Genomic DNA, 131,848 nt, shown 5'->3' on the forward strand with positions numbered 1-131,848 from the left:
CCCCTTACCAGAACTAAAATAACATAACTGTAATGTCCTGTAGTAACTAAAATATTAAAATAATCTGACCGGTTAAAAGCTTTTTGGTAAGATCAGGATGAGTAATGAGGTGTACTAACCACTCCACCATGGAGGCCGGCGCTTTAGAAAATAATTAAAAGTAACAATTGCTTTCCACACTAAGTATTTTGTGTTGCAAATTATAAATTACTGCCCCCCTTTTCTGATTCACCCTAATAGCATAGTGGTTAACGCTGTCATGTATTAAAATGGTTTGCTTGGCAAAAATTGTTATAAGTCCACTTTTATGCTCCAATAGGCTAATCGGGTCTCCCCGATGGCGTAGTGATAACGTCGCCGGTAATCAAGGTGTACCGTGTTCAATACAAAGTGGAGGTTCGGATCCCACTTTAAACTGTAGGTCCAGTCCCGACTATCCTATCTGCACATAAAGTGGACTTAAACAATAACAACTCAAAATAGGCTAATCGGAATATTGTAATCAAGAGGTCTCTGCCTAACACCTTCCCAAAATTTTTACAATACTCCCCTAATATTTTTTACTAACATTTAATTTCTTGTAATTTTAGCGCTAATGGTTTGACCGAACTTGAAACTACAGGACAAATTTGTTGGCTGTTCTTCGCTGCCCGTCATGGGCTGAGGTTGCGCGCTCTCTCTCTGCAAAACCACTCGCGAGTCGACTCTTTCCTTCGTTCAAAGAGTCGCTAAAGTGTGCCACGACTCTTTGAACGAAGGAAAGAGTCTACTCGCGAGCATGCTCCTTCCCCTCTCATCGTACACGGCACGTTTCAGCCAGCTTTACTCAACTAGGGGTAGGGAAAAGGAACAGAGAGGACCCCCCCTCCCTCTCCTCTCCAGTCCCCATTTGCTGCCGCAGAATCGACTTGCTTTCTTTCAAAAATTCCGGCAGCCAGGCGAGTATACACTTGCGCATGCGCCTTCCTCGCAAAATTCGTGGAAAGGAGAGGGAATAATGGAATAATAGTTGCTTGGCGGGCGGAGGAGTCGTGGCACACATACGACTCTTTGAACGTGTCGTTCAATTCTGGTGAACGAGTCGTTCACCGCTCACAAGAGAGAGTCGTTACTTTTGAACGACTCATTCACGAACGACCCATCACTATTTCTAACTGCTGTCACAGTAACAAACAATAACCTTCTACGATCAGTTTTCACCATGTAAGATATATCTATATATATATATATATTTTTTAATATGGGCCGAAACTGCCAATGTTCTGAAGTCTCCAATTATTCATGCATTTCATAAAAAAATACCCGATTTTCTTACGTTATTTCTTAATTAACCACTCATGTGTAAGTAATTAGTAAAATATCTATGTGTTCACCAGAATCTAATCTTTACACTGATGTACGATACACTTCACTATTTAGCTTCTCAACTGCTATCAGTGTATCAAAAGTTATTCCTTTCCTATACATTTTTAATGCAAAAGGATAGGAGCAAGTGGGTTAAAAGTTTTGTCTGGAACATACATCCGGGACATCAGCTGCTAGAGATGTTGCCGCATAACCAGTCCATTATTCATGATTGGCTGCGTACAAAAGATATTTAATAATACCTTTGGGCACACACACACGTGCATGGACTGATCAAGGAGGCAAGTGATTATATAGACAGTTATTACAGTTATTATATATATAATTGATTCAATCCCCCCCCCCCCCCCCAATTCATATTAAGTTGGCACCTCCGACACAGAGGACATAAACATTAAAATCTCCATCCAAGCACAAACACGTGCAGGGACGATGTACTCACCACAATAAATTCAAAACTGCTGGAAGTGTCGCACAAACCCTCCATGCGATAACTTGTTTAAAGTCAGGTAAAGAAAGTTGGTCGCCTCGCTTCAACGATTTTGATTTTCACATTTTTCTCTCGAGCTAAACAAAGCACATTTAAATTGCTAAATAATACATACATCCCTAAGGCTTCCCCGATGGTATAGTGGTAATGTCGCATTGTAGTCAAGGGGTCCTGGGTTCAATACCCGGTTGAGGCACATTCTACGGTTGTTCAGATCCCACATTAAACTGTAGGTCCGGTCCTGATTAACCTATCTGTGCAAAAAATGAACTTAATAACCCAACTCAAACAAACAGTAAAACACCCGCACTTCGCCGTATGAATAGTTACCAAATTCATGTTTGTTTCGATTAATTCGGAGCCCTAACTCAGCAACAAACACTCACTCACTCAAATTATTTCCCTGACTACACAGCATCCAAACAAATTCACTTTGAAAAGCTCTGAAACAACAGAAAGTGATACCAACTTATTTCCTTAATTGTATCGCTCACGGGAGAGAAGAATTTGGAAATAGAAATTACGCTATGAAATCAGAATCATTACAACAGAAAAAGTATGCATATAATATTCAAGTAATAAAGTGCCATAATAATACAAAGTGTTCTTATGTTCTTAATGTGTACAATGCATACTTTTGTGCTGTTTACAAATATCAGAAGTTTTTTTTCAGGTACTTTTTTTCCACCCAAACGTTCTATTCAAAAGCAATCGATTTATTGAATTTGCTTGTAAAATTTGTTAAACATTTCACTTGAATTGCTGTGTAAATAATTTGACAGTTGCCATCACTGTGTTGAGGGGGGTTCAACACTGGTGACGTAATTCACGCAGGCTGCAGCCTGCTGCAGACATTCCTCTTCCCAGAAACACAATACCTTTACCCCAACCCCTAATGTGAAATTTTTGATGCATTTTAAAATTTGCGAAATATAAAATAATTTGTAATTTAAGTGACCTCCATGGAATTTAGAGCAATGATAATAGCTTCTTTCAGTTATTTTATGATTAATAATTATCAGTATCCTTGTGATCTTTATTTGCTCATGAAGGCACACATTGGTTATCTGCTGGCTATGTTTCCTTCTGCTTTCGGTTGCTTTCCGAGAAGCACTGAAGGCTCAGCTTTTCTGTGAGGGTTGAGGCCCGTTTCTCCAACATGCCCAGTTCCCCAAGCAAAACAAAAGAGTCTGCTGCTTGCAACGGGCTGCTGAAGGAGTTTGAGGACGTAAAATTTGTGAAATCGATTGCGATGGAAACGAAATAAGACTAAAACATTAAGTACATTAAATAATATTCTAATAGTGCAAGCAGTGCTTGCATTGCTTGTACTATATCTTTGCCACTGATCATAGTGATCCATTCGAAATTCATGTTAACAATTCTCTTGTAAAACTAATACTAGAAATTCAAATGAAATTCTAAAATAAAACTACAATAGTGATAAAAAATGCATATATTAAAGGATCATCTGTAAGCTCTGCATTAATGTTACACAAAATGTTCTTTTTAAAAAGTTACAAATTATCCACAAGATTTTGAAAGGGTACAAAACTCATGGTTTTTTTTTTGTATTAATATTCACTCAAGAAAACTAAACTCTTTCTTTCTATGTTTTTAGAGTTCCATACTTTCACATATAATATTGTAATGAATATTAAACACAAATATATAATACGTAATTAGGTAGAAAAATTATAACCTCTGTATAATTTATTTTTTAATACATATACATCTACATACAATTAATACTATTAAATATTTCCTGTGAAATAGAGTAACCAGGTTTGTGGACACATTAATATCAAGCAAATTGATTGAATTCTAAAAATTATAGTGAATAAAATAATCACATAGTCGACTAGTCGTATAAGCCTGTTTCTTGTTTCTTAGATAGTTGCACACCAAATTAACAAGCTGCAGACTGGATGAAGCAAACACTTTAAAAATGGGATATATTCTGGTAGATGTCAATAGGGTACAGTTGAGAAAGCACACTGATCTGAGCATTAAATCCTTGGATCATGTTGTAAAACAAAACACAGTACATTTAAAATAAGCATAACAAAATCATGTTTCTAACTAAAAACAACTCTCGGCAGCAGGGCTAGTAAGGAGCTAGTTTTCACATCTCTGTGACATAATCAGGCTAGTTTTGCACCAACACATGGGAGTGTAGAAGGCACAGACCACCATTGAAAAAATGCATGCCTATATTTTTCTCCTTCATGGTAGTTTCCCTTGCTGATTTCATAATTTCCTGCAGCAGGGGACAAAAAGAGGATACGAGTTGCAGGTAAAGTAAAGTTTCAACGTTAAAAATCATTGGAAGTTTCCAAGCTGATCTGACATTAGATGATCTTGGCATTATATGAGGGAGAGGAAGTCAGTAAATAGGTCAGAAACTGGTGTGGGATAACTGAAAATAGTAGTGAGTAGTTCCTAAAGGTGTCAGGTGGCAGCACAATCCAGCTTGATGATATTCAGTTAGCAGTCGCTAGATAGCAGACACGTGCATGGCCAGCTGAGTTTAAAAATGGAGACCGTACTAGAAATGGCACAAGTGGAGGAGATGATTCCAGCTGACAGACACGTGATGATCGACAGCATAGCAACTGCAATAGCATAATGTGGGATTACTTGAATTTCCAAAAAAGTGTGCACATGGTAATGGCAAATGATGATGTAGAATGTGAAGTGCAACTGTGGCTGGGACAGCAGCCATAAGACTTTTATGCTTAAGGTTTTGGGGGACTGATAAAGTGATGAGATAAGTGTATCAATGTTGGAGGAGAGTACGTTGAAAAATAAGAACGGTTTTCAAGTCAGTATCTCACGTAGTATTTTTTAAATAACGTTTGTGACCTACTTACTGACTTACCTAAATACATTCCAATGTCGTTACCATGTTCAATTTATACAGTTTAAAGCAAGTCAGGATTGTTAGATTTGATTCATATAGTATTTCTATACTTTCCTTCCTCCCTTGCATATACAGATATACATTTTCCATGTGAAAAGAACACTTCAGCCAGAAATACCTTAAAACAGGGTTGCTACATGTCTGGAAAACAGGGAAATGTCAGGGAATTTGGCTTGTCAGGGAATTTTGCAGATCTGGAATTTACGTGCATTTTGGAGTCTGCAAGACAAAAAGTTGCAAAATGAACAAGCAGTTCACTTCCACTTCTGAATTCGGTTCTTGTGATTCCACTCCCGAAAAAGATTCAGTTTAGAAACTTGTTTGTTTCATTCTTATGATTCTCAGTCTTATGCAAATTTATGGTTCCTTCGAATTTCTGTAATAAATTTTACTTTCCTAATACTAGATATTAGAAAGAATATCAAAGTAAAACTTGAGGTCCACATATCTGATTGATAACTAAAGTATTTTGACAAGATGATCATAATTGAAGATGAGGTTATCGTCTATTATTTTATAGATCTTAGTCTTGTTGGCATTTCCTATAGAATTCCAACATGCAACAAAAATTTCTCCAGATGCTATGGACTTATAAATGCAAGCAAAAAAAGCAGCATTTTCTAAGACACTATAAATCTGGCAGAAAATGAAAAATTGTGTGGTTTATGAACTTTCTCTGTTGTTTTTGTATTGTGGAGATCTGTTATGGTGAAATACTGTACCTGTTACCTTAGCCTGAAGAGTGATTGTAGCACCCAATACATTTGATGCTGATTGTAATTTTGCATTTTACTCTTCGAATTTTCATGTGTTCTTGAGTGTGTAGAATGAAATTTGCTAAAAAAAGTTATGAAAGTGAAAATTCATAATAATTAACGGATTTTATATATTTAATTGAAAAAGCACAAGGTTCAAAAGCAAAAATCATGATGATAAACATGCTTGGAAACATTTCATATTTGGACTGGAAAATCTGAAAATGTGAGGATTGGATTGGATTGGATTGATTTGGGGTTTTAAGTCCACTTCATGCACATTAAGGCTAATCGGGACTGGACCTACATTTTAAAGTGGGACCTAAACCACTATGTGCCTCCACCGGGAATCGAACCCGAGACCCCTTGATTACAAGGCGATGACACTACCACTGCACTATCGGGAAGGCCTGAAAATGTCAGGGAATTTCATAATCAAAAAATCATAGCAACCCTGTTATAAGCACAATCTCTTCATGACATAAGTGCTTGCATATTAATTCTTTCTGAATCTTTAAAATGCAGAATTTAACATCTAATTTACTTCCACAATCAATTCCAATATTTTAAATTCATTCTTATCCTTGTTTACAATTTACAAAAATCATTACACAGTAGAAACCGTGAACTTGTAGTGTGAGCTGAAACTGAAGCTTTTGAATTGGCTTGATGTCAATACTTTCATCTTGATATATTTTTATTGTATGTGGAACATTATAACCACTGAATTCAGTACGTTTCAACTCCGGTTGGTTGTGATGAATGGTTGACTCGTAGTCTCTCCATCACAGATTTTATGTTCAGTCCTAGCCTTGATGTTTCTTTTTCTGTATCCTTTATCCAATCATTCAATTCTCTTAATGTAAAATATGAAAAAGTACATGGAACTCTGTAACTGATCATTCAACAGCTGTAACATGTTTGGCTCTTTGATCATCCAATGGCAACAAGTGTACATATTTTACACAAATTCTTTCATTACAACGCAAATCACAACTCGGGAAAAAAAATATATATATATTAGACCATTACTTGATTTTTAACAAATAAATTTTTCCTTGCGACTACATAACACCTTTCTCTGCCAGTCAAGTCAGTCTGCACAATAACACTATATTCCATGTTGGTAATTAAAAAATAATAATGTTTCAAATTGTTTTAATCTACTTCTTTTTAATCTAATGAAGAGTCAAAGAAATGTTTGGTAATAAATACATACTAATTTTGGTTTATTTGTTTACAACAGATTTATATTTTGATTGGCAATGACAGGGCCTACCTACCGACTGCTGGCCTCACTCCCACATGCCTCAACAGAGGTGGGCGATCGTCCAACCAGTTGCAGGGTGATGTGTGGTCAGTATGACCAACCCCCCCCCCCCCCCAATTGTTGTGGGTTTTCCATGACTGGGTTATGCTACTTGTTCATAGCTACCCAATTTTCTTCACGGTCGTGGGTGTCCACTGGTCGAGATCTCAGGAGAAAAGTGATTCAAGGAGATAAAAAAGGAGATTCAAACCTGCATGCATCCCATAGCCCGAGCCCATAGCCTGATGAGTTAGACTGCACGGCCATGGTTCGAGATGACGCATCAGATACTGTTGCCTTAAAATATTGTCCAAATGCATCTTGTGAAGTAGAGAAAGTTTTTTCTGAGAATGAAAATATTCTTGCCGAAAACAGGAGTTTCAAGTTTGAAAATATGGGATATAATGTTGTAATAAAGTACAATCATGATTCTGTAAGAAATGTAACTTTCTTTTATTTATAAAACAGTAGTGTAAAGTAAAAGGTTTTGTGGATTAATTCAGAACTGCAAATTTTACATTTATTACATGTTAAATCACATGAGCTGAAAAAAGAACAAATATGTTGGATTTTTGCGGTAACTGAAAGAATACATTTGAAGGAGGTAAGATGTTTTCTAAAGTGCATATTTATTTCCATATTTTGCACCTTTTTAGTGCAGAATCTCATCTTCATTTCCTGCCAGTAAAGCTTCAAGTATTAGATATTGTCTGAAGGTATTTCAAGTGCACCTGGGCCCTAGTTATCGATATCAGCAAAAAATTCATATTGGCACATTCCTCTTAAAATGAAAACTATTGTACATTTTACATGGTCATCAGTGCAAATAAAAAAACAACCACAACACGTTCTAACCATTATACTTTAAAGTAAATTTACTGTAAAAGTTACTTAGACACTTTTTAAAGAAATGGTAACTGTAATAGAGTAACCTTGATAAAGTAACTTTCCAATAAATGATTATTTCAAATAGGGTTAAAGAATACTCTTGGCATGATACTTGGGGACAATAAGAAACAGGTACTTGCCCCCACCATGAAGATGTCTACTTCCCCGAAATGTAAATTTCAGAAATAACTTATTTTAATTATAATCTGCTTTACTCCCCAAGTAGAAACATGGGTGGGTGGGTATCTTGTATGCAATTATCTCCTATAATCCCTTTCCTTTTATATAATTTGTACTGCGTGTTCTGTACTTTTGTCTTCAAGAAATCAAATGGTAACATGTTTTTTTAACACTTTTCCATTTTAGGCCTGTCTTTATTTAAATTTTTATGCATACATTTCCACAAAAACTAAAAAATATAAATTACAAACATTCCTATTAGAAAAATCAGTGGATAAAAGTTATCATTTTTAGCAATCAGACAATTAGTGTGTGGGTATTATACAACAGATCTCTGCAAACTTCTATAACTGCCAACATGAAAAGAATATAACTTTTATTAGGGCTGGGCTGATACTGATGTCCATGTATAAATATCTGAAAGTATTCGTTCAAACTGAATCACACACCAATACTTTTTTCAAAGTCTGGGTATCTCACGGGATTTTCAAGAATTCCTAATTATCTTGTAAAAAATTGCAAAATGCATAATTTTATTTAGTATTTGCAAAACATTGTGTCAAAAGTGAATTTCTTGATTAAATGATAGGTATTTTAATATTCTGATTTTCTTTCACACCCCTTTCAAAAACCAGGTGTTTCAGAAATAACTGAGGGGTTACAAAAATGTATTGCAAGTAAAGTATTGAACTTACGTTAATGAAACCAGTCGAGAACGAATGAGGAACGCAAAGTTTTTTTTATGCCTACAAATGTTCAATGTGTGCACCACGCGTGACACGGCACACATCAAAATGATAGTCGAGTTCTTGCCACACTTGCATCAACATGGGCCTGTCGATAGTGTCTATTGCTGCTCTCTTAGGTCTGCAATATCACACGATATCGGTGGGACAAATACCCACCTGCCTTTGATGAAACTCCACAAAAAGAAGTTGCACGGTGTACGGTCAAGTGATCTTGGAGACCAAAACACTGTAAGTGATGCGAGTGTCACCTACTGGCAGGAATGTGAACTCTCAGCTCAACAAAACATACATGCGCAAACTGTGTTCATCGTTCTGGACTGGTTTCATTAACGTAAGTTCAATAGTTTACTTGGAATAAATTTTTGTAATCCCTCAATTATTTCTGAAACATGTGGTATTTTAAAGCAAAACTCTAGTAGATTTATGTTGTTTAATTGCAATGGTATACTTTGAACACAACTTTTAAATGTTACAATATTCAAGCATCAGTATTGATAAGAGTATCAACAACACAGGTGTAGGTTCCATGTGGTATCAGCTCATCCCTACCTTTTATATTTATATAATCCACTATATCTTTACAACTTTCAATACATACAATAAATGCTTCTTCGTTGTGCTGGAAATATATGGAATCTATTATATATACAGGGTGGTACACAAAATTAGCTGATGGTTTTAAAAAATTATAGCTTTATTATGACTAATAATTTTTAATTTAAGTTTTTCTTTTATTACAAATAAGACTTGGGGAATTTATCATGGTTGCTCAGCGAATCAAAATTTTGACAATGTTCTTAGAAAATAATTAGTTGCTAGTTTTAACCTATTAAGTCTGTGTGTGCTATTGCAGTGTGGAAGGCTTATACAGAAGCTTTGTGTTTGCTTCGACTGTGGGTGGCATATAGGGTTGCCTGGAAGTTGAAAATATAACAATCACATTAGGTGATATTATGTTAGCTGTAGTATAAAACAAAAACAGTAGCAGAAGAGGTAGATGACAAAAAAGAAGAAGAAAGAGAATATAATTTAGACAATGAAAGCTGTCTGCTCATGTGGTGTAGCTCGTGCATAGCAGAAAACAGAAATATGGCTCAAAACCAAAGTTTGTGTGATGCGGACATTGAGTTGCACTTGTTTCAAAGACTTACACACCAAAAATATTTAGCCTGCTGAACTTGAAGCACATACATACCAACATATTATGTATGAGTGTCTTTCTGTAATATTTTATAATTGTATTTGTGTATTATTTACATTTGGCGTGGCATATGAAAGCAATTCTATAAATAAAATACTGAATAAAAGAAGAAGGCAGGCAAATACTGATGTTTTATTTAGTTATTTTTGTTCAACGGAATTCTGCAAAAAACCTACATCTTCCAGTAGCGACTTGTTCAGGAAATTCCACACTTGAGGGGTTAAAGCAATGAGCATATAGATGATGATGATGATATAACATTCGTGAGGCACAGACCAGGAACGCAATTAACAGTCTAGTTTAAAAGCTTGAAGAAATGGGATCTGTAGGAGATTTTTGGCAACTCGTAGTGGTTGATCAGTCCAAAACATTGAACGTGTATGGCAGTGTTGAAAATCAACCCCAAACATCAACAAGAAGGTGCTCGTCACAACTGGAGATCTCTTATCCCACACTGCAATTAATTTTTGAGTAAAGACTTGCATCTCTTTCTGGATACAACGGATTGCGTTTGCAATATTCTTGTGCATTAACTCAATCACGTCGAAAATTATGCCAACTGTCTTTTAAGTTTATTAATGAAATACAAAGCACATTTTCAATTAACTGGTTTTGTAAACAAACAAACCAACCAGTAAACCATTGAGGAACTGGAAGACAACACGAGAAATGAGATGACATCTTGAAACTGAGAGGTGTCATGTAAAAATAAAATACTGTGCATGTGAGAAGAGCATATGTTTGTGACCAAGAAGGAGAAAGTCCTTTAGCCGATATGGTTTTCCATTCTTAATATAAATAAAAAAAAATCCAAGAATAAAGATTTTATTTCCTGCTTAGATGGTTCACTTTTATTTCTTTCAACAATTACATAGAAATCAAATCTATCTGCTTATTTTGCACCACCCTGTATACGTATAAACTCATACGTCCCTCATAATGTATCTAACAATTCTACAAACACTTATCAGTCTTACTTGTTAACATGCTAATACTTTCAGAAATCTCATTGTACAAAACTTCTCTTTCTAATCAATTGCAACATCAACAATAATGCCTTTATCACAATGGAAACTTTTGAGAAAATATCTCGGTGAATGGATTACATAACATTGTGCGTTGAAATAGTCCATAACAAATAAATACAGCAATTCAGCCTTAAAATATAAATATGGTCAACGGGACAGTATGATCTTGAACATATTTGAATGCAAAATCTAATCCCAGAAACAGCTCAAAGAAACTTACTATCACATCAAAAATACTAAATATAAATTACTTCTCTCTAACAGCTTCTTGAAAGACTGAAAATAATTATCACTCGAGTATTTGTGACTGGACATACTATAACTAGGTAGTTAACAAAATATACTCCTTTTAACAACAATACTATACAAGATCTATAAATAAATAAAAATCTACATATATAAATATATACACTATACACAGATGTACATACAGTCATTTATAGAGATATGGACAAGATAATAGTTCTGATACAATGACAATGACCCTTGTGAGACAGTACACACATTCGCCGAGTCAATCACAATTGCATTACATTACCTCGGTGGAATCTTCGTGCATCATTCGAGCATGTCGACGGACACATCTTGGACACGATAGCTTTGTTGACCAGCACGGAGCATGGAAACAGGCCCCGCACACTCCGCAACGGGACACTTTACCGAGCTGCCAGGGAAATATGATATCTTTAGAGCAACACACCTCACAGAAGAACCCTCTTGCCTGGCACAGCTAGATAGGAGAGAAAAAGCAGTTGTATTCAGCAAATTCCAAAAAGTATTATTCATTAAGTTACTGAAAAGTTGAAGAAAATTTTTAGGCTCAATGAGAGATTTCACTCAGGACTTTGGCATTCTGTGTTGATGCTCTACCACTGAGCTATTAAGGAAACTTGGTTGAGCCTGAATTTCTGCTAACTTCGCAGTGGGTTAGTATTATTCTCCTGTTGACAGTAAGCTAATTCAGTTTCAAATATTCTTCAAGATGATAGTGATAAACTTAAATACATCCCTTGTTTTTCAGGGTAATTTTATTTTATTTTTGACAATATTTCTTTAAAACATTTTTCTTCGGTTGAGCCTGAATTTCTGCTAACTTCGCAGTGGGTTAGTATTATTCTCCTGTTGACAGTAAGCTAATTCAGTTTCAAATATTCTTCAAGATGATAGTGATAAACTTAAATACATCCCTTGTTTTTCAGGGTAATTTTATTTTATTTTTGACAATATTTCTTTAAAACATTTTTCTTCGGTTTAATCTTTTATTGCAATGATTACTTAACTGCTTAAGGTTTTAGGATTTCTGTTACTTACTTGAACTTAAATTACTCTGAGAATTAAACTGAAAGTGATACAAGGTCTGTCAATAAAATAATGAGATTGGCAACAATGCACCCAATCTGGCGGTCACCCGTCAAGGGAAGGTGAGATCTACATCTCACTGACCATTGGTAGTTGTAAGTCACTAATATCAATAGGTTATTTTTAGGGCAGTGAAGCAGTTTTGTCATGTGTCACAGAAATGGAAGAGCGTAATTTCTGTTTGTGTGAAGTTCAGGAAAAATGCCATGGAAACATTTGAAACAATAAAACAGGGCTATGGGGAGTATGTTTTGTCAACTTTACAAGTGTTCAAGTGGCACAAGGTATTTTTGGAGGGCGGTTAATCTGTCCAAAATGAGCTTCATGCTGAAACACATTCAACTTCAAAAAACGGCAACAATATGGAAAGAGTGTGAGCTATTGTGTTGACCGACCATCGACTGATGGTAAGAATGATAGGTGATGAGTTGAATTTGAACCACACCACAGTCCATCTGATTTCAACACAGAAATTGGACATTGCCAGTACTTGGATGCTTCACCATGACAATGTCCCTTGTCACACGGCAATCTCTAAGAATGAATTTTTCGCAAAAAAGTGCATTCTGTGATTCCTCAGCTCCCCTATTTTCCTGATATGAGTCCCTGTGACAAACACTCACGAAGATGAAAGAATGAAATCAGCACTTGATTTTTTGGCCTGCTGGAGAAGGATGGGGATGACTTGTTTTCTCACATAGTGACTGGAGACAAAACCTGGATATTGTACGTCACAGGTGAGTCGAAGCAGCAATCTGAAACCGAAGAAATTCAAGCAAACACCATCACATCACAAAATCATGGAAACCGTGTTTTGGGACCAAAAAGGTGTAATCCTCGTGGAATTCCTGGAACCGGGACGAACCATTACAGCAGACGAGTATTGCCAAACACTGTCTAATCTGCGACGTGCCATCCAAAACCGGTGAAGAGGAATGTTACGATCTGGAATTCTGCTTACGAATCATGAAAACGCCCGCCCACACACAGCTGACCATACTGTTGCGACAATTCAAAAATTCCGATGGGAACATTTTAATCACCCACCATACAGTCCCGACCTTGCCCCAAGTGATAACTTTCTGTTCCTTCATCTCAAAAAGTGGCTTGCTTTGCAATGTTTCGATGACAGTGAAGTTCTCAAGACATCAGTTCTCGACTCGCCGAGATCCCAGGTGGCAGATTTCTACGCAGAGGGTCTATGTAAACTTGTTCCATAGTACCAAAAATGCTGGGAGCGTCATGGTGACTATGTAGAAAAATAGCCAGGGTATGCACTTGTATAGTATCAAAATAAAAATTTTCTCGCTTGATTTTATTCTGTAATAACCAATCAGACCCCCCCTTTTTTTTTACATGCCCCTCGTATTTGTTTCCTGGTCAAAAACTCCCATCCAGACAGTGAAGTGTGTGCAGGTGCATTGTCGTGATGCACGAGCCATGACTTGTTGGTGAAAAGTTCCGGTCGTTTTCATCTCACTTTTTCACTCAACCTTTGCAGCATTCCGAAATAGAACACTTGGTTAACTGTTTGTCCTGGTGATACAAATTCATAGTGAACAATCCCTCGGATATCAAAAAAGGTTATCAACAACATTTTAATTTTTGATTTTGATCGACAGAACTTTTTCGGTCCTGGAGAATCAGGTGACTTCCATCGGGTCATTTGTCGCTTTGTTTCATGGTTATATGTGAAGACCAAGGTTTTATCACCTGTGATCATTCGGCCCAAAACATTGTCTTGCCTCTTCAACAGGTCTGTGCACAGTTCAACCCTCCTTTTCTTATGTTCATCGGTGAGCACCTTTGGGTCCATTTTGGCACACACCTTGTGTATGCCAAGGCCTTCAGTTAAAATTTTCCACACAGTTTCCCTATCAACGTTTACTTGGTCTGCTATGGATCTCACAGTCGCCAAGTTGCACGCACAATTTGACGAATTTTGGCAATCTTTTCGTCCATTTGACTCGTTACTCGTCCATTTGATTCGTTACTGGCCACCCTAACCTTTCTTCATCAGTTACTTGTTCCCTCCCCTCAGAAAACCCTTTAATCCATTTGTACAACACTGTTTTCTTCATGACATTCTCTCTATACACCTGCACTAACAATTTCCCTATTTCACTCCCACTCTTGCCCAGTTTCACCAGAAATTTGATATTTGTTTGTTGCTCTAATTCCAGATCAGCTATTTTCACGACAGCATGCACACACAAGCACAAACAACACTGCACGCCACTCAGCTTAAATCTGCCATGCGTCAACGCAAAAAGTGCTGTGAGATGCTGAAGTACCAAGGTTACAAAATCTTAGAGAGCTGTTTGTATAGTGCTGCATTCAGCACTAAACGGTGGCGAGTTTGCCAGCTTCATTGTCAGACCTCGTACATATTACACCCTGAGCTGGAAAATGCAAATTTGTATTTGTGTTTTTGTTATTTAATGCTGCTTTTCTGCTATTATCACGATAATAAGGATGAGTGATACTCATTAAGAACACTCATGCATGGCAAGTTTTACAACTTTGAATATGCTCTGAAAGGCACCTTATACAATGCTTATATGAGGTTTATTTGAGGTAGAATCTAAAGTTTTAATGGAAGTGACATTGTAATTGAAAGAGGCAAAATATGGCAACCTAGCTTCTGTGAGTGGCAGAGGTTTGACAGTTTTTAATAGCAAGTTAGATTTTCCATTTAGTTTAAACATGAATCCTTGTACGAGGGGAAGTCACTAAGTAGGTTACAAACTGATGTGGGATAGCTGAAAATAGTAGTGATGAGTAGTTTCTAAAGGTGTCACTAGGTAACAGTATAATCCAGCTTGATATTTAGTTAGCAGTTGCTATATAGAAGACACACACATGGGTAGCTCAGTTTTAAAATGGCAATCATGCTCAAGGATTGTACGTTACAAGAGCAGCATGCTGATGTGCATTTTTTGTGGGCGAAAGGACTTCCAGCAAAGAATATGCATGAGGAAATGTTTCCTGTTTTTGGTGAGAAGGGTTTGTCGTATAAAGTGGTGCACAACTGGGACAATCATTTCTCTCAAGGACAGTCAAATGTTGTTGACGAGGACCGACCTAATAGTCCTGTTCAGATTGTGACAGGACCAACAGTGTGGCAGGTGGAGGAGATAATTAGGAGTTGATAGAAGAGAATTTATGAATTAGGGTGGCTACTTCTTGAACATCCACCTCACAGCCCCAACTTGGTCCCAAGTGACTTGCATCTGTTTGGACTGCTAAAAAATCACCTTGGCGGCAAACGTTTTGCAGACAATGAAGATGTTAAACGTGAGATGCAACTTTGGCTGAGACAGCAGCCCAAAATCATTTGTAGAGCAGGTTTCGGGGAACTGATAAACAATGGGATAATTGTATCAATGTTTATGGAGATTATGTTGAATAATAAAATTTAACGTATCAATGTTTATGGAGATTATGTTGAATAATAAAATTTAACATAATTTATGTTAAAAATAAAGGTTTTTAAGTCAGTATCTCCCTTGGTAGTTTTTTAAAAAGAGTTTGTGGCCTACTTTTTGACTTACCCTCGTACATGACAGTGTTACCACCTACCAGACAGAAGCAATAAGCTACACATTTTAAGCGATCACATATCACTCAGAAATGAACCTGAAGAAATAAATTCAACCTTTTGTACCAGGGTGATATAAAAAGCTGCACATATTGCTGGTCAATGCATGTCACTTGGTCTGAGCCATTTTCTCAATATCGCTCATTATGACACCTCAGTCTGATGGTCCCAGAAACACACTGAATACAGGGTAATTCAAAAGTCCCATAACACCACCTATAAAATGTAAAGGAGTTAGACTGGGTAAAAATGGTTATGATCAAAGCAGGTTAGGCCTAGGAGGAACCATATTAGTGTGTTCCAAGCAGATGCCCACCATATTGATGGCTGCCATATTGAATTCAACTTAAAATTTTTAAATGCAAAGGGGTGATGTGATTTATTAAATCAGGGCAGAATTTCACGAGAAATGCATTGTTGAAGGTTTTTTTTTTTTTACATATCTTTAACCAGTAAAATTAAAACATTATGACTGCATGATTGTAACAAATGTCTTATTTTCCGGGTGTGAGAAAACAGCACCAGAATGCTACCAATGCATGAGGAAAGCATTGACATCGTACTGCTGTCTGGGGAGAAAAGTTCACATCCATTGCAAATGATTTTAATCAACGACAACCCCAACGAGATCCAGTGTCGCATGTGACAGTTGCACAATTACTCCAAAAGTTCCGGGAGACAGGATCAGTCAACGACAAGCAACGATGGGATCTGGGATCTGTCCAATGTGGATTAACAGATGACCAGTAATGCAGATTTTGCTTATTGACTTCACCATGAACATAAAAATTGGCCTCGTCACTGTGAAGGATTCTTGTTCCAAACGAAGGATCACACTATAATTGATCGAGCCACTACTCACAATATTCAACGCGACGATTCGGATATCCTCACTGAGATGATGTTGAAGCTGATGTTTATAGGGGTGTCATTTGTGCACTAGCAAGATCCGAATGATTGATGGTTGACTAAAACCACATTCTTGTGATAATCGGCATGTGCTACAGTTTGGGGACTTGGCAATGAAGCCAGAACTGCTGTGGCTGTTTCTTCATCAGTGGAAGTTCAGGCACATCCTGATCCTCGCCTGTCGTTGACTGACCCTGTCTTCCAGAACTTTTGGAGTAATTGTGCAACTGTCAAGTGTGACAAGCGTTGGGAATGTCAATGATTAAAATCATTTACAACAGATGTGAACTTCTCTCTCCAGAGAGTATTATGATCTCGATGCATTCCTCATGCATTAGGAGCATTCTGGCACTGTTTTCCCACACCTGGAAAATGAGACATTTGTTACAATCATGCAGTCACGACTTTTTACTGATTGAAGATATGTCGAAAAACTTTCACCATTGCATTTCTCGTAAAATTCTAGACTGATCTGACATATCATGTCACCCCCTTCCTGTTTAAAAATTTTGAGTTGTATTCAATATGGCAGATGTCTGCTTGACGCACACAACTATGGTTTCCCCTAGGCCTAACCTGTTTTTATCATGACCAATTGTATCCAATGATCAATACAGTAAAATAACTATCATTTAATCAAAAAATCTATTTTTCACATGATCCTGGTGCAAAATATGATTTACAAGATAGACTTCGTTGGGCAGCAATTTTGCAGACCCCGTGATATACTCAGGGTCTGAAAAAGTATCAACAGGCATTAGTGATTTAGTTTGAATTGATACCAATACATTTGTATTAGTATTAGTTTTCTGTGATTTCTTTTTAGCACAAAAAAAAATATTATTTACCTGGCAATTGCTGATATGTTGAGTTCCATTGGTAACCAAATCCTTCAAGCGAGAAGGAAGATCTCCATTTTTTACTTGTTCCAAGTCCTGAACTGAATATACCTCAGGATCCAGAAACATGTAATCTGGTTCTTTTTTCAGGATATTGTATAAACTGAAATAGTAAACAAATAGATGTGTAAGACAAAAAAGTACAAAAAATTAAAAAGTAGAAAGAACTGTTGTCTAATTTACATGTAGTTCTTCTTTCTGGATTCGTCATGCACATGTAGGGCTGAGGTTGGGGTAGGGGGTTAACCATGGAAGAATAAAGTTTAAAAGTTAATATATTCTATATCTTCTGCTCAGACAAACTTGTGAACTTGACCGTTATTAGACCAGAGAATTTTAAAAATATTCTCTCTTCTCACAATACTTTAAGGTTTGTTCTTCTATAGCTGAAGGTTTATGAGTGCACACATTATAAAGCAAAAAATTCTTTGTATGAGTAGCTGCTATACACAGTGGAACTTCGATTTCACATTTTTCCACATTATAACAGTTCCCTGAAGAATACATAATTGATGTTCCACTATATAATCTGACCCAAGAGGTTTAGAAACACACACGATTTAGTATGATTTTTACAAAATGGTTTCACGTTAATAAACAGTAAATATTATAGCTAAGATTAGTCTAGAAACACATTCATTAATGTTATTTGTTACAACTTGGATGCAACTTTTATCACTGACAAATTATTCTAGATAACCAAAAGAACTTTCATACTGAAGTGAAAAGCAACACAAATCACAAACTGCAAACACCACAATAGGCATGTTCCCCTCCTATCAATCTACTAGAGTTAATTAATAATAATTAATAATTATAAAATATTAATAATTATTAGCACAGGTATTGGCTGATACCGATATATCAGTATGTGCTCGGCCTTAATTATTTTTCATTACTCTTGGGTTAATTGTGATGAATCCTGGTTCATTGGGATTCCATACCACTGCTTACTCAACTTCCAACTTTTGCCTCAAAATTCAACTATTTAGATCTTTGCCTATCACTGCTAAGAAAACATGTTGTACACATGCATTCAAGCAATTTTATGTTACAAGTTATGCGATTAATATGCTACCAACAGTGTGAGAAAGTTTGCTAGGACAATATATTTAATAAAGCTGGGTGGGTACATAGACATGGAGGAAGAGTTATCAGGCATAAGTGCAACTATGAAATAGTTTTTGAATCAATAAATTATTTTGTTTAAACTGTTTTCGGAAGCTAATTGCCCTAGAGAGATGAGTGATATACCATTGTACGCGGAATGAACCAGAGATTCAGACTATATGAAATTTTTGCAAATTTGGCGTATATGTGGCGAGGGGGGGGGGGGCTAACTCTCAAAATTCCAAAATTTCGGGAAAAAAATTGTGTTCCCCCACCCTCCCCTCAAGCAAAAAGTACATGACAGTGTCGACATGCATATGGAAATGATCGCTAACATGTAAGGAACACAAAAATATTTGCATTATTATCATATGACCAATGTAACTTGAGTTATACTCCTAAAAGGAATTGTCGGCACGCCACTGATTCAAGCTTCAAAATGCAGCGGTACCTTGAAATAACTTTAGCTCAGAGACTATTTGCCCTGGAGATATGAACGATATACCGTTGTACGCAGAATGAATCACAGATTCAGACGATATATAATTTATTCACATTCGGCGCACATATGGAGGGTGAAAGGGGGGAAATCGCCTGATTTTTTTTTTAAAAACAGGGTTTCCCCCCTTGCCCCCCCGAAAAAAAAAGGATATAAAAAGTTCAAAATGCACATATAAATTATCGCTGGCATGTAAGAAACAGAAAAATATTTGCATCATTGCCGTATGACCAATGTAACAACAGAACAACAAAGCCGGTCTTCCTTTGTCGGCAAAAATTTGACATTGAAAAGAGCCGCAAAAGAGAAGTACCTTTTCCCGCCTTTTCCCCTCCATTTTCATGAAGACAAAAAAAATGCAAAAAACAATTTCTGTTAAATACATGTGTTAGGAACAATATAAAAAAAATAAAATCGATATTCTAGCCAAAAATAGAAAAGTTATAAAGTAAAAACTACGACCTTGACACAGCGTCTCGATCGAGACGCTTGGTACCCCGAGGGTTACTTTTGGGTATCTCGTTCGAGACGCTTGGGCACCAAAAGGTTAAGTAATATTGAACTCATGCATGTTTCAACATTGCTGAAGGAGAAAAGTGTGAGAAAAATGTATTTCATGCTCATATAGGATATTGCCTTTCGGTTAACATATCCTTGTGCATGATTGACTGCTGAAGTGGACACAAGAGTATATAGAAGATATTTCTGAAATCGCCCTCTCGAACCCGAAAATTTAAGGAAGTTGCATCTGAGCTTAGTTTTATCAGCAGCTATATATTATGCTAACAACCTTGAAAAAATCAGTGAGGTGATAGATGCTCTTACAGAAAATGAAGCAGCTTCAATTCATGAAGTGAAAAAACTCCTGTGCTATTCAAGTTTATTTTTGCACATTATGGTGCATTGCCAGAGACAATTACAATTATAGCATCCATGAAAATCTACGAGGAATCTATGCAGCAGATGATGAAAGTGCCAGGAGAAAAGGGCTCAGCTGTTGCGGAAAAGTGCAAACGGGTAGGGAGTGCAAATCAGGACTTGAAACAATTGAAAACAATTTGTGATATTCTAAAAGGTGAAAATGCTGTTACCCAAAATGAGTCCAGCTACTTTACCTTGGTTTATGTATGCTCCAATAACTTCTGTCGAAGTTGAAAAATCATTTTCTATTATGAAAAACATTCTCTCTGACAGACGACTATCAATGAATGTTGAGAACTTAAAAAAACACCTTGTAGTTATGTGCAATCAAGACGGAGAAAATTGAAATGCTCTTCCCAATGTAGATTTTAACATTTTGCCAGCAATTATAGATAAAAGTAAGCGCTTTCCAAATGTGCCTTTTTTTTTAATTTTTTGTGCCTATTTTCCACATTATAAATGCCTTTTTGCCTGCCTATTTTAACGAAAATAAATGCCTGAACTTCCGGGCTCTACTAATGACAAACATGTGCGTGTCACAACGTGCTCGATCTACGCCTCAATGCCACACTATTTTTCCTCCAGAGTGTACTGCAACGTCTCTATAGTTACATTATCCAGAAATATACTCTTGTGTTCTTTTCATCCCACTTGAAAATGCTGTGTTATGCAGCAAAACATCAAGGGAAACTAAAACTGCAACTTAGTGAAGCAATGTCACTGGCAAAAAAAATGGGGAAAGAAGGCGATAAGATTCAGAAATATTTTGAGGCAGTCACATTTTATTGTACCCTACATTTTATATGCATATTTGGGGGGTGAATTTTTAAATATTGTCACATTTTTCTTCTCTTTTTGAGAGGCGTTCATTTTAAATCAACCTTCCCCACCCTTACGGACTGCCCTCGCCCTCATCGTCACGACTCGCCTTCTTTCACCCACACTATTCCGGAGTGTAAGGATGCCCTCATGATGTCACCATCCGGGGTATTGGGGTTGGCAACAGCCTAATAACGGATTTCTTCCGTAGCATGTAGTCCGTTCTATAAAAGTATGCTAATGCAAGAAAACTGTGTAATTTACGTTGGGTTAAACATTTTAAAATATGTGGCCGCGGTGGCTCAGTCGGTAACGCGTCTGACTACCATGCTCAAGGTCCCGGGTTCGATCCCCGGCCGGTTCAAATCCGGGAACTTTTCTAACATTGGAAGCGGCCCCGGGCATCCACCCAGCGTCAAATGACATGGGTACGTGGGGGAAACCCTGGGGGTAAAGGCAGTCAGGGGCGTGATGCTGATCACATCACCCCCACTCATGACCGGATCAAGAAAGTGTGGGGCGTTACCCCCACACCCCCTATACGCCTTCATGGCGTGGTGCTAAGCACAGGGGAGCACTTTACCTTTTTTTATTTTCATTAAAGGTTTTTGTTTATAATAATAATACGTGATTATTGTATAAATTACAATCGATCACGTGACAAGAAAATAGCGCCAGTTTCAAACGATTTTGAGATAACCGCAATATGGCGCAAGGTACATTTGTATTTTTTCAATCAAAGAGCTGTCCACTGTGGGGAAGATATTGGCCGATGTTAATAGTGATGATGACGGTCTCCTCAATTTTAGCAGTCGACGTTGCATGTTGAGTTCGTTCTGGGGAAGCAAATTTGACAGACAACTTCATTGACAGGGATGATATTGTTGTCTAGCGGCGAAAATGCCTCCAGTTCAAAAAGGAACTGCTGAATCAAGGTAAGAAAATACATTACTTGCATGAGACGTGGGAATGTGCTTATTATAGTCTTCTTGCTTTCCAGTGCACGAGAAACAGAAAGAAAGATACACAATCTCTTTTTATTCCTTGGCTTATCTTTGTTTACCTTCCACTAAAACTGGCGGTATATTTGTTGTCCAGAGGAGAAAACAATACTCTGCACGTCAACAATGTTGGGCAATAATTTGGTGGATGGTGCAGCGACAAATCCAAAAGGCTTGAACTTACTGAAACGATTCTCTCTCTCTCTTGCAAGTTTTACTTTAGTGCTGTCCGTCATACTGAGAGAGGAGGGGGAAGGGAGATCTGTTAACACAGTGTCAGATAAATGGAACTTTTGGGGTAAAAAAATATGTTCATTCTTGAAGAAGAACACCTATTTAATCACTTATCGAAAATTTCTTATCCCTCAATGTGTATATCTATCAGTTAAAATAGGAATATGTTTTTCCATGTTACGTAAAATTAAAGGTCTGGTGAAGTGCGAGTGAACAGCATATGATGGCACACCATTCACGAACAGCTGATGCGGAGTGATACATTACTCGAAGTGAGGCGGTTTGTTTACAGAAGGTTGTAAGGTTTGTGATTTCCACTGTACAAAGCAGATTTCCCTGACATCTCGAGGACTTTCAGCCAACCTAAAAAGAGTCTGTGCTAATCTATCATGTTTACAATTTCTCCCTCGCTCTCTCTCTCTCTGTCTGTCTTAATATACTAAGAATTTTATCACAAGGTTTTGAATCGTAGTCATTCATACAAAATTATGTTTGAGAAGCAATTTAATTAAAAGAAAGAAAACTTACTCAACTGCAAATCGGCATGCAAGAAGAAAATCCTTCAGGAAATGCAATTGTGATCGTAGTTGGCGTGTTCTCTCCAGAAGTTTTGCCTTTTTATACAGAGCAGGATTCAGGTCACCAATTCGAAATAATGGATCTCCTGACATTTGATCCAACAATCGATAGGAGAAATTTGATACAGGACATCTAAAAAAAATTAAACAAATAAAGTCAGTAGTGGATTATTAGTAAAATTGTTGATAATTTTACTAATATGATATTTCTATACATAGCCTTTAATCTAGTACAAAATTTAATCATTTTGATATTATTTTTATCAATGTAAAGGTAATTCATATACAGGGTGAGCCAATACATTAGAATTAATTGTGAATACTGTTCAGGAGTTCAAATGGTTCACAGTATCTGCAAAAATGGCTACAGAGCACTTCCACAGTCTTAAATATCCCAAGCCATCCTCCATGGCAGAGTGGTTAGCACAGCATGCTACAATGCCAGAGGTCCCAGGATCTAATTCCAGCCTGGGCATGGGAGTTCTTTGTAAGCATCCCTTTATCAATCTCATCATATTGTTGCTTATTATCATCTTTGCGATGAGATATACCGAAAATTATGAAAAATACATAATTTTTATTTTTCCAACACCATTGTGGAGGAAACATGTATCTTGTGATTAAATAATTATGTTGTGAAATTATTAATATTTTAAAACCAAACTGGTATATTTTTATGCCAGAGTTTCAACGGAAACCTTATACGTTGAAATACAGTAAAACCTCAGTAATCTGGACTAATGGGGGGGGGGGGATATAAGTTGACCGGTTTAACGAAAGTCCAGATTAACTGAAATAACCTAAAAGAACAGTAGAAAGTGCATTAAAACTCCGTTTATAGCAACAAAACACATTTATTATGGTGTATTTAAAGGGCCTTGGTCTAAATACACTTTACAGTACAGTAAAATGTAAAGCAATACTGTGCATACAAGGCAGTGTGTACATACGTGATACCCTTATCCTGCTTTTTTTTTTAGGCCTTTTGCCTGTCCGGATTAAGTAAAGTCCAGCTTATCGGTGTCCAGATTAACAAGGTTTTACTGTATATAAATATTCCGAACTACTTTGATCTGTTACAATTTCCTATCCACGCTAGTATTGGTAAAAAACAGTAGGATTAGTCGATTGATTTGGTTTATTTTACTTCGCTTTTCTGTCACTTCTGTCTAATCACGAAGAAGAGTATGAGTGATGATATGATGAAGGGACACTCACAAAGAACACAGGACCCCTGACGAGAATCAGTAGAAGTATGTATGAATATCAGTTCAATGTAGAATCGGCTCAGCCCTGTTCATACACACTGGTTTTCCCAAAGTAAATATCTAAATACACAGTTTTTAAAGACAAGGTTACATATGTTAATTAAGAATATGAATGAGCTATTCAGGTTGTACATGGAAGATTTGAGTTTGTTTTAAGTCCACTTTATCCACAGAAAGGCTAATCAGGACTGGACCTACAGTTTAAAGTGGAATCCGAAACACCATGTGCCTCCACTGGGTATCGAACGTGGGACCCATTGATTACAAGGCAACGACATTACCACCATGCCATCGGGAAGGTCCCATGGAAGATTTGAGATTTTTGTGTCGTAAGTAGAATATACGGCCTGCACTGTGGTCGTGGGGTCTAATGTGTCAGGCTTTGGGCCCAGGCTACAGGCCGTGCCGTGGTTCGAGTCTCCTGGAGGGAAACAACAACTTTCCTCCTGAGACTTTCGAAAGTGTATGGGACTGGTGGCCACCCATCATCATGAGGAAATTGGGGAGCTACAAATGAGTAGCGTAACCCAAATATGTATGATTGTTTTTGGCTTTAAAATATTCAAAATTGCACATGAGATAATCATTTAATCAAAAAATCAATTTATTCTCACATAATTGTTGAAAAAGTAATGTAAAGTCATGGAAAACATATAACAATGACTGGGGGTTCATCATGCTGCCCACACATCACCGTGTAACTGGTTGGATGATCTTCCACCTCTGTTGAGGCTTGTGGGAGTGAGGCCGGCAGTCAGTAGGTAGGCCCTGCCCTTAGGGGCTGTTGCACCATGGGTTACGTTATGTTTTGTAAGTGGAATGTACATGTTGTTATCGGGAAATTTTATAGTGGTATTTATCAGTACTGGCAAAGTTTCATATTGGTCCATCCCTACTGACAACTTTCCAGATCTACCAATATACAAACTTCTGGACAAATTCTAGAGTAAATAACACACAACAAAAACTGATATTTCAAAAAATAAGTTACTGATAATTCAAATATTTATAATTAGGGTTGAACTCATACCAATGCAGATAGTCTTACAGTTCCTATCAATCCTGGTACTGATGCTTAAATACTGCACGAAAATTGTTCAGAATATTTATAAATTTTAATATGTAAGAATTCCACTGGAATTTATAATTATCAGATTTAGTTTAATATATTTTTAAAATCACAAATGAGATAATCAGAATAATAAAATAATTTTCATTAACTCACAAATTACTTTCAACGTAAATAATAACATGTAGAAATTTTACGTACTTGCTAGTGGCCGCGGTTGCTCAGTTGTTAGGGCATCTGACTACCATGCGAGAGACCCGGGTTTGATCCTCGTTAGTGGAAAATTGGGAATTTTTCCACCTGTTCAAGCGGCTCCGGCACCCACCCAGGGTCGTATAAAGTGGGTACCTGGAGGAAACTCCGGGGGGTAAAGGCAGCCAGGGGCATGGTGCTGATCACATCACCCCCACCTTCGGCCGTGATCAAGAATGTGTGGGGCCCTAACCCCAGGGGAGCACTTTACTTTTTTTTTTACTCTTGCTAGTATATTTATATTCTGTAAAAGTTTTGCATGGTATGTATTGTCCTGCATATATTAGTGTTCCTATTAAATAGGAATTTAAGTAAAGAAAACAAAGTGATGCTATGCTGAAAAATACCAGTGACGTGCACTGAGGAGTAGCTAGTCTAGCAGAGATAGATCAATTAATCTCACGTCTCGAATTATATTCAAATCACAATATTTATTGTCTTGTTAAAGCCACCACAGCTCATATGCAACACCTTTTTTTCCACGCTCTTCTCGTCCATCGGTGTTCTCCGCGGGCAAAGCTGGCTGGATACCCTAGCTCGCTCTTCTTCCGCCAGACCAGTTTCCAGGTAGAAACGACCGGCCGAAAAAAAAGGAAGATTTCTACCTCTACCTCCCTTGCCCCCTCTCCCCGCTGCAATGATTGAAAGCCCGTGCTTTCAGGTCCCCCAGTCTATCTCCTATAGGACAGATAGGAGATTGGTTTCTCATAGATTTTTTTGTAAATCCTCTAAAGAACTCAGGGTAAAATTTTCTGCAGTTCTCCGTATTTACACAACATTTTACACGTTGTACAATATGTATGTATAATATGGGACGTAGTTTTATTATTTATGAAATGGGAACGTGTTATGTGCAGACTATAATGTTATGCTTTCTTTCTTTTTTCGAGTATGGAATATATAATGATTAAATTACAAATATGTGCTCGGGCTCTCTCTCTCTCTCGCGTTTTAGTAGTGTTTTATTTAAATATACTACTCTTGTCCTCTAACAGTCATAAATATGTATGTATTTATTTGGGTAAGAGAACGCGCGTTCATATTGTTGTTGGATTGGTTTATTTTACTTCGCTTTTCTGCAACATTTGGTTATTGCGAAAATGAGGATAAGTGATGATATGATGAAATTGATGAAGGGACCTCATATGAACAATCCAGGCCAGGATTCGAACACGTGATGAGTGCGCATTCTTATCCTATGTGTTGTACTCTGCAGTGAATAATGAAATAATTTGGAATGAAAAATGTATCTCAGAACTCAAAAAGCCAAATGAATATTATTGAAGAAACTACAAAAAAGTGTGTTTTGTTATTTGTTTCCTGTTTTGTTTCTGTGCATAAAGTGGACTTAAAACACCAAATCAACCAACCGTGCGGGAGTGGTTATCACAGCGCGCTATGACGCCAGGAGTTCCGGGTTCGAACCCCGTCCTGGGCATGGGTGTTTTTGTGTTTGTACCTTCATTAATTTTATCGTATCATTTTCGCAATTAACCAAATGTGACAAAAAAGCGACGCTAAGTAACAAAAATGAAATCAAATCATTGATTGATTGCTCGATTTGGTTTATTTTACTTCGTTTTTCCGCTACTTTTGGCTAATCGCGAAGATGATATGATAAAATTGATGAAGGGACACATACAAAAAATACCCATGGCCAAGCTGAGATTCTAACCCAGGATCTCTGGCTTAGTAGTCAAATCAAATCGTTTTTTATTTTCGAATGTGGGTGGGGTTTACGTGTAATTTTTTAGTACTCATTCATCATTTTGTAATCTTTTCCTGTTATTGACATTCTTTTTTTAGGGATACTGGGCCCTAAAGGGGGGAGGGGTGTGACCCACACCAACCCCAACCCCTCCCTTGAGCACGCCACTGACTGCTACCCCAAGTGTCGACGTCACTGCACGTCACTGAAAAATACACATTGGAAGAAACAATGTTTTTGTGTACACAGCATGCGACCAAAGTTTCCAGATTCATATTCTGTCCTGGCCATCGGTTTTCTTTCTTAATTCCCCCTTCAACAGTTCCATCACTCAAGCCCATTGTTGCAATTAGATAAAAGTGTCAGAAAATTAATACAAAATACAAAAAAATATGAATGTACAAAGCACAAAATTTTGACAAAAATAGCATTGAAAACAAAAATATTACCAATTTTGGTAAAATATAAAACTCACCTGGTAAAATCCCATTTGGTAAGAATCCTGCCAGGAATCACAGCTAGCTGATTTGAATGGCAGCCCGTGCAGAAATACCTCCCCAGATAATCACAATGACGAAACCTATGGGCATATTCCGGAGCCACCTTCATTCCACAGCCGGCACAAAGATAATTCTGCTTTGCCATCAACACCCTGTGACTTAAAGAAAAACACCTGTTCAGTGACACATGATACTTTTGTTGCAGTAAACAATGTAAAAAGAGCACAGACTGGTATATTATAATCACAAAATAAAATACTCAAATTAGTTTAAGACTTTTAACACTAAGTGGTTGATACAAGATTAATCTTTTCTGTATTGGCATCCACAAGGACTGAGCTCATGCTCATACATACAGTGATAATGATATTCGAAAGTATCGGTTGGAATTTACGGTATCCACTAGGACCAAGCTGATGGCCATACATACATTGATAATGTTATTAAAAGTATCGGTTGGAATTTAATTGGTGTCCACTAGGACCGAGCTGATGGCCATACATATAGTGATAATGATATTCAAAAGTATTGGTTGGAATTTGATCGGTATTCACTAGGATTGAGCTGATGACCATACATACAGTGATAATGATATTCGAAAGTATTGGTTGGAAGTTAATCATCAATAGCTGATAACTTTCTGGAGTCTGCGTATCTCACAGACAATTTTGTAGAGTCTAAATATGTTGAAAATTCTGCAAAATGCACAATTTATATTATTTTTTGAACACTATTGTGCGAAGAAATGGATTTTGTGCTTAAAGGATTATCTCATGTACAATTATGAATATTTTAAAGCCAAAAAAAATATACATATTGAAAACTACTTTGAATTGTAATGATTTTCAATTATCAGCATTAGTGTGAATCTGTAAGAGTAGTAGCAGTCGTATCAGCTCAGTCGTAGTATTGACAGGAGCCATGATGGTCTAGTTGGTAGGCAACTGACTGCCATGTAAGAGACCCAGGGTGGGTTATTTAAGGTTGGAATTTTCAGGTCTTGTCCCTGTGCAAAGTGGCTCAGGGGGCAATAAATGGGGTAGAGCTGGCAAGAGCATGGTGCTGATTATATTACCTCCAAAATTGCCACGATCAAGAATGTGTGGGGTTGTATCACCTTATCTCCTAAATGTGGCTTCATGGTATGGTGCTATGTGCATGGGCCGGACCCTGTGGCCGAGTGGTTAGCACATCGTGCTGCGACGCCAAGGGTCCCGGGTTCGAATCCCGCTCGGGCTTGGTTGTTTGTGAATGTCCATTCATCAATTTCATCATTTCATCACTCATCCCCATCTTCGCAAATTAGTCAAGAGGCACAAAAATGCGAAGTAAAATAAACTAAATCAATCCAATCCAATCTACCTACCTAATACTGGCAATCATAGTCATGTCAATCTATTGTAAAATTATGGTTTCAAAATTTCTGTAAATATTAGGAAGTTTTCAGTGACACGCAACACAACAAAAATGTTACACACCAGAATAGGCACTTTCCTCTCCAGTCTGTTAAAATGGCATGCCGTGTGTCACATTGTTCTGGTGCAGAATGTTGTGTGAATTTATTTCTGAAGATTCATTTCAAAGTAACAAGTGTTGCTTCTCACATACATAACATAAACATAACCCATGGTGCAACAGCCCATTACTGACAGCCTCTCTCCCACATGCATCAACAGAGGTGGGTGATCATCCTACCAGTTATGGGGTGAAATGTGGTCAGCACTACAAACCCCCAGTTGTAATTGTTGGTTTCATGACCGGGTCACGCTACTGATTTGTAGCTCCCCAATTTTCTCATGATGGTGGGTTGCAACTGGTACCATACACTGGCAGACATCTCAGGAGAAAAGTTACGCTTCCTCTCAGAAGACTTGAACCAGCATGCATCCCGTAGGCCAAGCCCAAAGCCTGATGCCTTTGACACAGTGCAGAAGAAATTATTGCTGATACCTATCAAGTATCAATATAAAATTTATCATTATCAATTTTGTACTGATCCGATTTAAAATTTAAAATGTTCCACGGGGAACTTGAATAGATCATTCACCCTTGTAACTAACACAATATGTTTTATATTAGGAAAAAAACATTTGTATTTATATATCTACTTTGCAAAACCCATGCTGTATAAATTGGACAGCTTAGTATTAAAGAACTTTATAACCCTCACTCCCTTCAAATTTGAGATAATATTGGTCTCAGTTGCTCCACAGTCTCCTGTTGCTCACACATTAGTAAACAAAGTCCATTCAGTAGCCGTTAATTGGCAAAACACACAGGAAGATCTAGGTAATACATAAGCTGCAATGCAATTAATGAATTTACACTTGCATTTTCTGTTCCATACCTTTACGGGCAAGGCCACCTGCAGGATTATTTTTAAGGGGGCAGCGGTGCTTAAAGTGGGGGGAAGGTGGGGGTGATGCTTTCCCTCAATTAAGAGAATTCTCATAAAGCATCCCGAGCACTAGGATAATTTGCATAGACGCTTAATCTGCTGTTTTTCACAGCACCCCTCATCCATGTTTTCACACTGAAATTTCAAAATTTGAATTACACTAAGTTTTTCCAGATATGGCATGGGGGGGGGGACACTTGTTTGTAGATTATCAAGTTTTTCTCCTGAACCATCAATGTCCAGAATTTAGTACACAATTCTGCCATTTTATATAATGTATAATCCAGGTAAAGAACATTTTATAAATGTGTCATTTTTTTTCCTAAGTCAAAATCTATTAATTGGGAAAATTAATTGGTCTAAGAACAATTTAAGTAAAAAGTCATACCTCAGAAATGGTGGAAAAATTCTATGAGAGTGGATCATTAAGTATCACACAACAATTTTTTTCCCGCAATGTTATTGTGGCTGAGATGTTGAAATTTTACAGACATATAGTTTGAAGTTCGCGCTAGAGACGTCATTTGTTCAATCAGGTATAACTCTTGCGGCAGAAGCGTGAACTACTTAACAAAGATGGCGGGCATGTTATTGTCATCAACATGTGAAGAGCAAAGAGCTGTAGCTCATTTTTTGTGGGTGAAAGGACTAAACCCTAGTGAAATTCACAGGGAAATGTTGGGCGTGTATGGGGAAGACTGCTTGGACCGTAGCAACATCTCCAGGTGGTGCACATCCTTTCAAGGCCGTGTGAACCTTGTTGACTCGTCACGTTCTGGGCGACCAGTAACAGCTGCAACGGAACGGAATTTTACAGCAATTGAGCTGACAATTTTCAATGACCGGCGGATCCATCTGAGAACCTTGTCAGAGCGGTTCAACATTTCTTACGGTACGGTGTGCGATATCGTGCATTACAAACTGAATTTTCGTAAAGTTAGTGCTCGCTGGGTGCCAAAGAACCTCACAGATGACCAAAAAGGGAAGCGAATGATGACATGCTTGGACCACTTAATTCGTTATGCTGCAGAAGTGCATATACCTTTCTGGAAGAAATCATAACTGGTGATGAGTCCTGGGATTACCACTAGACTCCCAAAACAAAGCGGGCCTCTATGGAGTGGAAACATCCTGAGTCCCCAGCAAAGAAGAAATTGAAAGTGACGCAATCTGCGAAAAAAGTGCTAGTGTCTGTGTTCTGGGATATGCATGGTGTTCTGTTGTTGGAATTTCTTACACACGGAACCACTGTGAATGCTGCAAGCTATCAAAAAATATTGTTAAAGTTGCGTCGTACCCTTCATAAGAAACGCAACGCTGCAAACATCATACTGCTCCATGACAATGCTCGCCCCTATGTTGCCGCTTCTATTTGTGACAAAATGGAGGTGCTACAGCACCCACCATACAGTCTGTACATTGCACCGTCAGACTTCCATCTGTTTGGCCCAATGAAGAAATTCATAGTTGGCCAACGCTTCAATTCCGATGAAGAAGTGCAATCGGTTGTGCACAGATGGCTGTATTCCCAAATGAACAGTGTACATTGAAACTAGTGCCACAATGAAAAAAATGTGTTGAAAGACTTGGCTCCTATGTCAAAATGTAGCTAAAAGATGTGGTTTCATTGTGTATAATTTATGTTGTCTTACCTATTAAACTTATTTTTTAAAAAATTGTTGTGCAATACTTAATGATCCACCCTTGTAAATAGGAAAAAGACTGAAATTATGAGCAGAACTAGTTACAATAACTCTGTACTTTTAGTAACTAAACTTTGAGTACTCAATACTTTGACATGTTTCACATATCTCATCTCATGAACATGACTGTTGCCAATTAAAACACACAATGATCATCATTTGATTAAACGATCATGTATTGACAACAGTCATATATTTTTTAAGTTAGCGGTCAAAATAGATCTTCAAAAATTGTAATGATGTAATATGGTTCATAAATATATCGTGGGGATACTAAATATGAATGTTAAATATTGTTAAAGACAATATTTATGTGGTACTTACTAAGTTCCATCACACAAGATAAATAGGAAAAATTAAATGTGACTTTTTATTTGTTGCTGTTTTTACATGTGATAAAATTTCTCTTGTGATTGTCATTGGTTCCAAACTTCATGTTCAGTGCCACTGATGTTACCACAATTTAGAAAGTGGTACTTGAACTTGGTCACTCGTCATTTTGAATCTGCTACACTCTGACAAGGAAGACATGGGATTTTTAGGGACTTTCTTGTGTGGTAGCAAGGGAGGTACAAAATAACTCCAACAATTTCAGGATTTACATATCCTTCTCAAGGTAAATCTATTGTTATTAGTAGGGTATGGATTTATAGATACAAAAATCATGAAAAAGATAGGTAGGTAAATACACACCAAAAATTATTTTTAAAAGGCAGCTAAAAAGGAACTATAAAGAAAACAAGGCACCAAAATAAGCACTGAACATGAACTTGTTATTGATTTTCTTAGTTGTTCACTTACTGACTTGACTTTTTGGTTTCTGTTGTATTTTTCTTATTTTTATGTTGCATTTCTATTACTTCTGACTGATTATAGCAATGTTGTTGGAATTGTGGTTAGATGATATTGTTGAAGGAACATTCAGAAAATGAGAGATTACCTTCCACAATATACTATTGACAGAGTCAAAGTTCCGAAAGAAAGCAGAACAAAGCAAATAAAGCACAAAATGTCATTTCTAGGAAGATTATTAAATAGGTGCTAAACCTGAAAATAGGCATTCGTAGGCTTTATGAAAATCCATTATCAGAGACTCAAAACAACATGAAACAATGTAGAATTTTCAGCGAAAAATGCAGGCTTGACCAGGACTCGAACCTGGGTCTCTGGCATACAATGCCATCGCTCTACCACTGAGATACCGAGACTGCCTGGCTTCGCCTGATTTTTCACTGCTGCCGTTTTGATTGTGTGGAAGTCTCTCTGCTAGTGCTACCGCAACGAGATATGTTGCCTTTGAAACACTGTAGATGTCGATGTTGCTAGGTTCTTCCCAGCGTAGAGATGTAAATTCATTAAATTAGGCATATCCTGTGTGTGCCTAATTTAATGAACATGAAACAACTCTAAAATATTAAAGGCTATGTTTACAACAGCAATAAAAAGGCAAATAGGCAAACATCTGCAGCTCAGTTAGTTTTATGAATGTAAGTACCAAGATAACCTGCAACGGTTCAAGTTGGAACGGTGAGTAAGTTTTTAAATGGTACATTAAACTTACTTTGGTGACGGATGAGGAGTGAAAATGATTTGCGGTCGAGGTGGAGCCCATTCCAGAGTGCCCCGCAAAGGTGTTGCTTGTCTCATGTCTTCATCTTCAGCCTCGTCAGGACTCACAGGCCAGCTGGTTGGTAGCGGCAGCAGCTAATTAAGAACACAAAACAATATAAGCTCATTATGACATTGCAGAAAATGATTGGGGAACTATTGTATATAGGTATGAAACAGACATTGCTCAACTAAACCTTGGTATTTGCAAATGTTTCTTCCTAAAATGTACAACACTTCCTTTTTCCACAGATACATGCCACATTTTGTACATTTTGTCTTCATATTTATGAATTTTTGTAACAACCTTTTGAAAGTAAAAAAAATATAACATTGCATAAAAGTTACTGAAAACATATTTTCAATAGGTAATGTAGAATTAATTCATGAAAATAACTTAAAAACTTTCTATTAGGATCGAAATCATCACTAACTGCAAAATCTGAAGCAGAATCATCGTAAATAATTTACACAATGTGGATATAAACTATTCAATGGTACTCTCAAGAGTATAAACAAAAGTGCAACGTAATTTGACATCAGTACAATAAAGTTTAGCAATGAAGAAAATGCAACATCTAGCAGTTTCATTTTGAAAGAGGTGGTTACAACACACATGCACCCGAGATGCAGAGCGATTATAGAATTATCATTCATTTACAACATAATTTTATAGTGAATGATTGGCTATGTGTGTCACCCTCCTATTGGAGAGTAATTGTACGACGAGCTATGCCCACCCTCCTCAAGAAAGAGTTAACATGCATCAACTCCAGAGCCACTGTGCCTTGCCACGTGACCATGTGCAGAATGAAACCATTCGCTCAAGGGAAGGTTGGCTCAGTTTCAGTTCACTAAGCCTTTACATATATATATTTCTTTGCCAGCCCCCATGGTGGAGTGGTTAGCACATTGTGCTACGATGCCAGGGGTCCCGGGTTCGAATCCCAGAAGGGCATGGATATTTGTGAGTGTCCATTCATGAATTTCATAATATTATCACTTATCCCCATCTTTGCAAATTAGCCAGAAGTGGCACAAAAGTGAAGTAAAATAAAGCAAATCAATCAATATATATTTCCTCATTCATATCAAAATAAAATGTGTGCATGTGCACAGCATTGAAATTAAAGTTCATTCTCAACTACCTGCAGAAATGAGTACCCATTCAGTTTTATCTGTAAGACTCAAAAACCTTCTACCTCCTACCTCTTACTGATCATACAGGAATTGAAACCAAACAAAATTAACATTACACAACAGAGAAAAAAAAATATGGCTGAGCAGATACCACTTTGACCCAATAGCAATGATGACACTCTTGCCCATTCTGATGGGCCAATACACCAATACTGATGTCAATACTTGGAAATTGAAACATTTTAAAGCATTTCAGAATGTTTATAAATTTTAAAATATAATTGGAACTAACAAAGAGAAATTGGGAAATTGAGTTTGGGATGGGACTTTGTGTAGTGATAGGGTACCACAATAGGTATTGATATGCCAAGGTACTAGCATGCACTAGCCAGCCATTACCGAGAAAAATGGTTTCAAAGTTTCAAAGATTTCCATGTTTCATGTTCCGAAGGGTCTGGGTTTGATTTCCCTTCGATTGCCCTACTTTTTTTTTCATTTACTCGAGCAAATATTTATTGTGAAAATTTGTTTTTATTTGCTGTGCGAATTGTTGAAAATCAAGGATATTCAGACTCTGCAAAAGTGTCAGACACCAACAAACTAGCATTGCTATCGGGTCATCCCGTTAAAAAAGTTATAGAGATAGATCACTGTTTGGCACCAGTTTCAGAACTGCATTATACAAAAAATAAACAAAGCAAGATTAAAACAGCTATGAAATGAATTTGTACTTAACAATAATCTCCAGACCATTTCATATCTGTTTTAAGAGGTTTTCTAGATTTGAAGATCATCAAAACCGGAACAAAGATCAGAACCGGGGTGCACCATAAAACCCTAGCAGAGGACCTGTACATCCACATTAAATCAGAGCATGCCAGAAGGACCAAGAATAATGTGTTCCTTAACTTTTTCATTAGGGTGGTAAGATTATGTAACCAAGGGGATGAAATGAAGAGTGAGGAAGAATGGATTATTAATGTGGGAAAAAAGAATGGATATAAGGAGGGTGATTTGAATAGGTTACGTAGGAAAGCTCATAAAATATGTGAAAGGGATGGAGAAGAAAAGGATAAAGATGGTGTGAAGGGGATGAAAAAGGATGGAAAGGAAAATGAAGGAAAGAAGTATAAGTATATAGGCATTCCATATTTCAAGGGAGTATCTGAGAAAATTGAAAGGGTAGTTAAAGAATACGGAATTAAGTGTGGGATGAGGCCCCCACAAACTATAGAGAAGCACTTTACAGGGTATAAGAATGATGGAAAGAAAGGGGAGAATGAAAAAAGGGTGTACAGTATCAAATGTGTATGTAATAAAGAATACATTGGACAGACTGGGAGAAACATGAGAATTAGATGGGGAGAACATGATAAGGACATCAGGGAAGGGATGCCAAGAACCGGGTTGTCCGAGCATGTAATTGAAGGAGGACACGAAATTACGAAAAGAGAGATAGTTAGGATCGATAACACTGTGCGACAATGAAAATTGCCGCAGAACAAAAACATGTGATTCTTATGGAGTTAAGTGCCCTGATGACAATAGTGAAAACCATTTTTCACTATCACCTAAACTTTTCTCTGGAAACACAATTTTATCAGAGGAAGACTGCATATTATTGTTGTCGTGGCGCTCATCAGCCCAGCCTGTTACTAAGGCTCAACATTGCATAGGAAAAGGGGTGGAGAGGGAAGTGATAGATAGCCACTTGGTTGAGGTATAGTGGAGTTGCAGTTATTTGCATCAGTCAGTTGCTAGTGGGATCAAGCAGTGTCTGTTCCTGCAGTGTGTGTTGTGCAAATCCCCTAACGTGAAGAATACTGTTTGTGCGTGTTCGCGTGTTTCTTGTGTTCAGCGATGTCTAGGACGTGTGTTAATTCACCAAACCTTTTCTGTTACGTGTGTGGTGAGTTTACGACGAAGTCCCAAAGACATCCCATTTTCCTGCTCGTCAATAAGGCGTACGAGTTGTATTTTGAATCAAAGGTAGATGAGGGTAAGTGTTGGGCATCACAGAACTGGTGCTCACGTTGCTCCCGCTATTTAAGAGGTTGGTTGCATGGAACCCACCCATTTATGCCATTTGCCGTACCACAGTTGTGGAACAAACCTAGAGACCACATAACAGATTGCTACTTTTGTTTAACGAAAGTAACAGGAATCTCAAGTAAATCAAAATACACAGTTTCATATCCAAATTTAGAATCTGCAATGCGTTCAGTTCTTCATTCTGATTCTCTCCCAGTTCCAAAACCACCAGTGGAATGGACACTGGAAGATGAAACAGACGACGGTAGTGATCACGAAGATCTTGATTACACGCCATCTACATCACAGTCCCAACCACAGCCATTGTCACAGGTAGAATTGAACGATGTTGTAAGAGATCTAAATCTTTCAAAAAGGCAAGCAGAATTACTTGGGTCTCCTCTTCAAGAAAAAACCTTATACAACCAAACACTAGTATATCATTCCGTACACGACAGCTTGGTCTTTCCACTTTTTTCTCAATGGCAGTGTGTCTGGTATATTGTAATGACATAAATGGGCTGCTTACAGAATTTGGAATGATTCACAATCCGGAAAAATGGCGCCTATTCATAGATTCCTCAAAAACTAGTCTCAAAGATGTTCTCTTGCATAACGGAAACCTTTGATACCAGTTAAAACAAACCTATGAGAACATGAGACTACTTCTGAAGTATATTGGCTATTTGAACCACAAATGGAAAATCTGTGGTGATCACGGGTCTTGTGCTGGGAATGCAGACTAGTTACACAAAATATTGCTGTTTCTTGTGTCACTGGGACAGTAGGGCAAGGAAAGACCATTATGTAGTGAAACAGTGACCATTGAAAGTTTCAATCCGGGTGAAAAAGATGTGTCGCATGAACCACTTGTTGACAAAGACAGTCTGCTGTTACCACCGCTCCATCTGAAATTGGGCTTCATGAAGAATTCTGTGAAAGCAATGGACAAAGTTGGCAGGGGTTTTCAATTTTTACTGTACATATTTCCTGCGACTTGTACTGCAAAAATTAGAGAAGGTATTTTCAATGGGCCTCAGATGAAAGACATACCTTTGAAGAGTTGCTGACAGATACTGAGAAGGCAGCTTGTCTTGTCTTCAAAGACGTATACAACAATTTCTTGGGTAATGTTAGGTCTGACAATTACAGGGATCTGACGGAACACATGCTGGACTGTTACAAGGCTATAGGATGCAACATGTCTTTGAAAATACATTTCCTGCATTCTCATTTAGATTTTTTCCCACCTAATCTCGGAGATGTGAGTGACCAACATGGTGAGCGATTTCACAAAGATATCGCTGACATGGAAAGACGATATATGGGAAGGTGGTCACCAAACCTTTTGGCAGATTACTGCTGGACACTCCTACAAGAAGTTTCACCATCCGCCCACAAACGTAAAGTTTCCAGGACACGTTTCTAACTTGTATGTACATTTCAAGCTTTTTGCAGATTTCTCGTACCACTTTTTTATGTTTCGTAATACACACAATTAATTTTGTTCCATGATCTGTATTTAATCCAGCTACAGGATCCTCCTGTACTGTAATTGAGTAGTTTCCAAGTGTCGCGAAAGTTGCTACTTTGTTTTTCATGAATTACAATATATTGCTAACTACATGAATTATAGGCTAAGTGGTACATGTGGCATATCTTTTCCACAAAAATTGGTACGTGATGGAACATTTCTGATTTCATTTTCGTAATCAGCGTATTTGATTTAGTATAGAACACCTTCTTTCATCTTGCGGTAAGACACAAAGTTCAAATTTGTTACACTGTGTAATAAACCAATGAGCAGGAACGTATATAAAGCGGCATTCATTTGTAAGGATAGGGGCAATAAGTTAAACAGAGATGACGGGAATGTTGATGAATTGTGGATAAGAATGTTTAAGAGATGGGATGTTTGTAAGGAAAAGATTGGTTTCCAAGTCACTCCAAGTCACAAGATGGCGGCAACTAGTAGAAGCTGCGCTGATCGTCGTCCCGTTTTTCGAGAATTTTCAGTGTTCTTTCTGAGTTTATCTTTAATCCTGGTGTACTCGTGCCTCCGCTACAGTGTTTCCTCACCGATGTCAAAGGATTTTCATGATCTATTGCGATGGAGATGTGCTGAGAGAGACTTTTCATTTTCGGCACTCGCGGCAACAGGTATGCGTGTCTCCGCCATGGCTTCACCCAGCAGCAGGGACCAGCGCTCGGCAGGTAAGGGGACCCCAGCCCGGTACTTTCACTTCCTATGCATGGCTTTAATCTGTGGGGACATACAAGTGAATCCAGGACCTGTGAAAACGTTGGCAAATTTCTCTGTGTATTACCAAAATACAAAGAGCATTAAGAACAAGCTTTCTGACTGTGCTGCTTTTGTGTGTGAGCTAATGACATACGATTGCTTGATATTTACGGAAACGTGGTTAACTGAAAATGTTAGTGACAGTGAACTACCATTCGCAAGCCATTTTAACATATATAGAAAAGATCGTGCGACTCGCGGGGATGGCGTAATGATATGTGTTAGCACAAAATGGCCCAGTAAAGTACGCAATGACCTAAAGCGGAACTGTGAATTACTGTGGGTCGAGGTTTCAGTATCCAATGCAAATAATCTTCTCCTTGGTTCGTACTATAGACCGAATAAAAATAGTCCACTGTACCTTCTCGAAGAATGTCGAGATTCGTTACTTGCAGCAATTGCCTTGGGGGACGTTGCACTTTTCGGAGACTTCAACCTGTCTATTGAGTGGCAAGATCCTGGTCATGGAATCGCGAAGTGTGCAAATGACCTATGGTTCATCGAAACTTTCATTTCTGGTTTAAAGCTAAGGCAGCATAATTTATTCAACACCAGGAAGGACAGTAATCTAGATTATGTTGTGTCCACATTGAACAATGTAAACATTACGCCGCGTAAGAATCTCCTCAGTTCTAACCACGATAGTTTGGACGTGTCCATTTCCATCCCCCCACCTTCTAAAAGAGGTCATCGCCCATCGATCCAGAAGAAGCGCCACCTATGGAACCGAGCACCGTGGGAGGAGATAAGACGTACCCTCGAATGCTTCCCCTGGGGGCTTTTGGAAGATGGGACAGTCGACGACGCAGGTGAGCTATTTACAGCTGCCATTCGTGAGCTATTTACAGCTGCCATTCATGCAACGGTGAACGACCTTGTTCCTTCGGAAAGAATAGCATCTCGCCGATTTCCAAGTTGGTTCGACTCCAAAGTGCGTGCTGTACTGGCTAACAAGAATCGAGCCTGGCAACTTTGGAAGGACTTCCCGAGTGAACACACTTACAATACTTTCGCTGTTCTTCGACGGCACTCAAAGTACCTTCTCCGAAACAAATACAAAGAATACATAAACAGTATCAATGCAACAATCCAGGAAAATCCAAAGAACTTCTTCAGTCTAATAAACTCGAGAAGAAACAACAGCAGAATTCCTCTTGAAATTACACACAATAGTGAAAGTGCGAAAGGTGACCGAAGGGCTGAACTCTTAAATGCTTATTTCCATGGCAACTTCTGTCCGCCTGCCCCCCTTGCAACGTTGCCAAACGTAAGATCAGTCTGTTCTTCCTCTCTAACAAAGCTTGCCACTACAACCGATGAAGTGAAAAGTCTATTGTCGTCTCTCCCAGCTCACCGTGCCCTAGCGCCGGACAATATCACCACCATGTTCCTGAAGAAAACTGGGGAATCCCTTTCTTATCCCCTCTGCATTCTTCTGAATAGATGTTTCTCGGAGGGCGTCTTTCCTCACGCTTGGAAGCAAGCTAACATCACTCCCATTCACAAAAATGGCAACAAAAACCGTGCTTCTTCCTATAGGCCAATCTCGTTACTCTCTCCTCTGTCCATCATTTGTGAAAAAATCATCAAAGACAGGCTATATAAATTTGTTTCTCCGTACCTTAGCTCAAATCAACATGGTTTTCTTTCTGGTAGTTCCTGTCTTACGAACCTGTATGTTTTTCTCTCACATGCTATGAAATGTATTTCAAACAATTCACAACTGGACGTTATATATTTTGATCTAGCCAAAGCTTTCGATACTGTCAGTCATCGTCTTTTGATTCATAAATTATGCAATAGATTCAACATTCATGGTAACTTTCTTAACTTGCTCACAGATTACCTTAGCGATCGCCAACAACGTGTAGTCCTTCCAGGAACTCTATCTAACTTTCTTCCCGTCCTTTCTGGAGTACCACAGGGCAGTGTTCTAGGACCCCTATTGTTCATATTATTCGTCGATGACCTTACCGACCATCTCACAGCCGCCTCTAGTAATTACCTTCTCTTCGCAGATGACTGTAAGATCTTCAGAGAAATCTCCACTTCCAATGATGCTCATCTTCTCCAGAATGACATAACAACGTTTTTTTCATGGTGCCTGACATGGAAACTTACTTTAAATCCTGAAAAATGTACTACTCTCACCATCTCTCTCAAAAAGAACCTGTTAAAGTCATCTTACTCCATCTTTGGCAATAACATCAAAGCAGTATCCTCTCATAAAGACCTAGGCATTGTTTTCGATCAAAAGCTCACATTTGAAGAACATATTACAGGCACGACAAAAAAGGCTATGCGTCTCTTAGGTTTACTCTACCGTTTCACCGAAATTAGTGACATCTCAGCCCTCACCTTGTACTATAAATCATTCATCTCCCCAATAATAGAATACTGCTCTCCCGTCTGGTCCATGGCATGTCCCACTCAGCTCTCCAGAATTGATTCTGTTCTTAACTTTTTCCTGGCTATAGTTCGTTACAGGGTTCCCTCATTACGCAACTTTCCAACACCACATCTCCTGGCCTTTCTAAACCTACAGACTCCCTATCAGCGCCGTTTACTGAACGATTTTAGGTATCTTTACAAAATTGTCAATGGCAAAATCCGTTGCAACACACTCCTCCAGGAATTCCACTTTCGAGTGCCTATGCGCTCAACACGCAACACAAATCTATTTTACACAAAAAAGCCAAGACTGGAAATTCAAAAAAGATCGCTCTTCCACAGACTTCCCACTCAATATAACGACCTCCCATCAAGTGCTGATGTATTTTCCACAGAATATGCCTTTCGGTCAACCATCAGAAGATATGTTGCTAAATAATATTTAATTGTGCTATCTTGACTTATTTATATTAATATTTTGTCTTATTTTGCTATTTTTATTTTTGTTCTTTTTTGTTATTTTCATTGTTACTGATTTCAGTGTAAAATGGCTACGTGCTGTATCTGAAATTTTCTCAATAAAATAAATAAATAAATAAATAAATAATCGACGTGGCTCTCGAGGTTAAAGATTTTGAAATAGATATGACATAGTACGATAGACGGGAGGGAGGGAGGGAAAGTGGGAGAGGGCAAGAGCCGTGCAACTTCCGGCATTCCACGAGAAGCAATATCTGTTCAACACATACTTCGTAACAGAGAGCAAGGCAGTGTGAAGGAGTTTTTAACGTGTATCGTGTGTAACGGTTTTTTACGGACTTTTTTAGATTTGGGGTTTTTAAGTTAGGATTAGAATATGTAGGTTTTATGTATATGGGGTCAGTTGATATTGAGTCAACTTTTTAACCTTTTTAACCTGTCTTACCTGCCACCTTAATTGATGCGGCTATGTAAGTGATCACACTGGCCTAGACGAAAACCTGAAGAAGGGAACAGTAGGGTCCCGAAACGCTGTTTTCTCGAAAAAGCAGATACTCATGAAGCATAAGTTCATTTTGCAACTTTTTCTCTTGCAGACTCCAAAACGCCCGTAAATTCCAGACAATCTGCAAAATTTGCTGACATTTCCCTGACAATCCAAATTCCCTTACATTTCGCTGTTTTCCAGGTTTTCCAGATGTGTAGCAACACTGGTGAATAAAGTGAACTTAAAAGTAACTATCATTTATTTTGTGATGTAAGCATATTGAACATACAACACGTGAATTAAAATATATTTAAAAATATAGTATAAGAGTTTTCATTAAAGATACTATCTCCGCAATCACCTGCAATAACTGAGAAAATTCTTTGACAGAATGGATACATGCAGAATTTAAACTCAAGACCTAAATGTGAGCCTGTTACTTTAAGCACTAACTTAAATAATTTGATTCAAACTTAAGGATAAAGCACAAGACACTTAATTATCCCATCACATGTGACTTCAGTGATAAATTGGAATCAATCTTATTACCTGCTGAGGGGCATCTTGCTCTGATACAAGCCATTTTAGGTCAGATGCACGAGGCAGTTGCTTTTCACTGAACTGTCGTAGCAATGACAATGCTACTCCTTCTGCTGACATTGACGACTCAGACATAACAGCATCAGTTCCTGTTCTGCATATATTTGAGGAATGATGAACCAAATCAGCATCCGAGTATAGTGATGCCATTGAAACTGACAACCCTGAAAGGAAAATTGTTACAAACTTGAGTCTCTCTATGTAGGATTAGTGGTTTTATAACCTCACGAAAAGGTTCTAAAAACTTTGACTCTACCATGGATCGAACCCACATTCTTGGCATTCTGTGCCGATGTTCTACCAACCTCACCACATCTTAGATTTCTTCAAAAAATAAAGTTTTAAAACATTGTTGTTTTTAACATGCTAATAAAACAAAGGTGGGCAATTTTTTCTGCTCTTGGGTGTACAATGCAGTAAAAACCGGGACCATAAAGTTTGGGTTCCATTGTGTATTCGATGATTGCTATTTGGGGATGTATCTTGTTGACCATCAGTGAGATGTTCTTTAAATATCTTTTGCCTCTCTAATAGCCCTTCAGACCTCTCCTACGTAGTTTCTCACATCCTGACCACACAATCAAATAGATCCCATACAAATGTAGTGGATCATGGTTCACCTTAATCCTCTTGGGTTGAATAAAGTAGGAATCAATCAGGTTTTAATAGTTGCTTAGTTGCTGTTGGTTCTACAAGAAAGCCATCAGTCTGCATTAATTAAGGGAACTATTTCTAAGCTCGGGTTTACATAGGATATATCATCACTTATTGAAAGAAAAAAATGTAACTGCTGGTTTAGTCTGTAACCTCTTCATTTCATACACAAATATAATATTTCCACCTCACCTGAATTTTTTAGGTCAGAAAGATTACTAGCATCATCCAACTCAATATCATCGACGTCGTCTGTGGAGATACTGTCAGATGATGATGCTGATGATGAAGTCAGAGGGCTCACACTTTGATCAGTAGTTGTTGCTGCAATGTAAAGTGTATAGGCTTAAAGTAGCAACTCAAATTAAGAATGTCATGAAAAGAATGTAGAAAAAGACTGAAAATATATGCAGTAACAAGGTCCAAATTTACAAGGGAGATTGTAATATGAACAAGATTTTTCTAGAACACCCATATTCGCATAACAATAAAAATATTAGGGATAAGATATATTAATGAGTGAACAATTGATATTTGTAGATATAGGCATTTTGGTGGATCAGTTTCTTGTTAAAGTTACCAACACAATTATTTCTATAAATTGGCTGTAACTATGTACAAAATTCTACTATTTTGTTGTTATTTTTGTGAATGTAAAGGTTTAATTCATACACACTGGTTTTGCAAATTAAACATCTAAATGTAGTTTTGTTTTATAAAATCAAAATTACTTGTAGTCACCTGGTTATGTAAATTAATAAACCATTCAGGCTCTTCATGGAATATTTAAAATTTTATTTCAGATTTGCAGAATATTGTTAATCAGTACATTTTTGCATTGATAAAATTTCATACAGGTCCATCCCTAGAAAATTTTTCAACATAGTTCCAACCAAATAAAATATACATTCACTGTTCTGAAAGCTGTACGGGCCAATTTTCAAGAAGGGTTCTTGTGGCTCATGTATCCAACCATGCACAGCTGAAATTCTCATATTACACACAGAAATTTGATACTTGGTGGAGGCATATAGTGGCTTGGTTCCCACTTTGAGTTGATGATGTTGTTGAGTTAAGTCCACTTTATGCAGAGTAAGACTAATTGGGACTGGGCCTACAGTTTAAAGTGGGATCCGAATCACTATGTGTCTCCAATGGGTATCGAACCTGGGACCCCTTGATTACAAGGCTGCGATGCTACCACTGCACCATCCGATCCCACTTTGAATTGTAGGTCCAGTTCTAATAAGCTTATCTGTGCATTAAGTGTACTTCAAACAAAACTGACACAAACTCATTACACAGACAGTCTTGGCTGGTGAGCACAAGGTGTGTTCTCCACATGGTCTTGTCCATCTTAAATGTTTTTGCAAGATTAAATAAACACTCTTGCATGGAGCAAACATTTATCCCAAAATTGGAGTTTAAACCTACATTGTACATCTCTCTTTGACGTTCTGATCATGATTAATAGTTGCAAAGATCTGACTAGTACCAATAACAAGCTGATCATGCCTCAGTGTAATGCAACATGAATATTTCCATTCATTGCTTCCTATGTTCTTGGGAACTAAATTCTGAACACTCTTCATACATAGCTTTATTTTCTTTTTTCCACAAACAATACATTTATGGTATCCAAATTCCTCTCATAGTCATTCATGACACAAGAAAATGTGAAACATACCAAATTTCATTCATAATTCATATATCTTAAGGATGTGAAAATTTTGACTTAAAAAATTTATACTTACTGTCAGTTTTTCCATCACTTAAAAGAGAAACACCCCACATATGCCTCTGTCTTTCCTGTTGACGCTGACGTCGACGAATTCGGATCCGCTGTTTCAAACTGTTTATTTCTTCATCACTTTCATCAACATCATCACCAGTTTCTTCTGCAAGTTTAAACTGCTGATTGCATTTAACCTGTAAAGTGAAAAGTTAAATAATAAGTCAATTTAATCAACAATCTACTGGTATACACATACCAGCATATCAGTAAAATTGCAGATAATTGTACTAATTTTATATTTCTGTACAAATAGCCTATAATTGAGTGCATAATTTTGCCATCTTGTTATTATTTTTATGTATATAAAGTTACAATTAATTTACCCCTCTTTGGTAAATGCATTCACCTGGGTATGTTAATAGAAAGTTAGCTATTTATTATTAGATCAGTAGAATCTGTAAATTGTCAGTACTTTAACAGTTGGGCTGAAAAGTTCGTAGGCTAACATAGTAAAAAATATTTTTTTGACAAAATTCGATTTTATTATTCAATATAGTTGCCTTTGAGGGCGATACAACGATTATAGCGGTCATACAATTTTTCGATGCCATTTTTATAGTACGATTTCTCTTTAGCCTCAAAATAGGCCTCAGTTTCGGCGATTACCTCTTCATCAGTGCTAAATTTCTTTCCAGCGAGCATTCTTTTAAGGTCTGCAAACAGGAAAAAGTCACTGGGGGCCAGATCTGGAGAATATGGTGGATGGGGAAACAATTCGTAGTCTAATTCATATAATTTTGCCATCGTTTTCATTGATTTGTGACACGGTGCATTATCTTGATGAAACAGCACTTTTTTCTTCTTCAAATGGGGCCGTTTTCTCGTGATTTCATCCTTTAAACGCTCCAACAACGCTATGTAATAATCTCAGCTATCTCGATCAACTTCACTTTACGATCATTTAAAATTATTTTGTGGACTTTTTTGATGTTTTCGTCGGTAACAGCCTCTTTGGGGCGTCCACTGCGTGCATCGTCTTCGATGCTCATTTCGCCTCGTTTAAATTTAGCAAACCACTTCTCAACGGTTGATTTTCCTGGTGCAGAGTCCGAATAATGTTTATCAAGCCAAGCCAAGCCTTGGCTTCAACAGTATTTTTTTTCGCCAAAAAGCAATGCTTTATTAACACACGAAATTATTTTTTATCCATTTTTTCACAATAACAAAAGCTGCTTCACTCACAATGCTATATCTCACGAAGTAATTATCCGGCAGCTGTGAAATTTATACACGTATCTTTTGAAGGTTAGTACTAAGTAAAAATCACATGGATTTAATTCTAGTTACGCCATCTATGAGTCAGCCTACGAACTTTTCAGCCCAACTGTTATAGAGTATCTGCTCAAATTTCATATCATGGTCCATTATTACAATATGCAAACTGGATAAAGAGGTAAAAGATAAAAGTCAAAAGTAACACACATGTGAATGGACTCCATAACTGCACTGTATGAACAATTTTCTAGATTTTAGTCCTACAGATTATGTAGGATGGTCATTGAAGTAGCGACACGAAATTCATGAAAAAACTTTTCAATCAATTTACTGTTTTGACCAATTTTGAAATGATGTTTATTTTATTATACAATCAGTGCAAAATGGTTACAAAAAGTGCAAAAGTTTAAAAATGTAATGGAAAAAAAATGTTACACATTATTTGCTTCTAATGCCAGGAGTACTTTGATCTATGAAAGTAAGGGGTCCCTGACATACCCCACTCCTCTGTTAAATCCCCTCCTAATTATAATGTAGAAATGCATACCTGTTCAATCACAGAAATAATAGCTTCCGAGATGCTGAAGTGTGCATTCTCCCTATCCAATTCTGCCGAATGCCTCCCAAACTGGCCCGAGGAAAGAAAACTTATCAAACTCTCTCCTTCTACTGGTTTAGGAAAGAATCCAGTAGCCATTGGCAAAACACTGTTTCCTCCACCATCTTCAATGAAGCTCTTCTTTCTCCCATTCTTTCTATCATTCTTATTAGCAGCATTCGCAAAAAGGGTCTCCCTATTAGTCAGAGACATAGTAGGACTGAAAACAGTTTGCTCACTTTTCTTTAAGAAAGTTTTGATTTTTAAAGAGGATGCATTTTCCTTTTCGCTACTGGAATGCCCAGTGTTACTTGTGGACACAGAGCTGCATGAAGAAACTGGAAGATTCAGCTCTGTTGGGCGTATGCAAGGGATTTTCCTTTTTGCACCACTTGGTCCAGATGACGTGGACGTGCTACTATCCTTGCTGTAAGATTTTTCGTTCCAGGAACCTTTAATTTGTACCACCACTTTGGAACTAGGTTTTGTAATCACTTTAGAAACGTGAGACTCGCTCTTACTGTCTCTTTGCTTGTTTGGTCTGTCAGTCTGTTTGGAACATGCATTTTTCGAAAATCGATCAAATTTCCATGAATGTAGCACAGAGTCATCAGGCGAGAAACGACTCTCGTGCACCTGAGAGTAATCAATTTGTAAAATACTTGGGGAGAGCTTCGAACACAATTGACGTGACGTGTTGCTGTAAGGTTTGAGATAGTCTTTGAATTCCTTACTGTCTTCCTGTAATGACTGTATTGATATTTGGCTTGCAGTGTTATCTAAGCAACGGCGTGAGTATTTGAGATGGCTTCGTCTCAAATTACCATCAGTGGGTACTTCACTTTCTCCAGTGTCCTTTTCGATGAGAGACGGCATGCTTTGCCACTGCCTATGTAGATCTACGCGAGTGCTTGGCAAGATGAGACTGCTTCCCATGCTGCAGAAAGCATCATCTGTGCTGGGAGGACCGATATTTGTGATGCATGTTTTGCTGATGCTTGTTCCGAGCACAGGACTGTCGGAAAGATGAACTTGAGAACCACTGTTTTCAGCTACATCTTCCACATGTAAATATCCACTGCTAAATTTATCTTCTGCGGGTTTGTTCTGTTCTGACATTTTTAGTCCTTTATCGCTGAAAACTGATTTAGGTTTCGAGCTGAACCACTTGTATTGTACTGTTTCTGGAAATGAGGAACATCTTCTGTGAGTTTTCTGGAAAACCTGGGACTTCCATTTTGCAAGATACTGAAAACAGAAGAAACAAATACAGTAATTTCTTGCGGTATTATGCCAAAAAAACATATACAGTATAACATGCAAGATGTATAATTGAAATGCACCACTTGATGTTTACTATTTTAGAGCAAGACCAATCCTATTGCTGAGCACACATTTTGATATTTTTCTTATGATGCTTCACTCATATCTTCACTCTTCATGTGGCAACAAGCATTGCAGAATTATCAAAAGATAAACATGCATTCAAACAGGTGTTCTCAGGTTATCAGCCAGGTAAAATCGGAGTTAGCTTCCAAAATTTCGAGCGCATACATTGCTCTCGTGAATCACATCACCAGGAAAGCTACAATTCATATAAACATGCAATAAGTGACAATGAACATCCTTCTATATGAGGATCATAATTATTGATCACTAAGCAATAAAAAAGGCTACTAATGGAGATCAGTTAACAGTTCTTTTTACAGGCAATCCAAATAGCCTTTGGCCAGTGTTTTGTACCCATTGCCAAATCTCATGCAGGATGGAATCTGTAGCTGGGAAGTTTTGAATGAAACTGGTTAAATCACAGGGCAACATGTCAGGCAAATATGAAGAATGATCAATGTTCAATGATTGCCCAACCTCAATTTTACAATACTATCACAGCCAATGAGTGCTGTTATTAACGTGGTCCAGTTTTACAGAAATTATGCTCTATACTACCGAAACACAGGCCCTAAGTGATTTTTTAAAAATTTGTGCATTTGGTAGAGTAGGTGAACCCATATCAGTCATAGGCCTATGGTGATTGACAATATGTCTACTGTTTCTTTTGCCACTGGACGTACAATACTTACACATTAACATTAATCAATATTTTAAAGAACTTTTAATTGTTACAATTTTTGTGAATCAGTATCTGTGAGAATTAGGAAAGGTATCAGCATTTGCATCAGTATAGTTTGATTGACTGACTTGCTTTATTTTACTTCACTTTTTGTGTCACTTTCAGCTTATTTGCGAAGATGGGGATGAGGGATGATATGATGCAATTGATGAATACACACTCACAAACATCCATGCCTAGGCCAGGATTTGAACCTGGGACCCCTGATGTCGTAGCATGATGTGCTAACCACTCCGCCACGGGGGCCGGCTGTATAATCTTTCCTACACTAGCATGACATGGTTTCCTTCATTGATCTCATCAGGTCTTCTGGTGCCAGTGTGGTTATCAGCAACTTCACAATATATTTAAAATTCCAACACCACACCTTCTCACTGCTGAATTGGTTAAAACATTGCTTTTCTTAATCCCTTATGCCGCTTTTCTTCCAGGGTCAACCCGTCTATTTTCACAAATGAAAGCTGCCACTTGCATGCCATTGCATTTAAAGGAGCATTCAGAACAACTAGGCACCCAATGTCAATACTCTTAGGGAGATTTCAGGCCAAAGTAACAAGCGGCACTTGTCACTTGAAAATGAATCTACAAGAATAAATACAATGTTACAGATTGGGCTGTTTTCTCAGCTTCCATCCAAAAGCTACCTTACCGATTCCAAATGATACCAACGCTTGAACATCATAACAATTTGCAGTTGTTCAAATAATGTATAAATATTACAACGTAAGTATTCAATTGGAATTATACCTTATCGATATATTGGATTTTTTCTTTAAAATATTCATAAGTTCACACACAAGATAATCAGAATTTTAAAACGGCTGCTATTCAATCACAAGTTATTCTACACAACACTGCCCCAAAAAAATAATATACAATTACAATTTTGGATAATTTTACAGATATTTAGACTCCATAAAAGTGTCACATGGTATTTTACTTATCCCATGAGATACATGGATTTCAGAAAAAGTATCAGGCAGGATCAGTGATAGGTATCAATGCAACCCTATCAGAATGAAGATATAGTGAATTTCATGTTTCAGGAAAAAGACACAGTAGCTAATTAACATACTGAATGAAGTACTCACTAATCCACAAAACGTTTTTATGAAATTCTATTAATTTAGTTTCAAGAGAATGGTAGCTGTGGGCACCAAAATTAATAGAACTTTATAAAAATTTGTTTTGTGAATAAGCAAGTACTTTATGTCAGTATAGTAATACAGCATTATCATTCACTGTGTAGTTAATCTACAATGCACTTTATTGAAATTCAATTCATATAACCTGTATTATCAAGGAAGGAAACATAAATAATAATAATAAGAAGAAGAAAAAGAACAACAACAACCTGTGGCGCAACTACCCTTGAGGGCCAAGGCTTCATAGGAGGAATAAAGAAACTAGTTAGTGGATCAGCACAATAAAGTTCTAACAATCTTAGTTTCATCATTCCTTCTACATTCCCTTCTTTGACAATACAGGTGGGAAACTTTTAATGCGTTATTGTGTGCTGTGTTTATTATCAGGTCTTAATCTGTCAATGGATACAGAGGCAAACTTACCAAACAGGGATCTATTTCCGTAAGAATCGAAGGCTGGTTTTGTTCCACAGCTCTCAAACATATAAGCGTAGCTTCACCGTACCTTTCTTGGCATAAATAGGCATAGTTTTCATAACAGGACAGTAAATGTTGGCGATCTGAGAGTAGCCAGGACAACTTCTGTGACAATGTATGGCCCTGGAGACTAAAGAAAAAAAAATCTTTCAATCTTACATATTCATTAAATCTATTGTGAAAAACAAAATAATGTGGTATTAGGTTGACTAAGGTAGACTTCAGGCTGAAGTGATAAGTGACAAGAGACCCTCCAGTCAATAGTTTATAATCCCTAGCATTTCTGCTATTAAATAGATAAGATTCCTCCATAAAAATTTCTGTCTAATCACCTAATGTGCTTCATAATCCTGTTGAAATCGAAATTATTACAAATATAATAACAATTATAGCCGAATCAATAAAACTTTCAACCCAAACCAAACCAAACCATTGATATACATTTTTTCATTGGAATTTTACTGTTTCAATCTACTAGAGCAGTGATTCCGAAGCAGGCTGCCGTGAGATATTTTATGGTTTAACGAAAAACGAAAAAAATATTATTAGGAAATAGGCAAAAAAAATATTAAGTGGAATTAATTACTCTCATGCCCAACAGATGGTGACACTGATCGATGCATTCATTCCTGAGGATGAATTAGTTATTCTTACATAGTTCCTGATATTAAACATTTGCACTTTAAGCATCAATCGCAAGTCTCGCATTAATAAAACAAAACTCTTTTGAGTGATTTCCATTGTAGTAAACTGTATTACCGTATTTACTCATGTATAATGCGCACTTTTTTCCAAAATTTTTGCCCCCAAAAACTGTGGTGCGTATTATGCACAGAATAATTCAGACAGCCAACATGAAACCATACAGGGTCATTCCATGATTTTGGGACACTTGCATTGATTTTTCATGTTTACGGAACCCTATCATGTTATATATCGTTGTAAAGCTTGAATCCTGCAGTTTCTGAATATGGAAACAGTATTCCATACAAGATAACGACACTAATGTGAAATGTGGTTGAAATAAGTTCATCAAAAAATGAAGAAACGTTCTGATTTTTATAGTAATTTGGATGAAAGAAAACAAGGAAAAAGATTTTAAAAAATTAAAATGTGTTACTGGCCAAATAATATGATATATATATATATGGAGCATGTAAATTCCTTAATGGAAGAAATCTTGTGCTGCTAACTGCTATTTGGAAAGTCCTGAATGTGCCTCGTATAAATGTTACATTAGTCACGGAAAGATAAAGTATATATTTTGAAAAAGAAGCAATAAGCAATTGAATAGGTATGACATCATTCACTCTTGATCAGCATAGCAACAGATTTACAACCTACAACTAAGAAAGACATTTCTTGAAACTGGATTGTACTGCGCATTATATACGAGATATAATTTTTTGTCACTTTTACCTATCCAAAACCAGAGTGCGCATTATACACCCACGCGCACTATACACGCGTAAATACGGTATATTCTGGTGTTTGCTCCTTACATTATCTTTAAATAAATGAATAACATTGACAACAAATTTAACTTGCTGCTGATAACATTTTCTACTTCCATTTAAGATTAAAAATTGGAAAAAAAATCTAACAATGGTGCCTCAAGTTATTAATTTCAGTCCCAAGGATACTGCAAAAACGTAAAAAGGTTGTGAATCCCTGTACTAGATGGTTGCTTTAAAATATTCATAACTTCACATGAGATAACAATTTAATCATAAAATCCATTTCTTCCACCACGATTTTACAAAAAATAATGTACATTATGTATAATTTTAAATATATTTAGACCATACGAAAATGTTATGCAGCATTTTTGCAGAATCTGCAAAAAGTACCGGCTGGTACAGTTTATTACAATCCCAAGAAATTCTTTCTGGGATTCATCGGCTCAAGCCTAATAAAGTATCACAATTTCCATTTGAGTCTTTCTTTGTAGTACAAAGTAAAGATGGACTAATGTGAAATTTCGACCGACACCAATAAAGTACCAATATATAATTTACCAAAATTGTAATTCTACCAATCTGATGTAAAATTCCAGATGATTAACATCCTTAAGGTTCGACTGGGCCTTTGGCAGCCATCAGGGCAATTTTTTCAAATTTTCCTCTCCATTCAAAAGCCCGTAGTGATATTCCAAAATCTGAAAAATTATATCAGCTTAGAATTCCTTCTATAGCATTGACGTGAATTTTCATGTATCACTGTTATCTAGATATTATCAGTAGTTTAATAGACTTACATAATCAAGAAACTAATGATGATATCTAAATAACAACGAAGCAAACTACAACTGCCAAAAGTCCAGTCGAGCCTTAATAAATGTATATTACCAGATGAACAAAGATTTTGCAATGCAAAAGAAACTGCATATTTAGACATTTACTTCAGAAAATAAAGGTAGGGAATGGAGGTCGTTCATTTCCCTAAAAATTGTAATAAAATGGCACAATATTGCAATACATTATGTGATGATATACAGTGTGTCTCTAAAGTCAGTCCCACTTTAAAAACTTTATTATTAGAAAACTGTTGTACTGCAGTTTATATTGTTAGTTGCATATGATGCACAGGTGCCTAAGTTTGTTCTTTTTTCATGTTGCGGGGAATAAACAATATAAATAAAGCGAGTTACTAAAGATATATCCGTGAAACTTACTTGTAAATGTTCTATTAATTTCGGCGGCCTCCGCCACCATCCACTTGGGAACTCTATGCTTTACTGTTAGGTTGACTTCCGGTTCCTGTTGTTGTTTCCTCGACTACCGCTAGGGGTGCTGGTGTAGCCATTTCGTCTGCTGCATGTGATGGGTTTGAGCTGTTGTAATAGCATTGTTTGGCACCCGTTATTACAACAGCTCAAACCCATCGTGCATAGCAGATGAAATGGCTACACCAGCACCCCTAGCGGTAGTTGAGGAAACAGGAACCAGAACCAGAAGTCAACCTAACAGTAAAGCATCGAGTTTGTAAGTTTTGCGGATATATCTTTATATCTTTAGTAACTATACATTTTTTTTTTTTTGTTTCATTACAGGTTCCTGTAGTTTCAAAGTTGACCGGATGAATGGTAAGGTAGCTCCCTCCAGGAAGTCTATCAATAAATGGCATCAACAATTTGTCACAACTGGTTGTTTATGTCCACAGAAAAGAACCGGGCACCAGCAGTCTCTGAAGAACGTGTCTTTCAATGGAGTCCTACAAAATCCATGCGCAGAGCTTCTCATGAGCTAGGAATGCCGCACCAGACACAATAGAAGGTTATAAGAAAATGCCTCCACATGAAGCCATACAAATTGATTTTGGTTTGCCTTTCAGTTTCAAGAGTTAGGGGAAAGTGGTGGTGTTTTCGAGCCCATCAGTTTTAGTGATGAATCCACATTCCACATCAGTGGAAAGGTTAATCGACACAACTGTCGAATTTGGGGAACAGAAAATCCACGCAGTCATTGAACAAGAACAAAATTCTCCCAAGCTCAATGTGTTTTGTGCCATGTCACATCGGAGGCTACCAGTTTGTCTTCATGAAGGACACTGTTACAGGCATGTCCTATCTCGACATGCTCCAGCTTTGGTTGATGCCACAACTGAATAAGAATTCAGATAATTATCTGTTCCAACAGGAGTGCCGCTTCATTATCACTGTTCCAAAACGTTGGATAGGACGAACAGGCCCTTCGGATAATGCTCTTCTGAAATGGCCTCCAAGATATCCAGATTTAACTCCACTGTATTCATTCTTGTGGGGTTACATTAAGGAATGTGTTTACGTGCCTCCTCTTGTACGAGGCCTTCATGACCTGCGAATGAGGATTGAAGAAGCTGCAGCTACAGTCACACCAGACGTGTTAACCAGAGTCTGGCAAGAGCTAGATTACCACATTGATGTTTCTCGTGTCACACACGGCGCTCACATTGAGTCCATGTAATGTCTTCATTCTACCACAAAACCTTAAGGACCCATGCATCATGTGACACAAAAAATTCTTGATATGTACAGTAGGTTTTTTATAATAAAATTTTTAAAGTGGGACTTACTTTAGAGACATGCTGTATTTGATCAGTAAATTTTATTGATAAACTGATATGCCTATGTCGGCTGATATTGATAGGGTGCCTATTAATCTATCCCTCCCTAGTACAGAGTAAAGAATTGGAATGAGATAATATGGTGTGTACGACAAGTGTACTACAAACATAGTATGTCATTTTGATAGTTCAAAGTACTGTAATGCCCACACCACAATCACAATACAATAATATGAAGTAATGCTGCTTTAATAATTCAACACTTATGACTAGGAAAAAGAAGGTTCTGAAAATGTTTTCAAAAAGGTGCAAAAAAAAAAAAGTTCTGATAAAATGCCTTTATTCATGTCTAAACCAGTTGCATTAACATTCTTTATTCAATACTGTAGCAAATAACATAATTAGTAATAATTACATAAAGTAACCAGTATTTAGGAAGTGACATTTACTAGGTTTCAAACAACTTGCTATACTGAACAAATTCTCTCGGGCTATCGACCAGGCAAGTTGTGGAAATAATTCCAAGCTTTCGAGAGCTAACATCACTTTCATCTTCAGGGTAGAAGTGCAGTTCTGAGTGTCAACCCGGTGTATATACGTTCGTGGAAGGGGGGAATCCCGTTGAAGATGGCGAACCAATCGAGTGGCGTGTCTGCTACGTGCGTGTTTCTGGTTAACTAACGCTAACCAGGCTGGGTCCAGTTCGAGCCCCGTGTCGCGATTAAGATTGTCTTTTTCCTTATGAATGGCTATTGCTTCCCAGTAGTTTGAAGTTTTGGCTACGATTTCTGTGTTGCTGAAATCTGTTCTATGTCCCTCATTGATTGAATGTTCTGCTAGTCCCGACTTTTCAGGGTGGAAATACTTCATGGAGCTTTGATGTTCTTAACAGTGGGTCTATTGTCCTACCCATTTGCCCACTGTATGCTTTCCCGCATTTGCAGGTAATACGGTAGACTCCTGGTGTTTTGAGTCCTAACTCATCCTTGGGGTTGCATAGTAGGATTCTGATCTTCGGAGGTGGTTTGTGAATGGTCTTTTGTTATGGAGAGTGGAAGTGTCGACGAAGCGTGTGACGTGTTTACTGATGTGATTCATGCAGTGATAAAGGATTATGTGCCACTCAAAAAAACGAAATCAAGCAAATACCCTTCCTGGTTCGACTCTGAGCTCTTGCTTGCCCTTTTAAACCGAAAAAAGGCCTGGGATCTCTGGAAACATTTTCCTAATGAATACACACGGAAAACTTTCACCGACTTACGACGTCACTCTAAACAATTGCAGAAGACCAAATACAGGGAATACATTGGTGCCATCACAAACAATATCAAATCAAATCCAAAACGTTTTTGGTCACTAATCAACTCAAGGAGGCAAAATTCCCGAATACCTCTGAAAGTAACACATGACTCAGTATGCGCAGAGGGCCCTGACAAAGCTAATCTTTTTAACTCTTTTTTCTCCATAAATACAACCTCGAATACACCGGCTTCATCCCTTCCCAACCTCCGTCCAGTTTGCTGTCACTCTCTAACTTCTCTCTCCACGTCTCCAGAAGAAGTGCAACACATCCTATCTTCAATGCCTCAAAATCGCGCCAATGGTCCTGATGAAATCCCTTCTATTTTCCTAAAAAACGCTGCTTCCTCTCTCGCTATTCCCTTCTCTATTTTATTAAACAGATGCTTCAATGAGGGTACATTTCCAGATTCATGGAAAAATGCTAACGTGGTACCATTATATAAATCTGGAGACAAGTGTGCTGTTTCTTCTTATAGACCTATTTCCCTTCTTTCACCACTTTCTATCGCCTGTGAAAAGATAATAAAGGACCGACTCTACAAATTTACCTCTCCATATATAAATACAGCACAGCACGGCTTTTTACCAGGAAGCTCCTGCTTAACCAACTTAAGCATTTTATTATCTGACGCTATCAACTCTATATCTGAAAATTCTCAACTGGATGTAATATATCTGGATTTTTCGAAAGCTTTTGACTCTATAAACCACAATTTCCTGCTTCATAAATTATCCCACCGTTTCAATATTCATGGAAACTTTCTCTCTCTGCTCAAGCACTACCTCCAAAACAGACAACAAAAAGTTGTTCTTTCCGGAATGACTTCTTCTTATCAAGCTGTATCTTCTGGTGTACCTCAAGGCAGTGTTCTTGGACCTCTTCTCTTCATCCTGTACCTTGATGATCTCCCAGAATATCTTTCCGAGTCATGCAAGAACCTTCTCTTGTTCGCTGACGATTGCAAAATATATAGTAAAATCTCCAATTTCAGTGACATGACACTTCTGCAAAAGAATTTAGATTCTCTAATAAAGTGGTGTGAATTATGGAACTTAAAACTCAACCCTCAAAAATGTACCATGATGACCTTCTCCTTAAAGAAAAACACATTTAATACTAAATATTTCATAAGAAATAATTGTGTTCAAAGAGTTGCCGCACAAAAGGACCTGGGCGTCATATTTGACGAGAAACTTTCCTTTTCTGAGCACATCTCTACAGTCACAAGGGGTTCAATGCGTATGCTGGGTCTTCTCTATCGTTTCACGGAAATAAACAACTTGACTGCCCTCAGCACCTTTTACAAATCTTTTGTGTCACCTAAAATTGAATACTGTTCTCCGATCTGGTCTATGGCATGCCCCTCAAATTCAGATAGACTTAATTCCGTCCTAAATTTCTTCCTGGCCATTGTTCGACACCGAATTCCGTCCACAAAACACTTGCAAAAGTCCATCCTCCTGCAAATGTTAAATATCCAAACTCCACAAGAGAGACATAGACAGGCTGACCAAATATTTCTACATAAAATAGTGAATGGCAACCTCAGAAGTGACCGCCTTCTTCAGGAAATTCACTTTCGTGTGCCTGCCCGTTCAACAAGAAGCACTCAACTTTTTGCCTCTCAGAAGCCGAGATTGTGTCTCATCCAGCGCTCTCTGTTCCATAGACTGCCCAGTGAATATAATAATCTAGGAAGCCAAATAGACATTTTTGAAAATCTGGACAGTTTTAGAAGAAAGTTAGCAAAAAATATGTAAGTCTTTTAACCACATGAAATTTTTTTTATGTTATTATTTTTGATGTATTATGTTATTATTTTTTTGTCCTTATGTTCTATAAAAACGTTCCAATGTAAAATGGCTAACGCTGTATTTGGAATCTTCTATTAAATAAATAAATAAATAAATAAATGTTTCTTTAGAATTCGGCTGATAACTCCGGAGAGATTTCCAGTGTAAGGAAGGATGGCTATCTTCTGGTCAGCTTTGTCCGCGTCCCCTGGTGTGTTCGGATTCCCTGGTGTGTTTGAATTTCCTCGGCGAGTCTGGATTCCCCTGTGTGTCTGGATTCCCCGATGTGTCCAGATTCCCTGTGTGCTGGTCTTCCTAGTTAACCAGAAATGTACACGTAGCAGACATGCCACTCGATTGGTCCGCCATCTTCAACGGGATCCCACCCTGCACGAACGTATATACACCGGGTTGACGCTCGGAACTGCACTTCTACCCAGAAGATGAGAGTGATGTTAGCTCTCGAAAGCTTGGAATCATTTCCACAACTCACCTGGTCGATAGCCGGAGAGAATCATTCGTCGCCAGGAAAGCTTCAAGTCTTACTTCAACTTGGTATACTGGATTACGCTCAACATTTGTATGTTTCTGAATGCAAGTCACTGATGCTTTGAGCTCAGGAGATCCTTAATCTGAAGAAACTATGTTGTCTTGGAAACTATTGGGGCTGCAATACCATCTTATAGGTCTCGTTCTGCTCTACAAGATGAGACTATAGGATTTTATGTAGCTGCTCAAGAAGAGTGAAAATCATTTATTTTTCTGCCCCATTTTTAACAAAACATGAAAGAAAAGGAATGAAAATGGTGCTGAAGCATCAAAGAGGGGGTAAAACGGGGATCGATGTGCTAATCTCACGAAAAGATGCAACAAAGTGTGTTCATCTTACTTGATTTCATGCCCTAAAATACATATCTCAAACGATCGGTATGGAAACAGCTACATTTGTTGGAAAGGTGCTGAACCTTAAAATCTATTCCCTACTTATGACATATTCATTTGATATGTTAATACAGTTGAAGCAGTGCCATTAGAATAGCACATCTGAGAAGCATCATGCAACAAGAAGTGGAGGAATATTGTATCTCTTAAGAAGTTATATACATGTGTCAGTAAAATATTGTTTATTTTATATGGCTTGGCTGAATATTCGGATGTAAGTTAACATGGTTCAAACAACATTATTAATAAACCATTAGCATAATGTATTAACCCTAGCTTACCCGAGGGGAAGGGGAGGCCTGTCAGGCCCACCACCTCAATTTTTTCAATTTTTCAACATTGAAAATTTTCATACAGTACTGAAAATAAATTACATTGTTTCCTAGTGTGTTCCCAATATTTTTGTATTACTTTTTCATAAAAACATAAATGTAATGTGAATAGGAGGCAAAATGCACTAGGTGGGCCTATCAGGCAACATCCTTGAATGCATCATTCGACACACTCATGCCAGTGAGAGTGTACAATTGGTTGACAATGATATTAATTTTGGTAATTGTTATAATTAATGAACAACTACACCTCTGTAAACAAAAAAAGCATTAACAAAAATTAATTATGTTTTTTGTGAGTTTTAGAGAATGGTACAATATATGCCATAATTGGTTATTATTCTTATTAATGATGATTTTTTTTATAATTTATAAATAACTGCACATATATAATAAACAAAGCAAGCAGTGATTCAATAACAAAATCGGTTTCCCGAATTTTAATGATAAAAAAAAAGAGTGGACCTGTGCTCAGGTAAGCCTCTTCCCTCAGGTAAGTATATTTCTTGTACAGCATAGGTAACCTAGGGTTAATAAAAAAGGTTAAATCTTACATCAAGTGTTGTTAACATCATGAATATGTACAATGAGTATTGTCTATACACGTACCATTTGAATATTTCAAATTTCAGCACAGCAGGTGGATCATAACATTGCTGACCATGGTGTGCTGTTATCAACCATTATTAATTGTTACCCTTAACTTTTACCCCTTCCTTTCTGTAAGCAAGAACCAAGGAACAAAAGGTATGTGTCTAGACAATAGTCCTTGTGTATTTTCATAATGTATCATAGTGCATTATCTTCATGAAAGTATTATATAATTGAGGAGATCATGGTCACCTTACATCCTGCAATTTATCCAACAAGGGCAACTGGGTATCATTAAGTGTTTTGTCAGAATTTTAGGGTGTCAAAGGGTAAAATTTTGAATATGAGGATAAATCAGTGCTTATATCTAGTGATGAAGGAATTGGGAGCATAAAATTCAAGATCTCAATTTATTAAAATATCGCCTTAAGCTCGCCGGCTGAACACTCCTTTACCCCAAATTCCACCAAATGCAGAGATGACTGATCAGAAATTTCCATTCGGTTCTGCACAGTCAGCTAGGCCCTTGCCAGCAGTGAGTGCACCTCCACTCTAACTTTCCACTGGTACCAAGGGATATTGCAGGTGAACAGCTGGAGGTGCAAAGTGCACCGCATATGGAGGAAAATCTCAACGATAAAATCCCCTGGAGATGGAAAATCGACACACACAACACTTTTGAGAACATCGATGCAGCTGATGAAAACACTCTATGAGGGAGCATTTGGTCTAGTTCCACAGCAGTGGTTCCGGACTGACAAGAGGACAAGAGAGCAAGAAGCCAGCCTGAGTCCGGAGAACACCACACAGCACAAAAAGACACCTACTGTTGCCGTTAACATCAAACCACTGATCTCTGGCCCCCCATTGACATCTCCAGGGTGTCAACTTTACTCCCGAACATCGCCGACAACAGAAACTGAGGGACGATAACACCGAGGAAGGGGTGAGTAGCGTTCAGGCAACAATGCCTCCCAATCTCCTTCATCCATACCACTCAGGTCAGAGGTTGTTTAGCAAGTCCAAAATTTAAAATCTATACCTCATTTCACTGAGCTACCTCCTGGTGTGACTCAATCTGATGCCTAAACCTGATGTCACGCTACACTACATAAAAAGTAATTTCCATAAAGAATACCTTTTATATAACCAAATCATTGCTTTTTCCTTGGTAAAATTTGGAGGTAAGTGTGGAGGAACTTCATCAACTTCATTGAGGAAAGTAGGTGACGTTGCCAAAGAAGGTTGCAGCCAACTAAGTCCTTGAATAAATATCCAACAATCTGGCTCTCCCTGCAAGTAAAAACCAAGAACAAAACCTCAGGAAATTGACATGCAATAATCATAGGTTGGCACAGTTGCAATCACCTGGGATCTTTGTAAGAGTAAGAAAGTATGCAGCCCTTACCTCAATAAATATATCACATATCTTATCCCTTAAATGCCCTACACATTTTGAGATGAGAGGCTGTTGGGCTGTATGACAAACATTGATCTAACCAGGCATGGGCTCACCCTCCCATCTGAATTTTTTTCACAATAATAAAAAAAAAATTGCATGTGCATCATAAAAAGGTAATATTATTTACAAAATAAGTTAAACTTACTTCTTGATCAAACACCCGGCACCTATGTTTAAATATCTTCTCCATAGCATTGTGCAAGCGGTTAAGACCCCCATACACATTCCATACATTAGACACTTGGCTGACTAGAAGACCTTCTACTGTGCTTTTAAGAGACTGAAGATGATGTTGGTACTCTTCTTCATGGGATTCAGAGTGTGCCATTTCTAAGTTATATCATTATAACTCAAAATCATCTATAACAGCACCTGAAAGAAAAAAGCAACATGATATTGGAAAAAATAACATTTTCCTCTGCTATGAAACAACATGAAAAGGCATATATAAAACTTATGTCTTGACTGTACAATAATTTTTACAAGTTGTACACGAGAATCAGGAAAACAATCAGAATATATTTTTTTAAAAAAAAGGGGGCTCAAAAGATGCACAACCTCCACCTACATAAATTCAAGAGTTTTGGGCTTATCACCCAGGTGTTTTTAAATAAAAACCAGGGCATCTTTATCCTCAGAATTGTGGTTCGCCCATTTTTCTTGTGTTCTTTGTTTTATTTCATTTTGATTTACAGTAATTGATTATTTTACAATATATTGTGGTATGGAGCAACCAGAATAATGCAAGTGAGTGTGAAAAGAAGTTTGAAGTTCATATTTTAAAGTCACAGAAATTATGAAGAGTTGTGTTGTGAAAATTAGTGTTGCCAAGTGAACATGCTTGTAACTTGCTACTGCATGAAGCGATATTTCTTCTGCATGGTAAACATTACATGCATATGTTGTAGGGAAAGGAAAGTAACAATTCTAATCTAATTTCAAAACAAAACAACAATGTAAGTATTTAATAGTCAGTTGGAAAATCAATCTACACAAAAGATACAGAAAACTTGTTCCATATGTAAGACAGGTATAAAATGTTGAAAATTCATGCATGAAATCATATCAGAATTTTAGCTTTTTCTTTTTCAAGACAAATATGAAGAAATAAGAGAATATCAAACAAAATGGATCCCAGGTCTCTTGGATGTGCAAATGGAGGATGTCTCTACTGAGTAATGATTTCTATTTTTGTTGCATTGCTACCAGCACTTTTCTAAGCTAATTTGGGTGTGCTGATTTCAAATCTGAAGTTAATTCTCCTCTGTAAGCTCTAGTTTTTATTCACAGAAACACGTAGGTACATCACAATATGCATTTCAGTTGAAAATATAGCAAAATAAAAGCATTTGTTTGAAGTATTAAACATATATTTCATATAGTAATATATGCATATAAACTTAAGGCTTTTTTTATTGAAAACAACATGTATGTCTGCATACAGACAGCAGGTAATGTAAAAAAAATGATATGCATGGAATGCAAAGTTCAAATAGGTTCTATTCAAGCAACAATTTGTACTTGTAGGTTTTATGTTTGCAGAGTTTCTCGAGGCAATCTTATTTGATGCCCCAGCATTAGTCTGCCATCATATTCTTGTCCCATCAACCTTGATAATGCTCTTCCATCGTCTTCAGGTCTCGATGAAAGTGCTCTCCCTGTTCATCTCTTAGAGTCCCAAGGCTTTCGGGAACTAATTAAGGAGACTGTTCAGGAAATGGATCTTTCTACTCATGTTGCACCCAAAATTGTGGAAAGCCAGCAACATTCTACAACCTCATAAGTTGTGCTGTTTTTCATTTGTTTACCAAAGAAAGTGTTTTTAAATGTCACGAAAACAGTCATGCTAACTTCTTATTTTTTTGCTGACAAATCCCTTGTCACATACAAGGATATGAATTTGAGGTACATCGAACACACTTAATTTAATCTTCTTGAAAGACAAAGCGGAAAAACCAGAAGCTATATGTTGCAAATAAAAAAAAAAACACCACTAGTATCCAACGCCTTCAGAAACTACTTCATGGAGTAGGGGATAATGATCTTGTCTTGGTTGACAATTAGTCAACACAAATGAGAAGACTTGGGATATCATGGCAATAAACAAAGTAATTGTCTACAGAATAGAAATCCACAAAAATCTGACCCCTTGGTCAGTAGATTCCCCCCCCCCCCCCTTGCAGCCTGGAGGCTAATAACTCAGCTGCTTTCTTATGTCTACTTGAAGAAGCCATAATCTGATACAAAAAACACAAAAGGATGTGTTTTAACCTGTGTTTAGGGCAGATCTTAAAGTCATTGTCAACCTATCCCCAGTGTAAACACCAATGGATGTGTATTTCTTCAAAAGTAAAAGTTTCAAATTACATGGTAACTATAGCATGTACAAGAAAACCAATTTCAGAATTGAAATCAACGTTGAAAAAATATTCAGAAACAGTTGAAAAATCTAATGCAACAGAAAGCGAGAAAAAAAATTGTTTTCCAGTGTTATCAGTTGTACAGGAGGATGTAGGTGTATAGTATACAAGAAATGATTGTGAAACTAAGTTTGAAATTTGTAAGAATTAGTTTGTATATATTCAAGACAGCCAGTATTAACCTGCAAGGAATTTTATAGTGGACAAACGATGATACACCAGTAGCATGTGCTAAGGAGAGGCAGGGCACGAGCCGCTTGCATCGATTTTTCAGAAGTTCTCATAGAATATATAATGTACTTGTTGCTTCTGCATGTTTTGTGAAAGAATAAAGGGTTTACAAAATCTGAAGCCACAATTCTGCTTCAATTAGAACGTTTTCATGATTTCTTTTCAAGTTCACTGGTACTCCAAGTAATGATGCAATTCTCTATTTGAATTTGCCCCTTGTCTATGCTTGCAGCCTACCTCTCATGAACTTATTGTTTTTCCATACGCCGGCTGGTAATTTACACAGGATTCTGGACAGTCACAATGGGATGAAGAAATCTCTTTTGGGTCTTTCCATGCCAGTTAAGACATCCGGACATGATTAAATTGTCATTGAACAAGAGCATTCACGAGTCAACAGAATCAACAATTGAAAGTTAAAGTTGTTGAACAACGTTCTTATTGAAAACCTTGAAAGGTCGAAAATTTCACCCATACATGTTCAAAGACAAATTTGACATGTTCACATTTAACCAGTGATCAGAATGCTACAATTTAAAAGTAGAACAAGAACGGATATTCAAAATGATAGTTGTACTTACTGGAAAATACGATCGTAGATCGTTATACGAGGGTAACTCGTCTGCTCTAACTTTGCGGATAGCTGGGGGTGCTTCTTTGGTATAGCTAAATGAGCTACAGGTGGAGATATGCTTTATGTAAGTTTCCTGTTGGGAATGCTTTCCTGAAGGCACAGTGGAAACTTTGTCAAAGGGCGCCAGGTTAGATACCTGGAGGAGGCACTAGTGGTTCAGATCCAGTCTGGATTAGCTTGTCTCTATGGACTCAAAACAAAAACTAGGAAAGACACCTAATTGGGAGGATGGATCCTCCTGCTCCTCCATTCCCCACACTGCTCATCATCATCATTCACCATTCTTCCTCATTCTCACAATTAGCCAAAAGTGGCAGAAAGCGACTCTAGATAAGAGAATAACAAAATAAACCATTCATCCTCATTGCCATGATTAGCAAAAGTTACAGAAAAGCGATGTAAAAGTAGAAGAATTACATTTGGAAACTGTATATTAACTAAAGAAAATTATCGTTTCTGCAGAAAAGTCAATATCTAGTACATACTTTTTACATTATCATAAAATATATTGAGGAAAGTGGTGTGTAAACTCGAGTGTTCTAAACGTATTGGAATTTTAAAATTTCTGAACAAATATTATATAAAAAATAATTGTAATTCCAGAAAGTGTGTGTTTTATCATTCTTGTAACAATATTTTCTTGCTGGTGAGATCCTATATGCTAACAATGATTAATGATGAACCATTGATTGCTGGCACTTTTGCTTTGTCATTGTAGTGGAGACCGGATCGCTCGTTTTTGCACTGCAAGTTGTGTTTTACACAGAGATTAATGACATTTACCTGCCTCTTACACCATGGATATCAACAGAATTTGTTCCTGGGCTGGCGCAAATGAGGCCTTTTTTTTTAGGGCTGCCACAAACGAGGCATGTTTCTCCCCAAAATAGCGATGCAGCTAAAAAAAAACGTAGGCCTTAGCCAGAATATATTCATATATGCCAGTTCAGGTTAGTTATCTGGATATTAGATTTATTCTATACTAATTAAATATATTACGCAGATACCTATAATCTGCGATATCAAGATATTTATAATCTAGATTATACGTATTTCCATGTAATACTGTCTTTATGAACCTTCTCCAAAAGTAAACGTTATTGTCATTTTCAAAAGTTTCCTCGTAATGCAGAGAAGAAATGTAGCTGTAGAGAAATTTTCGCTAGAAGTACAGGAATTTTGTAGCTTCGCTACAGCTACAATTTTCAAAATGTAGCATTGCTACAGCTACCACTACAAATTTTGTAGCTAGCTACAGTAGCGCCGCTACAAGTAGCACGCTACATCCGACCACTGCATTTAACAAAATGTGGCAGTGTGTGCAGCATGAAAAGAAATAGACTAGCAATTAGCTGTAGCAAAGATAATAATTTTCTTTCCAAAGGAAGATGCAGGATATATTAGAAACTTGAAAGAAGTGTGTGACAATTTTCTCAGTATTATAGTCTAAATGTAATCTGAGACACCAGGGGGAAAATGTGAATACAATAACAAAATAATTTCATAAAATCTCATTTGTACAGATACATATGCACTTGTTTTTCATTTTGTTTATCTAAGCCGCTGTGGTCTAGTCAGTAGGGTGTCTGACTGCCATGCGGGAGACCCAAGTTCGAATCCCAGGGTGGGAAATCCAAGCTTGGAATTTTTCCGGCCTTGACCCCATATAAAGTGGTTCTGGGGCTCATCCAGCCTCAAATCAATGGGTGCCTGGGGGTAACCTGGGGGGGGGGGGGTGAAGGGGCTGGAGTGTGATGCTGATCACATCACCTCGACAAATGGCCGAGAGTGAGAGGCCCTACCCCCACATCCCTTAAATGTGCCTTCATGGCACGTGGTACTTTACCTTTACTATAATTTAAGACCAACACAAAATATTACATTTTACGGTTGGTTATTGAATATATTTTATTATCACACCACTCACTGCTGTAGAAATATACATCATTTTTTGTTGTATAAAAAAATACAGAAGAGAATGTTCCATCACTCCTTCTATCGTTTCTAGCAAGTCTCAACATGTTTTTACTTTCCGCATTACTTTCTCTTCACCTCAGAATAGAAATAAATACTATTCTGTACCTCCATGCTTCTCTTAGATAGTAAATTTCAATAGCATGTGATCAACAGTTGGGCACGAAAGGCAGCTCCTATTTAGAAATTCTTACAAAGTAACCACAAATGCAAGAATTAACATGGTGTGTACCAGTGGCGTAGCATGGACATTTCGGGTGTGAACGCCAAGTCCGAAGGAAGAGTCGGCCCTTTCTTGCTTAATAATTTACTTATGGTATTAGTCGCCACAGGTATTATTTGCCTGAAGTAAGCTGGGTTTTCAATAAAACATCATCATTGCATGTTTTAGCTAGAAAATTAGATGCCTCACTATGCCACAGATGTTTTGAACTCTGGTGTTCTATACCTTTTTTTATATCTTTCTGCATGACGCAAGTCATTAAAAACCTACCTGAATCACAAGCGCCTCTGCACAACAGCAGACGTCATTGTTGTGGGCGATCCAACTACTGATTGATTTGGTTTATTTTACTTCGCTTTTCTACCACTTTTGGTTAATTGTGAATATGAATATGAGTGATGATATTGATGAAGGGACACTGACAAAGAACACCCGTGCTCACGCCGGGATTCGAACCAGGGACCTCTGTCGTCTTGGCGCACTGTGAAAAGCAGAGTGGATGATCCAAATATCGTACACTCTACTGACGTAACAGTGCCGATTAGTAATTCAGACCACTGTTTATTACATCTTGAGAATGCTGATAAACATTTTAAAATAATTTTCTCCAGAGACCATTCGATGTTAAGAGTTTTCAAATGAATGCTAAACATTTCCATTCACGCAATATTAAGTAGTTAGATAATAACAAAAAAAATACAATAAAAAAATAATAGTTTTGCGGGTTAAGTGGTAGAGCAGCCACAGGCTGAATTTCTATCACGAGGACTTCACCAACTTATTTGACAAAAACTGTGTTGATCTTTTAGTTTCTAATACACATCGCCCTTCATGCGATAAATTATACAATGCAGTGGCCATTAAGAAGCAGTATATTTGAGATTGGTAAAGTTACGTCAGTCAATATTGCATACTGTAGCATCACATAGCACGAGTTGCATGAGCGCGAAGAACCGGGTAGGAATTCTGCCGCTGTCGTCTGCTTCAGAAGGCAGGAAGGGTCACATGAACCAATCACGGTAGACCTCTCATACGCTGGAGTAAGAGAGCTCATTTACGCGCGTGCTGTAGAAATGGAAGCTTTCCCTCCATAAAGGCAGCAAGGAATATAGGAGTCCTGTACGCCGAACCTGCTCGGCGTCCGGCCGGGAAAGGCATTGAAAAGAGATGCTAGAACGAGTGTTGAGAGTGGAGCGTTGCAAGCGGATTGCGAAAAATAGCCATTATAATGCCATGAAGGTCAAACATATATGAAATTAGTCACGTTTTAATTTATAATCACAGCATTTAAGCATTTTTGAAATTTTAAATCTGAGAACGCCGGGCATACTATAATGCTACACCACTGGTGTGTACCCTGACAGCACTTCCTTTAAGCATGGCAATCAAGGACTTGGATTTGATCGTGTATGAATAGCTTTAGAAAAGTTTCCAGGTCATAGCCTTGGATATGGATGAAATTTGGCATGATTTTTCAACCATATCTTGAAGGCCTGTATACCAAATATTAGTCTTGCCCGAGTCATAGCCTGCAGAATAACATGTGACACACACATCTGAACAATGAGCCTCGGAACTAACTTCAGGACTCGATAATTTTGGAACCATTGATCACAGCAGAAGATCTGTACCTACAAGCCCAACAAACCTCTGTGCCCAAGGAACACATGCATTGTATCAAAATACCCACAGCTTGTTTACATTAGCATGTAAAAAAATCCAAAATATGCCTTAAGAAAGCTGACATATCAAAAGAAGCATATTTTGTGTGTCTGAAATGTAATCCACCCAGGAAGACAGTATTAAAAATAGTAGATTTTAAAAACGGTGTAGCACAAAAGGGAACCCGTGACAGCATAAATCCTTGAAAATTTCGACTTTCCCAAACTTAATCTACAGATTTTGAAGTTTTACAAAGACTGAAAATGTATTTCATCAAGCGAAAACCACAAATGAGCAAGATATTTAGACCAGAAGTGTCAACAGCGTATGTCTAATTTCTTGCATCTCAGCCCACTTTTACCACTTTTTTGAATGCAAGTTTCATTTTACAAGCATCAAAAAAACATGGAAATTGAATGATTGTAAAATTAAACCAATATTAATAACCTAACAAAAACGTCAGATTACTACCAACATCCAATCCAACAAAGTAAAATTATCAATTATCTTCAAATACCTTCCTGCCAAATAATTCAATCACATGTGCAAGGAAATCATTGTAACAGAATCACATGCATACCTTGAAAATATGCACTTCCCATTATGTGATTGCAGGGAAGAAATGTATCAATTGGCACACATTTTATGAAGCCTGAAATTTATTACCAAATTTATTACTAAATTTATTTTAGAAATAAAGTCTCCGCGATTACGAAAAGTTTTCATCATTATAGACTGAAAGAATTCTCAAAAGTTTAATTACTAACTGTTTTCAAAATGTTACATAATTTTTATATGATACTTTTCAGTGTTCTATATTATTTACACCATCCACGGTCATCACTATTAGAAATCTAATGGAGGTTAAATAAGAGATTATAAACAGGATGAGGATTGATAGGCACAAGACCAGGGGTTCCAGGTTTGATTCCTGGCCTGGGCAAGGATGTTTGTGAGTGTTCATTCATCAATTTCATCATATCACTCATCTCCATCTTCGCAAATTAGCCAAAAGTGGCACAAAAAGCGAAATAAAATAAATGAAATCAAATCAAACTAAACGTGATGAATATTTTTCATCATTTTCATGGATTAGGAACAGAAAAAGCTGTTATCTTTGAAAGAAGCACTTGTGACTAAAACAGTCACACAAGAACACTATACCTGTGAAACATGAATACCACTCACACTTAAGCACATAGTGGTTCGGATCCCACTTTAAATTGTAGGTCCAGTCCTGATCAGCCTTACTGTGCATAACGTGGACTTAAAACACCAACTCAATCAATCAATCAATGCCATTCAGAAATGTGACAAGACTGTTTTTAAACATAAACGCCTACATTATCTTGCCAAGGAACAAGAAAAGGCATTTTATGGCAAATCGTTAGCCTATTATTGCATAAAATTTAAAACAAATCTCCGGGATCAGCCTACAAATTTCCTAAAACCATGCCAAAATAGAGTGGATGCACGAGGACAACATTTCCAACATCCCCCTTGACAATTAACATGCTTATTTAGAATGTAATTTAACTGTAATTCTGAGAACTTGAAGTCATTTCAAAGCTAGCAGTTTACATAGCGGAGATATCGCATGCGATTTGACAGGAGTTGGCGTCCGTCAGGTGCCCAAAGGGGAAAGGAGGACCCTGTATATTGTAATGTTTGACTGACATGCCCAATATCACAGCATGAAAATTCAAATATGATTCATGGATGAAATAAATCTAAATCTAACATTATGATGTCATAACTGATACTGCATAAAATCACTAATTTCTCAGTTATAAAGTATCTCTCTGAGGTTAACATGTGGGGGTGATGTGTTGAAATTGTTAATTGACGTGTAGAAGTTGTAAGCTTTTCAATTAACGCGATCGTTTTCCGTATACAAGCATGGAAACCATGTTTGTTCAACGTGGCATTCACTGGTTCAGTAATCTGCGTGGTGTGAGGAAGATGGCGACTTTGAAGGTAGGAAATAAAGTTCTTTCTTTCGTAAGCTTATTTTAGTAACTTTTAGTTGGGTACATATTAATAATACAGGGCATTCGTTCATATTTCACATAGTCAATAATTTAGGACACTTGATCACAAATGTGTATTAAAATTTCTTGCTCAAGTGATACGAAACTGACATTTTTTTACGGTGCCCCACAAATGCATAGCCCCAAAACCATTCACGCATAGCCCCACAAACCATTCATGATAAAGTTAGGTTAGGTTAGGCAAACAGTTAAAATTTCATTCTAAAACGTAAAATATTGAAATAATCATTGTTTTCACGGAGAAATCCAGGGTTTCTGATCGCGGACCACTCAATTTCACTTATTTTGCAATTTCTACATGTGACCCCCCAATGTTAACTTCAAATTCGTGATTAGGAGGCCTCATTTAGTGAGTATGCGAAATATTACAAAAATCAGGGATGGGTCCGGTATTGTAAATTCGCTCCTCAAATCTTCACCTAATGTGTGACAAAATAACAACTTGTTATTGAAAGGCAGTAGCGCACAATAAAGTTTTAAAAACTTGTATTGGAATAGGTCACCATTTTTTAACAGGTACAATTGGGGCCTAATCTTGTAGAAAATCAACTTCTGCCAAATGACTTTCCTTTGGGTGATGGTTCAGTACACAGAGTCACCTCACTGCTATATGAAAAGAAATATTGTAAGAATATAGAAGTAAAATTATGATGTAAGAGCACCAACCCACCTACGCACGCAATCATATATGGGGAATGTGAAAAAAAAAATTGTGCTGCACAAAAAAAAAAGTTTTCACAAATCTTAATTAGTATCCTAGAGACTAGACACGTATATGATTTGATTCAAGTAAAGTGACCAAGTAAGATATTTTTTAATGCAAGGGCATATTATTTTCTTGTACTTTTAGTTAAAATCTGAAAGATAATGGACTATTTATAAAGTTGCCCAGGTTTCTTAAGTGTTTCCCCCATTAATCTACAATCTACACTCAAGCTATAAAGGTAACAGTAAATTGCCAAATGAACAGATTTTAAAATAATTGGTTGCATGACCATTTTAGAAAAAAATCATTTTTAGTACATACGTTTGTACATGTTTCTAGATATCAAAACCAATGTTCAAAATAAATAATTGTCTTTAGTTCTCCTGGAGTAGACATTTTTCCAACATGGCACATGGCTTTCTTTGCACATTTAGCACTTTTCAAACCTTAATATCTCAAAAATCATTTGAGCTAGAGACTTGAAACAAAATTCATTTTGTAGCTAATGAAGTATACTGTCTATGATATTCAAGTATGTTTTGCTTATAATTGCATCGTAAGTATGATAATCATGGTGAAAACTGTGGTAAAGGTAGTTAAAAAAATTGGATTTTTAAGCCCGATTTTTTCAATGAAGGGGTTTAGTCTAAGGCTTGATTTTTTTTTCCATGTGTAGACCTGCCTGCAGGGTGTCTGTAATTAAAATATCAGTGCTTAGAAATTCAACCCCTTTACAGCATGGGCTCAAATATGGCCGTTCATTGAATTTTGACAATTTGACAGTTCTCACATGGGTCCTCTTGAAAAATTCTGAAATTTGGCACAAAGGAAGCCCTGCATGAACCTAACTCTCAGTAAAAATCTCAATTTTTAGATTCAACTCGTTTTGGTCAATATGAGGTAACGTATGTTACCTAATTTCTAATATTGCAAAGTAAGGTTAAACTACATTCCATACTTACAATAATGAAGTCTTTTCTTTCTCTTTTTTAAATTTGGGTTAAATAGAGCCTCAGAAAATGAGCCCATGCTGTAAAAAAGGGTTAAATTTCTAAGCATTCTGTTTCTAATTTCTGTTTGAACTATAGTAAATTAGTACCCTAGAAACTTGTACGAACGTATGTAGTAAAAATGATTTTTTTCTAAAATGATCATGCAACCACCATTGGATCGTTTGGCATGGAATGACCCAGTATGGTATAGGGAAAACACATTTCTTCAACTACTTACGGAACTGAGTTTCTGTAGTCTTTGAAAGCTCGTGGAAGTGTTTTCTCCCTTCGTTCAACTTATTTGGCCGGTAAATCATGTATTTTTCGACATTAATGTCTCTCCAATGCACAAACGCTCTTGCCTCCATTACGTTCGACTACATGAATCAAATGTTCCGTGAGTTCTATGACATAACCCTTGGTGAGTGTTTCCAAACTCACCATTGTTTTGCCAGAACATGACAATTTTAACTATGTTTGCCTAGCCTAACCTAACCTTACGTGCATGGTTCGTGGGGCTATCCGTTTATGGTGTGTGGGGCTATGCATGCATGGTTCATGGGGCTATTTATGAATGGTTTGTGGGGCTATCCGTGCATGGTTTGTAGGGTTTTCGAACCAGGAAAAAAATACAAAATGAGTAACACGAAAGTAGGTATTTTTTGTGAAGAAGGTTGGAACACTGTAAATCCACTGATCATCGACAACGCTAGTCAAGATTTCTCCGCCATATTGTGTGTGAGAGGAACGAACAATAATTACTCGATATGTGTAAAATTGAAGCTATTTTCGTGAAAGAAGCGAAATCCCACCTTAAACAATGTTTCACAATGCATAATAGGTAAGTACGAATGTAAAAAATGACGAAATGAACGAGTAAATGTGTTTTCCCTATTCCATACTGTTACCGCTATAAAAAGTATCATTCGCTAGGTATTACTTGTGTTGCATAGGTATGTGGCACATACAAGTTTCATATAATTAAGCCAATTCTGTGTCAGATGGTAAGACACCTCACAGAGATTGAAGACTGGTGAAGGAATAGTAACTTTGACTCAGGAAAAAATGTGGTATTTTCTGTATGTGAATTTTAAGGTACCAATTGTACTTCAAAAGCGGCATGATTTCGTGCTTACCTTCTGATAGCACAGCTGAAAGATAATTATCACTAATGATTAATATAACATACAACTTCCATTATCATCCTGTATGTTCTTCCTTGTAGAGAACTTGTATGTCAAGAGTCGAGCATCACGAACATCGAGTAATTAACGTTTGCTTGTAAATTTGAACTTGACAACTGGAGTTGCATAACAAGTATAGTCCACTATTATGCTTATGATATTCAAGGTCTGATAACGTAATATCATATTCACAGTTTCTAATTCAAGTCATTTAAAACTTTGTTTCAATATAAGCAAAATATATAATAGAAATGTATTTACGGAATTTGATTATCGGCTATATATCTTTATCACTTCAAGCAAATGTTTACAAGATCAGCGTGTGCTTCAGGAAGTGTGGAAGTCAGCTGCTTAATATATATCAAGATAATGTCTGTATTAATTAATGTTACTTAATTTCTTGGTAAGAACATTGATTTGGCAATAGAAATTTGTTTTATAAATCACTGATACATATATTTTAAGTTTTATGTAATATACTATATTTATTTAAATACAATTGACGTATTACTGGAATTCAAAACCACTTATTTCCGTTTCCGGTGAAGGCTGCAAATATGTTGATGTTAAATGATTGAAAATTGTGCTTGCTTTATTTTATTACAGACGAAAGAGAAATGATGCAGAGTGTTATAAATACTGTCAAGGGAACAGCACTAGGTGTGGCTGAAATCTTAACACCAGTTCTAAAGGTAAACAAATATTATGTTGTAATTATAATGTAATTTGTCGACACGTTACATTACATCGCAAGAGGAAAGCTCGGATGACTCACTGATCTTGATTGAACATGAACAGGAAAGTATGTACTGACATTCATTGCGATACATGGCTGTAAATGCTGAAGACACTATGGTCCACCTTATGAAACATGGAAATTGTATGTTTTATGTAACTAAAACTCGTTGGTAAAATTTTCGTTTCCCCAAAACGTCTTTTTTCAATTTTATAGGAGAAATTACTTACCGAAATGCGTTTATTTATACTTTAGGAAGGTCTTGGAATTTTGTTTTTCCCTCGTTGAATTTTTTTTTGGCGGTAAATCATGTAATTTTCGACATTAATTTCATTCCGATGCACGAAAGCTGTTCCCTTGCTGTCCGTCTACTACGTGAACCAAATATTTGCGAGCGTTTCATGACGTAACAACCGGTCAGTGTTTCCAAATACGCGGTTTTGTAACTGTGTAACAGTTATAGAACGTAAATAAACCTGCGTTACTGTTCATAATTTGTCATAACGAACTTGCGACTCCATGACGTGCAAAGAATGCGTGGTGAAATTCGATGGGGTTCAAAATCCAGTACAATTTGTAACTCAACGTGGAATTTTAAGGAGGGATTTGACAATTCCGGGAATTTCTTCATTTTGTTTGAAATTCGGTATACTCACCAATTTTGTCCCCGTAATCACGTATCTGCAGTTAAAATTTGGCGCTCACACGTGGAAATAGCAAAATAATCTCAATTAAGTTCGTATTTCGGTACTAGTTTAGGTAAAAATTTACTATCCTTCGGACACCTCTATTTTTTTGGTTTCGTCAATTTTTGACATTGATACTTACGTATCTGCTTCGCGGAACATTCCTGAAGGTGTATTAACGTTGTTTTGATGAAATTAATTGCAATTTTTCACATTACCAGAACGTCTTTCTGGTAGGTGTTTTCCCTTGACTGAGACACAATATCGCGAGTACACCTTCCTACATAATTGCGCGTCCGGCTTCTCTCTTGCCAAATTTTTGACATTCAAACTTACGTATCTGCTTCGCGGAACATTCCTGAACGTGTATTGACGTTGGTTTGATGAAAGTAAGAGCAATTTTTCACCTTACGACTACTTCTTCCTCCTACCTTTCCGTTTGCCTCACACACAACATGGCGCGCACACCTTCGTAAATAATAACGCGTAGGAATGACGCATCGGCCTTGTTTTTTCTCGATTTTCAATTGTTATGCAGTGTTTCAACCTTCGGAACCCAAGAAAAGCCCGTCGACAAACTTAATCAAATCTATTTCTTTTTAACTTTATTTTTCGCGTTCTGACACCAAATTTTAACTATGTATCCCAACCTAATCAACTAACCTATCCACGCACCAATGGTTCGTGGGGCTATCTTTTTCACTATTGAAACCTTTGCGGGGCCTACTAACCTATCCACGCGCCAATGGTTCGTGGGGCTATCTTTTTCACTATTGAAACCTTTGCGTGGCCTACTAACCTATCCACGCGCCAATGGTTTGTGGGGCTAGCGCCAATGGTTCGTGGGGCTATGTTTTTCACTATTGAAACCTTTGCGTGGCCTACTAACCTATCCACGCGCCAGTGGTTCGTGGGGCTATCTTTTTCACTATTGAAACCTTTGCGTGGCCTACTAACCTATCCACGCGCCAATGGTTTGTGGGGCTAGCGCCAATGGTTCGTGGGGCTATCTTTTTAACTATTGAAACCTTTGCGTGGCCTACTAACCTATCCACGCGCCAATGGTTTGTGGGGCTAGCGCCAATGGTTCGTGGGGCTAGCGCCAATGGTTCGTGGGGCTATCTTTTTAAGTATTGAAACCTTTGCGTGGCCTACTAACCTATCCACGCGCCAATGGTTTGTGGGGCTAGCGCCAATGGTTCGTGGGGCTATCTTTTTCACTATTGAAACCTTTGCGTGGCCTACTAACCTATCCACGCGCCAATGGTTTGTGGGGCTAGCGCCAATGGTTCGTGGGGCTATCTTTTTCACTACTGAAACCTTTGCGTGGCCTACTAACCTATCCACGCGCCAATGGTTTGTGGGGCTAGCGCCAATGGTTCGTGGGGCTATCTTTTTAACTATTGAAACCTTTGCGTGGCCCTACTAACCTATCCACGCGCCAATGGTTCGTGGGGCTAGCGCCAATGGTTTGTCCACACCCGGCACAAACTTTACAACACACCCACCACACGTCATTCTCCAAACCCTCGATCCACAGTTCTAACTCTCGTCGCAAACGCAGGGAGTTCGAAACACTGGATACCAACAAAACACAATCACGACACGTCATGATAGTCACGACGGTGTATGAAGGTGAAGGTGTACGAACTTCATGGTATACGCAGATGTACGCGCCAAACGCTATCTCCGTCGGAGAATTAATTTTCAACGAACAACATGAATTTCAGCTATGAAACATTGCAACATCACACAAAACACCTTCCCGATGTTCGACAATGCTACAGGAACTTATTACGGTAAGTAGTCTCTTCTGTACAAATAAATAAATGTGTCCGAAGGATAGTAAACTAGGGTAAAAATTTACTATCCTTCGGACACCTCTATTTTTTTGGTTTCGTCAATTTTTGACATTGATACTTACGTATCTGCTTCGCGGAACATTCCTGAAGGTGTATTAACGTTGTTTTGATGAAATTAATTGCAATTTTTCACATTACCAGAACGTCTTTCTGGTAGGTGTTTTCCATTGCCTGAGACACAATATCGCGAGTACACCTTCCTACATAATTGCGCGTCCGGCTTCTCTCTTGCCAAATTTTTGACATTCAACCTTACGTATCTGCTTCGCGGAACATTCCTGAACGTGTATTGACGTTGGTTTGATGAAAGTAAGAGCAATTTTTCACCTTATGACTACTTCTTCCTCCTACCTTTCCGTTTGCCTCACACACAACATGGCGCGCACACCTTCGTAAATAATAACGCGTAGGAATGACGAATCGGCCTTGTTTTTTCTCGATTTTCAATTGTTATACAGTGTTTCAACCTTCGGAACCCAAGAAAAGCCCGTCGACAAACTTAATCAGATCTATTTCTTTTTAACTTTATTTTTCGCGTTCTGACACCAAATTTTAACTATGTATCCCAACCTAATCAACTAACCTATCCACGCACCAATGGTTCGTGGGGCTAGCGCCAATGGTTCGTGGGGCTATCTTTTTCACAATTGAAACCTTTGCGTGGCCTACTAACCTATCCACGTGCCAATGGTTCGTGGGGCTATCTTTTTCACTATTGAAACCTTTGCGTGGCCTACTAACCTATCCACACGCCAATGGTTTGTGGGGCTAGCGCCAATGGTTCATGGGGCTATCTTTTTAACTATTGAAACCTTTGCGTGGCCTACTAACCTATCCACGCGCCAATGGTTTGTGGGGCTAGCGCCAATGGTTCGTGGGGCTATCTTTTTCACTATTGAAACCTTTGCGTGGCCTACTAACCTATCCACGTGCCAATGGTTCGTGGGGCTAGCGCCAATGGTTCGTGGGGCTATCTTTTTCACTATTGAAACCTTTGCGTGGCCTACTAACCTATCCACGCGCCAATGGTTTGTGGGGCTAGGGCCAATGGTTCATGGGGCTATCTTTTTAACTATTGAAACCTTTGCGTGGCCTACTAACCTATCCACGCGCCAATGGTTTGTGGGGCTAGCGCCAATGGTTCGTGGGGCTAGCGCCAATGGTTCGTGGGGCTATCTTTTTAACTATTGAAACCTTTGCGTGGCCTACTAACCTATCCACGTGCCAATGGTTTGTGGGGCTAGCGCCAATGGTTCGTGGGGCTATCTTTTTAACTATTGAAACCTTTGCGTGGCCTACTAACCTATCCACGCGCCAATGGTTTGTGGGGCTAGCGCCAATGGTTCGTGGGGCTATCTTTTTAACTATTGAAACCTTTGCGTGGCCTACTAACCTATCCACGCGCCAATGGTTTGTGGGGCTAGCGCCAATGGTTCGTGGGGCTATCTTTTTAACTATTGAAACCTTTGCGTGGCCTACTAACCTATCCACGCGCCAATGGTTTGTGGGGCTAGCGCCAATGGTTCGTGGGGCTATCTTTTTAACTATTGAAACCTTTGCATGGCCTACTAACATATCCACGCGCCAATGGTTTGTGGGGCTAGCGCCAATGGTTCGTGGGGCTATCTTTTTCACTATTGAAACCTTTGCGTGGCCTACTAACCTATCCACGTGCCAATGGTTTGTGGGGCTAGCGCCAATGGTTCGTGGGGCTAGCGCCAATGGTTCGTGGGGCTATCTTTTTCACTATTGAAACCTTTGCGTGGCCTACTAACCTATCCACACGCCAATGGTTTGTGGGGCTAGCGCCAATGGTTCGTGGGGCTATCTTTTTAACTATTGAAACCTTTGCGTGGCCCTACTAACCTATCCACGTGCCAATGGTTCGTGGGGCTAGCGGCAATGGTTTGTCCACACCCGGCACAAACTTTACAACACACCCACCACACGTCATTCTCCAAACCCACGATCCACAGTTCTAACTCTCGTTGCAAACGCAGGGAGTTCGAAACACTGGATACCAACAAAACACAATCACGACACGTCATGATAGTCACGACGGTGTATGAAGGTGATGGTGTATGAAGGTGTACGAACTTCATGGTATACGCAGATGTACGCACCAAACGCTATCTCCGTCGGAGAATTAATTTTCAATGAACAACATGGATTTCAGCTATGAAACATTCCCACATCACACAAAACAGCTTCCAGATGTTAGACAATACTACAGGAACTTATTACGGTAAGTAGTTTCTTCTGTAGAAATGAAGAAGTCTGTCCGAAGGATAGTAAACTAGTACCCGTATTTCCACATCCTCAATTTCCGAATTTCCCGCCGGTTCCGGGCTCCGCCTCTGGGGTAATCGACTTACCGCCCCCAACCGCTATCGCGGCCCCGCCTCCGCTCCGCTCCGGCTACCCGCCTGTTTCTATAGACTCCCTGTTAAGGGCATGTTAGAAATTGGCCGGATTCACCTGCCCCCAAATCAACGCCAAATTTATACGTGGGCGCCAAATTTTAAGTGCAGATTCGTGATTACGAGGCCCAAATTAGTAACTATCCCAAATTTCAAACAAATCGGATAAATACCCTGCATTTTAACAAGAGATTCATGATTAGGAGGCCAAAATTAGTTAGTATACCGAAAATTAACAAAATTGGAGCCTTTCTCTATATTGTCAATTCGCTCCGAGTAGGTGGGAAAAAAAAATCCAAAGTTCGTCAGACTTTTTCTTTGACATCAAATGAGAGTACGAGACGTGTATTACCTATTTCACAATCAGTTGCTTTGATTTATTTCAATCACTTATCGCACAACACTCTTGCTACCTTCCGTTCTGACGTCAGCAGACTCAAGTTTATTTTTAGGCTAAAGGTCTATGTTGTTATCCATATCATTCAAATTTCAGTAACCACCAAACGTCTCTAATTCCCTTATTTTTGTATTTTTCACATTCATACTTAAGTATTCTGCATACTAGAACCTAGATATTTTGCTATGAAGAAGGTCGCAACACTGCATAACCACTGATCATGGACTACGCTAGTCAAGATTTCTCCGCCATATCGCGTGTAACGCAAGCAAAAGCGAACAAAATAAAAATACTCGATATTTCGAAAATTGAGACTATTTGCCTGCAAAAAACTAAACGCGAAATAGAAGAATCCTTACGAATGCAGAATATGTGAGTATCAATGTGAAAAATACGAAAATAAGGGAATTAGAGATGTTTGGTGGTTACCGAAATTTTAATAACTCGTTCACTGTAATTTAAAAATGCTGCACAGAATAGCAGAGAAAAATATATTTCGTAAATAAAAGCACACAATGAGTCAAAAATTTGTATTTCTGACAATAAATCATTCCCCCTCAACGATTTGAAAGGTTTTTTTTTATTCTGCAAATGACATAAATAAATAAAACTGCTTGAAAGGTACTTTTATTAAGCACCCCTCACTTCATGTAAGACAATGGAACAAACTTGCTTTACCAAAAGAACAAGTTGCATGCATTTCTCATCTCACCGATTTAAAACCTGATTAAATATTAAGTATCCCCGAAACGTCTGGAATTCCTTTATTTTCTTCTTTTTCACACTGGTACTTACGTATTCTGCATTCCTAAGGATTCTTGAAGGTGCCATTTCGTTGTTTTTTTTTTTTTCACGCAAATAATCTCAATTTTCAACATACCGGTATCGAGTAATTATTGTGGTACCAGTTGTATAAGCCGGAGACACATTAAACTAGTTTATTTTCAAATAAAAATCATTTCTACTTACCTCATATGCATACCGCAACATTTTTCAAGCTGGGGATCACTTTTTTTTTCCATGAAAAAAGCGTTATTTTGAACATCATAATCATTTATTGGTCGTTGCTAATTCGGCGGGCAAATCTTGACTCACGTTGTCTATCGTCAGCTGATGTGCAGTGTTTCCAAACTTATGAACCAATAAATGCTGCACAAACTATTCACAAAAGGTTTTTAAGCGAAAATTGAGGCTAGACTCTACTTTACATCCTTATCTGCATGGTGATTGCTTCTTTGCGTTCGTGGTGCGGCACCCAGCATCTCTTCGGGTAATTACCTTTTTCTTTTTACACTTTCTGTTCACGATAGCCCCACTATCCATTCACGGGGTCGAGGTATGCCTATGAGGTTAGGTTAGGCCTGTTAGGTTAGGTTCCATTTGCACTCATTTCACCCCTAAATATGTGCTTCATCATCTAAAAAATTCCTCAGTACGTTCAATTATGCATATCCGGACAACATCGGTTTTTTCTCGATTTACTCCTTCAGGAAATTTTTGCTCGCTTTGAGATTTACGTTGTTGATTTCCTTATAAAATAAGCTTTCCAACGATATATGACACGTATTCCTTAGGAAAAGGATGTAAACTAGAGTCTTACCTTAAATTGGAAAAAAAAAACGCTCGCACGTCATCTTGTAAAACTACCGCTTGGCTGCTTCACTGACAGGGGGTTACATAATCGAACGCACGAAACATTTGATTCACGTAGTCGACGGTAATGGCGGCACGAGCTATCGTACAACGGAGATGCATGAATGACGAAAAATACCTTACTTACAGGCCAAATAAGTTGCACGATTCGAAAAAACAATTTCCCCGGCTTCAGAAAGTCCTCAAGAATGCAATTCCGTAAGTACTTTCTTGTCTTTTCTCCTGTAAATTTCAAGAAATCTGTCTCCGACTTATACAATTGTTACCATTCTTGTTTGTTCGTTTTCGCTTGCGTTACACGCAATATGGTGGAGAAATCTTGAGTAGCGTTGTTGATGATCAGTGGTTATGCAGTGTTGCAACCTTCTTCATCGAAAAAATAACTACTTTCGTGTTACTGATTTTGTATTTTTTTCCAGGTTCGAAAACCCCACGAACCACGCACGGATAGTCCCACGAACCATTCATAAATAGCCTCACAAACCATGCACGGGAAGGTTAGGTTCAGTTAGGTTAGGCAATCATAGTTAAAATTGTCATCTTAAAAATTGTTAAAAACATTCATAAATAGCCCCACGAACCTTGCATGGCAATGTTAGGTTCGGTTAGGTTAGCAAACATAGTTAAAATTGTCATCTTCAAAATTGTTAAAAACAGTCATAAATAGCCCCACAAACCATTCATAAATAGCCCCACAGTTACATGCACGTTCATTTACGTTATACTACTGTTACACAGTAGGAAAACAGCGTGTTTGGAAACACTGACCGGTTGTTACGTCATCAAGCACATGCAAAATTTGGTATACAGAAACTCTTTTCGGTAAGTACTTTCTCCTGTAAAATTGAAGACATACTTGAATTTTACCAAAACCTGAACCAAACAAATCTAGCATAATCAGTGCTATTTAAATTTAAACGGAATATGTAATGCTAGTATCCTTTTAACCCATATATTCCTGAATTGTGTTTGGTTGACAATTTTTGTCAAATTTATGTATTTTTACTCTATTATGACTACAAATTATCAGGAAATCAAAACTAATTGAAAATCATTTTGTGTTCATGCTAGAGGAGGGTGGGTCAAAAACGACCCAATGGGAATACCGATGCTAACTGCATGGGTCGTTTTCGACCAAATGGGAAAATACGGATATAATTCGTAACAATATTGGCACTGGTGATTCATGCAATCACTCACTCTCACTCTCTCTCTCTCCTCTCTCTCTCTCCCTCTCTCCCCCCCCTCCCCCTCCAGTTTTTTCACTTTGTTATACAGGTTTATGTTCTGTTGGGAGGATATTACAAGAAAATAAAACATAACTCACTTCATGAGTACATTACTTGTGAAATTTTCAGAACATTTATCGTAGAGAAATACATTGCACTGGCCGCTATACCTATTGGATATGTTTTTACAGCTGGCACATCTTTGCCTATGTTCCTTCTATTTGATAATGTGATTTAGTCTGAAGTACTTTTTGCTTGATGGTGGCTCTCGAGATGTGCTTACAGAGGAAGACCCACTTGAAGAATCTCTTGTTTTTCCATATCCTGCCAAAGTCACTGTACCAACACTTCTAAACTGTAACAGATCTCCATTGTAGCCTGCATGTTGAGCTAGCAACTAAGAATTAACAACAGCCACATATACCACCCAAGAAATCAATGGAATGTAAATCATTTTACCACTTATTGAGCTACATATAGTTCATATATAGTACATATAGTATATAGAGTACTCCAAGTTGAGGTCTAATGGGTCAATGCTACCTATGTTCGTATTATTCAATCCAATAACACCATGCATTTTGATTTGTACTCTCCCTCCAGCATCAGATAAACGTCTACTTGTCAGTTTTCAAGGCGAGACAAAGTATCGGTTGTCAGTATATCTTCTTCTCCTCATATCTTGATTTGTTTCCACTCTTGCATCAAGAGGACAAATAAAAATAGTATTTCCTCTATGTTGTGTTTCCTCATCAAAGTATCTCAGCTAACGACAGAGGTCTGTCAGTAAAGACAACTTCACTCCTCCCTGATCCTACTCAATCACTCGCCCGATGTGGGGATAATCCAACCAGTTATGGGGTGACGTGTGGTCAGCACAACGAACCCCCAGTCGTTGTTTAGATTTCCATAACAAGGTTATGCTTGTCATTCATAGCTTTCCAATTTCCTCACGATGGTGGGTAGCCACCGGTCCCATACAGAGGCCGAAATCTCAGGAGAAAAGATGTTACGCTTCCCCCAGGAGACTCGAACCTGCATGCACCCCATAGGCAGAGCCCAAAGCATTACGCCTTAGACTGCAAGGCCAGAGTGCGGGACTACGGAAATAGTACATTGCATAAATTGGTATAATATATGAAGTATGAATACAAACCATACAAACATAAAAACATAGTTGAATAAAGTGAAGAATTCCAGAGGACAATACATAAAATGTGTAAACTCTATTAGCAACGATATTCCCATTGGGTCAAAAATGACCCACCTGATGAAAACACATAATTGTTTGAGATAATGAACACATGTCACAAAACTGTAATTTAAAACAACAACTAACATTCTTCAGGAATCATATTGTAAAAGAAATTTGGTAAAGTATGAAAAAATAAAATTGCACATAATTTTCTTTTGACAATGGTACTTTAGCATTCCCCACTATCAGTGTGCTCACAAATTCAAAGCCAACTGCAGACGTCGTAATTTGGAAAAATCAGCATCAACTTTAACAGTTATGAAAAATATATTATGCACATTAATTCCAACTCATAAATAAGAAAGATAAAGTAGTAACAAAATAAACAGTTAATAAAATTATATTGAAGTGCGCAATGGGTCGAAAATGACCCAATGGGAATGTATGGGTTAAGTTTCCTCAATATTTCTTTAAGCGTCCTTCAAGGGGATTGCAGAACATGTAACAAATCATTTGAATTTGTTCAGACACTTGTGTTTCAAAAAAGTGATATACTGTATCCAGCAATGTAGCTTGATAGCTGTATTAGTTTATTTTCAAATGATCAAATTAACAATACAATTGCGCTGTCACTAATGCGCTGGTGTTTTGGGGCAATGGTGGCACCACATTAGGCAATAATGGAATAAGTACCTTATTATGGTCAACTGGAGTCAGAAAAAAACATTGAGGCAGTTGAGCTTAAAGGGAACTTAAAGCAGAAGAGAACAACAAAAATCTACTTAACCTCAGCAAGTCCCTTCCACTGAGAAAGCTCAGCATTTATCACAAAAAATAAAAAGGAATAGCAATAAGTCTAAAATCATATGGGATATACTAAACAAACAAAGAGGGAAAAACAATAATAAAGATAAAGAAAATATCTCACTAGCTATAAATGGAACGGAGGGAGGATAAAGACCCAGAAACCATAGCAACAATATTCAATAACGCTCTTGTGAATGATAACCCAAACACTAGTTTGCAAACAAAACACAGTGAAAATTTGGGACGTCACACTAATTCTGTTCAAAACTCTATGATATTGGAAGAAGTAAGTATAAATGACATTGAGAAAGCTATCAATTCCATAAATAACAAGCAACCATGTGATATTGATGGTTCGTCTAACCGTCTAGTAAAAAAATGTACACCCTGTCTACTCCTGCCTCTACAATTTGCTATAAACTCATCATTAAGGAATGGTATATTCCCAAAGATCTTAAAAAAGAGTGTCAAAAAACCGATATAAAAAAAGAGGCCTAAAACAGGCCCCTTAAATTACAGACCAATAGTAGTTACTTCGACCTTCTCCAAAGTTCTCGAAAAAATAATTTTCAATAAAATTCATGATTTTTGCTCCAAATTTAATATTATAAATGAATATCAGGACGGTTTTCAAAAAGACAAATCAACTAATTCTGCAACTGTACAATTTATGAAACTAATCACTGAAGCCTTGGAGGAAATGAAATTTCGAGCACAGTATTCCTAGATCTGTCCAAAGCAATTGACTCTCTCAACCACAACACACTTATGCATAAACTATATACGTAGTTTAGGTATCAGAGGTGGCATATTTAACTTAATTCAAGTCATTTCTTTCTGATCAAATACAATGTACTCAAATTGACCACATAGATAATTCATCTATCAAAACCTTTTACTCGAGCTTTAAATCGTCAAAGATAGGGGTCCCTTAAGGATCTATACTTGGTCCACCTATGCAGATGACACTAACATAATATGTAGGGCAAAAACAAAAGAACAATTAGAAATTCAAACTTACATCTCAATTAATCAAATAACACAGTACTTAAACAGTAATAGCCTAAATGTAAACCATCAAAAAAAACAAATTTCATGATTTTCGTCCAGATACAGTGAATGAAAATTTAAGATGCAGTACATAAAATATAAGGTATGGTATACAATCAATTACAGTATAAGAACAAAAGATTTTTACATGCTGCACATATGTGATAAAAAATAAATTGTACATTACATTCACAATATTAAAAACAATGATAAGCATATATACCTGTAGGTATGACTTAAGATGACCGGACCCCTCTCCGATTTTCTTCATATTGAGCATACTTACTAATTGAAGCCTGCTAATGACGAATCTGAAGTTAAAATTTGTCGGAAACGTCTAGAAATTGCAAAATAATTGTGAACCATTGACTCTAGCCCCACGAACCATTGACGTGTGAACCATTGACGTGTGGTTAGGTTAGGCAAACATAGTTAAAATTTTGTCTCATGGTAGTATCAGGATCTAGAAATTGCAAAATAATTGCGAACCATTGATGCTAGCCGCACGAACCATTGGCACTAGCCCCATGAACCATTGACGTGTGGTTAGGTTAGGTAAACATAGTTAAAATTTGGTGTCGTTGTAGTATCAGGAATATATATATATACACATATTTGCTTGTGAAACAAAAAATTTCAAGAAAATCGACGGTTTCCATTCCGAAAACTAATGCCTCATTTTCGCTTATTTTGCAATTTCTAGATGTTTCTGACAAACTTTTAACTTCAGATTCGTGATTAGGAGGCCTCAATTAGTGAGTATGCCAAATATGAAGAAAATCGGAGAGGGGTCCAGTCATCTTAAGTTGTTCCTACCTGTATAATATATATATTGTATAAAGTAGATGCATGACTTTTTTTTTATAAATTAGAGTTACATGTCCATGAATTTCTTCATTTCTTAATTGTGTCTTGTCATTAAGTACATAGATAATAGATTTATAAACATAGAGCGAGTATACAGTCATAATTTTGTTATCAAGAAAGGCATTTCTGCATATTGATCTGGATGGTATTTTGCATATGTCTTACAGCCCTCTTCTGTAGTGTGAACACTCTTTTTGTATGTATGTGAGCTGCCCCTCCCCAAGCTGTAATACAGTATTCTAATCGAGGATAAATAAGACGTAATACAGGTTCATGTTGTTTCCTTAATATTACATTGTGAAAGAATTTTCAATAGATAAAGATATTTTATAAGTTTATCACAGATATAGTCAATATGACATGCCCAATTTAATTTATCATCGATGATCAATCCTAGGAATTTTACTTGGTTAGCATACTCTATTTCATTTTCATCTAAGTAAACCGTCATGTTATCGAAATTCTTCTTGTAACTCTGCATTATAAGTAGATATAGGATGAGTCAAAAATTGGTGAACCACCTGAATATCTTTTTTGCTTAGAGTGAAACTGTTCAAAGCCTTATCATTATGCATTAGATTATTTGCTGCACCTTTGATGTATATTACAAAAACAAAAGAAAACGAACTTGAAGTTTCTACGGCAAACCTGATGAAAGATACTATCCTTTATAACTAGGGCTAGGATTTTCATTACTTAGCATATTTTTTGGGTAAGGTTGATGTGTTCCCTAAACATGTAGAAATTCATATTATGAAGAAACTAATTAAATTAAGGTGCTTTTTAAGTTCATATTTTGGCATATTTGGCCATTTCTACGTGATAGAGCATATTTTGATGGATTTTCGGTCACATTCATCATATTTTTGCATTTTCAAGAAATATACGGTCATTTTCGAAGTGTAGCTATTCATTCTTACTCCCATTTTTACTCTTTTTTTTTTGCACTGTAGCAAAGTCTTTTTCATTTTTATTTGAAAATTTAGAGAAAGTATTCATTGTGTATTTTAACTCAGGGCCTATAAAGTGAACTAAAAATAGTACGTATGTGAAAATATCTCAGCATTTAGATATTGATGTTTGAGACAGTCCAGTTATAAGGGCATATTTTTCAAATTATAGTGCATATTTTGTAGAGTTTTAGGTCTTAAGTGCGTAACTTCTGAACCCCTTGATCAATCTAAAGAAAATGTCATTTTTGTAATCAGCATTAAAAGTTGTATAAGTATACTGAATTGCATGAAAATCGGGGATGGTGGGTCACGTGGCCTGGGTGAATTGACACTAAACAAAAATCCAATATTTATTTCTCAATTCCACTTGGTTTTTCAGTATTGTCAAGGATATACAGTCCATCACAAAAAGTAGCACCACTGCATTTGTGCTCTGCTATGAATTATGTGATCTTCCGGCAACTGGCCAATACAGGAAACATCCCCCCCCCCCCCTGATCCTGTGAATTGGACAAGAGCAAGGGTGGAGCCATGGTCGCATACAGGGTGGATAAAAATCTAGTTTTTTATTAAATCACTCTAAACATGCAATTTTTAAGAGTGGTGCTTTTTTTTCTTGACGGATCGTAGTTTTGGCTCATTTTAATTTTAAATATCTTGGTAACAGTTCTGAAAGTTCAATGATATTTCACAAGTTTTATAGGACTATTGGGATGTGCTTCAGAATAATGGAAATGATTGTGGGAGTAATTTCAAAGCTTGAGGAAACTAATTAGCACAGATGAAAGCTTACTAAGTATTAGCTACCAGATAAATTTGAAATGTAGCTTACGAGAGCTGGCATATTTGATTTTCGGTCAACTCAGACACGAGTTTTTGCAGATTTCCATGTGAGGCTTAAAGAGATTACGAGATTAATGTATTTTCACCAAAAGATTCTCATATCTACAAAATCCTTATTTTCATTATCCTATCAATTATTTCTTTAAAGTGATTTAAATCCGTGATTAAAAAAAAATCACTTGATTTAAATCAATCCATCTTGCATTAGGTCAGTGTGTCAAACTGGCTTCAGGTGGGTACTGTAAATCAGCTGAAGCCACTATTAATCAAAGGCACCATATTTGCAAATCTGTATTAACAAAAAACAACTAACAAAATTGTAACCCTCAGTCATTGTCTTGACATTTATTGCATAAACTAAGATAATGCTGTATCCCACAAGATTTATTTCAAGGGTGTAATGGTACTATTCTATCTCTGTATAGTGTCGTTGCCTTGTAATCAAGGGGTCCCGGTTATATACTTGGTGGAGGCATTAGTAGTTTGGATCCCACTTTAAACTGTAGACCCAGTCCCGATTAGCCTATCTGAGCATAAAGTGGACTTAAAATGCCAACTCTATCTCTGTAATTAAGGGTTCCTGGATTCGACACCTGGTGGAGGCACATAGTAACTCAGATCCCACTAAACTGTAGGGCCAGTCCCAGTTAGGCTATCAGCCTATCTGTGCATTAAGCAGACTTCAAACAAAAAAAAGTTTTAGATTTTTCTTTGTTTTATGCTGTGGTGTGATTTTTAGGCTGTATTTTAGCATTTATAATCCAATATCTTCAGTAAAATTTAAATTATGTTCCAGGAATCTAAATTTCGGGAAACTGGCGTGTTAACCCCAGAGGAATTTGTTGCTGCCGGAGACCATTTAGTACATCATTGTCCGACGTGGCAATGGGCAACAGGAGATGAAGGCAGGGCAAAGTCATATCTGCCTCGTAACAAGCAGTTTCTTGTTACTCGTAATGTACCATGCTCTAGGAGATGTAAACAGGTAACGTGATTATTTCGAGTTCTTTGTTATTAGTAAATATTTTTATCCTACCTGTTTCAGAGTTAATGAAATTAATCCAGAACTTTTCAAAATTCTAAAATTGGATGTGTTACAGTTGAAGATCCTCTCCCCCCCAAAAAAAAGATTCATTTCAAATTCCAATTGCCATTTTCTCAAGTACCTAGTAATTGACACTAAAATATTGTAAACCTGTTTGAACCCAAGATCTCTGCATAACACTCCATTTTCCATGAAAATGGGTTCAGACAACATTCAACACTATATATATATATATATTATATTAATGCAAAATGTTAGTATGAGGCTCATTTGGAAAGTAACCACCGTTTGGGTATAAATAAAAAAAACACATAGATACAACAAATTTTTACTTTACATCTGAAAGGTACAGCTATCCTCTATTTTTCAACATAGTTTCCATGTAAATTCAAGCACTTCTCATAGCATTTCACTAACGTAACAATCCCTTCTGCATAAAACTCGGCCACCTGGAAATTCAACCAACCTGTCACAGCATTTTGAAGATCCTCATCATCAGAGAAGTGCTGTGCCACTTCTTCATGTGAGTGAACAGATGAAAACCAGAAGGAGCCAAGTCAGGGATGTATGGGGGATGATCAAAAACATCCCATTTGAATTGGTGCAAAAGGTCTTGTGTTCGCTGAGCAGTGTGAGGGCGAGCGTTGTCATGCACGAACACAAACCCAGATGTCAGCAGACCACGACGTTTCTTCTGGATAGCTCTTCTCAGTTTCTGCAAAGTGTTACAGTAAACTTCAGAAGTGATTATCTTACCATGTTCCATGAATTTTTACCCAAACAAATCTTATCACTCTTCGTATCTCGCATTTGGCGGGATTTTTGATGGCAGCACACATTTTGTGACACAGATTGCGTGACGTAACAATGGTTGTGTTCTGCCCACTACTACTAACGCCATGCCATAACGGCAGTTACTTTCCAAATGACCCTCGTATTAAATTTTGTTCATATGTATTGTGATCTGAGTTAATAATAAAACATGCATATTATTATCAAATAACTTTTACTTCTGCTATTGGATGTTTATGAGGTTATACCAAAGGCCAGAAAATTCTTGCTTTCCTTATGTTTTACAATAATTTTATTTCTGTTATTTGGCTAGGGAATTAGGTTTTGTAATAAGAAGTTTAAAATTCCTAATGTTTTTTGTTCAGTTTTTTTTCACAAGTTGTACAGGAGGATACGGAAATGAAGAATGGTGGAGAAAAATCGTGATCTTTTTTCATGGAAAGGCTTTTTCTGGTAAACAGCCCTGTAAAATATTATATCTAAATATACATTTTTCTGTTTCTGATATTGTATGTATGAACCTACTATGTAAATGTTTGTTGAGTGTGTTAATGAAACTATAGTAATTTTAACTTTTCTTCCAGTGAAATAAAACATTCTGGACAGCGGCGACGATTGGGTTCCAAATTTGGGGGGGGGGGGGGCAAAGACAGTATATTTCCCTTTGTATATAAGGTTTAGCATAGTGTGGGGCAAAAGTGGCGAAAATTGGGGGGGCAACTGGCCCCCCTAGCTGCCACTGATTCTGGATGTACTATATAATTGTAACTTAAAATATTTTTTATAGTGTTTGTTGTTTAATTTTGGTGATTTTTTTTTATGATACTTTGCAAAATATCAGCTGCCTGCTATATTTATTTACAGCGTAATGATAATTACACTATTTACAGTGTAACATTATTAGTATTTTGTATATTATTCTACATAAAATGTTTGTTATTTTTGCCTATAAAAATTAATGAATTTTAACCTTTTGCTGCCCAAGGCCTTTTTCACATGTAAGCCTCTCTGTCCCGAACCGATTTTGAGCAAAATGCAGAGTTTCAATTAAATGAGTGTAGATCAGAGGCTAATTGCCCTAGAGAGATGAGTGATATACCGTTGTACGCGGAATGAACCAGAGATTCAGACTATATGAAATTTTTGCAAATTTGTGTCAGGGGGAGGGGGCTAACTCTCAAAATTCCAAAATTTCGGGGAAAAAAATGTTCCCCCATCCTCCCCTCAAGCAAAAAGTACATGACAGTGTCGACATGCACATGGAAATGATCGCTGACATGTAAGGAACACAAAAATATTTGCATTATTATCATATGACCAATGTAACTTGAGTTATACCCCCAAAAGGAATTGTCGGCACGCCACTGATTCAAGCTTCAAAATGCAGCGGTACCTTGAAATGACTTTAGCTCAGAGACTATTTGCCCTGGAGATATGAACGATATACCGTTGTACGCAGAATGAATCACAGATTCAGACGATATATAATTTATGCACATTCGGCGCACATATGGAGGGGGAAAGGGGGGAAATCCCCTGATAATCCCTTTTTTTTTAAAAAAAAAAAGGATATCAAAATGTCAAAATGCAAATTTTATGCAAATTCGGCATATATATGAAGGGGGAAAGGAGGAATCCCCCAAAAATAATTTTTAAAAAAATAGGAAGAAGAGTATAAATAAGAATTTTTCTTTGTATTTACCTTTGCTGCTCCAGCTCCCAAGCTTGGTCTGGAGCCATGATGCCTTACTTCTGGTAGTACTCCATAAAACATGGCTCTAGACACAGGGGCACCTTTCAGGTAACGCATCGTCATCTACTTCGCCGTGAAGTTCGTGGCCCGCACAGCACACATCTCCCTTGTTCCTGTGCAGATTCAACAACCAGTTTCCCCCTCCCCCTCCCCCCACCCCCTGCTTCCACCCTCACGGAAAACTTTCATTTTGACATCGGATACTTATAAACAAGCTTCCTTCGAATGCAGATAGCAGGAGGGAGTGAAAAGCATTGCTTTAGAACAACAAAGCCGGTCTTCCTTTGTCTGCAAAAATTTGACATTGAAAAGAGCCGCAAAAGAGAAGTACCTTTTCCCGCCTTTTCCCCTCCATTTTCATGAAGACAAAAAAAAAATGCAAAAACCATTTCTATTAAATACATGTGTTGGGAACAATATAAAGAAATAAAATCGAAATTTTGCCAAAAATAGAAAAGTTATAACGTAAAAACTACGACCTTGACACAGCATCTCGATCGAGGTGCTTGGGACAGTGAGGGTTACATTTGGGTATCTCGTTCGAGACGCTTGGCCGGCAAAAGGTTAAATCAAGATAAATTTAAGTGTGTTGACAGTTTATATTTCCTTTCACATGAGTTTCAGTACATACGATATGTTTTGTTTAAAGAAATGAATATTTATTAGTAACAAAAAAAGGATGTTAAACCCATTTGGCAAAAGTAAAGTTCCACATTAATATTTTATGCATATTATTGTAAGGAGTAGTGCACATTAATCTTCCTTGATACTGTCATTTAAAGCATTATGATCCCAATCTAATCCTTGCCTTAAGTGTGAGTTGGGCAGAAATAAGTAAGTCGATTATACAATAAATGCTAAACAAGTATATACAGGGTGTTTCATAAGTTCGTTTACAATGATTGGGAGGTGATTGTACGAGTGAAAATAAGGTGGAAAGTTCATGTAACGAAATTCCGGAAACAGCTTTGTTGCCGAGTTATTGATGTTTGAAAACGTGGGAAAATGATTTTCCGAAGTTAATGGCAAAACGGGTGGAGAGAAGTCGTCGGTGTTGGGTGGTCCACTAAGAAATTGGGTACGCTCTTGTCAAAAAATCATGCTGCAATGTTGTGCAATGTCGGCGCAAGGGATTCCCCAAAGGATGCAAACGAAGATGTTGACGGGAGTGGGGTGGGTGTGCGTTCTGCGTGAGCTGTTATCGACGACATGGCATGTGTTGAATGGCACCAAAAAGCAAAGAAAATTTCCTGAGCGAAGGGCACCATGACGTAAAAACGAAAAAAATGAACTGTCATAGGTTGCATACCCTGAAGGGCACACAGTATGCTTAATGGAGATGTGAAGGGAACCTCATCACAGATGGTTTTCAAAGTGTTCACCATGTACTTCCAAGCAGAGGTGACAACGGCGAATCAAGGATTGTCTAGTGCGACCCAACATTGATACGGGCAACGAGGTCCTCAGCTGACATGACAGATATTTCGTAAATGAGGTGTTTCATCTCTCCCCAGAGGAAGAAATCCAGGGGCATAATATCAGGCGATCGAGGTGGCCATGGCACAGACCCTCCCCTGCCAATGCACTGGTTGTGGAATACGGTATTGAGGAAATGGCGCACATTCCGATCGAAATGTGGGGGTGCACCGTCATGTTGAAACCACCGTCTTTGTCTCAGTGCCAAGGGCACGTCCTCTAATAGTTCAGGCAAAACCTCACTGAGAAATGCTTGATAAGTGGGTCCACATAGGCGAACAGGGAGAATGTACGGTCCAATCAAATGGTCATGCAGTATCCCGCACCACACATTCACTGCAAATCTGTGCCGATGATGTGCCACTAGCAGTGCATGTGGATTTTCATGTTCCCACACATGACAGTTTTTACTATTGAACACACCAGTTTTCGTGAAGATAGCCTCATCACGCTATAGTACCGTATTATGAAAATTGGGGATAGTGTCAATTTGATGAACAAACCATTGGCAAAAGTCCCGAGGTAAAAGATCTTGCACTTTCTTCAATTTGTACGGGTGCATCCCCTCTTCTGCCAGGACTCGCCACACATTCACATGGGAGGTGTTTCGTTCATTGGCTAGTGCGCATGTACTGGTGCCTGGATGATCTATCACTGCAGTTTACAGATCTTCCACAAACCGTCGTGTTCGCACATTTTGCGGTCGACGAGGTGGCTACACTGATCCTGTTTCCCGAAGTCGAGTGTCTACAGTTTGAAATAAGGTGTGCGATGGTAACACCCTATTTGGAAAACGTGCCCCATACAGACGCCTTGCAGCATGGTTATTACCTCCAGCCTCCCCATAAATCAGATGCATGTCCGCCAGCTCTTGGGGCGTGTATGCAGCCATCCCTTACACCGGGCTACAAGTGTTTATGGCCGTTAACACTAGTACACTTCACAGAACACGATGGGCTGTGGCTAAGAATTAACACGTAACACTGCTAGGTCAAATGTTTGACCAAAACTACTGTCCAAGAACCTAACGTCTTTCCATTCAACCGTGAATGTTTAACAACCTGCTGCTGGCACAGCACCTGAAGCACGAGTGGCATAGACACGTGCGCTCCTTCATGAGGAAACCTACACTGATGGCACCCCTAGCGGGAAATGTGGTACTTAACGTCAGATCACATGGACACCCATCTGCCCTTCAGGGTATGCAACCTATGACAGTTCATTTTTTTCGTTTTTACATCATGGTGCCCTTCGCTCAGGAAATTTTATTTGTTTTTTGGTGCCAATCAACACATGCCAATTTTCGTCGATACCAGATCACGCAGAATGCACACTTACCCCACTCCCGTCAACATCTTCGTTCGCGTCCTTTGGGGAAACCCTTGCGCCAACATTGCACAACATTGCCGCGTGATTTTTTGACAAGAGCTTTCCCAATTTCTTAGTGGACTGCTCAACACCGACGACTTCTCTCCACCCGTTTTGCCATTATTCACTTCGGAAAATCATTTTCCCACGTTTTCAAATCTCAATAACTAGGCAACAAAGCCGGTTCCGGAATTTCGTTACATGAACTTTGCACCTTATTTTCTCTTGTACAATCACTTCCCAAGCGTTGTAAACGAACTTACGAAACACCCTGTATGTGTATATATATATTACTTTGTAAGTCTTCTTTCGGGGAGGTGGAGATGGACCCCTCCTAAATATGTCCTTAAGTCTTATGATAACAGCCAATAACCTTATGTAACGGAAATATTTTAATTTCTATGTTGTGCATGTCAAGGTGATATATAAATAAATAATTTATAAGTGCGTATTCTCCATCTCAACATTACTAAATTGGTGTGATTGCAATTTTAAATATCCAAGTTATCATCATTATGCCTTTTTGAATGGTCTTCATTTGCCCATGTGAAAATTACAGCAAATGTCTTTGATGTAGATAACATATCAACTTTTTGTCTTTCTTTCATTAGATGGAATACTGTGATGAACAGGAAAAGATTATAGAAGCCGATGATCCTGAAGGTGGATGGGTGGATACACACCATTATGATGCAGGGTCAGGTGGCTTGGATGATAAAGTGGGAGAAATGACCCTAGAACCGAAGGTAGGAGTCTATTAAATCATTGCTGGTCTTTTATAGAGAGCGAAAAAAGCCAATCTCCATTATGGATTGATTGGGTGGAATACTATAATGTTATGGACTGGACATGTTGTGTCCAATAAGATGGGTGCCCTACACTATGCAATGATATCGTTAATGATGGGCTATAATTGTACCATGTCTTTTCTGCAGCATGTGTGTTGTAACCATTCCTTTCAAATTCCAAATGCCAGATGTCATGTTTCTTTCGTTGCTGAATTTTCTTGTACTCATGTCGAATAACATGCAGTTTAACATTTGAGTACTTTTATTTGTCTTCCATTACGCTACAATTTAAAATTTCCTCAAACATTTTGTTCAGTTTTGTAATATGATTATAATTCCAATGCTGAGTTACTCGCTATGCTGATGAAGGATTAATCATGTGTGTGACATACCGCACGGCTACTAGTCGTGGTACTTTGTTGTCTTAAAATTGTGCTTTTTAAGTGATGTCTGAGTTATTTCACTACATTTTGGTTATCGTAAGCTGATTGAACTTTTATTCATTCGCCAACACTGGATCAACACAACCCTGGACTTGCAGAAGTTATACCAAGTGTTTGAAAGACGTAACACCTTTGTTCACATTTCGTAGATATTTCATTTGTGTCAGGAACTGATAAGCTGCTTGCATCAAAAACTTAATGCTTCATGCAAATCTCCCTCCAGATCCTGATAATAGAAAAAGAGAATGGGACAGATTAATTATTACTCTAATGATATAAGTAGGGATAATGATTTTTGCAATGCATGAAAATGTAAAGTATGAAAATTTGATGTTTTTGGGAGCCAGAAAATACTGGCATCATATGTGATAAAATATGCAAACATTTTATTCATGAAGTAACATGAAATGTTGGATTTATTTATTTATTTTAATATTACCAAATTATCCACATACAAGATTGAAATAGTTCATCAATTTACAGCCATTTTCACCATTGTTATAAACTGCTGATTTAGGATTTTCTTCAGGTTCTTTTTGTACAATTTTAATGTGCCACAAATGTGTGTCCTTTGGTGTAGGCATATCAGTTGATCAGTAAACTTTCTTATAATTTTTCCAGTCTTAAAATGCTCATAAGTAACCAATACCAATAGTATCAGTGCCACCACTACTTATCAATTTTCATTAGTTTCGCATCATAATTTTGTGGAGAAGTGGATTTCATGATTGAATGATGCTATAATAATAAGTAATACCTATTTCTGATTGTGTGATTCATAAGGTTTGAATTTTTTAATGCAAAGCTATGGTGGTGTTGCAATGGAATACTGTACAGTAACATTTATAATTATTCTCAACAACTTTAAATTGTTACCGTGTTCAAGTATTTGTATTTTTGTTACTTAATGTCACTTTTTGCTAATTGTGACGAGGAGGATCAGTGATAATAGATGAAATTGATGAAGGGTCACTCATAAAGAACACCCATACCCATAATGCACTTTGAGCATGAGAACGTCAGCTGTGAAATCAGAAGTCAACCACTTAACATGCACAGTCACTTGACCTGCTACAATGTCCATGTATCTGAATTAATGGATTTTGGTAAGAATTGTGGTATTGTTTCAAAATGGTAATGGCTAAAGTGTAACATAAACGTATAATAATACACCATGGTTTTGTAAAGTCGATTTCTAAATATACAGTTTATTTTTTCATGATAAAACCCATTGCAGTTACCTGGTTAATTTTTTATTGGTAATATAAATCATATTTAAAGCATATTTTCAGTACTGTCAGTTGAATAATAGAAGAAAAATTAAGTTTTCACAGATTGTATATGTACTGTTATGAAGATATTAGAAGGTACTGATAAAGAAATTTCAACAGATAATTTCTAATACTGATAATATGGCTGGTATATGATACAAGCAGGTTACCGCTATTTATCATTTCTATTTTTCAGTTTTCATGATTGAATTTTTCTTTTTATCTTACGTAAAGATTGAATCTACTACACCTGCTGGAGATAGTGATGATGAAGACGATGATGAAGAAGCAGCAGACATGGAAGAATTTGAAGAGAGTGGATTACTAGATGAACAAGACCAGGTAATAATTCACATAAGATACTGCCCACATGTTGCTTACCTTGCTATGGAAAATGACTGCATGCTCCAATGAAGGGGGCTGGCTTTGAAGCTTTGTCCCCCCTAGTTATTGATTCAGTCTGACCATTCATCAATTCATCATCGTGGTGGCTAGTGAATCCATCATTAGAAGAGGACGATTTAATACACATTTTTCAGAAGTGTTGTAGATATTTCAATGACCAGAAGGTTGGTGGGAGATGTCATTGATTAAACATTCCTGTAGTTTACCTTTTCCCTGCCTAATACATCAGATTCCAAAACATCATGTCAGATAATATGTGGGTTGTCTTAACCCGACTCTCATTTCCCAGTTTACAGTGCAACCTTCATTGTACGTTCTTCAGGGGACTGTAGCCGATGAACTTGCAAAGTGGAAATATGTACCGTACAATCCAGGAACATGTTACAATGTATACAGTATAACCCTGATTTTATGTCCCCGGATTTCACATTTTCCCACATTATACATTCAAAACAGATTGTCCCAACATAGTAAAATGTTAATGAATTTTCCTCGAATTTACATTTTCCTGTATTTTAAGTTATGTCAGCTGGATCCCCCTGAAAAACACAAAATCGAGGTTCCACTGTACCAGTAATGTAAATTTCAGGTTCCACTGTATATGTTTTCTTAGTTTGTGCATATGTCAAAATTTCCCAGCTTTACTGCTTTTTCAATGTAAATTATTCTTAGTCTTCTGAAAGTTCGGCCCCCCTTTGCCTCGTTTCTTTCCGGCTCTCTGGATTTCTTCCTACCTTAATCCTTCTAATTTCTCCTTTCACCTCACCCTGGGTGCCAAGCGAGCAGATTATTTTTGCGCCGGAATTACGAAAGGGGGGCTTCACATAGAATTTATATTTTTATGTCCCTGGTTCGTTTACACATGAACAGAAAGTGAATATACAACTTGTTAAATGGACAGTACCGTAGTTCTTTAAATCATAACATTCTAGTAAGATATATTGGTTTATTATACGTAGTTATATATATATATACATATTTTACATAGCGTTTCCATGTGTGTCTTGCATAGACCAAATTAACCAATCTCTAAATCAATATAATTGCGCACCTATGGCATAACCATCGGCACTTCCTTTACCACAGAGTTAGCATAACTATCTCTATGGGCCTATCCTCAGCTTAAATGATATTCCGTTCATTACAAATGCGTATCCTTACGCCTTCACTCCTTCTTTTGGACATCAATTAATCAATATGGAAATTCCACATAATCAAAGCTTTTTCTAAAAGGGAACTTGGGACAGCAACAGGGGCTGGCATAACCAGATGCTACATTGTTTTATCCAGTTTAGCCACCATAAGTGGACTAAACTTTAGGAGACGTTCCTCTTTCGTCGATCAATGGGGAAACATTTTTTTTTTTCCTAAAGCCCACTGGCCTTTTTTATAGTCGGGGTAAACGTCCGTGGACGTGAACCCCGTAGCGTTGGAAAATTCCAACAATGGGTCACAACCACCCCCTCAATCTAAAGGAAGAACAGTGAGGAAGTGATTTTAAGGTACGGTGCACTGAGTAATTGACAAAAGGTAATGGATCCCGATAAACATTTACTTATGGTCATAAGTTACATAAGAATTACTTATTACTTGTTTTTATGTTGTATGCGCTATGCCGGGTTATTGTATATTTTTTTATTATCAATAATAATTAATAATAATTTACACACATGTCCAGAGCAAAATTCATGTTCTTTACAAATTGCAGCGCAACTAAGAAACACGATTACTACCGATGTTTAAGCAAAAGAAAGATTAATTCGTTGTTCAAAATTTTATCAGTAAAAGTATCATATTTTCATGTTAATATCAGCAGTAACTTTCATAGCCAGTATCGGTCATGTTTTCTTTTATGAAACTCAGTCGGCGGCTCCTCCTTTGTCAATCCACCCAGGCTACTGAAATGTTGAAATTTTATTAAAAATCAAGGGGAAGTTTCTTACATTCAGGAACATCATTTGGCCAATTTTCTTAAATATTTCCTTTTTCCTAAATAACGCACGTTTTTTTCTAGTTCATAAAGGGGAGAAATCCACTAAAAACATTAATGTTTTGTATGTTATTCTAATTTTTCTTGTGAGTTTTGTTAATATGTTTTTTAAGGCATCTATGTTTTTTTTTTGTTTTGTTTGTTTGTCAAGCAAGCACAAATGTCTAGTTTTATCGATGCTAATCAGGTCATGGAAGATGTGGAAGATATTTCAAAGAATTTAGAGAATTTTGAACGGTTTGGAAAATACTGGGAACAGGAGTATGGAGCCTGGATCTGAAAGGAGGGAAGCTGCCCCAGTCACATTCGGCGACCTGACAAGGAAGATGATGTATTTCAAGCAAGAAATGAGAGAATTACAGAGAGAATTTAGAGAAGGAATGGAGAATCAGTCACGTCGGTTCGAAAATTTGCAATCTGAAATGGAGAGAAATCTAACCCGGAGGATAGATAATGTGGCAAATGGTAGCACAGGGACGTGGAAAATCGTGGAACAAATACCTTAGAAGAAACTTTAGGAAATTTAAGTGAGGAATTGGCGGCTGTTTCCTGGTGCGAATCGGAGGTATGTAGGTAAATGCAGCCGAAATTTGGCAGTCTGTAGCAGAGGAAATTCGACAAAATGTTGCGCAGCAGGTTAATGGGGTTTTCCAGCATCATGAAAGCAGATTAAAAAAAAAAATAAGGGAAGAAATAGATGCATTAAATGCTCGCTTGAATGAAGTCCAGGGTTCGAGAGAGACCAGCGAACAGTTATGCACGGCTTCAAGAGAGACCAGCGAACAGTTGCACACTGCATCTCCTGCAGTGAGCAGCGATAATGCAACCACAAGTAATGTGTACGTGCACGGGGACATGCGCTTGCCAATCTTTTCTGGTTCAAAGAACGAAGTGAGAGCCAGCTCTTATCTCATTGAGCTGGAAACTTACATAAACCTGGCTCGGATCCCCAGCTGAACAACAGGTAGGCATGGCAAGCTTATCATTAAAAGGGACCACACTCAGCTCGTTCAACATCAACAGAAAGCAATGCCACCTTGCATCCTATTTCATATCTGAGGAAAAGTTATTGCGTCTGAAAGCTGAGATTTTCACGAACTGCTATGTTGCCGGGGGAGAGAAGACTTATTGTGAGCATTACATGGAACTCGAAAGGAATGCCATCCTTCCCGAACCCCTGAGTGAAAAGGTGGTGGTTCGATTGGGGTTAAAGCAACTTCCCCTTTCGTGCAGAGAAGTTTCCTGGGGTTGACCATCGACACCAACAGTCAGTTGCTCGGGTTACTGAGAGAATTCAGGAGACAATGAACTACGGGGCTTCGAGTCAGTCATCCCCACGTCAGCATCCGAGACCCATAAATTTTATGGAAGCGAACCCAGGCCCAAGCAACTCTGAGAGGGAAGCGCAGTCATGGGGCAATTACGGCAACAGGCGCAGGAGAGAATTTGACAACCCTCCCAACTAACCTTCTGGGGGGAGAGGAGGTTTCCAGCAAAGGAGGCAGAACCCAAACTGACAAGAAGGACAGACATTTGTCAATGATGGAGAAGGGGGAGGTGGGGAGCCTGAGGGAACAGTATGAAAAGATCACCCCCAAATTTCCCTAACATAAAACAAAGCATGACAAAGGGAGAACATGTTGATCAGGGGCTTTGCTGGTCAGGGTGAGAGTTGTTTACGTCAACACAAAGAAAGTGAGCCTCAGGATAGCCATATGGATACTGATTCGTGCGAAACTGCTGTAAAGAAAGTATGCTTGGTTTTAAAGGAATTTATAGAAGAAAAGAGAGACCTCAATGTTGTTGCCTAAAATTAATGTGATTATAGAAGGAAATTATTATGATGCAGTCGTGGATACAGGGGCTACACATTCATTTAGCAAGAGTTTATGGCTGGAGCTATTGAAAATTAACCCACGGTTGCCTTGTCTCACCGTACGCAGATTGAAAGTTGTCTCGGCATTTGGAACTAAAGCTTCAAAAGTAGTCACGCAGGCATATTTTAATATGAATTTTGGAGGCACTGGAATAGATGTAAACTGCTTAGTGATAAGAAATTTAGTAAAGCCGATTTTGTTGGGCACTGATTTTATGGAGGATAATCATGCAATCCTGAATTATGAGCAGCATGAAATTATGATCTGAGAAAGGGTACACAGAAATAGAATGAACCAGCGACGTGTCAGCAGTTGCATAATTTCCAAATAGTTTACTTTTGTAGAGAGCCTATTTGTAGTTGTGGAAACGAAGTTTTGTCAACCATAGTTCCTGTGGGTCCAAATAAAGGAAACGTGTGCGGAGCTGAAGGATGTAGCTGTCGGCATGAGAATGAGCCTGCGTTTTTAGTAGAGGGGGATCAATTTTATGAAGAAAATCACTCGGTGGTTACGGAGAAAGGAGGACAAGAATCTTTGGAGAATATAATGGAGGGAGATGTACACAATGTAAATGTAATTTCCAATGAAGCTTTATAAGAGAGGGGCTCGCTGAATAAAGATCAGCTGCTAGATTCGTTTAGAAGGATTGAGAGAGGGACCAAAGAATCAAACAGCCATGCGATAGAAGAAACTAGGGCTACCAACATCCAAATATACCAGTGTAGAAAGGGCGGGCAAGAGCCGCAAGAAGCAATATGACAAGGCAAGGCTCTCCTCCTTCGAGGTAGGAGATATTGTTTTGAGAAAGTCATTTGCATTCTCAGACGTTCAAAAGGGAATTTGCAAGAAATTTGTGCACCTTTTCGTGAGTCCATTCTAAATAAAGAAATGTGTGGCCCCGAATGCATATTTGTTATCGGATCTCCAATGTAATAAAGAGGCTGGAGTTTATAATATGTTGAACCTGCGACCGTATACATTGGCAAAGGGACAAGGACAACCTGCTGTTGCAAATACAAAAGGACCTTCGACAGCGTGAACCCACATGGTTGGGAAAGAAGAGGCTCTGGCATGCAGAAAGGAGGGAGAAAAAGGGCGAAGCTAACCCCTCCCCTTTTCCTCTTGCACCTTGTCAGGCAAGGTTTACCTGGGATCAAAGAAATAATGGAAGAAGAAAGAAAGCTGTAAATAATAGGAGTAATTTTTTTTTATTAATGTAAGTATGTAATGTTTTTGTGTCATTTTATTTTATTTTTTTCATACATTCAAATAAGTGTGATTATGGTTATTAGATATGCTTTTAGTGGATTTGTTTCTTTTTTAAGTTTTGGCGTAGCCTGGAGGCAAGATGGGGCATCAGCCCATTTTAGCAGTTGTACTAAGTTTAAGAAAATAGGTCCAGATAATTGATACTATTTTCATATTCGTTATCCTAATTATCTGAGGGGGGAGATGTAGTGCCACCCTATTTTTTTTTTTATTATTATATTTTTTGGCTTTTTGTTTTCTTTTATCCTTTAGAAGTTAGAGGATTTCCTTTTTTCTCAAAGTCGCACCCAGTCCCTTGCTTGGCATGGCGAGAGGGAAAACCCTGCCCCTCAGGCAAGTCACACTGGCTAGGGTGTTCTTTTTGTTGTTTTTTCTGCTGTTTTTGTGTGTTGTAGAGCCACTGGAGAAGGCTGCAAAAAAACCCGGGAACATTACAAGGACACAGGGGAAGTTTTAGCATCTTTGGGGAAGGACAGGACACAACGAGATGGAGGTGACAGGAGTGAGGGTGTATGTGAGAAGGTGTGGAAAAACTCTGTGTATGTGCGTACAAGGATGCAGGGCAGTGCTTTGGAGGAGACAAGTAGGTGAAGTGCAATTGGGGGATAGATGACAGCACCGTGCAGAGAGAGGAACTGTCTTTTGATCTTGTGTAAATTGAACTACTTCCTTGTGTTTACTGAACAATACTTAAAACATATCACACCATGTCGCCGGAATATCAGCCACCAAAGTAGGTGAAGTGCGATTGGTGAATAGATGACAGCACCATGCAGAGAGAGGATGTGGTGTAGGTGTGGAAAAACTCTGTGTATGTGCGTACAAGGATGCAGGGCAGTGCTTTGGAGGAGACAAGTAGGTGAAGTGCAATTGGGGGATAGATGACAGCACCGTGCAGAGAGAGGAACTGTCTTTTGATCTTGTGTAAATTGAACTACTTCCTTGTGTTTACTGAACAATACTTAAAACATATCACACCATGTCGCCGGAATATCAGCCACCAAAGTAGGTGAAGTGCGATTGGTGAATAGATGACAGCACCATGCAGAGATAGGATGTGGTGTAGGTGTGGAAAAACTCTGTGTATGTGCGTACAAGGATGCAGGGCAGTGCTTTGGAGGAGACAAGTAGGTGAAGTGCAATTGGTGGATAGATGACAGCACCGTGCAGAGAGAGGAACTGTCTTTTGATCTTGTGTAAATTGAACTACTTCCGTGTGTTTACTGAACAATACTTAAGACAAATCACACCATGTCGCCGGAACATCAGCCAGCCTAGGGGAAGATAAAAGGACCTGAAGCCGTGACCAGCGCCCCTTTTATCCCCTTCCAACAATGGGTCACAACCACCCCCTCAATCTAAAGGAAGAACAGTGAGGAAGTGATTTTAAGGTACGGTGCACCGCATAATTGACAAAAGGTAATGGATCCCGATAAACATTTACTTGTTTTTATGTTGTATGTGCTATGCCGGGTTATTGTATATTTTATTTGTTATCAATAATAATCTATTTACACACATGTTCAGAGCAAAATGCATGTTCTTTACATATTACCCCCCACAATTCTGTCAAAAGCCTTAACTCAACATCAGATAATTTCAAGAAATTGAACAAATATATGTTATTGTCTACATGAAATTTCCTGTTTCCTCGTTGGTAATTGGATAGTTTTTCCTGATTAATTTCCAAAGCTCACTGCCTTCATTCACTGAGGATGTGGCATCTAATTTTCTTGAAATTATCTGAAATAAAGTGAAGGCTTCTTTTTGCCACAATTGTTCAGTATTCTCTCTTTTCTACTTCTCTTGGGTAATCACATGTTCAGGATACCCAGTTACATGAATCTCTGAAGAAGCCACACCGCAGCTCAGATTTCAGACGAGGGAACAAAAAGGAGTTACGCAGAGCAAGATCTGGGCTGTATGGAGGGTGCAGGGCACATTCAGTGTTTTGTCGAGCCAGATATTGTGCAACAACGTTGGAAACTTGAGGGCGTGCATTTGCCTGGTGTAGGCGGCAACCAGATCAGTGTTTCTTTTAGGTGCAAACCACCCCCGGAGGGAATCTACAACCCCCCCCCCCCCTCCGGACAAAATTGTACAACAAAACTAAATTATAAAACTTTTCTGCTACCGTTGTTTCCCTAACATCGGACTGCATTACTTTGTGTGGCGAATGTTTTTGCCTTTATATTTTCCTCTGTAAATAACACCCACATTTGACCAATCTTACAGAAGAAGCAGAATAAAACTGGCAACCACACTAGCCTCATCTCCTCTCTCCCATGTCTAATGACAGTGTCATTATTACTTGGAATGTGATGAAGGAAATCCTCAGTGCACTTTCTATCCTCAGCAACGCTTTGCAAAAGAAGCATTTGAGTATGGCTAAAGTCATCCCTCTAATTACTTCAACCAAATTGCATTTGCAGGGTATTGAAAATCAGTGAGAAAACATCAACAGTGATCTGCAAAAAATATTCGGACCAAACTGAAGAATATCAGATCTGAAGCGCACCTGGTTCCTGATGAAGATGCTAGGAAAACTTTCTGTGGGATGAAGGAATGCATGGAAAGTGTAATTGAAGAAATGGAAAACAGGTTTAATGATCAATCTGTTTATACCATGAGATTCGCAACTCAATTTGAAACCTTTCAGTCAGTAGTAGACTTGCAAGGCACCGAAGTCAAAAGGTTTTGTGCTAATTTTCCCATGCTTAAGGTGCAAGGTGTTCTTGCTGACCTCAAGTCCTACAATTTTTTTGTCAAGTTGATGCTTGATAATGGAATATATACAGAAGCTGACAATCCATTGTTGAAAATCTTAGAAGCTGACGTGGGATATTGCGAGTTGAAAAAACTCTGTGAAGTCCTTGTAACCATTCCCGTAATGACAGAAGGCGTAGAAAGGTCTCTCAGTGCTATGAATAGGATACTAACTAGGACAAGAAGTAGAATGCTACCAGGAACTTTAATGCATTGCATGATAATAAGCAGTGAGGGACCTAAAATTCCAACTGATGATTTTCTGGAGAAAACAGTAGATGTATATGCCACAAAGAAAGCTCGCAGGATAAGATTGCTGTAAATTCTTGATGCCATCTTAAGCTTTGCATGATGTGTTCTATTGATTTTAATAATTGTAATATTTTTCCTGGTTCACCATTGTGGAATTTGTTCTGGATGATTAAATGTAAAAGTAGGTGATCATTTACTATTTACTATTGTAATGCTAATTGACAATATAATATTTATAACTGTTAGACAACAGACTATTAAAAAAGAAACCGAGACAAATAAAAAGAAAAATCTATGTCTTTCCACATTGAATTACTAAGTAGCTATACTTAGGTCACCGCATCCTACTTTGTTTTTGTTACTGTACATCATTTCCTGCCTGTAACGCTCAGCGTCAAATTCATTGACGAACCACGAACGACAACTGGTAATTCTCAATGTTAAAAGCACATATGTTGTATTTCGCAGATGAGATTCACAACGCCCTCCCGGTTCTCTGGAATGCCCCCCCCCCCCTTTCCCCGGAGCAAATTTTCTGAAAGAAACACTGAACCAGATGGTTGCAGTTCAGGGAGTTTTTGACATGTGTTCAGCCAGGGTCTTCAAAACTGTAACGCAATACTGCCCAATAACCATGGTAAGCAGGGGTACTTCATGTTGGTAGACCATTCCACAGTAGTCGAAGAAGGAAATCACTATTACCTTATTCGACATCGGAACAGCTTTGGCATCAGAGAACTGGGTGATTTCCAGACTCTGCTCGCCTGTTTGCATTCAGGATCGTAGTGGTGAAGTCAACTCTCATCACCAGTTATGTTGGAATGCAGGTAGGCCTCGCCATGCTGCACTACCAGACGCTGAAGCTCCCGACACACCTCCACTCTCACCTGCTTCTGTTCAGGCGTTAGCAATCTCGGCCCCCATCTTGCACATATGGGTCTCATGTGCAAGTGATCGTGCAGAATGGTGAACGCACTACCATGGGAAATGTGTAACACCTCCGCCAGTTCAACTATAGTTATTTGGCGATCTTCCCGAACAATGACAGCAGCTGTGTTAACCATGATTTCGTTCACTGCAGTTGCCGGAGTGCCCGGACTGCCCTGATTGTGGAAGGACATCTTCGCCGTATGCCTGCTGCAACATTTCATATGCTTCTGGGGCAGATTTCTGAAGATGGATGCAAAATTTCAAAGCCGCGTACTGCTCCTCACGAACAGACTCCATTTTCCGTATGCGACTTCTGACCATTCTTGTTTTGTTTGCGCAGTGTTGCCAAATGCATGTGCATACATGCTTGCAATTTTATCTGCCGATTCCACGTTCTTCTCGCGCAAATTTGTTTCACTGCTGCATTTTCATTGTGTGATATAAAAACATTTCATACTCACTCATTTTTGACTAGCCCTCGTATACTACATAATTTGTATATTCAACAAAACAAAAACAAACACACACAAAAGAAAAACCTTATGAGATCTAATGTGTTACAAGAACTACAGTAAGTCTCATTTGATGATCAGAATGAAACTAAAAGTCTACATGCTTTGCAAAATTAGAATTGCACTACAGAAACAGTACTGTACTGACGAGCAGTATTTTACTCACTGCAAGAAATACAACAGTGTAAGTGAAAAAATCAGTTCAAAGCAAGAGTGGCTCAGTAGTGCAATTGGTAGAGCAATGGCATTATGCCAGAGTCACTGGTTTGAGTCATGGTTGAGCCAGCAATTTGCACTTAAACTTTCATGGAATACAACTCGTACAGCTCAGAAACGAGAGATTCTAGGCCTTGTCGACATCATCAGTGTTTCTACTGCAACAAATCCTATTGCAGTTTCACAGACGGACACAGTTGCACACAGGTAAAACAATGGGACAAAAAAAAAATTGAGTAAAGCCAGGGCTGCCACAGCAGCTCAGTTTTGTTGGAAGTAGAGGAATGGCACATGATACCAAAATCCCTGCTTCCAATTCTGATTGAGCCTATATTTTCCTCTTAAATTTATGCACAGTATATCTCCTTTATGTACCATTTCTATTGCAGTGATTTGGCCATTTGGTGAGTCTTATTTAATGTTAAAATTCTGGAGAATTACCCTGGAAATAAAGCTAGAACGTCTAGCTTCGTCGCTTCCTTTAGCAGATGTGTTTGCCACTCTCTTCACAGTACTCGTTAGATCTTCCCCTGTCAAGCAGACTAAAGGGCATATGCAAGTGAATTAATTTTTAAAATACCTTGCAGTTACTTAAATACAATTTTAAATTTTGCATTCCATATTTCGCATTTTTGTATTATATATTTTGTATTTTGTGTGCTATATTAAGCCAGTTAAGATTTGTGTGTATGAGTATAATGTGTGTGTGTGTTTGGACATATGTGAAATGACTAAATGTACTTTGTGTTTAGTATATCATTTTATGTGTGTGGTTGAGTGGAAGAAAAGGCTTTGTATGGCTTTAACTCTGCCGTTTAAAACAAGGCATTAATAAATAAATAAACAATTTCGGCATCACTCTGAAGTACCCTTTTTTAAAATGTAGATATGTGAACAGTGAAGAAAGTGGTATGTGACAGTTGATGCATAAATTGAAAGTAGGCAGGTGGCAGATTATGTTTCTCAGCAGCTTTGTATTATTAACAAAGTGTGCCAAGTGTTTCAGCTTGGATTTTTTTCATTTGTCATTTTAAGGAGAAGGATAGAAAAGACAATCCCTCACCCTAAGAAATCTGAAACGATCTAAATTGCCATGAGAAATTTCTGAAATTTCACCAGTTTTAGTTTTTAGTGTCTTTTCTATTTTAGTAGTAAATTTAAAATTAGTAAAAATATCTGAATTATGAATTTTTTGATTGTGTTTCTATTTTATCAATGAATTTAAAATTAGTAACAAATATCTGAATTAACATATTTTAAAAATTCAAGTATATTTGGTAAAAATAAGAATTAGAAATTCATGTTATTCTTTCCAGGCTACGTTGGATACCACAAAAGTCCAAGAGAAAGAAACACCAGAGATCTCTGCGACTGCAGGTGGAGAGATTATTCATACTCGTACTTACGATCTTCACATAACGTATGATAAATACTATCAAACACCTCGTCTGTGGCTATCTGGATATGATGAAGTAAGTGTAACAATTACAACATATGCAGTTGATTTTTATTTTGGCATGTCATATTTCTAACATTAACCCAGACAATCTTTACAAAATGTTCTTCCAAGTTTTTGGTTCCTTCTTCAGGGCTTAAATGGATTCTGGCAAAACATGAATGAATTGGTTAAAAGGTAAGCAAACTATACTCTATACCGGGAATTTCTGAAGCAAGGCCATGCGTAACGGCAGAGAAGGGGAGAAATCAAGTGGGCAGAGTGAAACAGTATACGCTACTGCAAAGGCTGGTAACTGCAGTCACTTTCTCCCCTCCATGCAATCCCATTCCCTCCCACGTGTTCATTGGTTGAGGCATCTCAAGTCACTACCTGCGCAGAAACTTGTTTTCGTTTGCTTGCTCCACAGATTCCTGGAACAGAGTCTAGTGTGAGGAATGTGTCTATGAAGTGACTGGCCATGAAGATGTTATGATTAGGGCAGAGAGTACTCATGCTTCAGCATTGTAACAATTAAAAAGTTGTTCAGAATATTTATTGATATCAATATACAATATTATCTGGACTAATATGAGGGATAAGTTGACCAGTTGAACGAAAGTCCGGATTAACTGAAATAACCTAAAAGAACAGTAGAAAGTGCATTAAAACTCCGTTTATAGCAACAAAACACGTTTATTATGGTGTATTTAAAGGGCATATGCCTAAATACACTATACAGTACAGTACAATGTCTGCGGGAAACAGAATTTCATCAGTGGTTGACTTCCTTTTATTTGGGAAGTTCTCTTGTTGACTTCTAACCACATTTGAAACCTTGTATTCTGCTTTTTCTTTTTCCCCTTTTGCCTGTCCAGATTAAGTGAAATCTGGCATATTATCGGGGTCCAGATTAACGAGGTTTTACTGTATAATCGGAATATTATAATAGCTATCACTAAATTATGAAATTCACTTTTGCGACACAATGTTAGTGCAGATTTAACTAAAAATGCACATTTTGCAGAATTCCTAGAAGGATAATTAGACTTTCTGTCATTTATGCAGTATCTGGAAGAGAATCTGCTGCTAGCAGTAATAAATTCCAATTTGTATTTTCTGATTCCCATATATGGGCATCAATATTGGCTCAGCGCTAATTATGATGCATTTATTATTTTAAACAAATCATGTAATACAAGGCATAAGTAATGCTTTAAGTAATTAATGTTGTCATGAAGATATCCCATTTGTGCACTGCTTTTATTCCAGAATCTATTCATTTGGAAGCCCCACTCGTTTGCCTGTATTATCTTGAGTAGATAGTATTGTGGGTGCAGGTGTCATTTTTTTGTACAGACTGACCCAAAAGTAACTATTCTTTTTAATGAAGAAGGCCATAATCGAAAAGCACCATCTTTTTTATCATCCCACACATATACTGAAGCTCATATGTCAATGAATGAATTAGAAAGATGTCGACTGTCATCAGGCCCAGCTTCAATGCATGCCACATGGCATTCATCATGTCAAATCACAGGCACTCGTTTTTCTGTGGTGGTGCTGAGGGCCTGATACAATATCATCACTAGGCTCGGATAATTATGCATATTGCATATGCAAATGCATATTTAAGGATTTTTAACTAAAAATGCATATTTCATATGCAGGTGCATATTTGGATGAAAATAACTTGATGTTGTGCATACTTTTGTACCCACAACCAACACCGAGCATATACTGTATTTATATTTCTTCTCCTCGCTTCTCTTTTCTTTATATTTTCTCTTTCTTCTTTCCTTTTTCCTGAATTGTATGAAATGTGGCAGGTACGATGAATCAACCATTAGAAGATACTATGTTCTGGAACTGTATCAGGGAACTTTAAGTGAAATGATGCAAAAAGTGGGCCAAAATAAGATTTGGGCATCACTTGATGAAACAACTGATGTAAATCAAAGGTGTGTTGTAAATTTTGTGTTCGGTGTATTGGGAGTCGAAGATGAAAAGTCAAAATCTTATTTGTTGACAATTGAAGAACTTGAAAAGTTGAACCATAACACAATAGCAGCTTCATAATTCTCTACAGTTATTGTGGCCAGACAGTGTAGGGTCATATTACAACCGAGTGCTAGTTGCTTGTACCGATGCTGCTCCATATATGTGTAAAGCAATGGCCGGTCTTAAAACATTGTATCCTTAACTTATTCATGTTACATGTCTTGCACATGCGCTGCATCGTGTGTCTGAATTAGTTCAAGCAAACTTTCATAACGTCGATGAACTAATTTCAAATGTGAAAAAGGTGTTTCTCAAAGCACCTAGCTGTGTAAGAGTTTTCCAGGAAGTAGCGGTTGACGTGCCACTTCCACCATCTCCTGTGGTTACTAGATGGGGCACGTTGAATGAGGCTGCTGCATATTACGCCGACAATTTTGAAATGGCGAAACATGTTGTTGATAAACTTGATGTCCAGGAAGCAGTGTGCATCGGGGAGGCCCAGCGAATACTTTCCACAGAGGGAATTCGTGAGGAACTTGCCTACATCCGAGCTAATTTCTCTTGCCTGAAAGATTCCATTCGTTGATTAGAAAACAAAGGGTTAAAACTTCGAACAAGCATCAAAATTATAGAAGACGTTTAAAGAGACCCTCACTCAGGTTCAAGATCCTGTGTATGTACAGAAATTGGATGCAGTATTGAAAAAGAACAGTGGGTATGCAACAATGGTGAAAGTTTGCAAAATTCTGCATACAAATGGACAACGTGTGGAATCTGGAACTTGATGTGTCTGACTTTGTTGCCCTAAAATACAGTTCACTTGTATCTTGCGAAGTGGAACGTGTGTTTTCTGAATATAAGACTATTCTATCTGAAAACAGAAGGAGTTCCAAGTTCCAAAATTTGAGACATGTTGTTATCAAATGCCATCATGATCTTGATCTGTAATGTATTGTTTTTCATTTAACACAGAACCATTTTAATTGAAAAAAATCTGTGTAGCGAATGAGCATTCAGAATAATGCATATTCATTGCCTGGTTTGTAATATTTCATAGTTTGTAATATCCAGTATTTATAAATTAAACGGTGTTTTAAAGTTCATATTTAAAATCAGTTCATCGTAAATATCCTGTTTACAAAGCAGTGACTTTTTCAAAATGGCTACCTATGTCAAGCACAATATGCCACACGGTAATTAATCATGCACACTGATTTATTTTCACTGAAATTGACGTTCAAGTGTGATGAACATCAAATTTTTCCTCATATGCGAACTTTGCATAATGTCCCGTCGTCGCGGTTGTCTCAAGTTGCAAATCTTCTGATCACGAATTGTGATTTTTATGTGCACTTCACATATAGGAACTGAAACTCCTTACCTTCTTGTCGAGGCAATTGCAAACCGGCTATCTTACCGTGCCATCCAACTTTTGTATGTGGCAGTCCACGAACACATACCTCACTGGATACGTCCAAAAGTAACCAAATGGCCAACTGGATAATGAAGATTTCACTTTTGCTAGGATTTCTTATCCCCAATAGCGTAAAACTAACTCCTACGATTCCGCTGCAACTTTCATTATCCATCACTCTTTCCCTCCATATTTTTAGCGATTCTTCACTTCCTCTTGTCCTGCTCCGGACTCAATCTAATAGACTTCCGCCAGTAACATCACACGCAACCAGGTTAACACCTAACCGTTACAGAATATCACAAGTGTGTGGGTGGGTTAAGGAATGAGCACTTAGCTTTATAACAATCTATCATACCTCTACGTTTAATAAATTTAATAGAAGTGTTAATAATTTAATGCATTTTTATTTATCTACTCCAGTCATGGATTACACCCTGTAACACGATTTTTGTTCCTGTGTAGTGAGTTTTATTTTCTAAAGGTTTCTGACTGGAAACCATAGAAAATGCCTATTATTCCCCTCAAACTTTGTTTTTGTGACCAGGACAGTGTTATTTTTGAATTTTACCTGTTTTCAATGAAAAAATATACGAATTCGTGTTTTTCATTTACATAAAGAAAAAGACAAACACATATACATCAAAAGTGACATATATTTGCACTCTAGTTGTGAACAAAATTATTGCAAAAGATTTAAAAATGAGTACTTTTCCGGGATTTACGATCATACTGTACATTACTTTCACGAATCAGCTCCCAAATAAAGTCTCCCATCATGTTCTCGTTATACTGGCCTTGGTAGCGACGTTCGAAGTCCAATATAACTTGATGGAAACGCTCGCCTTGCTCCTCCGAGTACGCTCCCAAGTTATCCTTAAATGTATGAAGGTGAGCATCGAGGACATGAATTTTCAGGGTCATCCTGCAGCCCATTTTGCCGTAGTTCTTCACCAGAGTCTCAACCAGTTCCACATAACTCTCGGACTTACGATTGCCCAAAAAGCCCTTAACCACTAAGACAAAGCTGTTCCAAGCCGCTTTTTCATTCTCACTGAGCTTCTTGGGAAATTCTTCGCACGCCAAAATCTTCTTTATCTGTGGCCGACGAAGACACCGGCTTTGATATTTACATCAGACAGTTTAGGAAAGAAGTCTTGAAGGTACTTGAAGGCTGCTGACTCCTTATCTAAAGCTTTGACAAATTGTTTGATCAGGCCCAATTTAATATGGAGTGGAGGCATTAGCACCTTGTGGGGGTTTACCAGTTGCTCCCACTTGACGTTGTTTTTTTCCCACAGAGAACTCGGTCCTCTGTGGCCAACAACCTCGTGTTGTTGTGTGCTTTGGTGTCTCTGCTGTTCCATAGGCAAAGATAACAAGGAAATTTGTAAAACCGCCTTGGAGACCCATTAGAAATCCTATGATTTTGAAGTCTCCGATGACTTCCCATCCATACTCATCATATTTCAAGATATCTAGCAATCGCTTTATGCTGTTGTAATCCTCTTTGAGGTGGACTGAGTGAGCTAGTGGAAGGGACGGTATGTATTTCCATTATGAAGAAGCACGGCTTTAAGACTTCTGGACGAACTGTCAATAAAGAGGCACCACTCATTTGGATTGAAGTCAATTCCAATTGCTTCAAACAGACCGGTGACATTGTGGCAGAAGCAGTCCATCTTGACTTATGAAAAAGCTGGAAAAACTTTGATGACGCTTCCTCTGATCTGTTATTTGCACACTTTCATCTAATAAATTCCACTGCTTAAGCCTGGACGTCAAGAGTTCTGCATTGGACTTGGTGAGACCAATATCTCTTATTAAGTCTTTAAGATCTTTTTGATAGGGGTAGTATGGGTTTCTCTTTTCGGCTCGAAAATTGTAAGTATCAAGATCAATGTCTTCCTCGCTCTCTGACTTACTACTCTCGTCTGAAGAGGCCAGCTTTTTTTCCGGAGGAGTGGGCATGGGAAACTCAGGGCAATGTGGCACAGGGGCGATGGACGAAGGTATATCCGGATATATAATTCCAGCCCGATGTTTTGAAGGATCCACCATGCAATAGTAGCAATTACTTGAGTGCTCAGTGGGTTCCTGCCAAATTCTTGGGATAGCGAACTTCATGGCTCTTTTTTCTCCTCTGTACCATCCTGCAAAAGACAAAAGACAAAAATTAAACTAATGTGTATTTTCACAACATATTTCAAATATGAGATATGTAGATATATATTTAATATGCACAAAATTATATACTTTTATTAACTTTGTCAATGAGGTGCACAACTGCACTCAAACCTTGTGACTTAGATGCACTACTATTGGTTAGGTGCACAAGCTACTTACAAAACAGGGTGTACAATTAAACATTAATGTGGGTAAAAATAAAGTATATATCAGTTTATTAAATGTTAAACATGTAAGGTGTTAGTAAAAGTAATTTTTCAAAATACATTTGAAATAAACAAAAAATTCTAGACCTCTTCAAGAAAACCCTAAATATTTAATATATAATTGAAATTATTAAAATTTTACATTTTAATTTTCCATCTTACCTTCCAGTGTCTTTTTGCAGTTCTCGCAGGTGAAATGAGGTGCCCAGGTTTTGTCTTGTTCCCCTACAGACATGCCGAAATATGATCTGTATGCTTCACACATTTTATCAGATGCTTTCACAGAGTACTTATTTCCTCTTTTCTTGATAAAATGGCCACAGACATAACAAAATTCGTCTGCCATATACTTGCAGCCTCTTGATGCCATTGTAAACGTGTATCTAATTCGGCAGCTAGGACGACAATGAACCACTTCAAACTGCACGATTTGCACTATTGTTGCTGGCAGAATGCCAAGACCTGTCCATTTCAGTTATAGGGGAGACCAGTATATTGCTACAACGTGCAATATGACACGTTATTTATCTTCTTTTTTTCGTAATGAGAAAAAACGTGTACTGGAAAAGGGTAAATCTCAAAACATCATTGTCCTGGCTACAAAAACAAAGTTTATGAGGAATAATAGCCATTTTCTATACTTTTGGAACACAAGGAATTAGGAAATAACAATTATTACCCAGGAACAGAAAAAAAATATTTTTTTGTTACATTGTGTTATCGAACACTTCCGTTTCCCTTGCAATGAGTCAAAATGTCCCACGTTGCGTATTAATTAAACCAAAATTATTCATACCCCTTGCGAAATATAGGTTTTATCACTTTCAAGTGTCTTATAAAAGAACTGAGATATCTATAACAAATTGAATGGTTTCTAAAATCAAATTAATGAGAATTTCCTTTCCTTTTATATTCATTCAAACAGACATATCTAGCGAGTGAATTTGGAATTAAACTTTTTGAATTATGGCTTGAGTGAATTCCCTCAACTACGTGGTCATTCACATTGCGGACAAGACTGTTTAATGCTCCACATGGAAAGTATATATCTTCTCAGTGTAATTATGACCCAATATCGTCATAACTAGAGCCCGGAAGTTTGGCAAAATGCCTCTTTTTATTTACTGCATATATTGATAAAATGTTTCCGGATATACGTTTTTTATGTTGTTTCAAATGTTTTAGAAGCCTTTTCATTTTGCCTATTTTGCCTATTTGGGACCCCACTGCCTATTTTTAATTATAATGCCTTTTTCTGCCTTTTTCAATGAAATTTGACCATTTTTTTTAAAAAAAAAATGTTGGCATTTATTTTTCTTCCGTTTATTACGTGAATAATTTTCGCCTTATTTAAGTAATATTGAACTCACGCATGTTTCAACATTGCTGAAGGAGAAAAGTGTGAGAAAAAAGTATTTCATGCTGAGTCAGGATATTGCCTTTCGGTTAACATTTCCTTGTGCATGATTGACTGCTGAAGTGGAGAGGTTGATTTTGAACACAAAGAAGATATTTCTGAAATCTCCCTCTCGAACCCGAAAATTTCAGGAAGTTACGCCTGAGCTTAGTTTTCCTCCGCAACCAGTCTTGACAAGATGGGGAACCTGGATATCAGCAGCTATATATTATGCTAACAACCTTGAAAAAATCAGTGAGGTGATCGATGCTCATCCAGAAAATGAAGCGGCTTCAATTCGTGAAGTGAAAAACTCCTGTGCTATTCAGAACTGAAGAATGAACTGTCGTTTATTTTTGCACATTATGGTGCATTGCCAGAGACAATTACAAAGCTAGAAAAAAGAGGTGAGACTCTTGTAGCATCCATGAAAATCTTCGAGGAATCTATGCAGCAGATGATGGAAGTGCCAGGAGAAAAGGGGTCAGCTGTTGCGGAAAAGTGCAAACAGGTAGTGAGTGCAAATAAGGACTTGAAACAATTTAAAACAATTTGTGGTATTCTAAAAGATGAAAATGCTGTTACCAAAATGAGTCCAGCTACATTAGCTTGTTATATGTATGCTCCAATAACTTCTGTCGAAGTAGAAAGATCATTTTCTATTATGAAAAACATTCTCTCTGACAGACGACTATCAATGAATGTTGAGAACTTAAAAAAACGCCTTGTAGTTATGTGCAATCCAGACGGAGAAAATTGAAATGCTCTTCCCAATGTAGATTTTAACATGTTGCCAGATATTATATATAAAAGTAAGCGACTTCCAAATGTGCCATTTTTTCGGTTTATTTTGCCTTTTTTTTCATTTTTACTGCCTATTTTCCACATTATAAATGTATTTTTGCCTGCCTATTTGAACGAAAATAAATGCCTGAACTTCCGGGCTCTAGTCATAACCTTGTAATCAAGGGTTCCTGGTTTATTACTCAGTGGAGGCACATAGGGGCTCGGATACCACTTTAATCTGTAGCTTCAGTCCTGAATAGCCTATACAGTGGAACCTCGATTTTACGTCTTTCGGGGGACAAAGCTGATAAAACTTAAAATGCGTGAAAAATTTAAAATCAAGGAAAATTTTATAGCATTTTGCTGTATTGGGACCATCAAGATTGAACTTATGATGCAGGAAAATGTAAAAATCTTGGTTCCACTGTATGTGCTTAAAGTGGACTAAAACAAAAATTCAAACTGTCCTACAGGAGGTCATATGATATGCACTTGCTCTAACAGTCTTTACCCAGCCCAGGAATCTAACCCGAGTCTCTTCTGGACCAATGTGGCTCTGTTATTTTATCAGTGTAAGTTAAAAACTGTATATTGGTCCATTGCTACTATATTAAAAAAATATATGTATCTATATCATTTCAGAATCGGAAACCTTTGACAGTTGAACAGATGTATGAAGATGTGAGCCAAGATCATGCTAAGAAGACAGTAACTATGGAAACACACCCACACCTACCTGGACCACCGATGGCTTCTGTGCATCCTTGCAGGTAGGATATTTTTTTTCCTAACTGGAAAGAACTTCATGCATTGTTATAACTATATGTGTGAATTAGATCGTGGTGGTATCTGAACTCAGGACCATGCAGCAGAAGCCAAATAAAATGTGAAGAAAAATCCAGAGTTGTACAATCAACTTTTGAGTCTACAACCCCAGGAATATCATGCCTCACTTTCCCGAGAACTGTGAAAAAGAAAAGAAGAATAAAAAAGGTCAAACATTTCAAGGGAATGGGTTGATAAATATGTTTGTTTCAGTTATTTGTGATTGTCTTTGCGGGGGAGGGGGGGTATTTTTGTTTACATGTTTATGGAAGTTGTTAATGTATTGTACCTCATCCTGTCCTTCATGGCAGAGTATGATACTGAATCCAGGATCCCAAGGTTTGGATACTAAATGTAGCAAAGCAAATCTAGAATCTTGAGATTTAGATACTGAATCCAGAATCCAAGGTTCGAATGCTGAATCGGGATTCAAGTTTTGGATACTGAATGTAGGATCAAATCCTCATACACTAAATGTTCTCGGGCCTTTCAACATGACTAATTATAGTTTTATTATATTTCTTCCAGACATGCAGAAGTAATGAAGAAAATAATACAGACCGTCACAGAAGGAGGTGGTGAACTCGGGGTCCATATGTATCTCATTATATTTTTGAAGTTCGTACAAGCTGTCATTCCAACAATAGAATATGACTATACTCAGAACTTTACAATGTGATAAATGAAAAGATTATATATACATTTTTTTTTCAGTGACTAATGTTAATAAGAAACATTTTCAGATATTTTTTGAAGGCGATAAGAGGGAAAGACAGAGAGAGAGAAGTAAAGAAAAAATTGTGAAAAATAATGCTTCAGAAGCCTAGGAAAAAGAAACCTTGTGCATTCTTTTAGTGCTACATAACAACTCCAGGCAATTACGTAACAGTGGCATATGAATGTTTCTGCTAGCAAGCTGCATTCAGTTTTTCACTATGAGCCAGCTTGTACCTTCCATAATTAAATGTTAAGGATAACGTTAGCTATTTTATTATTTTTTTTTTAATAATTTGTCAAGAGTATGGGTAATCAAATGAAAATATTTTTTTTTATATGTCAAGCATGTACAAATGCATGTATTAAATAGTTAACATTCTCATATGTGTATGTAGCATTGAGAAACAGCTCTCTGTACCAGCAAATACAGTGTTTCATTGTTGAAGTCATAGATACGGCGATGCTGAGGTATACTTCAAAGCAGTGTAACCATATGAGCAAGTTTCAAGTTTCTAAACAATTGAGACTTAAGTTCTGCAAGGCAGGTATATTTTGTATAAAATGTATCTTAACGCATTCATAACATCTGTTCCTGCATATTGATGTGTTTTAGAAGTACTTGTCGTAAAATGAAACAGTAAGCACCAAACTTATTCTAAATGATCTGATTTTTTTTTATTACCATTTTATACCAGTAGTAAATGCAGTTAATACAGAGAAGCTCATGAGGAATGACAATTATTATTATTATTTGCATTTTTCACTGGTAATTTTAATGGAAAATTCTTTTGGTATTATTAGCTCAAGGAAATGAGATATTGAATGATGTTCTGTATACTTTATGAAGGTAATTTTTTCAAGAAATGTGATGTGTATAACATTTTATGACAGTTATTGTTAAAATAGAGTAACACTTTAAAAGAAGGAGAACATGAAAGTTTACCAATGTTGAAATTTATATATTGGAGTTATGAACTTTTGCCATATTTCTGCTCATTTCGTAGCAGTAATTATATGGTCATAAAATGAACATGATTCCATCTGTAGAATAAATATTGATCATTGAACTAATTCAAAGATGAGCTTATATATGTGTATGCTATGTACCATTAGATGTGTGTGTGTGTGTGTGTGTGTGTGTGTGTGTGTGTGTGTAAGCAAACACTGGCTCAGAAAATATAAAGCACCTTATTTTTGCATATCTTACTCCTTGTCTTTTTCAAAGACACTCTTATTAGATCAAATCAGTGTAGCATTTTATTGCAGAAGAACATCTGGCATGAAGCTATCAAGATTTGTGATTTGTTTGGGAAAAATGAACTGATATTTCATTTCAAATTGACAAATAAAGTTTTCTCAGAAAAATTGTACAGTATGTATGTGTGAATTTATTAATTACCTTGTACATTATTTATTTTTCTTTATGGAGTATCTATGAACTAATATACAAGTTCCATATTTTTTTTACAGACACCATTATGTGCTGTATGTTTATTTAATTTAAAATCAACCAGGGTGGCTGCTCACTGGGAATTCCTTGAATTGTCTCCGGAAATTATGCATGAATTCTTCATGAATTTCACTCTGTGTTCATGAATTTCACTCTGTATAAGTGAAAAGTTGCAACTTTTATTAATTGAAATGAATTCATATACAGTAAAACCTCGTTATTCCGGACCCCGATAAGCCAGACTTCGGTTAATCCGGACAGGCAAAAAAAAAAAAAAAAACAGAATGCAAGGTTTTAAATGTGGCTAAAAGTCAACAAGAGAACTTCCCAAAGAAAAGCCAGTTAACCACTGATGAAATTGTTTCTCCCGCAGACTTTGTACTGTACTGTATAGTGTATTTAGGCCTATTCCCTTTAAATACACCATAATAAATGTGTTTTGTTGCTATAAACTGAGTTGTAATGCAGTTTCTACTGTTCTTTTAACTTATTTCAGTTAATCCGGACTTTCGTTAAACCAGTCAACTTATCCCCCCATTAGTCCGGATTAACGAGGTTTTACTGTATTTAGAAATGCCCCGAGGCACGTTTTTCACAGTTTAGCTTTTATTTTTGTCGAGGAAGGAAATGAAGGGAAAGCTGCATAGAAAATGAAACAGAATATTCTCAATCCTCTGTTGTTTTTTCTATGCAGAACAATCTATCTGATAAGCAGAAGATTATTGCAAGATAAGTTATCATAAAGTTGGTTAGGCAAATTTGAATTTGAAATTCTTATACAATTAACAATTTTTTGTGGGTTAGTATTTATCGTAACATTTGTGACTTTTGTTTGTAGATGTATTTCGAGTCTTGAGTATGTGAAATGACAAATGTCAACTCCACACCTTGAATTGAATATTTTATATGGTATATATACTGTTTAATTGAATTGAATTTTTTTATATATTGGAATATTCGTGTGTGTATGGGTGGAGAGAGGTGGTAATATGTAAGGGTGAAATAGGGAAAACATCTGCTTGTAGCCTTGAATTTTTGGAAAGTTCACCTTGAAAATTGGGAATAATACTTGAATTTTATCATGGTGCTTGAGTGGCCACCCTGTCAACTCTTTTTATGTTATCAATATTATGATACAATTCTTGTCTTCCAGTCTTTAAATCACGATTTAGTTTTTAAAAAATTGCTTAAAGTCCACTTTCTGCATTCGGTATGAACAGATGTAATATTTAAAAGATAAAATTGTTTTGTCTTTTTTATATTATCACATCAGTAATATTAAAAAGGGAAATGCACCCTAAAAATATGCAAGATTTTGGTGGAAAATGTATAAGGTTCATTCGAGTGAAACATTGACAGAAACATCACTGCAAATATTTGACGGTGACTCGATGGTGGCAGCACTGCATGCATTGGTGTATGTGAAAACATCACATTGCTAGTCTGTGTAAAACATCTGCTGGGTAGAGTAGCATGTAATGGATACATCCCTGCGGGTGTGCCATGATCAAGTGAAATCTTTTGTTGAATACAAGCATGCTACGAGGATGTAGGGTTAAAATGTAGCAATGTATTCAAGTGGCGTGCTGAGTTTCAGAGAGGAAAGCGAAAACACAATGTATCTTACATGACCTGGGTAGGTGCCTACAATCACTCAAAAAACAAAACTGTGGGCATTGCCTTATAACCACATGTGAGTTTCCGACAGCTATCAACCTCAGAGCCACGTCCATTCTTCTTCACAAAGAACTGGCGTACCGGAAAGTGTGTGCCCAATGGGTACCTCAACACCTCGCAGACAGGATCGTTCTTTGCAGAGGTATATGGAAACTTGTTGAATGTTGGGGCAGCTGCATAAACAATAGGGGTGTCGTATGTTTAGGCTCACTGGAAATGTTCTCAGTATGCTGTCATTATGACACTGTATGATGTCCAATATATATGTATAGTGTTTGTTTCATATGAACGAACATATTTTCATTGTTATGTCTTTTACTAGCAGTGATTCTATATTTATGGGGCAGGGCACGGCCATCTTTAATCTATGTAGCTGGATGTTTAGGCCAGCGAGACAGCATTGCCACATTTCAGGATTCTGGCGTACATAAATCAGGCCGTGGGCAGGGTCAATATCACTTCTAAATGGTATAAATTAGTGATGGGACAGATTAATCAGTACTCTATCGGTATCGGCCGATATAGGCGTATCGGTAAAGTTACTGATTATATTACCAATCCGATGTATCTATAAATATCTTATGATTTTGCGCAAAATTCTCCCATTTTGTTATAATTTTTAAGAATAATGTCCATGCCCTACTATTTAAAATGTAAATGTCTAAATATTAGGGATGTGCGGATATGAAATTTTCGCTGATACCGAAAAAGTACCGATATAAAATTTACCGATACCTATAACCGATATTCTACAGATCCGATATAAAATTAGAAATGGTCCTTGAAGAACCTGAAAGGTTCATTGACCTCCTTAATATATGTCTGCTTCAAGGTGACTGTAGTGCAAAAGGAGTTGCATATTTAGACATTTACTTTTTTAGAAAGTAGGGCATGGATATTATCCATAAAAATTACAACAAAATGGCAGAATTTTGCACTAAATTATCATATATTTATTGATATATCGGATCATTATAATAATCGGTAATTTTACCGATACACCGATATGCCTATATCGGCCGATACCGATTAATCGGTCCCATCCCTACTAAATATGCACTTGTTTTGCAATGCAGTCACCTTGAAACATTCGTAAGGATGTCAATGTTTCATTCAAGTTCTTCGAAGACCATTTGCAATTTTTGGATCTGTAGAATATTGGTTATTGGTATCGGTATCAGCCCATCCCTATTATAAATTTTGTGTAATTCATAGCCACACATGAAATGAACATGATATCATAATCTGAAAACCCACTTCTGCTACCAAAGTGGCCCTGAATTACCGTATTTATGCGTGTATAATGTGTACCCTGGTTTTGATGGGGGAAAAGTGACAAAAATGTTTATCTCGTGTATAATGCGCAGCATAATCCATGTTCAAGAAATGACTTTCTTAGTTGTAGGTCTTAAAGCTGTTGCTATGCCAATCAAGAGCTAGTGATATCATACCTATTGAATGAGTTGCCTGTTGCTATGTGGACCAAGAAGAGAATATCCTCTTGTGTAAACAGTAAGTCGCCAACCCAAGCCACCTCCCCAAGCATCCCAAAGGTTTCACTCTTTAACCACCTTGTTTATTCAGTAATAGGAAAAGAGATCAAAATTTCATTATGGATTTGCAGCACTCGGAAAGTTATTTTCTGTTATTTCTCACTCAACAAATACCGTTGATACACATCCCATGTGATGGAACGTGCATGCTCGAAGTCTGCCAGAACAGCACTGCTTTTCTTGTGTCACAGAACATTATATCACAAAGTGAAAAATCGTGAATAATGGCCTTTAAACACTCATGCGTGGTTTTGCTCATTTTCTCTACTTTTTCTAAAAAAAACTTCAAAATATATACTTTCTCCATGACTGATGTAACACTTATAAGAGGCCCATTCAGTACCGTGAAACTAGCAGTTAGCAGACCAAGATTTCTTTCATCAAGGCATTTACACAATCCATATATGTTATATTATTTGGCCAGTAATACATTTTAATTATTATATTCTTTCTCCTTATCTTTTCTTACAAAGTACAGGGGTTGGAAGGGGGTGACGTAAAAGTAATTGAAAACTGCCGATATTAGTGTGGAATCCATAGTTTTTGGGGTCGCTAAAATGAATAGTGACACGGAATGCCGTTCAACTCCAAGTTCATGACCTATCGGCATGGGGTGAGTGGGGGTGAAAAATAAAATGTCAAAAATTACCTACCTTAGTGTTGAATCCATAGTTTTCGGAGTCGCTAAGCTCATTGGTGACATTCACGATGACATTTGAGAGAGAGACACTTGCTTTATTTTTAGTACATACATATCATTTATGATGAAAAGTCCAATGTAGCCATGTGGTTATAATGTAACATAACATATATATCAAAATAAAGAGGAAGAATCTCAACAGTGTATGATACATATATTTTACATTTTTAGTTTTTGAGATATGATTTTTTAAAAAGTAGTGAAAATGGTCGGCATTCTTGGGACGGAAAGCGACTTAGAGGTCAGCACTCTTAAGTGTTAAGAGGTCATTTATCTCGAAATATCCTGATAAATCCAACGAAATAGGAGTAGTCGACATGATTGTTGCAAGAGCAAATCTCTGCTGAGATAGCCAGTCTTCTATAGACTTTGCATGTGCAGCTAGTAGCATCATGAAGAAAAGATTCTCATGCATGTTTCTCAGTTGGAGATAGACCAGTTTTCATGTTCATTAACCATTCATGGAAAGGTAATGTGCCAGTTTACCTGGAAATATATAAACATGTTGTTTCAAGCTCATCAGATGGAATTGTACACCTCGTTTATTCAACTCTTGAGTTTCATCAGAACAAGGATACCCCACAAAATATTCTACCCAACAATATTCAGGGGGGCAACTAGTATATGGTGTCTTATGAAGACAGTGTTCTAGGGGTGCCAGGGGTTGGAACAGCATTCGTAGTGTCACTATTCATATTAGTGACCTCAAAAACTATGGATTTCACACTAATATCGGTCGCTTTCGATTATTCTTACATGTCACCCCCTTCCCACCACCACCCTAGGGGTGCCAGGGGTTTCAAGGGCATTCGTAGTGTCACTATTCATCTTAGCAACCCCGAAAACTATGGATTCCACACTAATATTTGTCGTTTTCGATTAATTTCACGTCATCCCCTTTCCACCCCCACCCCTAGGGTGTCTTGGAGTTGAACTGCATTGGGAGTGGCTCTATTCATCATAGCGATCCCGAAAACTATGGATTCCACACTAATATCAGTAGTTTTACATGTCACCCCTTCCCTCCCCCCCTCACTAGGGGTGCCAAGGGTGTCTTGGAATTGAACGGCATTGGGAGTGTCACTATTCATCTTAGCGACCTCGAAAACTATGGATTCCACACTAATATCAGTCGTTTTTGATTATTTTTACGTCACCCCATTCCCAACCCAACCCCTAGGGGTGCCAGGGGTGTCCTACCCCCACAGTATTTCTTTCCAGATTGCAAGTGATATGTATACCAAGTTACATGGATAACTATGAATAACAAAGCACCTGGCATTGATTTAATACCAGCTGAGTTAATTAAATATGGTGAAATTCGTTAATATGTCAAATTCATAAATTAATTTGTTTAATATGGAATAAAGAAGAAATCCCTCAACAGTGGAAAGAATCCATAATTGTTCCTGTGTATAAAAAAGGTGATAAAATGAACTGCAATAATTACAGTGGAATTTCTGTACTCTCAACAACATATAAAATATTATCTAACATTCTCTTAACAAGACTAACCCCATATGCTAATGAAATTATAGATGATTATCAATGTGGATTTAGACGTAACAGATCAAATTTTTCGCATCAGACAGACACTTGAAAAAAAAGTGGGAATATAACCAAAATGTCCATCAACTATTCATTGATTTCAAAAAAGCATAATGATCTGTCAAAAGAGATAAATTATATTAGTCGAGTTTGGAATACCTAAGAAGCTTGTTAATATGATAAAAGTATGCACCAGTGAAACAGAAAGTAAAATTTGTGTGGGTATTAATGTGTCTGACAAATTTACAATTCATGATGGGTTTAAACAAGGAGATGCATTATCTCCATTGCTCTTTAATTTTGCCTTAGAATATGCTGTTAGGAAGGTAAAGGAAACTAAAGAAGGACTAAAATTAAATGGTGTGACTCAGTTGTTAGCATATGCAGATGATGCAGACTTATTAGTGGATGATATAAATACAATTAAGAATAATGCTAAAATATTTTTCAAAACTGCTAGAGAGATAGGTTTGGAAGTTAACAAAGAGAAAACTAAATATATGCTTACAGGCCAAAACCAAGTGTTAGATAATAATCAAAATCTAATTATTGATAACAACTCATTTGAACCAGTTTCCAAATTCAAATACTTAGCAGTAATATTAACAAATGAAAATTATATTAAAGAGGAAATATAAAATAGGCTTAATTCAGGAAATGCATGTTACTTTTCTATTCATAAACTTTTCTCTTCTCGTTTAATATCTAAGAAACTAAAAGTTAAAATATACAAAACAGTAATTTTGCCGGCAGTATTATATAGGTGTGAAACTTGGTCTCTTACGTTGAAAGAAGAACATAAATTGAGAGTATTTGAAAATAAGATTCTTAGGAAAATATTTGGACCTAAAAGGGATGACGAGACAGGTGAGTGGAGAAGGTTACATAATTTAGAACTACATAATTTGTATTCATGTCCAGATATTATTATAATAATTAAATCAAGAAGACTTAGGTGGGCAGGCCATGTGGCACGAATGGGAGAGGAAAGAGGAGTTTACAGGATTCTTGTTTGGAAACCTAATGGTAAGAGACTTGTAGGAAGGCCAAGACGAAGATGGAGGGACAACGTTGAGATGGACCTAAAGGAAATCAGTACAGATGGAAAAGAGTATATAGACCTTGCTCAGGATAGGGACAGATGGAAGGCCTGTGTTGCTGCAGCCATGAACCTTCGGGTTTAAGAAGGCTAGAGAGTTAGTTAGTTAGTTATGTGTACCAAGTTAAGTTGAAATTTCTCCACACATTTGAGAGTTATGCTGGAACAAACACACATACACACATAGACACATACATACATCCATTTTTATATATATATATAGAAGAAGATTGATATATTTTCTTTGCTTTTCTGCCACTTTCAGCTAAATGCAACGATGAGAATGAGTGGTGATATTGTGAAATTGATGAAGGGAGACACACAAAAGAACATCCATGTCCAGCCTGGGACCCCTGGCATCGTAGTGTGCTGTGCTAACCACTCTGCCAAGGATGTCGGCAAGTGACTTTTATGTTTTACAGTTTGTTAATAAAATATTTTATGTCGAACATGCTGTATTGGCAAAATTTGAAAGTCGCACACATCACGAGAAACACACACTCTGTAAAGAAAAAATAGCGACACTTGATCGGATATGGTTTTCACAAAATTATGAAGTGAATTAAAACAATAAGAAAAACAGGATTTGTCCACCAGCCGTATTTGTGAAAGAGCATTCTCGAATGCATTAGTATACTGTAGAATGAGCAGGGGTGCTGAAGCGTTGCAAGGGACAGGATATGAGGGAGTGAGAGAGGCAGGAGGCATTGTCTGTCGTGTTCGTTCGATGGTAAACATCTAGTCATATGATGAATCTCTCACTCCCTCCTATCATCGCAGAAGAAACGGGAGATGGTTTTGCGAAAACGATGATACTTATCCAACACACCCAGTTCTTTTCTATTTTCATTAATTTTTTTATGTTTCAATGCAAGAGGCTCCCTCTGGTGCTACTCTCTTGCTTTTGAGGTGCATTGTGCCGGCGGGAAGTTTGCATCGCACGAAGCACTCATTTTGTCACAAGAAAAGAAGAAAGTGTATCAAAACCAAACCTGCATGGAATTGAAACTGCACTTGTCTGGTACATTTGACAAAAATATGGGCAAAATACCAACAGACACTTCACAGAGTTTGCTTGTCAATGACTCCAAGATGTTTTTCCGCTGCACAAAGGCATCACACTGATTTCCATGCAACAATCACTTTCTACAAACAACAGCTGGAATCATGATCAATATATGGACCTTACTCCAAAATACCGTATTTACGCGTGTATAGTGCATATGCATGTATTTTTGATGGATAAAAGTTACAACAAAATATATCTCGTATTCGAATTTCTATTGTTTTTTTTAAAAAAATGACAATTTTCCACATAAAAAGATGAATTGAGAAAAAACTGCTCATTGTATGGAACTTATTTCAGTGTTTTCTGATAGCTAACAAATAAGTGATTCGTTGAAAAAATGTTTTTCCCAAATAACAATCACATGTAAGTAACGGGTGGGTCTAAACTTACAAGTGATGATAAAAATATGCACTCTTAGTTTACTTGGCAACGTATTAATAACAAAAATGGTATGACACGAAGCGTACAAATTACTTAAATTACTTCCTTGTGTCATCTGCTATCCATCAAGGTACAAATGTTGCTAACATTCACATTTGTGTACAAGAAATAATACTTCATTCATCTTCATGTGAATGGAATCAATGAACAATACAATTAAAGAACATTACACATCTTGCTCAAAGTGGGCACCTCCGTTACGAATGCAGGCACGCAGGTTTTTACGGACATTGGTCTCAAAACTCGTTATGTGATGGTGTCCTTGATGCGTTGACCAGCTGTTAAGATCTTCTCCCTGAGCTCTTCTTGCGTGTTTACCGGTGTCTTGTAAACTAAGTCTTTCATGTGGCTCCAAATGTAAAAGTCGCAAGGCGGCAAATCGGGGGATCGAGCCGGCCAGTAATCGGGCCCCCTCGGCAAATCCATTTCTTTGGGTAATTTTCATCCAGCCACTGTCCTATGCCCAGGCAGAAGTATGGATGGGGGTCATAAACAATCATTTGATCGAGCCATTTTCCCTGCGCCAAATCTTAAATGTCATCACTTATGAAAATTTTTTGAAGAACGGGATGGCAATGTTGTTGGAGAATGTGCCTCTAGCTACAAGACGTGACATGATTTACCAGCATGATGGTTGCCCAGCTCGATCCCCGGATCGATTTGCCGCCCTGCGACTTTTACATTTGGAGCCACATGAAAGACTTAGTTTACAAGACACCGGTAAACATGCAAGAAGAGCTCAGGGAGAAGATCTTAACAGCTGGTCAACACATCAAGGACACCATCACATCACGAGTTTCGAGACCAAATGTCCGTAAAAACCTGCGTGCCTGCATTCATAACGGAGGTGCCCACTTTGAGCAAGACGTGTAATGTTCATTAATTGTATTGTTCATTGATTCCATTCACATGAAGATGAATGAAGTATTATTTCTTGTACACAAATGTGAATGTTAATACGTTGCCAAGTAAACTAAGAATGCATTTTTTATCATCACTTGTAAGTTTAGACCCACCCGTTACTTACATGTGATTGTTATTTGGGAAAAACTTTTTTTTCAACGAATCACTTATTTGTTAGCTATCAGAAAATGCTGAAATAAGTTCCATACAATGAGCAGTTTTTTCTCAATTCGTCTTTTTAAGTGGAAAATTGTCATTTTTTTAAAAAAAAAACAATAGAAATTCGATTATCTCGAAAACTACTAATTTTCGGACAGTGTATCATATGGTCAAATTTATTGCAAATTGTCTCTACTTTAATCCTTTTCAGGTAATACATCTAATTACCAATCACCCTGTATAATGCGCAGTACAATCCAGTTTCAAGAAATGGCTAAATGACTTCCTTAGTTGTAGGTCGTAAAGCTGTTGCTATGCTGATCAAGAGTGAATAACATTATACCTGTTCAATGAGTCACCTGTTGCTATGTGGACCAAGAGGAGAATATCCTCTTGTGTAAACAATAAGTCTCCAACCCATTCCACCTCCCCTTTCTCCCTCCACTGTGTTTAGCATCCAAAAGCTTTTTCACTCTTTAACCACCTTATTCATTCTTGTAATAGTAGAAAACGATATCAAAATTACATTATGGATTTGCAGTGCTCAGGAAGTTATTTTTTGTTATTTCTTGCCCAACAAATACTGCTGATATGCATCCTATGTGACAGAAGGTGCATGCGAATTTCGCCAGAGTTGCACTGCTTTTCTTGGTGTCACAGAACATTGCATTACAAAGTGAAAAATCGTGTGAAATGGCCTTCAAACTTTTATATGTGGTTTTTCTCATTCCTTCTTTAGTTTATCTAAAAAAAACTTCAAAATATATACATTTTCCGTGACTAATGTACCATTTATACAAGGCACATTCAGGACTATCAAACTAGCAGTTAGCAGTACAAGATTTCTTCCATTCAGGAATTTATACACTCCATATAGTATATATATTATTTGGTCAGTAATACATTTTAATTATTGTTTTCTCTTTCCTTACGTTTTCTTTCATCCAAAGCACCATACAAATCAGAACGTTTCTTCATTTTGTAATGAACTTATTTCAACTACATTTCACATTAGTGTCGTTATCTTGAATGTAACATGCGTGCTGACTATGTGGGTGCTCCGGGGCTCGAGCACTCACATAAATAATCTTGTGCGTGAGCCACACCCACAAGATTTTTAGTTTGATAAACAAAATAAAATAAATATTTCTCACTTGCCATTATCAAAAAATAAAAAGAAATTAAAACATTGAGATGGAAGTTAAAATTTCTAACCTCTTAAACATAATTGTTTCAAATGTGTTTGTGCAAAGGCAACCAAGCAACACCCCCCCCCCCCCCTTTCCTTGCCTGTCTCTGGCCAAGTCAAAGGCAGTCCCCACAATAACAATGGAAGTATATTGTATTGTGAATAGAATCCAGTCTTTTCGGCTTGCTTTGATGTTTCCTTACAAGTGACACACTACAATATGCCCACTCCATTCGTCAACAATTGTTTTAAAATAACTACTTGCCGATATTGAGCACTAATAAAGAATAAACTGAAACACAAGGAAGCCAATTTTGACCGACTACCTCAATAGTTGATTTTTTTCTTCTTTTGTTTGTTTCAATCAGATAAGAGCGGCGTGGTTTACGATTTCAGTGAAGTTGTTTTCCTGTAATCTGGATTATTATCGTTTTGTTTGTTCTCCAACATGACAATGGCTTGGAAGGACGCAGGAGCTTAGATTGTAGACTGGGAAGTTCTCATTTTCAGAAAAAAGGGGTGTTACCATGTTAATAGTTAGTACAAAGAAGAGGGTCTACTGACCGGACACTTGGAGCAAAAGATCTTCGCCGGGCAAAAATTTTCGCAATTTTCAAATGTGGCACAGGACATGTGTCGAAAGCTGAAACACAATATTGAGTATTGCTTCTTTACATACTTTCGAATTCGAACAGTAGGTTTGCTAGTCGCTATGGATAAATTCGTCATACGTTTGTCTTCGTCATCACAGGTGGATATTACTGACACTGAACATAGTGAAAAGCATGTTCAGTCAAAAAATAAGGAACCCGAGAATGTGTCTTCTGCCAGTTCCTGTAGTACATTAGCAACAAGTGTCAAGAAATCGTCAGGCAGGTCATACCATGAAGGATGGAAAAAGACATTTCCTTGTATTTATTATGACAAAGAATTAGACAACGTGTTCTGTAGTGTGTGTAAAAACACTTTTGATTTGAGTATAGTGCTTCCGTCAGCAACTTCTGCAGACAGGGATTCATGTAATGCATTTGTTCAAAATTGATTTTCCCAGTGGCAAAAGGCAGTTGAACGTTTCAGGGTTCACGAAAAATGTACACTTCATCATTCGTCCGTGACTGCTCTGGCAACTACGAAACAAGGAACCAGTGTGTCACCTCTTATCTCGACACATAAATTAGGAGATATGAAAAATGCACGCAAGGCGATTTTCAAGATGATAACGTCCCTCCAATTTTTAAGTCAGCAAGGAATAGCAAGTCGGTGTCACCGAATATTCATCAGGTTGCTGCATCAGAAGATGCTCCTGAGTTGAAATCTTGGCTGCAGCGAACTACACATAAGTAGGTTTCTCACGATATATTGAATGAAATTGTCTCTTTATTATCCAGCGATGTACAGCAAAATATTGTGAAATCTATTAAGGCGGCACAATATTTTTCTCTCATTGTAGATGAGACTTCCGACATATCAGTGAAGGAACAAATATCCATATGCTTCAGATTTGTCGATGAAAATCTGCAAGTTGAAGAAGTGTTTATGGGCTTCTATAAAATAGCTTCGACAAGTTCTACGACATTGTTTGAAGTCGTCCAGGATGTCATAAGACATTTATCTCTCGACATAAAATACTGTCGTGATCAATGTTATGATGGTGTGAGTAATGTCAGTGGACATTTAACAGGATTACAAAGTAGAATTACTCAGTTGGAGCCGAGAGCTATATTTGTTCATTGTTCGGGGCATAATTTGAATTTGGTAGTGCAAGATGCGATGCAAAGTATCAGTTATGTGCGAGACTTTCTGGTGATTCTTCATGAACTAATATCATTTGTAAGATATTCACCAAAGAGGCTAGCAGCGTTTCATTGGCTACAAGACGACAACAAAGATGGTGTTGTAAAAAACATTCCCAGACTGACTTTGCAACC

The 131,848-nt window shown here is 37.6% G+C and overlaps 2 protein-coding genes across 3 annotated transcripts; one reads left to right on the forward strand and one right to left on the reverse strand.

Annotated features, from left to right (window-relative positions):
• Positions 1–5,839: 5,839 nt before the first annotated feature.
• Positions 5,840–73,658, reverse strand: Rubicon (run domain Beclin-1-interacting and cysteine-rich domain-containing protein rubicon). 2 transcript variants are annotated; one of them, XM_083122691.1, is made up of 13 exons: positions 73,267–73,658; positions 61,383–61,609; positions 60,914–61,068; positions 50,717–50,900; positions 46,967–48,265; positions 45,164–45,338; positions 43,602–43,733; positions 42,705–42,919; positions 33,278–33,420; positions 27,591–27,767; positions 22,769–22,951; positions 17,606–17,759; positions 5,840–11,618 (listed from the first exon to the last, which is right to left on the reverse strand). In XM_083122691.1, the coding sequence occupies exons 2-13, from the start codon at positions 61,563–61,565 to the stop codon at positions 11,418–11,420; spliced, it is 3,201 nt and encodes a 1,066-aa protein (XP_082978817.1). In that variant the 5' UTR covers positions 61,566–61,609; positions 73,267–73,658; the 3' UTR covers positions 5,840–11,417. The 2 variants fall into 2 exon arrangements, with proteins under 2 accessions (XP_082978817.1, XP_082978815.1); XM_083122689.1 differs by having other exon boundaries at positions 27,591–27,773.
• A 199-nt stretch (positions 73,659–73,857) lies between these two features.
• Atg3 (Autophagy-related protein 3) lies at positions 73,858–119,507 on the forward strand. The gene is made up of 7 exons (XM_083122692.1): positions 73,858–74,006; positions 88,809–88,997; positions 95,058–95,192; positions 97,183–97,290; positions 108,482–108,637; positions 117,233–117,360; positions 117,944–119,507. Exons 1-7 carry the CDS (start codon positions 73,932–73,934, stop codon positions 118,092–118,094), a joined length of 942 nt encoding a protein of 313 aa, XP_082978818.1. The 5' UTR covers positions 73,858–73,931; the 3' UTR covers positions 118,095–119,507.
• The last annotated feature ends 12,341 nt before the right edge of the window (positions 119,508–131,848 follow it).

Source organism: Lepisma saccharinum, chromosome 5, assembly GCF_977018435.1.
Source record: "Lepisma saccharinum chromosome 5, izLepSacc3.1, whole genome shotgun sequence".
In the NCBI taxonomy this organism is placed as follows: Eukaryota; Metazoa; Arthropoda; class Insecta; order Zygentoma; family Lepismatidae; genus Lepisma; species Lepisma saccharinum.

What these genes read in the sequence shown, in the direction of transcription:
- Rubicon (XM_083122689.1), bottom strand. Translation starts at nt 61,565, where the DNA reads ATGGCACACTCTGAATCCCATGAAGAAGAGTACCAACATCATCTTCAG. An exon ending in ACCAAATGGGATTTTACCAG is followed by an intron (nt 22,952 to 27,590) that starts GTGAGTTTTATA and finishes AATTTTTTTTAG; the next exon opens with ATGTCCTGTATCAAATTTCT. An exon ending in AACATATCAGCAATTGCCAG is followed by an intron (nt 11,619 to 17,605) that starts GTAAATAATATT and finishes TCTCCTATCTAG; the next exon opens with CTGTGCCAGGCAAGAGGGTT.
- Atg3 (XM_083122692.1), top strand. Translation starts at nt 73,932, where the DNA reads ATGATGCAGAGTGTTATAAATACTGTCAAGGGAACAGCACTAGGTGTG. An exon ending in GCTCTAGGAGATGTAAACAG is followed by an intron (nt 88,998 to 95,057) that starts GTAACGTGATTA and finishes TTCTTTCATTAG; the next exon opens with ATGGAATACTGTGATGAACA. An exon ending in GGCTATCTGGATATGATGAA is followed by an intron (nt 108,638 to 117,232) that starts GTAAGTGTAACA and finishes ATATCATTTCAG; the next exon opens with AATCGGAAACCTTTGACAGT.